The sequence below is a fragment of the Lissotriton vulgaris genome, unplaced genomic scaffold (assembly GCF_964263255.1).
Source record: "Lissotriton vulgaris unplaced genomic scaffold, aLisVul1.2 SCAFFOLD_492, whole genome shotgun sequence".
NCBI lineage: Eukaryota > Metazoa > Chordata > Amphibia > Caudata > Salamandridae > Lissotriton > Lissotriton vulgaris.
This window is the reverse complement of record NW_028251456.1, coordinates 160,863-305,041: the sequence shown is the minus strand read 5'-3', so window position 1 is coordinate 305,041 and position 144,179 is coordinate 160,863. Positions and strand designations below refer to the sequence as shown.

General features: G+C 44.6%; 1 long non-coding RNA gene across 1 annotated transcript; it reads left to right on the top strand.

Annotated features, from left to right (window-relative positions):
* The first annotated feature begins 25,070 nt into the window (after positions 1–25,070).
* LOC147662879 (uncharacterized) lies at positions 25,071–141,982 on the top strand. The gene is made up of 5 exons (XR_015305479.1): positions 25,071–25,825; positions 35,592–35,822; positions 77,858–77,948; positions 108,772–108,858; positions 141,301–141,982. It is a non-coding gene; the product is annotated as an uncharacterized LOC147662879 (long non-coding RNA).
* Positions 141,983–144,179: the final 2,197 nt, after the last annotated feature.

Sequence of the window (144,179 nt, the reverse complement as noted above, 5' to 3'; positions counted from 1 at the left end):
TGAGGTCAAATGTCAGGCACTGTCGTCCATGGGTGCTTGTTTGCTTTACTTTCTCTGACTTCAAAGTGAGAGGATTTATGTGGCAATATTGCTGGATACTGGGGGTAAGAAATAGGTTTAGTTTCTAGCACACAACAACATGTAAATGAACTGTGAAAGTATTTCACAATATATCCGAATTAGGAAAACCAGTGAAGCACATTTATTGTTCTTTCGGAAGTGTGTTGGAAACACATTTTTTAATATGATCAAAACAAATCATTACACTAGGTGATTCAATTTTCATCTGTGCACTGTATAATCTTATTATTAAAATTGTATGTCTGTGCAAATGTTAGTCATTTCAATTGAAAATGTGTTGTATGTAATGGCAGTGTGCTACCACACCATGAATACTCCACTCTATGCCACTCCACTCTGCACCACTCCACTCTACACCACTCCACTCTACACCACTGCACCCTTCACATTTCCACTCTACCCCACTACAGTCTACTCTACCCAATACCACTCTACTTTAGGCCAATGCACTCTTACTCTTCGCCGCTGCAGTCTAGGCCACACCAATCCACTCAACTCCACGCCCCTCTGCAATACTGCACTGTATGCCAATACACTTTACTGTGTAACATTCAACTCTACGCCAATCCACTCTACGCTTCTCTTATCTACTCTGCACTCTACACAACTGCTCTCTACCCTGCACCACTTCACTCTACTCCGAAATAATCTACTCTACGCCACACTGCACTCTAAATCACTGTACTCTATGCCACTGCTCTCTTTGCTTCTCTACTCAACTCTACCCCACTGCACTCTGACACTCTACTCTGTTACACTGCTCTCTCCACCACTGAACTCTACACCACTCTACTCTGCACTACTCTTATCAATGCCACTCGACTCTACTCTACACCCCTGCTCTCTATGGCACTCAACTCTATACCACTGCCCTTTGAATCACTCAACTCTACGTCACGTCACTGCCCTCTATGCTACTCCACTCTGCCATTCCACTCTGGCCACTGCACTCTACTATGCACCACTCTAATCAACGCCACTGCATTCTACGATGCTGCATTGTACACTGCTGAATTCAATACCACTGCACTCTACATCACTATACTCTGCAACACTGTACGTCAATGCATTCTACACCAGTCCACTCTACGCCAATCCACCCGACACCACACTATGCCGCTCCGATACACAACACGATGTCCCACTCCGATCTACAACACCCTACTCCACTCTTCGCCATTCCACTCTACGAGACTCCACACCACTCTTCTCTGCGTAAATTTTAGCCATTCTGAACAGCAGCCACACTGGTGTGCAGCATGGCTAAAACACGTAGGCAAAGCCGGTAGCTCTTGTATAGAGGAGACCTACTGGCTTTGCCAATAGTCATTTCCCTTTTTTTACAATTGTTGTCTCCCTTTTTTACAGTTTTTCTTCTCTCTCCTTTTGTCCCCCTTTTGTGTTTTTCTCACTCTTGCTCTAGATCAAAGTCTGATGAGGAAAAATAAGTGCTGGTCCCAAAAATTAGTGCCAGTTTCACCCCATCTGCAACCACCGGCTTAAATTAACCACATGCGCGCTAGCGGGTTTTCCCGCTGCGCGCTGGAATTTCAAAAATCCCGCGTTACGTGACAAAGCCAGCTCGTCATGCGCGCAGCGCAGGTAACGCCCATGACGAGCTGGCTTTGTCACCCGCATCGAAGGGGTTAAGAACTGGGTCTAACTCAACTTGGAGGTTGAGTCCCAATTTATTTCTTAAGTAATGCTGACATATGCTTAGCATATCCAATATATTGCATAGCTACCCCCAGTCATTTGGTTACAACCACCCATGTCTAGTCCTCCACCCTTTCTAATCTTTTTTACATATAAACCCAAGTAAATATCATAATATCGTTCATGGATCTCTCGGAAGGACGTTAATGTCGAACCACGCTTTGTAAGGTATTCAGGAACCTGCGTTACAAAACAGTTCAACTTACCTATACTATGATGACATGCATGGCAAGAAATGTATACTATTGATATTGATGCACTGTGAAGCACGCACACTACGTTTGCGTCCTGCATGCACAATTATAAATGTTCTGATGTGTTTTTTACATGGACATCTTAATGACAAATGTTTAAAAGAAAATCATTTTTGTGGGGAAACAGGTTGAGGGTGTAATAACATTTATATATTCGGTTTATGTGCGTAGCTAACACGAATTAGACAAATAATTGTGGCCTTTTACCTCATTTCATAAATGTCTTACAATTGTCTTTTTTGTACTCTTGTCTGTTAAAATCTGATAAAATATGTATTCACAGAACATCTTTTTATGACTTCATCCATATCCAATCTTTTTGATAGACAACTACATTCCTTCATTCCCTATGTTCATCTAAACGCCATACAAGACGCAATAAGTCCCAAAAACCCTTTCAGAAGTTTTGTCCAAAGTTAATAACACAAGGCGAAGGAAGTCAGCTAAACTTGTTGGTTCGGTGGTTCTAAACTGAAACTAATAATATTACAATCTAAAGGCAGTGATTGTCGTGGATGTGTATTTTTAATCTCATTTAACACTGAATTTTGATTGCATTTGATTCCATTAAATCCTTGTTGAAAACTAACCAGTTATCTATAACGTACATTTGCACATGCGCATGCTCCTTCAGTTCGAGGTGCTCTTTGAGAATGATCCTGGGCGAACACTACCTTTCTACTGCAAATCCACTAACAAGATTTTCCTATATTTTCTATGTTCCGTGGGTCCACCCTCCAACTGGGAATAATAGTAAGTATGGAATATCATTATACCAGTGATCCGCTGTAATCGGTGAGTATCATATTCTTATGTATCATACCCAGCTAAAAATAAAATGGGCCATGGACCATTGTCCATATGGACCTTCTCTATACTGCTGGCATGGTATTAACTGCCATAAACCTTATTTCTGCTTTTACCCTCTGATTCTAGGTCAGAATACCACAACCTGGACCTGTGGCACAATTCATCATGTTTTTCTCATGTAGCTCTAATTACGTCTACAGGTGTAGATGATGTCCAGAGATTTCCAGTTGAACATGCCTTTGAGAATGACGAATGGAACTGCCTGGATGGATGCGTTACGTGTGGTTGCAAGGATGGATTAATATTTGAAATATACATGTTTCCAAAACCGAATCAACTCCTGCATCCTTGTCTCCTACTTGAAGCAATACAATCTCAAGCAATTCATTATATATCAATCAGTGGTTTTTCAGCTGGTTTAAAAAATTTAAAGAGCAACACATACCGGCTCTGTCTTTGAGTTGTAAAAGACTTGCTTGTGATGTGGATGGAGCCGAATTTCTCACTGAGTTGCTGCACTTTGCTGAGCTCCCTAACCAGCCCTGCTTTCGTTCTTGATGGAACTTATATGGGACTCCATGATTAAGTGGACCTAATAAGAGGGTTTTGGAAACTGCCATGTTGGCGTCAATGGAAATGCCTTGGATAGCAGTGACCATTGGATATTGATGTTATGGCGAAGCAAGGAATGCCTACCAGTACTTGTGGATGAACAAGATGGGCGCAGCTTGGCAGAGATCCTCACCCACAGCTCAACTACTGAGATGAACATGCTTTGGAATGTGGAGTGCTGACAAACGCCTGTTGAGTGTTGTGGTGATTGACACCCTTCTGTTGATTCTCTGTGTGAGGTTGTTTAAGTGGGACTAGCTGAAACATAGAATGCTGGGCCAGCTAGTGGTGGAGAGATTGGGTCTGTATATGATCTCTCCAGTTGTATGCTTCACTGATCTTGGAAACCCATTAGGTTGCAGCATGAAGGCGATGCTGTCCCATACAAGCAGGAGCAAGAGAATAAGGAGTTTGTGATTGCCTACTTACTGAAGCATCAAGAGATGATACAGGTGCTACAATCACCAATAAAGGTGGAAGGGATTGAGACAATGATTGCGCCAGTGGATTCCAGTTTGTTGACGTGAAGGCTAGAGTGAAAGCACTCAAACAGCAACGACTTCACTGAGATCAAAAGTATAATGGACTGAGGTATTGAGGTAACTGAAATAATTTCAGGATATGGAGAAGTTAAGGGTGCCTTGAATTCCCCGCTGATCGTAGGGTGGGGGGGGTTGAGAAAGCGAAACATTAGAAATGCTACAAGAGCGGTGATAGACCATGTTTTGGGAGTCGCCTCTCTTGCTGCCGATGGTTTTTTACTTCTAGTTGAGAATTTTTCTCCAGGCTATGACAACCCATTGTGGTAAAGAGCATTTTTGCTATCCTTTGACACATCTTAGGGCATCAGCTCCTCCAGTGGCACGATTGTGGTGCTACTACATGACCAAGAGGGGCGTGAACTTCCCTCAAAGGTGGTATTATTTTCTCAAACAGGACTTCCAGCAAATCTTCCTCTTTCTAAATGTTTACAAGGAGGCATCAATTGATTATGATCCTGAAAAAGATGAGTAAAGGTGTCTCCTAAAAAGAAGAACTTTGTCTTCTCGATCCTGGGGTGCAGAGTTCCTTTTTGGAAGGCATTTACGAACTCCAGTTAAGGGTGAGTGCAGTTTATAGTGTTTTGAGAATATTTGCATAGTGTGAGGTCTTTCTAGATCCTGATTTTAGATCATAAGTCATGTTATGGAAACAGTAAATTCTCTTTCCCTCCGTTCCACTTTTTTGTCAGTGTGTAGAAAAAAGGACTGTTTACTTCTTGATAAATATTGGAAGGCACACAATAAGTATCTGTCAGAGTGCCTAGAAGATGGGAATTATTATAATGTTGGTACTGTGATCATGGTATTCCGGTCGTCAGGCTGTCTGCTTTAATAAAATTATATTGTATTGAGATTTAAATCACCTTTGAATTCCCAGCCTGTTGTATAAGGCTGTCCAGAGAAAATGAAATATTAAGCTGCTATAAAGGAAGTGGGGATAATATAAAACTGCCATTTGAATAATTGTCACAGAAGAAGAGGGACTTAAAAATTGTAAGAACACTCAAGGTAAAGTTATTTAAAGACATGGTCAAGAGATTTCTTTATATAACAGGAGCTCTAGTGAATTACGAGCAAAGCTAATTAAGAAATAAATCTTTATATACTGCAATCTTTCATTTGTGATAAATATGTGCGGACACTGTCCAGAATATGTTAACATAAGGCTACACCCTTGGTAGAAGAATGGTTTGGTAAAATCTGGATCCGAAAGCCACCAAGAAATTGTTGTGGCAAATTATCAAGAACAGATTATTATTATTATTATTATTTTAAATGGTCTCTGGCTTTAAACTGCTCGAGAGCACAGTACATGGATTTGACTTATCCTTTATTGCTACTTGTTCGACTAATACCCCCAGGAAGCAAGGATACAGGAAAGAGAAAATAAGATATGGTAAATCCATAATGGGGCAAACGCACAAAAAAAACCTGATCACAACCTAGTCCAACAGACTCTCCAAGAAAGAGCAGGGAAAGGATAGGACAAGAGTATAAGTTGAAAGGGGTAATAGTTTTGTATTTTAAGTAGCAAGAGTGAACGAAGACGAACAATTTAAAAATTATGTTTACGGTTAACTAAAGGTTAATGTCCACCTAACCATGCAAGCTGTTAGGAAATGTATAGATAAATGAACACATTTGATTTAATCGATAAAAAATAATTAAAAACAAATCCTGGCGACTCGGATTGGAAGGAACTTTTACTACCGATTACTGTGTAGTAGTTATGTAAGTAACCTGGCTTATACTAAAGTCTCAGTTAAACTTTTATGCATTATTATTAATAAGCAAAAGAAAATCTGTCACCCAATAGTATTTTAACTCTGTGTGACTTACTTTATTCAAAATGTATTTCAGCAGTGGATTTGCTGTCCATTTTAATTGAACAAGCAATCGTAATTGCTTTGAATTGGCTCAAGAATCTGTCTGCTGTAAATAAACGTGCCTTTTCTCATGGAATTTGGTGTAAATTTGCTAAGTCCATGCATGAGTTTCTTGATAGTTTGTTTAATTGCAGGCAACATTAATATTTACATTTATTGCAAGGTTAGCGATCCGAGAGTGTTTCTTCTCAGTTCTGTACAATACACTGCTCCCTATAATGGTATCAAATTAGTACTTGAGATACCAATCTAAAAAATTGAATATCAGTTGATTTTATATTTTAATGATAGCTTTACTAATCATATTTTTCCGTATTTTTAGCCATCATATGCCAGACTCATGGAGTATATTAATTGCCTTGCCATGAACCATAGGTCTGTGCATTTTAAGTACTACAAACGATGCAAAGGTGATAATTTGCCACTTCGTGTTAATGTAGCTCAGTAGTCTCGCATTAGAGTTTTGAAAATCTGTGCTGACCATTGTTTTGGGGTGATGGCTATCATTGGTGGGCCTGATGTGAAGAGACAGTTTTTGATCAAAACAAATACACTCTGCATTTCCTGTTTGTAGCTTGCATTGGGACTTTAATTAAAGCAAGTTCTTGGAAGGAAGTCTGAAAATGGGTATGGAAACAAACTACTTTATGTAAGCATGCAGATGTGTAGTTCCTTTCACTGAATGAATTAAATAGGAACTATATATATATGTATGTGTGTGTGTGTGTGTGTGTGTGTGTGTGTATATATATATATATATGTATATGTGTGTGTGTGTATATTTATTTTATTTATTTTCAAGGTTTTATATAGCGCAAACAAGATCCTTACAGATATCGGAGCGCTTTACAAAGATATGAGAAGACAAAAGCAATGTAATACAGAGGAAAGAGATACAGTTAAATAGTATTTCCAAAGTTTTATGTTCAAGTGAATTTAGCCAATAGGATCGATTTGACTTCCTTTTTGAAGGATGCAGTGGATGAGAAGTCTTATTTCTGGAGGGAGGGCATTCCAAATCCTGGGAGCCATCCCTGAGAAGGAGCGTTTGTATGTTTTTGTCTTGTGGAATTTTTGTGGTTTCAGAAGGAGAGTTTGTGCGCTTCTTGTTGTTCTTGAACCTCCTGAGATTGTCAATGTAACTGGGCAAATTGTGGAGTAAGGCCTTATGAGTAATGCACGCGATTTTCAGGTGTATTCTGGCTTCATAGGGTAACCAGTTCAGAGATTTTAAGTCGGGGGAGATGTGTGAGCGTTTTTTTGATCCAGTGATGAGTCTTGCTGGAGCATTGGTAGAGGCTCTTAGTGGTGCGGTTGTGGATAGGGGAGGGCGCAGATTGTGGTGCTTCCATAATCAATCCGAGGGATAACTAGCGCTTGGACCGCAGTTCGGAAGTCGTTGGCTGGAAGTAAGGGTTTCAGCTTCCTCAAGGTGTTGATTTGGAAATTAGCTCCCTTCGTTGCATTATGGTGTTCAGCAGATGGAGTAACTTTTTGTGTTTGACCGTGTCGAATGCTGAAGAAAGGCCGAGAAGGATGAGGAGGCAGGTACCATTTTGGTCAAGAATTTGAAGTGCGTCATCAATTATGTGAGTCATGGCTGTTTCTGTGCTGTGGCCTGCGCGGAAGCCCGATTGGTGTCGGTTGAGGAGGTCAAAGTGGTCGATGTGTTTTGTCAGTTGGAGGTGAAAACATTTAGTTTGGCTAAGGTAGGGATGTTGGAGATAGGGCGATAGTTATTAAGGTCAGTAGGGTCAGCTGTGGGTTTCTTGAGTTTGGGCAATACTTGTCCCACTTTGAGGGACTCTGGGATGCATCCTTGTTGGAGAGAGCTGTTAATGATTTTGGTCCAGAGCGGTAGAAGCCATGGGATAAGATCCTTTACAGCGTTTGCAGGTAGAGGGTCCGAGAGGTGAATGGAGGGCTTCAGGGTGCCCAGGATCTTGCCTATGGAATCTTCTGTGTAGGTGTCAAAGGATGACCAGGACACATTGTTCTTTAGTTTACTGGGTGTTATATGTGTGTATGTATATATATGTGTATATGTATATATAAATATATATATATGTGTGTATGTATATATATATATATATATATATATATATATGTGTGTATGTATATATATATATATGTATATGTGTGTATATGTATGTGTATATGTATGTGTATATGTGTGTATATGTATATATGTGTGTATATGTATGTATATATGTGTGTATATGTATGTATACATGTGTATATATGTATGTATACATGTGTATGTATGTATACATGTGTGTGTATGTATACATGTGTGCGTATGTATATATTCGTGTGTGTATGTATATGTGTGCATATATATATATATGTGTGTGTGTGTGTGTGTATATATATATGTCTGTGTATATATATATTTGTGTGTGTGTATATGTGTATATATATATATATATATGTGTGTGTGGCAGATACCTGTGGTTTGTGTTTAATGTTCCTATTCCTTTGATGTCAAGTCTTACAGAAAAGGGTTATAAAACAAGCAGGAATTTTTACTTGAATCTTTAATGAACATTCCTATTTCCCTGCACATCCAAGGTATACTTTGGCCTAAGCAACTGCTAATTCAAAATATTTGAGGAAACAAATGTAAAGAAAACGATTTGCTGGTGAGAAAAAACAAAGCAGATCAATCTCCGATTATCCCCTAAATTTCCTCCTAAAATCAGAACGTTTACAGAAAGGGTGTTTTTCTCATTCTAAACACAAATCTCTACTTCGGTGCTTTAATAAGTTGTGTTTTCAAAACATAAAGGTGACCAATTACTAATGGTCTTAACATCCTGTCTACCCCTACTTACAGTGAGGTAAGATGCATACAAACTGAAATCAATGTGTCTGTTTTTAACGTACATATGGTATACGTTAACATTTTCGAATTTAGACCGAGAGGGAGAAACACAGAAATGTAATTTGCAATAACCATAGAAATGGTCCTGTGTACTTTTTGTTTTGCCTTTTTTAAGACGTCATTCTTTTCTAACGCATATACTATAGCTATACACACAGTAACAATCTATACTACTACTACTGTCTTCCCCATCCCCAACCCTTTAAAGAAAGGCTTTTAAGCAGGCAAATACACAAGATTCTTTGGGCCCAACAATTTCAGTGGTAGGTGGGAGTATTTTGGAAATTCCTCTAACCTTCCTTTGAAGTTATGGAAGGAATCTCTTGATGGCCTGTTTTATTTATATATATATATATATAATATAATATATATATATATATATATATATATATATATATATATATATATATATATATAATGAACTACACCAAAGGTGTCTATTCAGTATAATTGTGAAAGTCTAACTTAATCATATAAATGGGTGTGCCAGTCTGACTTGGATTTTCCATCGTTGAGAGGTCTGTCCGGAACAGTACTGAGATCTAGTTATCTTGATATTTCACTGTGAACTTCAATATGCTTCCTATAACGTTTGGTGAAGCATTGCATCTAATTAGTCATTTCTAAAACTGAATATAATTTTAAAGTTTTTTTTATTTAACTGTATTTATGGTTCAAATTAGTTTTTATTGTTACAAAACATGAGCTTACTATAGCTAACCAGTGAAGCCGTCGTAACACTTATGAAAGTGTTCCATACTACAAGAATACAACAAATTAACTACATCAACGATCCCCCCTCCCACCCCTTTAGGATGCTCACATCAAAGTAAACAACATTAGAGATACTTGGATGGTGTCTCCTCATGTGGTGCCGGCACCGGCTCTGTCAACTGGAGCAGTCTCTAATATCGTGGACAAGTCAGTTCCACGAATTTCTAGGTGAAAAGCACAATGATTGCCACAGCTCTCTGTAAGATTCCCCCTGCATGGTTATTGTCCGTATAAGTTTCTCCATCCAAAGCACATGCAAAATGAACTGGAGACGGACAATTCATCTCGGAGTACCATGTTTCTACTAAAATATGCCCAAATAAAAACTTGAGACCTAGAAATTGTTTTAATGTTTCTGTTCTCCCCTCTCTCCTTGCCTGCTGGTTGGTCATTACTTGCAAGAGCCGGGACAAGCTTCTGAAAGAGATGCTGTCACTTACATTTAACAGTAATCCCCTTGTTCTCATCCCTTCTTAGGTCCCTTCAGAGGTTTTCCAATTTGAGTTGTCTTAAAAAGAAATGAACTAACACTTCGGTGTTTGAGGGCAGCTCTCTGTGGCAACCCTTTACAAGGTCTCTCTATTGCCTGAGAACATGTTGCCAGAGTACAAGGTCTTCAGATGTATTCCTCACTGTAATTAACTGTCTATCCCTTTCCACAACTCCTGGCCTCCTTCGAGCTGTCCTTCACGCTGTCCTTCACTTGCTGGCACTTTGTTCGACCCCCACCCACTCTTTAAGGTTTATCTGCACACCGTACCTCCTTTACTGTAAACTATCCACCTGCATCACCATCTCCCTTTCACCTCTTAATGGATTGCTTCCCCTAATACATGCATGGTTAAGGAGCGGTCTCCTCTCCATGCAGTGACCGAATGGGATCTTTAACTTCCTAGCTGGACTGCACCTATGTTTAAGAGGTAATTGGGATCCTGTGTGGTCTCTCTGTTTGAGTTTAAGGGTCTCCTTCCCTATTCCAGGATCATCCATGACTTCTCCCAAAGAGTGACAATCCACCATTTCATCTCACTGAAAGTCAATTCTGTCTTGTGGCTCTAGAGACTGCTACAGACTGGTAGCTTGAGCAGCCGGGGTCAGAGAACGAGATTGTACTGTGAACAAGGTCTACTGTGAACAAGGTCCCACCTACTTGGCCAGCTACTGCTATTCACTCGCCCTGCGCTCCATTTCTACTCTCACAGTACGTGGGTTGCATATCAAGCTTTATGATCTTGCTAACCTCTGGCTCTAACTTCCTGTATTGAAAATGATACTGATGATCCATGCCGAGCCCACCCTGCAGGCTCCTCGTTAAAGAGGGGTTCTCGGTCAGTTGTTTCACAGCAGCGCTTTCTGCTGCCTTGTGCCTTCCAGTATGATCAGGCCTTTGCATGTACTTAGAGCACCTGGTGCTGCTCTTGCCCTCTTGTCTCGCTCCCTTCCGGATGGTGCTTGGGCTGCTCAGTAAGCCTCTGACACTCTGTTTACCTGGCCCCACTCTGCAGTTTCCCATACAGTAAAATGTATACTGAGCATATTCAGTCCAGGAGCACGCCAGAGTCTCCTTACACGTTGTGTATCACATAGAGTACAGGATGTGAGACTGGGAAACAATGTTATTTGAGTCTTCTCTGGAAGAAGGGGTTCTTAAGAAGTAAAGTGAATAGCGGTTTAAATAGGCAGTGTCGGTACCTGTCTGTGGGCGAATTCACAAGTACATTATAAGAACTGTGACGAATAAAGGCTTAAGCATGGTAATGCCCCACACCTAGTCCCATCACACCGCTTCAGCGGCTGATTAAACTCGCTTCAGTAATGCCACGAAACGTTTCCTTGCCGTGCTTCCAACACCATCCGTTCCCGAAGTTCGTCCTGTTTTTTTCTTAGTTTTTTATTACGTGAACTAGACTCGAATGTATTGGAACTTTACATTAGCTCCAGTTAAATTACACAAGGGCACATTAATGTTCTTTTGGCACGGAGAGATTAAGTGATTTGCCCAGAATCACAGGATGTTGAGCGAGACTGCGATGGGATTCCCCAGTTCCAAAGTCGGCAGCTCCGGCCGTTACTCCACATCTTTAAATCATTACGGTCATATTGACATTGCTTTTCTGACTCATCATTTACTGTAAGGAAAAAATGTTTTTCAGTATGAATATTATGCGAGAAAAAAATTGGTGTTTAATATTTAAACTGTGCTTTTTGTTCCTTTGTGCTTTAGCTCTTCAAACCACTATTCCTGAATTATTTTGCATTTGGAAACATGCGCTCCAGTTCTCCTGTTGTGATTATCACTTTTCAAAAGTCATTCTATGTTTTTGCTGTTCAAGCTTCGTCAAATCTTTGGGGAACTGTAAGTATTACTGGTACTGAGAGCAGTCAATTGGCAGCACATTGCGTCGGTAGCACTCACCCCAGAAATGCTGGAATGGATTTGCTCAAACCTTTCATCCCAGCTTCGAGTTAGCAAGTATAACCATAAAGAACCATGAGTCCTAAAACTCAAGCGGACATAATCACACAGGGGAACTTTATGGAATGCTTGTTTTTCGTGATTGGTAGTTATGCAGGATTGGATAGGAAGGGCCAGGTTTACTTTTGTTTACAGTGAATGGACGATTTCAAATCCCTCCACTATCCATTTGAGTCTCGGATGTCCACATTTACATTCTCTATGCAGAAGAAAGCTTAGCGCTCGCTCACTGTATGCCTGTTCTTCCAAACCGACTCTCTGATATTCCAAAAAACTCTGGTTAGGTTTCCTCCTATTTATGTTAGATCACTCAGTGGATGACTGGGATCTCACACTTTGAAATAGCTTCAGCATTGTTGATTATACAGGAGCCAGTCGCCATTTCTTTCCACTTCTTCCCAACTATGGATAATCGAAGTGACAAAAAGTAAGCTGTGGCCTTTACTGTGCAGGCTCCTCCGTCTAAGCTGTATCTTTCTGATTGTAAAATTGGATTAGACTGTACATCAAGGAACAACCAAAAAAGAAAACTTTGAAACATCTTTTTGATCCTACCCTGGCAATAAGCTACACGTCCCTTTCTGGCTTAGTGGCACAAGACCATTGCTGCGGTCCTGTGTATCTAATGTACTTGTTGCTTCCTTTATGAACAACCCATGCCCCAACATAGTAGTTTGTGGATTTCTCTGATGTGACTAGTATGGGAAACGTGGTGGTTTTATTAACATTTACAGACATATTTCCGAATAAAGGCTTACGCATGAGTGTGTCCAGGCAAACATATGTTCCAAGTTACTGGTCTTGGAATCCTTCATGGAACATTTAGGCACTGTGACTTCTTGGCATGACATATGCAACTTTGCAGTGCTTTTTAGTAAGGTATATTTGTTTTAATTTAATCAGTAGAGTGTAGAAGAGTATGTAATACAGAACAGCTCCAATGGCAGTATATTTTGGAACATCAGATGGCATTTCTTGAGTGACTTGGGCAGTGATCAAGTTTTTCTCTTCTATTTAGGGCCCATAGAGAAGAAAGACTTTACATTTGCTGGTGACACTTTATGGGACCAGCACAGATTCGAAATTGAGCTAATACATGTGACGTACGTTTATTTCGCGAGCATTGTGGCGTTGTCTATGCCTCTGTCTCACATTTGATAACCCTACCAATATTACCAGTTGTTTCAAAGCGTTGAATGATCAGGCCACCTATTTGAAAAGCCAAAGCGATGATTTTGTTTTAACCTTAGTGGCTCCAGCATATGCTGATGCTTAATCTGCTTTTACTGCTACTAGATTCAAGATTGCTTAGTATTACAGATTCTAAACCAGGGAAGCTAATGCAAATTACTCTTACTTCACTTCCCAACCATGGGTTTTAATAGACCTGACTGATGCCAAACCTATCCTAAACGAGTCTTGGTACAGAGTTTTTACTTCAATTTCAGCCCTAAGAAAAGCGATCCTAAGTAGTCAGTATTTCAAAATTGATACAGTCAACATTGTAGGACAGAAGCTGTTTGGAGACTTGATGACGAATTAGTGAAGGAGCAAGAGAGATTGCTTTGAGAAGTAGAATACGTTGAGCTCTCTGCCAATAATAAAGTGGTGTAGTGACATACAATCACTTGCTGCAGTAAGTGGCAGCAGGAACATTTTAACTAGCTTTTTACTATCACAGTAGCTTTGAACAATTCTTGGTTTGCATACCCTGAATAGAGCTCAAAGACTGGATTTGTGGCTAGAGATAAGTAGGTTTTTCTGCCTGAGGTTAAGGAAAGAGTGCAAATCGTCATGCATGACATGATCATGTTGGTGTCAAGAAAGTGCACTACACAGGTCCCAGGACTATGACCTTGGAACTGCACTGCAGGGCAATTAAACTTTCAGACAAAGCTTTTCTCAAACAATGTACCGTACCGTTGCTTGAGAATAGGTTATAAGTTATTTCAAACTGGCAAAGAGAGTTAAGGCTTTAACTAATTACAAACCTCTGTGTTGAGGTTCCCAATAGTAGTACAAAAGGGGGTGGTGGGGGGTGGTGATGGACGGAGCATCTGAATCAAACACTCACACCCAGTCAAAAGATCTGGGTTTAATCCATCACCGTTCTTTAGCCTACTCTGCCACCCCAGTGCAGACATGGCTATATGCAAATCAGTCTGACCCTGTGCCTCATGGGAACAGTCCAGTCCGAACTGCCAAGCCATGCCTTCCCTGGACCGGAAACAAGCTTCCGAGGACCGGTTTCTGGCATTCCAGCCGTCTTCAGCCCAGCTTGCTTGAATCCAGTGGCAAAGTGAGCAAGGGACTCACGTCTGAGCATACCCTGCCACACTTATGGCAGCCAAAAGCTGTACAAAAGGGGGTGGTGATGGACGGAGCATCTGAATCAATCAAACACTCACACCCAGTCAAAAGATCTGGGTTTAATCCATCACCGTTCTTTAGCCCACTCTGCCACCCCAGTGCAAACATGGCAATATGCAAATCAGTCTGACCCTGTGCCTCATGGGAACAGTCCAGCCCGAACTGCCAAGCCATGCCTTCCCTGGACCGGAAACAAGCTTCCGAGGACCGGTTTCTGGCATTCCAGCCGTCTTCAGCACTGCTTGCTTGAATCCAGTGGCAAAGTGAGCAATAAATTGTGCACATTCCCGTCATTTACCAATTCTATATTTGCTCTGCATCAAGTTCCTTGCACTCAGGTAAATAAATATTTTAATTGGTAGGCTTTGCCCAGAGTTTTTACTTTTGCACTTTGACAGTTCGAGTAGGGTAGGAAAAGGGGACTACCACGTACATAATTGAGATTTATGACAGCGGAGTAGCTAATTAGGTCCGACAGAGACCAAGAGTGAGAAACCCAACACTGTGCATTAAATCATGATAAGAAAAAATGCAGGAAAACTTCTAGGGCTCTGAAATTTGAGAAATTAATGGTGATCAGAAATGAGAAAAGTGCTCTGAAAAAACTAGGGATGTAGCCTTGGGTAAATTTACAGAAATCATGATAAGCAGATATGAGTGCTTCGACCACAACAGGAGTGTGCAAGACTGATGAGCAGAATTTTGGGAAATATTTACTGAGTAGCAAAGGGAGAGTGGATAATCCCAAAAATTAGAATTGTGAAACATTGATTTTTAGATCAAAAGGCGAAATTCGATGTCAAGGGAACCACAATAATGCGGAGTCTGGTCTGTGTGCAGAGCCACGTATCTATAGCCTGCCTTATTTTGACCAATAGATGCCTTAATTTCTAAATCACTGACATTTTCAAAGCTTTTCTCTATTTGTAATTAGCCGGATTATAGTAAAAAGTGCAGAATTGAGTCCACTTTACTACAGTTGACTTATTAAAGTGTGTATGACCCTGTGTCACCCGAAGGCCTGTAAGCATCTTGAAGGTATGGGAATCTCAGTGACCTTTTGCCACATTCTGCAAGGGAATCCCATCATTTTGCCTTATGCCACTGGGGGGTGTTTTATCTCACACACAGGTAGTATTTTTCTACAGCTGCCGTCAACCAAACAAAAGAAGTGTAGTGATGACCTGCAAGGTGATAATGCTGGGTTGACATTTCCATATTTTTACAACTCTACTTTCAACAATCGCAAGGAAACTTTATCTTTATGAAAACAAAATTCTACATGGGAGTTATATAAGGTAAATCCGTAGACTACTTAATGAAGTCTTTCGAAACGGCCACCTATTGTCAGATGAGCAATCCGGGTCTATGTGTATTAGGAAAAGCCGACAAGAAATCATTGGTCGAATTCTGTTTCTGTTTTTCCTCATTTAACAGCCCCACAAAGTTTTTCTCCTGTGGGCCTACTCCTTTGCTGGAAGCCAATAGAAATACTTGGTAGAGCTCACTTTCACTTGGTATGGTTCATTGTAATTGGGCTTCAATTCCTTGCTGCAACATGGAGTAAGAACAGCATATTTTTGGATGCTGTAAAAAACAGACTACAGGTATCTCCTATGATGAGATCCTTTAATGTCTACTTCGTTCAAAATTACCCAGTGTGCAAAACATTAGGGATTCCATCTACTCTGGCATGGAACCTACCAACAGTGACCGCTCTCTTCTCTAACAAAGTTCCTTCTTTGGTACAAGCCCCCAATAGGAAACATGAGACTGGAAAGGCCAGAGGGGCAAAATCAACGAGACCTTTGTTCATCAACCTTAATTTACGCCATCAGAGCTGAAGGTTTCTTTGCTGCTGCAAAACAAGGTTCAGGAACCAGATGACTCATCAGGTCCATGTCCACCTGCTTGTCAGCTGATCCCTTATTGACCAGGAAGGCCTTCTTTTTGATAGGCTGTCCTGCATGAATATTTTCCAGGTTGTTATAAACTGCATATTCTCATTTTGGTGTGACAGATCACCTTAATCATTTTGGAATCCCTATGTTGCTGCAGGTAATTCACATCAAAGGACAGTTTGTTTTGCCAGATTTGTATCCATATGGGGACATACAGTCATAGTTTGGAGGGGTTGCTCAAAAATATTTGTACATAAAGGGGACATAGGGAGATACTGTCACAGTAGAGCACAACCACAGTCACACCAGATTCTTTCGGATTTTAAGATCCTTTTCAGTACATGTTGGATCAATATTTAATCTGAAAGTGTAAGCAAAAAAGAGGGAATACTTGGGGCCTGATTTAGATCTTGGCGGGACTACAGTTGTCCCACTGTGGCAGTGGTTCCAAGTACTCAGTCAAGCTGATGGCGTCCTGCCCTCCGTATTAAGATGTGGCATCGACAGACTGTGTAACTGCTGCATCAATGGTCTTCTCAGCTGGCTACCAATACTTTGTCGCCATCATGCCAGTGGGTTTGCGTCGAGCCGTCGTCCCTGTTCTGCTGACAGTGTCCTGGCGGCAGTTTGCTGATGGAGAGAGCCCTTGGTGAAGTCGAGACTGGTAAGTAGTACTTTTTTGTGTAATACACATACGTTGTGTTTTCAACAATAAACATATGTTGGTAATGTATGATGGCCTTTTTTGTTACATTTTGCATGTCACACAAACAACGTCCACACACCATAGTATGCACACCTACAGGCACCACGAGCACAACACACAACACCACAAAATGTTGTTTTTGTGTCCATACAGGTGTTCATTTTACCTTGTTAAGTTGTAAAATGTACACTACTGTATTACACATAAAAAACTGCACGAAAGAGCAATGCAAAAATACATGAAGCTACAGCAGTTGTCAAAACACACAATTCATAGTAAGACAGTTGTAAAAGTAGCTTAACCTGGATCCCGGGCGACAATGGAGTTGGATAGTGTTGTGGTGGAGTGAGAGCAGCAGAGGAGGGATCTGGAAAATTGAGTTGAGGACGGAAGTCAAACAGGAAAAAAGGTATGTTTTTACTTTATTTTCCACTATTCCGCCAACTCAAAGAAGGAGGTTTTCCCACCACAGTTGCCTCAATGGAAAGGCACATTGTAATTAGCTCAGCGGGAATGCTAGCTGACTCCTGCTGACAGCTGCTTCTTCCTCTGACACCGTTGAGGCAGGCAAACAATCCCAGCGGAGTCTGCAGCACACGAGCTGTCTTTAGTCTACAGACCCGCTAGCATCTAAATACAGCAGGCGGTGAAACTGTCGAAAAAGCGATGGCTTGACCAGGTCCACCAACATCTAAATTAGGCCCTCAGTCCATGACTTTAGAGATCAGCAGAGGCATACTATGAGAAAGTGGATCATTAGTTTGGGTGGATAGTAGTCCACCACAAGTAATAACGTTGCTATTGTTAGGCTCAGTAAAGGATTCACTAATTTAAACTTGAGCTCAACCCCTGGTACCTGTGGTATAGAACAGATCGGCTTAACCTAAGAAAATTTGTAAAGCATTCAGAAGTACTAAAACAAATGTCAAAACAGAGCACAATTAAAAAAAAAATCCCACTCCAATTTATAATGGAGAATAATTTAATGAACAATATGACACGCGAAAACAACAAAAATCAAATAATGGGACGGGAGATATAAATTGTTAAAGTTTTGAACTGAAAATGGCACTGCAACGTGCAAAGATCCAGTCGCGGACTATTGATCATGCCAGACCAGGGCTGCCTGCAGTAATTCTCCTTTCAGATACAGGGACTGTGTTTGTACCGGTCAAAGAGATACCTTTTCTTAGAAACCGTTCTGAATGTTGATTGGGTCAGCAGCGTTGAATGCTGCACTTGGAAGCCGAAGAAGGGTTTGATGTTGAAGGATTGCAGGAGGACAGGATCCCGATGTGGTCATAGACGAAAGTGGGAAGGCTCAGAGAAGAAGTTCACGATTCATGCAGAAAATGTCCCAGATGTCAGTTCCAGTGAAGTTGTTGGTGGTTGGTCTTTGTCTCTGGAGCTCTGAATTCCCCTCAGAGGAGCAACGCTGCACGCTGGAGCTGAGGAAGGGGTTGATGCCAGATGCAGATTCGATGCCGATCAGGGTGATAAATGTAGTGGGTTCTGCGGGAATTCCAATCTCACTGGCGATGCACCCTTGGCATATCGGCTGGCAGGTAGATATGTCCCAGTCCTATGTCGGTTCTTTTGAAGAAAAGTTGCCAAAACGTTTCCAAGTCCAAATGTTTAGGGTTAGGCAGGAGAAGTACAATCTGATAGCAGGCAAGGGTTCCAGGACCACAGGAACAGCACTTGAGGGGGGGGGGACCTCACTCCAAGGGAAGCTACCAGAGGGTCCAGGGCAAGTCCAGTTGAGACTAGTCCAGGAAGGGCATTTTGCAGCTTTTGTGTCCCAGTAGCTTAACAATAGCTTAAGAACCTTCGAGTCCACTTCTCTATCCTGGGTGCAAGGGATCAGGTCCAGCTCTTAGAAAAAGTATTGCACCTGATGTTGAGACCTCTGAGGATAACCCAGTCTTCCACAAGTCCAGTATGGTTCTGAAGAGGTTGCCCTGGGGCCCTACATTGTGCCTGGGACTAGCTTGTGGGGTTGAGGTTTGGCTTCTACCTAAACAATATGGAAAAAGTTCTCAGGGCTGACACTACCCACTTTTGCAGCAGTTCCTGTATGCCCTACTACAAACAATGATAAACTGCCCCTCTCAGAACCTTTCTTTACCTGTGCAGAGCTCCTGTGCCCACTATAAAGATTTATTCAGGGAAATTGGCATTCCCTCCTCTGGCATCACTCAAAACTGGTTATGGGGATGGTTACTTTATCCCTGGGATTGGTGCTTTACTCGTTAGTGGGGCAAAGAAAGGGGTAGGCCTAATTCAGCTACATCTACCTGCTACTGGGTTGGTCTCTTTGAAGTTAAGTTCCTGGGTATTGCCCAGATGGTCATCCTGTCAGAGGAACAGGACACCTCCTCACAACCAAGGCCTTTGTCGCAGCTCTGAGAGCTACTTCACCTCATCAAGGAGTTATTTAGTTCTGGTGTGTCTGTTCATGCAATTGGGCTTTTAGAGCCTTTGTTTAGGCAGATAAAAGGTGCGATTTTAAAAGTACCTTTTGTAAAATAATGGTTAGAAATCAGACTTTACCCTTGGATATGGCTTGTAATAAATATTCTAAAAATCCAGGAATGCAATTTGTCGCTTGTTTCTAAGCAAAAATAACATTATTTAATTGTAATAGTATACTTAAAGGCTTTCCTATGGATCAGCTAACCCTGCTACAGTAAATGGCTTTTGGGGCCTTGTCCCGATAAGGGCATATTTTACAATAAACCTGTAATGTCCTGATTTTAATCACCATGCACCCTGCCTTCTAGTGCATTTAGGCCTACTTCTGAGTGAATTTTAAATATTTAAAAGGAGGGATAAGGTCTGTAAAAAGGGGTTATTTTAACAGTTCTAATTTGTAGTTTAAGCCTGCACGCCAGTTTACTGGTGACAGGCCTGCATTCATGTTTTGCACTTTTTCTCTAGTGGTGGCACAATGTGTGCTGCAGCCCACTATCGACATTTATCTTGTAGGGCACTGTGTGCCATATACTAGGGATTTATAGGTAAGTTAAATATGACAGTTAGGAGTGTAGCCTATTTCCACTTTTTTGGGAATCGGAACACATGCACTGGGGCCTGTTTAGCAGAGCTCCAGTGCACAGAATCAACAAACCAACATCACCAGTCCAAACAAATAGGGGTGATCATGCAAAAAGAGGAATGTTCCTACAAAGAATTAACTAAATCTCTGTTTTGTTGGAGAAATAGCCACTTAGCTTTGACGTTTCTAATTACAAAACTAAAAGGGAGCTTACGGTTTCCAAATGCATTTGAGTGAACCAAGCCTCACTCACTGGTTACAATACCCACCCATGACTCTAAAAAACCCTCATTCACACCTATAGCCCCACTCACATAGAGGTGAAGCACCTAAATATCTTTTGAATTGAAATGAAATGCTACGGTGATTACTTTCATTCAGGCCTGTAGTGTTGTGATTGTCCTCTCAATTTATGATTGATTGGCAAAGAGTTGTTACAACTTTATATAGTTTCTCCCCTCAAAGCAGATGGGTTGATGGATGAGTTATCATGCAACAGTATTAGTGGCATTTCGTATGTGTATTTCCATCTGACAATAATTAACAGCGAAATGGACATTTCAGACATTAGCTTCATATTAGCACTGCTCAGCAATCTACACCCACGTTTTCTATTCTGATGAAGGAAAAAAAAGCTAAGGTTTGTAATTTCAGTGGACACAGCAAGTCCTCTACCCAACCTGATCAGAACATTTTAGGTGGGGGGCGGGAGGGTCAGTTTGCTTTATACAACACAAGGTAATGATGGACGGAGTGCTGAAACTTTTCAGACACTCCTCCCCAGTCACAGATCTGGGTTGAATCCATCATCCTTCTTTAGCTTACTTTGCCACCCCAGTTCGGACACAGCTATATGGAAATCAGTCTTGACCCTGTGCTTCATGGGAACAGTTCAGTCCGAACTGCCAGGTCATGTCTTCACTGGACCGTAAACAAGCATCCTGGGACTGGTTTCTGGGTAACACACTTCATCAGCCAGGCTAGGTTGAATCCAGTGGCAAAGTAAGCAAGGGGCCCACGTCTGGGCATACCCTGCCAGCTTACGCGAACAAAGCAAACACAAGGGGATGATGGAAGAAGTTCTGAAACTTTTCAGACACTCTCCGCCAGTCACAAATCTGGGTTGAATCAATCATCATTCTTAAGCTCACTTTGCCACCCCAGTTCAGACGCAGCAGGGTCAAGACTGATTTGCATATGGCTGGGTCCAAACTGGAATGGCATGGTGAGCAAAGAAAACTATGGATTTAGACCCAGATATCTGTACTGGGGTGAATGTATGACATTGTTCTGCATTCTGTCCATCAATTTTTCTTTTTGCATTTGTCACCCCGAGTGGGACGGGTATGCCCAGACGTGGGTCCTGTGCTTTTCATGCCACTGGAGTCAAGCTATCCTGGCTGATGAGGGCTGAAAGCCCAAACCCGGTCCTAGGATGCTTGTTTCCAGTCCAGGGAGGACCTGGCCTGGAAGTTTGGGCTTGACTGTTCCCATTGGGCGCAGGGTCAAGACTGATTTGCATATGGCTGAGTCCAAACTTGTATGGCATGGTAAGCCAAAAAACGATGAATTTAGGCCCAGATCTCTACTGGGGTGAATGTATGACATTGTTCTGCATTCTGTCAATCAATTGTTCTTTTTGCTTTATACAACACTACTAAATAGGATTGAGACAAATGATGCATTTATTAATTTGGTTGCATGTTTTTATGATTTTGAAACACCCAGATGAAGGAAGTGTCTTTTTCTGGTACTTGTGAATCGGTGTTAGGTCACCAGGGTATTCACATGAGATAAATGTATATTGGGTAATTCTAACTTGAAAAGGTTGACATAGTTCGGTTAATCCTTAAAAGGTCTGGCATGGATCAAGAACTTGCAAACCACCACTAAACAACCATCACATAGATGCCCTATGGTGCCAGATTTCAGGTCAGTGAGAGCACCGATTTAGGCTGATGGCCACGTTTAAGGATGCCTAAACCTGGTGGCATGAGTAAAGAAACCTACGTTTTGTAATGCTGTCTTAAATACCTAGATTGACTGATTGCATGGATCACAGATCCACCACTCACTGGCTTGAAAATACAAGGGAAACCTGACATTGAGTAGTCTCTAGAAAACTTGACCATAAATAGTCACTTTGAAGTCCAAACAAAATGTTTTGGATAAAGGTATTGCAATTCAGAGTGGTACAATCAGATATAAGAATAAAAGTAGAAATGCAGAGTTTATTAGTGAGATTAGCTGTTCATTTTGTCAATGAATATATACATATATATACATATACACATATATGTATATATTGATAATATATATTCGTTATCAATGTGACATCTAGATTGATGTACTTAATATAGAAATTGTCCTAGGCTCAGCTGCATGGAGAAACGTACTGCTATTGCCATTTTCAGAAGAAAAAAAACTTTGAAGTTGTTACAACTTTGCCAACGTACAATTCATATATTTTACTAGTATTACTTTTAAAAACTGCAATTTTTAAAAAGTGTTTACAAATTTAATTTCTCAATGGATTGCCTTTACATCTATGTTTATAACAGAATGTACAAATCGTAAATTGGTCGATTATGCTTAGAAGTGGAACCCTTTACGTAAACGTTGTTAACCCCCTTTTTCATTATGAAATGTTTTCAAAAGAAAAAGAATAAAGGCCCTTCTATTGAATAGGAGCAATACTAGATTACCCACACAATAGATTAAACACAATGCACAACAAAACATCCTGAAAAAAGCAAAATACAGGACCTTCCACCCAGCCTCCATAAATAAAAAATTGAGTGCTATTGAGATTCTGCTTGGCTCTCATTTTGTTAGCATTTGTTTTATATTTATGCTTGATAATTGTTTTCTTTAATGTTAGAAATTGAAAGCAGGCTTTGAATGTTAAAAAAATAATAAGTCTATACAGAAAATGTAACACTTTCCATAGTGTGTTCTAAAGGTTTCTTGTCATAGGGCATTCAACATCTCATTTAAGATGTACTTAAAATTATTTTATTTACTCTTCTTAGTAACATTTACCTAACTATGTTCAGTTGTATGCTAACTGAATTTAAAGTTTAATGTGATAGAAAACACCCTTTTAATTAATTCACTGTAAAAATCCTTTCGTGAAACCTTTGTAACTAATAGATTTTGACACCAAAGCTGTATTATTTGCGAACATTTTACTTTTTAAACATTAATTCTGGAAGAACCCTTAACAGCTTCCATACTTTCCTTTACTTTGAAGTAGTTTTTCTACTCTTATTTATATCAAGTTTTGTTGTAAACTTTTCATTTTTATTGTTTTTGTATTGATAATTTGCATCACTGTGCATCAAATTCCGACTTAAACTTTTTGGATTTGCACCAAATTGAAACCACCTTCTGTCATTATCAGAAGAATGCGTATACCAGAGACCTTAAAATCCGTTTCCTGAGTATCTCTGAACAGTCACAAAGCAATACTGTGCCAATTTATGCAATTAAATTGTAGAGTAGTGTCCGATTTGGCAGTGCAATTCTGGAAAAGAATTCTGGGGAAAATTACAGCTACACAATTTTTATTTTTTTTTGCAACAGGAACCGGCATACATCAGAAAATGTATGGAATACACAGTTATGTTCCTGTTAATGTGGATACCCAACACCCAAGCTGTTTGCATGTTACCACTTTGCCATTTTTGTTTCCTAACTGCTTTAAGACTCCTTCCTTGCTCCGCGTAATTGTGCATTTGCTTTTTCAAATGAGATCCACCTTCATAGGTGAAAGATTCACAGAAGTAACCTGCTTATACCACTAAGTTAGGGCATTGTTTGTACCCACTGCAACGCAGTCTCAGGCACTCAAAGTGCTGCACATTACATTTTAATGAGTATGTTATGTTAATTTCAACTTCAGACCAAACGGATCTGTATGATATTGGAGAAATAAGTCTTTATTTTACTATGACAGACATTTTGAGAAGGTTTTACCCTAATGGCAGAATTGACCCTCTGATTATACGCCTGGCCTTCAAGATACAATGGAAAGCACATTTCACCAGAACCTGTTCAGTATGATGGTTTATATTACTGCTTAGAAGAATGCACTGGCTATATCTCCCCTTAACGAGCAGTTTCTAATTGGCATGTCTGCTATCTAAAGAGATCTAAAGGGCAAACTGTTTTGTGTAAGGAAACATTAACAGTTTATTAGGAGATTTCATATCTACTTGCCATACATGTGTTAATCTGCTGCCTTTAAAGAGCGTATGTTAGATACTTGAGTAGCCCTCTTCATTTAAATAATGTTTAACCTCATGCGCGCTTGCGTTATTCCGCTCGCACGCTGAGATTTTCAAAACCGCAGTTTACGTGACGAGCTGGGCTCGTCATCAGCGTGCGAGGAGGCTACGCCATGACGAGCCCAGCTCGTCATCAGCGTGGAAGGGGTTAATGTTGCTTTTTTCCGAACTATAGACCGGTTTCCTGACATTGAGCTTTGCACTACTGATTATAGCATACTGCCTTGTTGTCTGTGCAACCTAAGGTCGAGGAACCAGTCCTTTACCTATTGCTCAGTCCGAGGAAACCAGTTTTCCTGGATGTTTCAAGTTTAGACGCTGTAGAAACTGAGCCTGGCAGTGACGAAATCTATCCATGCAAACTCTTCCATGGTTGCGCTTGCCAGACTATTTACCCCGGATGTGCAGTTGAAATTGTGTATGCTTTTCCAACGCTTTCACTATTTATAATGATACATTTGAGTATGCTTTCAAAATAAAACATTCAAGATAAACGCACCTGGATGTGTTTTCAGATGTAAAGAACGTGTTTCTCTTGTCTCAGTCAAACAGGCCCATATCCCCTCAAGGTCCATTAACCCCTTCGCTGCTGATGACGAGCTCAGCTCGTCATCAGCCACGGTGGTCGTGTGCGGATGACGAGCTGAGCTCGTCACGTAACGCGGTTTTTGGAAAAAAGCCGCACAGCGCGAAAATAACCCCCGCACGCATGTGGTTAAGCCTTGTGTGTTCTATGCAACATCAAAAGCAGAATTAAATATTTAAGAAAGTGGCACATTTGCTGTATTTTGTCAGGCTGAGGCTGTGATTGAAGGGTAAATAGATGCTTCTTAGATGCTCTTGTCCCTCAAATTATTCAAGTGGTGAGAAGAGTGTAGTTTTCATCAAAGAATGGGGCTTGTGAACACTGTAGAACATAAGTGAAACAGCTGTGTCTTAAAGAGATTTAGCCCAGACCCTCCTTCATTTCTATCTGACTGCAGCAAAAAGTATTTCTGGAAGAGGCTCTGTAAACTAAACCAAAAGTGCAATGAAAATAGTGTATTGAAATGTATGACGATATATGGTTTTGTACTATAACGGTTGTGGTTCCAAAAATGAATCATAGGCATCATTACCATTTTTTAGATTTACAATAAGCCCAAGTGATTTAAAAAAAAAGTACAAATTCAGGATGATGAGTTTGGTGCAGGTTTTGGGGCATTACAATTTGACATTTCTGTAAACAGACCTCGAGGATATGTATTTCCAATTTCTGACAATTTTATGCAGTTTCAGGTGGAAGTTCAACAGTTCCAGTCCAGACTCTTGCTATTAAGCCTTATTTCAGTGTCTCTGTTTATGTAGGTACAAGTGGTAGCCTTCAAAAAGTGTGGGTTTGAACCTGCCAGGATGGCTGACTTATAAAGATAGTCACTGAAGAAGAATCCTTGCTTTTCCTTCAAGCAGCGTTGTCTTATGCACAGGTTGGTATTTTCAGTCAGTGAAAGAAAATCCTTTCTGATCTCACTAAAGGATATAGTTTGCACAAGCAATGTTTGACAAAATGTGGACTGCGCCTTCCCGTCCGCAAAGCTAGTCTCAAACATAATTACGGTGTTCCTTTTATGTTTGTAGTGTCTTCAGGCAATTCTTCTCCTTCCAGTTTTAGGACTGTATCTCTTACTTGCCCCACATGTGATGCTTTTGATGCCATCCGTTCTGTATTCTCTCGGGGCTTAGTGGGAGCTATATCCAGCCAGTGTAAAAGATGATCGTCTTCTCAAAAGCGATACTAGATCTCCAGTAGCAGACCAGAAACTGTAATATTCCTAATGTAAGTGGTCTTGAGAAGATTCTAGTACAAACCATACCACTGCCGTACATTTTCTGAACAAACCCAGAGGGTGTGGTTTGCTCAGCTTATGTGAACAGTACAATCATTCTGACTCCTGTCAATTCCTCATGGCATATCTACTTACACTGTATGTTGATTTACAAAAGTAGAAATTCATTTATTGTAGTAAGCAACTATACATGAACCGCATTTCATAGTGAGAGGGTTTCCTCGAGTGGACATAATTTACACACTACAACAAAGTCTCCCTTTTTGGTCTTAGGTTCCCCAGGAGTGAATTAGTTTGATTAGTTGCCTAGTCTGGTATTGATATCACTTTCAGTTGCTTTCATTCAGGTGTACCTCAGGAGGCTAAAAAGATCCTAGATCTTGAAATCCTGGAACTGCTAAAAGAGGATCTGCACCTACTAAATCTCAGTCTTAGAAAGTATTAGAGGTGTCTAGTGTTCCACTCCCCCCGATTTGTGTAAAAGGCAGCTAATTGCTCGAGAGTCTGTAGAATCTTCTGCTTCTTGCTTACAGCTGAAGATTATTTGGATCCTGATCCACTACTAAAGCTCTTGTATCCGAAAGGCCGAGCAGAATTATATGCGATAATCCCATGATCGTGAAGGTGCATTATGTTATGCTTGTCTGCTTTACTAGATCATGACCTTTCCAGTATCACATGCAACTGTTTTCTTTAGCTCAAGAAGAGATTTATGTTTCTACTGTGTTTGAATATGTTGCAGCTTGTTCCATTTGCCAGGACAAAGTCGTTTTTAAGATGGCAATATACTTTTGAAGGACATTCTCAATAATAAGTTCCCTTCATCTCTTTATTCTGACTCTTAATATGAATTGAGTGCTGTGTTAGGCCTTTAACATCACTTTCAGCCTTTGCATAGTTATTTTTTGAGTTGATAATGCTCAAGGCTTCCTTTTTATTGTTTACATCTGCAGAAGGTTAACTAAACTGGCATTATTAGCAGAATGATTGTGTGCTGTCTCTACAAAGGGCAGTTTTAATATAGCCACTCTCCCTAGGAGTGACATATAAATATTACATGCACCATAAAGATGGACCCTCCAGTGATGCCACTTTTTCTCTGTGGTGCGTTCCCTCTTTGTAGCCACTGGGAAATGTAGGGCACCCCTCGCAACATTGATTGGGGGTAAGGTTTCCATAGTGGTATGCTAGTCACCCTTAATATGAAGTTTCTGTGAAGTAAAGCATGCTCCCCAACACCTTTGTTCCAACAGTAAGTAGTAAGTTAGTACAGGTCCCAACACAATACCTGCTGCCAGAGATAGCAGCAAAGATGAAAGATAGGTCACACAGCATAATTCCAGCAGTGGTTTATTAAGCAGAAATTAGATATTTATGGCACCATGTTTTTTTTTTATCCACACTATAGACAGGAAAAATTGAATCTCGCATGTGTCAACGCAATCTAAGCCACAGCATTTTGTAATCTGATTGACGTGAAACTGATCCTAATCTCTTTTGACAAAATACTGCTTTCCGATAGGTTTAATTTTGCAGTGCAGATTCTGCTTTCACTTTGATACTGCAGTGAATATGAACGAGCACTACAATGATTTAAGCAATTTGTGGGGCGGCTGATGGAGTGACCATGTACTATAAAGAATTAAAAAAAACTCTGCTATACATTGCAAGGATATTACAAGTCACCTTGGAGTTCCTTGGACTTATAAAGGAACTCTGCCTTCGGCCTCTTTCCCCTATATGGTCATTGAACTCCTTGATGACTTGCAACATCCTTTTAATGTACAACAAACTATACTTTATTCCACGTATAATAGTTGCATTCATTAGACCCTCTGTTAGGAAAAATTATGCCACTGGTCTTTAATTCCCGTTTGGGTTGACTGGTAGGTAACATCCGCATGCGCCCAGGCCTAACTACCCACAGGGAAGAAGTTCTTGCTTTTCAGACAACCTGAGGAAAGAAGCAGCTCACTCGCCTAAGTGCTGTGTGTGCCTGGTAGTCGGGAAACAGGGCTATCCTGCTACTTCCAACAGACTTGCCAGCTGCCAGCCAGTGCACCAGATACCACACAGTGTCTGAAGTAAAGATGGCTATCTGGTCTTCCTAAATTGCATGCCTGCTCTCCTCGCTCTGTCGTTACTGGTACAAGGAATGCATGCTAGGCAGATAATTTTGAAGGCAAGCAAGCGTAAGAGGAAGGGTTGGGGGCCAGTGTTGTACGTAACTTCATAAAGAATTAATATCTTAACCGTACGTAAAAAAGATACTGCTGCTCATTTCTATATTCCGTCACCCTAGAATGGCACTTGGCTACTGCCTTCCGTCTGTATGGTAATTGCCCTTTTTTGCGTACTTGAAACATTCTTAGAACTACTGAGTCACACTTTGTTTCATGTGTTCATATATTTTGGATCACCTCTGGGTCAAGTAGTGCCAGAAGAATGCATTAAAATACATTAAAATGTCATGGATGTTGAAGTAGGTCTTATCAGTTTGCGATATGTTGGTCAATGGTTTTGTAATCAAAAGTGACAAGTGCAGGAAATAAGTCTTTTATTACAATAAATATTCATACAAAACAATACAATAAAGTTCATGAGTAAAACATATGTCAGGTCTTTATACCTCCGATTTGAAAGTTAATGGTAGTCCATCCTGGTTAAGGATTGCCATATGGACAAGGAATTCTAGTAACTGTCCACTATGGCACATCTTTTCTGGACGTTTCAAACTTAAGCCCTTTGGTAAAGTAAGTATTGCTCACAAAATCACTTTGTGCAGCATTATGACAGTCTACAGAACAGCCTGACTGTTATTGCCGAAGTGGATTTGCTCTATAATTTGGAGTTTAATGTGAAGTATTTGGTGCATTATTAAATTTGGATTTAAAAAAATGTTGCACTATTCGGTGCTACATTTTGTGAGTGCAATGCTGTGGGAAATAAGAGTTTGAAAGAAGACATTTTGAGGTTTTATCAAGAGGTTGTACAGGTGCCGCTCTTACAGATTTCGTTATCCTGCATGAGAGGGGTAAAATCCTGCATTATTTTCTGTGTATTTATTGCGCACACCTCTCTCTCTCTCTTATATATATATAATCTGGAAAGGGGACAGTGATAGTGCAAAGGACTTCATAGACAAGATAAATGTAAATGATTTTAACCTGCACTTCACATCACACAGTAGTCCAAGTGCAATCGTATTCTTGGATGTGCGGATACATGCAGTTAATAATAGATTGATTACCAGTGCATATAGAAAACCAACAGCTGGAAACGCGATATTGCATGCATCTAGCGCTTATCCGAAACATTTGATCGTAAGTATCCCCTATGGGGAAATCTTGCGATTAAAGCGAATTTGTAGTACACCTGAAGATTTTGAGAGATGCCAGGGTGAGACTCTAGAAAGAATGAGAAGAGGCTACACTGAAACTAACATGATTAATGCCGTTTTAAAAGCCAGTGAGAAACCTAGAAGTGCATTGTTGCCAATGACCAGTGAAATAGAGAAGGAGACTAGTAAGGGTGAAGAAGCACCCAGATTGATTACGACCTACAGCATGCAGGAGCGTAAAATTAGAGCAATTTTGAATAAAAATTGGCCCATAATTTTAACTGACAACATTTTAAAGGAAAGGTTACCTGATAAACCAACTGTGACCTTTAGGAAATGCAAAACTATGGCCGCATATCTTTCTGAATCTAAAGTGGCGCGAGCCCCTGCAATCATATGGCTACCCACTAGAAAAGGTTTTTTTAAGTGTGCAACCTGCCGTGCCTGTAAATTTGGTGTCAACACCACGAAATACAGCACACCCTTCAGAAAAAATTAACTGGTCATCAGGGGCAGCTACAATTGTTGCACATAAGTTGCCGTTTATGTTCCCACGTGCACCTGTGGGCTAAGATATGTGGGAAGCACAAAGCTCCAGGTGCACGTGAGAATTCTGCAGCACATCAGAGCCATCATAAACTGTGAGCCAGCTTATCCTGTGGCGCGACATTTTAAAGCTGTTCACGATAAAGACATTAATTGTCTCTCATACTTTGTCATTGACACGGTCCCTCTGCCTAGGAGAGGTGGAAATAGGGAAAAAAATGTTGAGACAAATGGAAACTAAATATATTCTGAATTTAAACAGTAAATTTCCCAACGGTCTCAACAATACTGAAGACTTACATACGTTCCTTTAAGATATCTCTTTCTACTCTTTCTACTAGCTTGCAGAGAGGAGATATCTATTGATTTTCCAGTCAATAATTAGATGGATAATAGAAGGGAGACAAAAAACTTAGTTACAATTCTTCCCAAACAGAATGCAGTGGTTTTAACGCATTGGACTTCAGTCACTTTTTTTTAGATATTTTTCATTTTTTATAGCACCCAGCACTTTGGCAAGTTTCAATGAAGCAGCTGATGAGTATTTTTTTGATACCTGGGACCAGGTGTCAATTCAATTCAACAGTTGTTAATTATCATGTTTTTACATCATGAATTTATAAGAGAATGAAATAAGTCGGAGAATACTCTTAGCAGCATATGGTTATTAAGTTTACATATATGCAACTGCATTTAGGCAATAATTTTGCGCATGAAATGGCGTAATTAGCACATGCATTGCAGCATTTAAGCTGTAATTTTTGCACTTGTGAACCAAAAGGAATATCAGATGGTTCCATAAACTTTTTTACAATTATGAAAGATTTTTTTATGTGATATTTTAAAAAGTATCTATTTAAAATATGTGTAAATACTCTTATAATTATAGATTATTTATTGTTGCAATTTTATGTATAAATATTTATAGCATTTTGTTGCTCATACATTACATGCATTTAAGCTGCTATATTCCGACATAAGGCAAAAATGAAATTAACAATGATGCATTGTGGTAGAAACTGGAACATGAGACAAAATTCCATTGTATTGCCGTTTTTCCATGCACATAAGTATATTTTCACTTTCTATGATCACGTGGTGTTTCAAAAATTGAAAGAAAAAAATGAGTATATAAACATTATTTTGTACTGCATGTTCGCTATGTGAGCAAGGGTATACATTACCCGAAACGCGTCATGCCGAGAGTGAATAAAGAAGGGATAATAAACATACCCTAAATACTCTATGCTGGTTGGTGGTCCGTGATTCTGTGGTGCCGCATTGGAGAGACAGAAGTAGTTTGTGTATGTATATATATATGTATATATATATATATATATATATATATATATATATATATATATATATATATATATATATATATATATATATATATATAATGAACTGGCCAAGTGCTCTCTGTGAGATATGGTGCAGGTGTGCCCCACTGTACTTTAGAAGGAGGGGCAAAATAAATAGGAGGAAACTTTGAAATTTGTAACACCGGAGGCATCTGAAGAGGCTACCGCCGAAACGAGTCATGCCAGAAAATTCGAATAAAATGGTTCCCTGAAGCCCTGCCATGTCCCCTTGTCTTTTTCGAAGGAGAAGGTTTTTTTGCATATATATATTTGTTTAAATAAAAAAAATGTATCTTGAAATCCCAAGACGTGAAGCGAAGGGTCCATTTCAGTTCATTTGATAGCAAGTTGAGCATTTCTGCATTTGTCTTCCAGACCAGGCAGAACAGAAACAGAAACAGTAACTTTAAAGTGTAGATAGTGTATTCTCATTGGATTGTTAATAATTGCAAGAGACAGAGGACTGTGCGCAGCTATAGTCAAGGGTAGAATTGTGCTTGTATGCCTACTGCTGCACCTCCGAATAGGATTGCGGAACCCCCGTCGACTTGAATTGACATTTATTCAAACTATTGGTAGTACGGTCATTTCACCGACTCCTACGGAAGGTGCCATATGATTCTTTAGCACGCCTGTGGCGAGGGGCACTTTTGACCATACGCTATCTGGAAAGCAATGCGGCATGACAACGAAGAGGCAGTCGATTGAAGGAGCATAATAAGAGGTATGGACTGTTGAAAAGAACTAGAACAGTGGGAAAGTAATTATGAACTCCTTATTCTTGTGCACCTGTGAACAGTTGAAGAATGTGTACAGGTCATAGAAACTCTAATAAGGAAATATCAACAGAAGTAGGGAGTTGCCATTTGGTTTCTGCGAATGAGAACCATACTGTTATGGCCGCGATTGACATTGGTTCATAATTTCGGCAATAACAGCCCTTTATCTCTTGCAATGATTAACCGTCTGGGAGAGGATTGGCCTAACAGCTAGAGCAGCCGACCTCGGAGCTGTGGATCCATGTTTGAGCCTCTGCAGGGTCGCTCCACATCCTGTGATTCTTGGCAAATCACTTAATCTTCCTGTTCCGAACAAAAAAATAAATGTGTCCGTCTAACACAACTGGTCCTCATGTAAAGCGCTCTGATGCCTTCAGGTCTAGTTTGTGCTATATAAAGCTCCCACAAAAAACATTCAATGAGAATACACTATCTACACGATAAATCTAACCATTTTTCTGCTGCCTGGTCTGGAAGCAAGTTTTGAAGAAGGCAAGCGCCGAAACATGTCAACTTGCTATTAAATTAACTGAATTTGACCCCACGGGTGCTTTGCAGCTCTTTTGGGGATTTCTTGGTAATACATAGCGTGGATCCACCTCCATGCCATGCAGCAATAGTGGAATTCTGGAAGCGTGGATATATATATATATATATATATATATATATATATATATATATATATATATATATATATAATACACACACAAGCCTCCATAGTGTATATGTAAGCACATATAATGTATAATGCAATGTATTACCATTGTGAATGTAGAAGGAGCAATCATTCATGAGGCAAGACCTCAGTTGGGTCATGATCTCCCTCCCAACAATAACACATTGCACTCAGGAGGTCTGCATGTTTGGTTTATACCCGCAGTTTTTTCATGTGCAGTAGTTACTCAGGATTAAAGAGGTTAACTCCCTCCAGTGAGATAAAATCACAAAATCTAGTCCTTGGGAGGCTGCCCCTTGGTTGTTTTGTTCAGAATAGAATCGGACATTAAGAATTGTTTTCTTAATTCTTTTTGTTTCCGGTCCATGGAAGAACTGACTTGGCAGTTGGGCTGGACTGTTTTCATGAGGCACAGGGTCAGGAGTGATTTGCATATAGCTGGGTCTGAACTGAGGTGGCGAAGTGAGCTAAAGAACGACGATGGATTCAACCCAGATCTGTGACTGGGGGTGAGTGTCTGAAAAGTTTCAGCATTCCGTCCATCATCTCCTTGTGTTTACTTTATTGCATTGGTCAGGTTTTTTTTTTTTAACATAGTCTGCCATATACCTTTTCAGTAGCCTCGGACCTCTCAATCTGTCAGAAAGGTATTTTCCTATGTAAAAATCGACATGATTGTTGTAAAATAACTGACTTAGTTTTTCTCTTCTTTTTTTTCTTTAAGTTTTCATAGTGTAAAAGTACCTTACGGATTGGGTTTGCAAAAACGTTTTGTTTCTCCATTGCTGGCTGTCCCATCTTGAAAATGAACCTGTGTGCTCTGAAACATTGTGTGACTTTCTGTATTGTATTTATTTTGTTGATCAGATGGAATGTGTCAGTACCTAATTAATATATTTATAATATTCTTGTACGGACACCGTGTTAAAAGGTTACATAAGTGGTAGTGGTGGCACATAAATATCAAACCTCCAGGTGTCTGTCTAACCTATGTTAAAACCATGAACTCTTGGAGATGTGCTTAATATTACACTGAAGCTACTCATCTAATGAAAATCCAGTATATCTAAACCAAAGTGGACTCCTTAGGTTTGGTGCTGTCTCTTGAGCCAAGCAACAATATAATCGAAAGTATAATTTCATGAATTAAATTCCCTAGGAGAGACTGCTATTTTGCCTTCAAAAACAGAGGTTGTACAAAGGTGGAGTTGTGTGATTTGATCCTGCTGATTGATTTTACACCAGTTGAATAGTTGTGAATTTTTATTAAAGGTCCATGTATAAACCATTTCAGTTGTCCAGCTGGGAACCACTCGCATCACATTTTGTTAGAAAATTAGCAATGGTGTGACATGTCTTGGTGTATGAAAATGGAGGTGTTACATTGAGCCGACGATTGGTTCCACATTTCTCACTTTAGCAGTTGATGTGTAATTGAAGCACAGTGGGAAGGTTGTAGGTTTGGGTTTGACCTGCGAGTGACTAGCACTTCTGTTTTAGATCCATTGAGGCAAAGTTGTCGTTCTCGTCTATTCTTGAAGATTGCTAAATTAAGCTGAAATGTTATAATAGATTACCCAATTACCACCCATACGCAGGTGCAGGCGGTTTGTGAATAGAAAGAAACCAATTCCTTTTCTCATAGATACAGACATTTGAATGAACAAAGAAAACTGTGTTCTGCTTTCATTCTAACTAGAGGCTCACCTTCTCTGCATAAATTCTGTCAATTCAAAGGTTTTGCAACAGAAAATAAATGAGAATTCTAATCTATTTGTTCCAATTAATACGTTTCCATTATCCATAACCTAATGTGAAAACAACATATTTTGGAAATGTTCTGATAGAGAAGTGGGCCCAGATATCTAGAGGTAACCTAAAAGCATGCTGACACATTGTTCCTGTAAGTGGAGGTTTGCTTGCGGCTCATTGAGCAGCCAGTGGGTGTCAGGGAGGATCTCGTTCAATGCTTCAGCTGTCGAGCATTGGGCCATATGACCATATACTGACCTCGCCATCAGACGCAGCTCGTTATGGGTAAATGACATCAGGGCACAGATTAGAGTACAGAGCTCACAGTGGGAGTGTATGTTTACGTCTGCTCAAAACATTTGTGTCCTCGGATCTTACCACAGTTCCCTGTCCTCTTGAGCAGGCATTTGTAATATAAGAGTATCCTCATCAGGAACAGTAGTGCATTGAGTTTTTTGTAATTGTTGGCGTTTGCATGAAGACCAGTATTACTCCCTCATGTTTTTGTTTCTGAGTTTTAATCGACCCCCGACAATGAGTTTGTGTGCAACCCTAAGTGGATAGCTCTGACCCTGAGAACAGTCGGAGGTTCATTTTTGGGATATTGTTGCCTGGCTTTCTGTATGTGTAACATTAACTTTGATATTATTCTAGAGTGTTGCCTAATGAACCTGGGAAAAGTAGTCTGGAGGATTTGTTTAAAGATTGCTACCTTCCATATAAATTATTATATAGTTTCTGCGTAGTGGATTTTGAAGTGCGCCCACGCCTGCCTGCTGAATGCTTTGTCTCCTTGAAAACATAAAACCTTTGAAACCATTGCAATGTGCCTTCACTCTGGCAGGGGTGGCTGGCGATTCACTTTATTTAGTCATAAATTGGATATCTTGTGCCTGCATATTATACTTCGAACATAAACCTAAGCTGGAATGATCTTCTTTCCTTTGTAAAGGAGATCGCTGCTGCACCCTTTTGAATAAAAACAGAAGCCCCGCAGAGCAGTTTGGAATCGCTTTCTGGCAAAGAGTCCTCACCAAGCAAAGAACAACTGCTGTCGTTATTCTCTGGCTGAAATTCAACCATCAGGGTCGGAATCAATGATCGTTATTGAAGAATAAGCGTGACCCATGCGGCCATCATTCATCGCCTGCTTGACAGAGCCCTGTATCTATTTCATGTGGAGGTAAGGAAAAAAAGTTCTCATGCTTGAACGATGAGAATGAACTGTCTCCTTTCTTCCGCAGTCTGTTGTAGAATTCATGGTTACAATGGTACCCCCAAAGGCACAAAATTATTTCAAAGAAATGTACTGTTGGTTTCGTGATAAAAGGTATCATTTGGCCAGTGGCGGCTGGTGACTTTTGAAAAAGGTAGGGCGTAAAGGTTGTGCGTGAGTTACTGGCGGCAAGAGAGACTGCCGCCAAATGAGTGGTTCAGGGAATTTCCCCCTAAGAACATTTTGAAAAAAAGAATGGCCAAACGGTGCATTTTCAAGCAAATTTGAGAAAGTAAGTTGGTAAATAAATCAATAAAAAGATTTCATATGATAATGACATAGTAGCTGCTTATCCAGTATATCTACAGAACTTCATAACAGACCTTGCGATAACACCTCTGAATATGCTAGTGAAGCATCTTACATCTGATGCTGCGATGGCAACAGTACCTCGTTACAGGAGCAAGACTTACTATGTGTCAGTGGAGGTTGGTGAAGTCTGACAGAAGTGAGCTGAGAGGGGGGCACAACATTTTTATGGAAGTCCGTGGCGATTTACTTTGCATTTTTTTATGGGGTTATATTAGTTCTCAGGCTGATTGACAGAACAGAGTTAAACATGTGGGGGCCAGGCAAAGTTATTTTCATTTTAACAGCAAAGTGCACTGTTTACAATATATATTTTATGAATGGGGGAGATCAACGCTGGCTCCTTCATAGGCCTAGCAAAAAAGAGCCACATGCAGGCAAGTCTGCATCTGCAGTGTTTAAAGAGGAGAGTCCCTTGCCGATACCATAAATAAAGTCAAAATCCATGGAAGTCTGAGACTTTTGACACATCAGCACGCTACCATAAGGGCCTGCACATTACCCCAATTATAGAGCATATGTAAAGCGACAATAAAGACAAAAGAGAGTTGATCAGCAGTTAACCACAGAAGGTTAAAAACACTGGAGTTTACAGTACCCTTTGATTTATAGCGAGGCAAGATTCCCTGCTCTTCACAAGGGCGAACAAAGCACACTTTTTTACTGTTCGCTCCGTTGAAAAAATTAAAATAAATTCAGTCACACTTCATCTATAGGACAGGCCAGACATTCATTGTAATGTAAATAGTTTATGCAGTGTGTCTGAGTCATGGGCAGCAATTCGTGCCCTACTGCCTAGTGGCAAGAAAAACAAAAGTCACTTTTCATAGCAGGGTTTAAGGTGGTAGTAGAGTGCTTTACATGAGCACCAGTTACTTTACACAAAGACACATTCATTTATTTTAAGGCACGAGGAGATTTAGATTGTGATTTGCTCAGGATCACAGGAGGTTGAGCGGACGCCGAGACACAAGCCTTGTTCCCCTGCTTGTAATTTATAAATAGTTACAAACACAATATATTATTAGCAGCACCCTTAAAAATAAACTGCACTAGCCTACAGCCGCATATTTGAACACTGGCGACGGCGGCATTGGCATTAGAAACACTTAAACTTAGAAAAACAACAAAACAGAGTTTACCTTTTCTTTTACTCTGTGGCCCGCCGCTTCTGTGACTTGGAATGTGTTTGTAATTTCGGCCGGCCCGGGACATGTCCAGAGGCGAGGGGGACTCACGAGGTGATGTGCAAAACCGGCAATGTGCACCAAGTGAAGTGACAAGGGAGGCAAGAGCAGAAATGGCCAATCACAGTATGGCTATGATAAAGGCATAGGGTGATTAGTCATGTTACATTGCTGGCCTTTGCAGAGATGTATTAATTGGATTACATGACAACGAAGCCTGGCAAAGGGAAAATAATTATTGCCAAACTGCACCTGGTGGTAAATTCACTACGGTTAAACCATTGCTGGCGTTACTACCCCTGCCCCTTTAATCGTAATTTCTCTTTTAATTGGTTACATGTTTTAGAACTCCAATCCCCCCATTGCATTTATTCACATTGAAGCTCTTCAGTTTTCACACTCGCGCGAAGATGAACATAATAACTTTCATTTAAAGAGCACACTCCTTTATTTAAAAAAAACACGAAGTCCTATAAATTGACTAAACGAAACTGTAATAAAACCTACCTTAACCTTTCATTTGCAAGATGATTTGGAGGGGTCTGCTAGGCGCGTTTTAGCTGCACTGGCTCCTCTTGTAGAATTCGGAAGGCCCGGACCGTTAATCTCTGTTGTAGCTCCCATGGTGGCAGAGCAGCTCAGGCCGGCACTTCAGTCCGAGGCTGGCAGACAGAGAGCTTGAAAGGCCCGGGCAGCAAAATGCTCAGTTCAGGGCGAGCGCCATCAGTAAAATACAGCTCTGTTTCTAGAGGAAGGGGGAACGCGTGCCATCACTCTCCTTGTGACTAGTCTGGTGTTCTTCTTGAAGCAATCCTCCTGTCCACGCCAGGGCGTGGTGACGTCCCAACAGCGCCGGCCAATCACTGACTACATAGAGCAGGGCTAATATTGCCCATAATGAGACCCGGCTCCCCCGGGTCTCTGCCTGTGTGAGTGCATGGAGAGGAGGAGGAGGGAAGGGGCTACTGCGTGTGTGCGCATGCGTGGGCAAGTCATAAAAATGACTTGTCCTAAATGCGCACACACATACTGCGCCCCCCTGCCCTCCCTGCCACGCTGCTGCTATCTGCCAGCCCAGGGCCTGCCACTCAGTGCCGGCTCAGGCCCGCCCCCCACACCTCCGTACCTCCGTGATGAGCGACGTCACTATAGTTACTGACCCTGTCCGACCTCAAGGAAATAAATGCAGGACTCACTCGGTAACGTAATTGTATGTATGCAGTGACGTGACGGTCGTCCATGGCTAGTGGGGCAACGCCCCAACGCCCCCAATGGACGAACCGCCACTGCATTTGGCTGTTCATTTAACGTATAAATATGTCATGATCTTAGGTTTTCCAGCTAAGTTGTAAAGTACTCCAGTGCTTTTGTTCTTCAAAAATCACAAAACTGTTTGTTTCAGTGAAGATTTAGCCAAAGCTGGCTTGCGGATCTCAGGATTATCACCTAAGAGACCCGATGAAAAATGCGTCTCTTTTCCACTTATGAAAACAACGGATACATGTGCAACATTCTGTGCTGTTTGCCTTAAAGTTGGTTTACTAACTTAAAATTAAAAGGGTTTCATAAGAATTCAAAATATGTAGACATCAAATTAAGTGCTGAACTAGAGTGCATTGTACAACACAATGTTCTGCCTTTTGTTTAAAGATACAGCACATTGTCTGACTTGAAATAAACTACAGCTATTTCTATAGGTAAAATGCAAACAATAATGACTATTGCCACATATTTCTTTAAGCTAATGTTTGTTCATAGTGATGCCACTGAGGGTTTTGAGCCTGTGTCAAAACCAGATACTTGTACGGGGATAGGATAATGCCACTCGGCTCCTGCGCTTTAGTGCATCAACTGTTAACAGATTCGATACAGCCAACCACACCGAGATGTGGGGGCAAAGGCCAGGTAAGGGGACATCGGGGAGTAAATCCTGTGGAGATGGGCAGTACCGTCACTCTGGCTTTTTTTTTTACAGGACTTAAGAGTATACAAACTCAGATGTTTAAGGATCTTTCTGCACCCTAACACACACACAAAACCTTTGCAGGCTGAGTGTCCTGGTGCAGAACTAAACAAAGAGTCGACATGGCACACATCCCTGTGTGCCATGCCCACAAACCCACTGCACTGGCATACATCAGCCACCCCACTAACTTGGTGCCCTATGCCAGTGGTGTGGGCACAGGTGCATGATCCTTGTGCCCCTACAGTACCCAGGGCCATTACTGGACACTAAGTGCAGTGATGCCATTTAGAGTATTTGGTGCTGGGAGGTTGTCATTACGAACTCCACAGCACCATAATGCCTACACTGTAGGCTGACAAGTTGATATCAAACTTCTCAGCACATTAAGCCCACACTGATGCCAGTGTGGGATTTAATGTAAAAAGCACTACAGAGGGCATCTTAGAGATGCCCCCTTAAACCTAACCTACAATCCACGTCTTGTTTGAGGGGCTGCCTAGGCTGCCACACAGCAGACATATTGCTGGACCCCTGGGTGGAGAGCTCCCGCTCTCCTGAGCCTGCAACAATGCACATCCTGGGACGAGGTGCCAAGCCTCCTCCCCCAGGATGGGCAGGGGAAGCTTCAAAGACATTCCGCCTTTGTGAGCTTCTCCAGACCACTTGCTGTACTCAGCAACTGGCCCCCACCAGTTCTGACCCCCACACTGGCAGGAAGACTGTTGGATAACCCTACGTCAGACAGGGGGATGTGTCAGCCTGTGCCAACTCCACCCCTCAGGTGGAAGAGGCGAGGTGATGCACGACCCTGGGCTCCGGCCATCTTGAAGATGGGGAGCCCTGCCCAATCACAGATAGGCTCCTGCCCCCCTCCCACAGGAGAGGAGCAGGCTAGGGGGTGTACCTACCCCAGGACAGGGACCCATTGGTCCCTGCCCTTGCCCTACCTGTAACGCCCCTAAATGTAGTATTTAGGGGCACCCAGAACCTATTTCCACAGATCCAGATTCCGAAACAAGAAGAACAAGGAACAAGAAGACCTGCTGTGCAGCTGCTAAAAAGAGGAAGACACCAACTGATTTGGCCCCAGCCATACCGGCCTGTCAACCCTCGAACCTTCTCCTGCTAAACCCCAGAGGACGTGACTGCCTTGTGACTCTGACTACCTGGGTCTCCCACGAGCAGTGGTACTGCTCAAAGCCAGTAACAAGCCCTGGCATCAGCCCGGAACCGCGAACCCTGCACACTCTGCACCCCCCAAGCCTGGCCTGTGCTGGAGTGAATCAAGACCCTGAGGACGTCCCCATGGCGATTCTGACCTGGAATCCAGTGCCCAAGAACCCTACTCGACGACACCTGCAGCCTCAGGACAAAGGACACCTCCGACCGCGACCAGCAGGGGTTAAGATTTCCTGACCTCAAAAGACACCCTGGCACCCCACGGCCTCCTGTGCCCAACTCCTGGGTGCCTACCTATCTTTAAAGATCCCAGCTTACCCCTCGAAGTGTTGGTCACTCCAAAAGATCCTCCGTCCCGAGCCTGCAGCCTTTGTTCCCTTTTCAAGATCTCCTTTGAATAACATTGAGCGCCCGACGGCTCAAAAGCACCCTGCACCCAGCCACCCGAGTGCCCCTGGAAGTGCAACCTGTACCCTATTCTACTTCCCCATTTGCCCTGAGCAAGTGTCCAGGAGCCCAGCTTCCACAGCCGCATGGCCTGTTAGCCAGCAGCCACCAACCGAAGGCCCCCTGCCTCTCATTGGGTAAAATTAGGCCGGACTACCTCTGCACTGGCTGTCCCTGTGCCGCTGAGGGTGTACCAGCTGTACCTACCTGACCCTGGGGGACCCCTGAGTCTATGCCCAGAACCTTAACTTCACCAGTCGAGTACTCACCTGAAAACCGATGACTCACTTTCCTGCCATAGGCTAACATTGACTGGTTTGACTCGAAAAATCTTTTAAGTGTGAAGTTTTGAAACTTTAAAATATTCATCTAAAATCAGCCAAATAACGAATTTTGAATTACTCACCTGTGATCAGGAGAGAAGCCAGTACTGTACCTTGTAGCCCAGTACTGAACAGCAAAAGTATTCACAACCGTGTTTGCTAGTAATCTAAACTTCCATAGGAAACCATTGACTGTTTTTCTGTGAACTTTCTTCGAAGTGTCTACTTTTGAAAATTACAAATATTCCTTAAAAATCGTACCAGGTACTAAAATGTAATTACTTACCTGTCTTAGGTAGAGACCCTAGTGCTGAACCTAGGAGTCCAGTACTGGATTACAAAAGTAACGAGAACCTTCTTTACCTGTGCTTTGAATTTCCTTCCATTGGATAGCATTGCTAGTTTTTCATTGAAAAGTTTCTAAGTGTCAACTTTTAAAAGACCTTTATATTCTTTAAAAATCATTGCAATGACTAAAACGTTTTTACTAAACAGTTTTCAGCTTAGACCCCAGGTCTGAATCTAGGATCCAGTCCTGAAGTTACAAAAGTAATCTTTAAAGTAATCAGCTGCATTTATGTAGGGAAAAAAACATTGAGCTCAATGTTAAATTGTGTTTAGAATTATGTTGCCTACTGCAACCATTGTACCGCTTGTATTTACAAAAGTTGATTGCCTCTTTGCAAAGTAATGACCTGAAAGTACTCATATTGAGAAGTATATTTTGATACCTGTTGGCTCTAAAATAAAACAACTATATCTTTTGATATAAAAACAATTGGCCGGGAGTTCGGTCCTTGAGTGAAACCTTTTGCTGACTGTGTGTGTTCAACAAATGCTTTACACTGTCCTCTGGTACTGCTTTACTGCTCGACCAAGCTACCACTTTTGAGAGTAAGGTCAGCCCTGACTTTAACCTCTGTTATACCCCTGGGGATTGTGAACTCTATACACACTGTACCTTACCTTGGTCCAGTATATATAGAGCCACTTTCTTACACCTTTGACTTACAGGACAGACATTGACCAGATTTCCCATGTGTGGTCCATAATGGTGAAGGCCGCACTGTGTGCCCTGCAGGCATTTCCCAAGGCCCTTCTTAAGCCTCAAGCACTGCTTCTCAACGCCAATCCCCTGCAATACTAAATAGGAGCAAACTGGGCAGAGCCTAACAATAGGTCTATAATACACAAATGTGAGACTTTATGCGTCAGCATTAAGAAGGAGAAGGGCTACAGGTACCAAATGGATACCATATTTGAGGAGATATCGGAGTGTGGACCCTGTTTTGGTTTGTTTGCAGAAGAGCAGACCTCATTAAAAACCAAAGGATGCTGTAGAAAGTAAGGGAAAGCATTCAATAAGGGTGAAAGGTGTACAATTTGCTTGTGAACACATGGTAGGTTTTCATTATAATGTTCAGTGTCAGATGCTGTTAACCTGTATACTCAGTTCCCTCAGAATCTTTGCCAAAGATGAAAAAGATTTGTAGAGTTGTCCACTTCTATTTATAAGGAAATGACAATTTTTTGTAAGGCCATATTTCATAGCCGCAGAAATCTAAAGGCAAGTGGGATCATTGCACCAAGGAAGCAGAGATGTTATACGGCATAGGCAAAGTGGGACGTTGCCCAGAGCCCCACCATCAAAGAGGGGCCCCTGGGAAAGTGAATTAACTTTCTAACTCCAATTTGTCTATTTCTCCATCCCAACCTTTAACATATTATTCAGTAATTCAGTATTTTTTGACATCTTAGGATTTGAATTAGCAGAAATGGATAATAAAATGAAAAGTTATTGCGATCAGAGGTGCCCTTTAAAGTATGGCTTGGCAGGGACCCCAAAATCCATAAAAGAACACTGCTAGGCAGAATGAAAGACTAGATAAGGAGAATGCTCCCTTGACTGAGCACAAACCTGTAAATATTCATAACTATCATTGCATAAAAAGTAACTGTGAAATTAGTTAGCATGGACATGTTTATGCTAGTAGTGATCAAGCACTTACATAGTCAGGTTTGACGAGTGGTTTCAATTATATATGGAGAGTCTTTGGCTGATCAAGGAGGCAGGGGGAAGACTACACACCCCAAACAGCATTGCGGCAGCAGCCGCAATCCAACACCACACCGTCACGATTGCGCCTGGAGGCGCTGTTATAATAGGATTGCGAGCACCCATGGCGCGGGTGGACCCATGCACGTGCCCAGGCCGGCAGAGGCTGGGCTGGGCCACCTCTCTTACATCTGGATGAGCACCAATAGCACAAGGTGAGAGCGCCTACTAACAACTTAGTGATCATGGGGAAAAGAACAGACCCGCCACCCATGCTTCCCACCATCACTATTGATAGTATGTTGGAGCAGGTGGTTAGTGTTGTAACCAAGCGATTACCCTACAACTCAACCGACTGTGTCTGCCATTCCTTCCCCCCAAGCCCCCCACCCCCCTTGTAGTTAAGGCAGTAAACGGCAAAAGAGCATTTGGGAAGCCTATCTGCTCTAAAAGAAAACCGCTCGAAGACCGGTTTACAAAGTCACCTAACTTCCTGGATACAATCTTCAACCAGTCCCCAGTTATCCATGCCTAAGACAAGGAAGGGCATTGTCAATTGCATTTCCTATACCCATACTGAAGCCGTTTTTGAACCATCTGACATAGGGCAGCCATTTATTGATGGATTATGTTCCAGGATTGGTGCGGTCTTGGATATGAAACTCATACTTCGGATAAAGCACCTGGATCATCTAGATACCTTGATGGAGAAGTGTCTCACCTGAGAAGTGGTTGCCAACCCTAATTTTGTCACCTTGGCTGAGACGACCAATCACCTGCCAAATGCTGCAGCAATAAACAGTTTAGTTTACGGAGGACAGTGTCTATCCGGCGACACACCAATCATACCAGTTTGTAAATGCAGACAGATGGCTGATGGTCATTCTTCTTTGTACATGGATTGCCACACTCTCTGGTCAGTGACCGCTTGCACATTCAGGTCGGGACTGGTCCATCGGTTCCCTCCGATGTCCAATTTAGGCCCAATTGTTTACAATCTAAGCCTAATCACATACTTAATCCCCTGGCTTAAGCAATGGTGTTCCCCCCTCATTCTTCGAGGAGCCCTAGCTCTAGACCTAATAAGGATGTGTTGGGCTTGCCACCTGCTGCTTGCCCTTATGTTCTAGTGCTAGCAGGAGTACCTCCTCTCAAGACATAACAGAATGCGACAGATCAGAATGAGACTTGGGAACAATTACGAAATAAATGTGTTGATTGATTATGTAAGAACAAGCTCTTTAATGTCCAGAATATGTTTGAGCCTCTGCTATTTGATTTAGGCTGGACTTCTTAGGACGAGGTGGCAGAATTCAGACCCCTAGCTTACTGGAAGAGGGTACGGACCACTCCAGAATTGGAAACCTATGCACAGACTCTAATGTACATTAGGAATGCTGACTTGTCTTCAAAAATTAAATGGCTTAAGAAGCTCAAGTGCAATTTGTTTGACATGGGGCTTAGACACCCTTGGGATGATCCAATAGGGAATTCATTTCCCAGCAAAAATGACTACAAAGCGCTTTACTGGGATATGATCACCAAGCAGACCCTCTCGGTGGTATACAGTAACACGCTCACAGGTATCTTTATGGAACACAACTTTGTAAGAAAGGCAGAGGCCTACTGGAATACGAATCATGCGACAGGGTATTATACCACCAATTCAGAGTGGGCGCTCTTCCGTTAAGATCGTTCTCGGCAAAGTGGAGCAATGCCCCAGACACTAACTGCCCCTTGTGTTTATCTCAGGAAGAGTCGATTAGTCATGTATTGTTTGTGTGTCTGGCCTACGGTAGCCCCCGACGCAAGTGGCTCAAGCCGCTTTGCTCCAATCTAGGTACGAGATCGGGTATGGTAGCATTGCGTATCTTGGTAACAAATACCCGACCCGACATTGTTATAGCCACTGCGAAATTTCTTAGTTGGGCATGGTCGCTTCGAAGGGAAATTCTCCCCCCTTTAGGGACCATTACTTAAGTCAAGAATGGTTAGCGGCTCCTTTCCTGAAACTTTCTGATGTAATATTTTCTTTGGAATGTTCTTAAACTTTTTATATGGAATACGAAATATTCTTAGGTTCTTTCGATAATGATTTTCTTAAATTTTGTATGTTCGTATGTTTTTAGGGTCTTACACTTTTATGACATTTTTATGATGTATTGTGTCTTTTATAATTGAAAAATTATCGAATAAAGACTGAATGATAATGGATGAGTTACTCATGGTACGGAGTGTGGGCTGGGTCGGTGGCTCATACAAGGCGCTGGTGCTCCTTCATCTGTCGGCTGCGTTTGACACGGTTGACCATGCCATTCTTCTCGACCGTGTCAGCGCAGCCGGCATCTGGGGGGTAGCACTCTCCTGGCTGAAGTCCTTCCTCCAGGACAGGTCCCAGGCAGTCCAGCTTGCTGGTTTCTCTGCTCCCCCCTGCTCTCTTGCGTGTGGGGTCCCCCAAGGTTCCTCTCTTTCCCCCCTTCTCTTTAATCTTTACATCTACCCTCTTATTTTCTCCCTCCGCGAGCTGGGGGTCTCCGTGTACAACTACACTGACGACCTCCAGCTCATCTTTGATCTTTCTACCCCTGATTCCTCTTCTTTTTTTTTAGTTCCACTTTAGTCTTTATTTCGGACTGGATGACCACGAATCACCTCAAACTAAATCCTGACAAGACGGAGCTTGTCCTCACTGGTGGTCCCTCTAATCCCTGGTCCCCTACTTATTGGCCCCTTTCTCTTGGTACCCCCCTCTTCCAGTCCCCTCTGTTCGCACCTTAGGCATCAAGGTCAGCAGTGACCTTTCCATGCATTCCCAAGTTAGTTCTGTAATTTCATCTTGTTTCTTATCCCTCCGTCTCATTCGCAAAATTTCCAGTTTTTTTACCACTGAAGCCCTCAAATCCATCATTACAGCCCTCATCACCTCTCGTCTCGATTACGGGAACGCTCTTTACTCCGGCATCCCTGCCTTTGAAATGCGCCGGCTTCAGGCCATCCAAACCAGGCCGCCCGGCTCATTTTTCACCTCCCCAAATTCTCCCACGTCACGCCCGTCCTGAAGTCCCTTCACTGGCTTCCTGTTCGCTTTCGCTCTTCTTTTAAATTAGCCTGCCTTGCCTTTTTAGCCTTCACCCATTCCGCCCCTCTCTTTATCGTTTCTTTGATCACTCCCTATACTCCCTCTCGCACTCTTCGGTCATCTTCTCAACTCCTTCAAGTTCCCCGCTACCGTAAAGCCCGTATCGGTAGCACCCGTTTCTCGGTTCTGGCTCCCCAGTATTGGAATAGTCTTCCATTATCTATCCGTTCGATCCCCACTTAAACAGCTTTTCGAAAGGCATTAAAAACCTTTCTTTTTCTTCAGGCCTTCCCCGGTTAGTCCCTCCGGTTGCAGTGCAGAACCAGTCTCCCCCCCCTCAGAGCCAGGAAGCCGCTCGGCCACAGTGCGCTTTATTAAGTTCCTTTTTTTCATTTCATTTTTCATTTCATTCATACAAGAACATCGAAGGGGATTGCGTAGTAATAAACTTTCGTAGACCTTATGTTGTAAGGGCCCTTTTGAAACTAGAGTCCTTTACAACTAGTTATACAAAAATGGGGTTTTTACCCCTGGGTGATTTTTATAAACTATCTCTTAGAAGCTGGCCTCATGTATTCCCCCCTCCCCTCTCCCCTCTCATCAAACAGAACAGGTTTGCTGCATTAACTGATTTAGATGCCCTGGACTGACTAAAACTATCCTTATCGGGTGAGGTTGATCCCCGACCGGCATATCCATCCCTTGCACCAATGAACCATTTTCAAACTGTTAAATCGAGACCCTTGACAATCGGCTTCTAAAAGTACTAAGCTGGATTGTGGCAGGCCTACACTCAAAGATAGCCTCAGCAGACTGTTTGGAGTTAGTTAGGCATTATGGTATTCTAATGTTTTAAGAAACTCGGGCTACTAAAGATATACATGTCGATGGGATTGAGTGTTATAACTCTGTAGCCGGATAAGCAAAACGTGGCCGGCCACCAGCGGTCTAGCCCTTTTGGTCAACATCACTGCGGGGGCTGTGTCAAGGCCATACCAACCTATAATGACCAATTTCAGACCATAAGATCTAAAAGGGGCATAACCTTGTGTCTGATCAATTTTTATAATGATTTCCATAGCACTCCTAATACTAATTTTACCAATCTTTTTTACTATATTAATGCCTTAAGGAGATCAAGGGGTTTTGATCATGCAATAGGCATTTGCTTGGGGGGTGATTTTTATGCCAAACTGTCAGACTTTAACCCCTTCCCTAATCATTTTATTAGAGCCTGTTAGACGGAGACCCGGAGGGTCGGCCGAGGACAGGGGGAGAGGCCTCCGGTGAGGGCCGTCTCCTGCGATCGTACAGACGAGTAACTTCCCCCCCACAGATGAACACCACACAAGGATGAGGTCAACACTCTTTATATACGATTCTTGAAGTAAGGTTATCAGCGATACAGTGAGGTCAGGACACGAGGGTCCTCTTAATTCTAGTCTCTGAAGGGGAAAGGGTAGCGGGACAGTCTTGGTACCGGTCTGGTACGGGGTGGTAAGATGGGTAGCTCACAATCCTCGAGCTCGGAGTTCTGGAAGGTCGGGCCGCGGCAGCGCCAGCAGGCTAGGATGATAAGTCTCACTTGAGAAAGGCCGCAGCAGCGCCAGCAGGCAAAGGCGATGGTTCACACAAGGATGGGCCGCGGCAGCGCCAGCAGGTCCCGACGAAGATGTAGGTTGCAGAGGGCAGCGGCAGCGCCAGCAGGCAGGAACGATGTTTCACAAGGATGGGCCGCGGCAGCGCCAGCAGGTCCCGACAAAGGTGTAGGTTGCAGAGGGCCGCGGCAGCGCCAGCAGGCAGGAACGATGATTCACAAGGCAGGGCTGCGGCAGCGCCAGCAGTCCGTCAAGGATGAGTTCTTCAAGGTGTCTCTCGACTCCAGGATACAACTGCCTTCCTGCTCTGGAGCTGCCCCAGTTATAGGTCTGGTCTCCTTTGATGTCCGGACCCTCGCGCTTGGAGGTCGGGAGGTCCGGGATGAGGGAGTCCAGACACCCAGCAGGGGAGTGGAGTCAGCGCCCGGGGAGGCTGGGGGCGATCGGCACCTGGCGGGGGAGAGCCATCGACACTCCTCTCTCCCATTGACCTGCCAAGTGGTCCGTTCACCTCCTGGGTGGATGGTGGTGCCTCGATGTCGGGGCCTGGCCAGGCCCAGGGTTGGGGTCGAGCTGCGGCCACGCGGCCTCGTGGTGCAGTGTCCAAGATGGCGGCTGGGCCGAGGCAAGGCTGCTGATGACGGCCCGGGCCGGCCGATGTCGGGGTGTTCGGGTGCAGGCGTCCCGTTGGGGACAGGTTGCGGGTTGCTTCTGTGGGTTGCCGGGGTGGTTCTTCTGGTGACACCGGGAGAGCCGGTGCTCGGGCCTTATTATGCGGGGGAGGGAGCGCCCCCTTCACGAGGCCTGTCCAACAGAGCCCATACCTGAAACAGCGGTACCAAGGTGATGGAACACCTGGGTTTTCATAACTTGAGCAATGCCATGGACATTGCTGCATTTAGTAATAAAGATATGTCAGAACCTACGTTTAGAGGCCAGGGTTGTGCCACAATTGATTATATCTTTATTGCCCAAACTTTGGGGGATTTTTTACTGCATGCTAGAGTTGTTGCTAGCACCTATTGCGATCATAATCCAATCAAAGCAGTATTTAAATTCCCTCTTGGGCCAGAGTATAAAATTGAATGTGGCCCAATGAATATGGGGCTGTCTACGGATAACTTACGATTGGTATGGCGAGGAGTTAATCCTAATGATTTGCTCGATAAATTGGTCAATGAGAACCTTGAATTATTTGAGGTTTGTTTGACATACCGCAGGATCCCGATGTAATCACAGCATTTAATAATCTCCGTTTAGTTATTAAAACTGAATTACTGATCCCTAACGCACTGCACCTAATCGCCCGAGATGGTTCAACCATGAACTTTCAGCTATAAATAGTCAGCTCCGTAAGGCCCTATCAGCAAAACTGAGGTGTAATCATGTGGTGCAGTTGCTTAGAAAAAAATATAAATCAGTCACTGCTCTGAGGAAGGAAGAGCTATTGCTTGAGCCCTGGGACATGCTTGCTAGCACTGCCTGCCTAAAGAGCAGTAAACTTCTCTGGGTTGCTATTAAATACATGAGGGCGATGGGCCAGACGCGTACACCAATCAGCAGTAATATACCTAGGGAAGTATGGGAATCCCATGACATATGCTGCCACTCCTTGTGATAAAGATCTTTTTGAGCTGCTCACCCCTAAAGGAGTAATAATTTCCCTGCTTGAAGTAGAAGAAGCCATTGATCAGTCCCTGGGCTACAAAGTTCCTGGCCCTGACTGGTGACCATTGATCTTATTAAAAACAAATCTGACATCTGGGCCCCGCTTTTACTGAATGTTTTTAATAACTTAGCCTCCTTTCCTTTACCAAGAAAATGCTCTACCTCTATTATTCTACCAATTTTTCAAAAGGGTGACCGTTCGCAGCCAGGTTGCTATGGACAAATCTCTTTGATAGATACAACACTGGAAATTTTAGGAAGAGTCTTGTATAGTAAGATTACAATTTGGACAAGGGAAAACTCTATTTTGCACCCTTACCAATTGGGTTTTAGAAAAACGTGGGCACAATCAAGCAGTGTCTAAACTTAAACCTATTAATCGGGAAATGTACCATCACCCAGCGCTTGCCGATTTACTTGGCCGTCATGGACTTAAACTCTGCCTTTAATTATGTGATTCGGTCTCGACTATGGATCACCCTCCTAGAATATGGTATAGATATGACACTAGTACATTTTAGGTCTCGCCTACGCAGCGTGCATGCGCTGCATAGGAGGACCTTTAGCTGTTGCTCTGGTCATTTTCAAGCACACACGAGTGCAGTGCTTGAAAATGAGCAGACTGCCCACGCAGGCAGCATTCGCTGGCTCACCTCCTGCTCCCCCTCTCTCTTTCACCAATTAACTTTCACGGCCACGGGGCCGCGCTTGTGTTTCAGCGCTTGTTGTCCTCATTCTGTTTCTACTTCCAGCATGGTGTGGGCTATTCGGAGCTGCTGTTTTGTATGGTCCACCGCTTGAAGTGCAGCACAACTTCAAGATGAAAAGTTGAATGGAAGCTCTCACTGCTGTGTGCGTTGTGCCGGTGCCACTTAAGTGCACGTTCCCTCTGTTTGCAAAGCAAATGATTTGACGTGCTATCTTTACTGCTGCATATCACATTTCTGATAACGCGTCCTGTAGCAAAACTGTGGCAACTGGATCTTCTAAGTGCCAGATTTGCCCTGCTTGTAGGAGGGGCAACAGTGTCTTGTGAGACATACAAAATGCGCCAGTCTTCTTTGCAACTACCTCGAGCTTCATTAGTTTAGTCCACAATGTCTTCAACGCTTATTTTGACTTTAAAGGTTGCAGAAAAGCCCAATATCATAACAAATCCATAGAAGAAAGATGTTGCATGTATTGCTATCTCCCGGATATTGTTAACGACCTCTGTTGCTTGACAGGTTTTCTAAGCTAAACTTTGATGCTAGTGTTGGAAATGAATTTGTCTTTGTGTAACGTAACTGGTGTTCATGTAAAGGGCTCCAATACTTTTGGGTCGAGTTCGCGCTATACAAATCTGCAAAAAAGAAAGAAATAGAAAAGACCCGGAAACCGCGTATTGGGTTGTAACGTCATGTGTTGCAGCCTGTGACAGAAAAGGGTTACCGTTAATAGGGGGCAGACTCAGTGAAAGCCATAACATAAAGAGATGCGGTATCTTGTTCAGAGTCAACAAATGAGTGCCTGTGGTTCACCTGTTTTTATGCATTGTTTTCACAGCCTCTCCTCCCCACAATTAAAACAAGTAGAAAACGAATCAATTACTTGCTAATTTAATTTGTAACCTACAGTACTCATTTAATATAGCTCTGGTGCTAACAGCGCATGCCACAAAGATATAAGTTTATCCAGCAAATCGCCGTGTAGTATTAGTATGATAGTGCAAGTGGTTAATGCACTCGCTGGCGAAATTTGTGTATCATCTCTGATCACAGATGATTAATGTACCCACGGCGCAGAATGAAGTATAACATGTAGGTCACAGATTTCTATTTACAACCTAGCACAGTGGGTAATGGCGTTTGTTTCAGAGTTCCACTGTAACTCAAAGGTCAAAAGTTACAATCCATGTAAAATATCCAGGCGTCTCCAACCTTATCAGTAATAAGAGCTACTTATGTTAAATAAAAAGGTATCCCAAGCTACTAATATTATTAGAGTTATAATAGTGACCAGGGTTGGATTGGGATTAAAAATCAGCCCAACGCACGCTAAAAAAAGTGGCCCACATATGCATATTGCCTTTCCGCAAAAATCTGCTTCGGCTAAATTTTATAACAAGCATTGGCATAGTCAATAGGTCTTGCTTTTGGGACCTTATAAGTATTTAGTTATGCAGTACAATGTCCTTGGTGCAACAACATCAACTGTTGCATGGCTAAACACTTATAAGGTCCCAAAGGCGAGACCTATTGACTATGCCAATGCTTGTTTAGCATAGTTACACAAAGATCTACGAGCCAGAATCAGAATTAACTCGCATAGGGAAGTCTCTGATGACATTGGTGTTTTTAGAGGAGTAAGGCCGGGGTGTGTTTTAGCTTCATTACTTTTTTTTCTGTTCATTAATAACTTATATTTGTTTTTAATGACTCACTAAAGATGTCCCAAAAGTGACCGCCTGCATACCTCTATCTATCCCTATTATATGCTGCTGATGCCGTTTTAATGGACCGCACTCCTAATGCGTGGCCTATTTTAATACAGGGCTTTGTAAAATTTATGGCCTCTTTAGATTTATTTACCAATTAAAAAAAATCTTTTATAATATATCTGGGGCCCAAGGAAGTACTTGTTAAATGGAATTTCTGTTGGTAAAGAACGTTTACAATGCACAAGCACTTTTCCATATTTGGGGCTGGTTTTCGCAGCAAATGGTTTGTGGACAGACCACACTATTTTTAGTAGGAACAAGTTTTCGAAATCAATCAACACAGTTCTTAGCCTCCCCAAACCAAGGAGGGGAGGAGCCATTCTACCAATTTTAATTTTTTTCTAACTCTGTGTAACCCTGTTGCAACCTATGGTGCTGGGGTATGGGGCATTTCTAATTGTAACAACATACAGTACGAAGAGAATAGGTTTTGTCGTAAGCTCCTGGGGGTCACTATTTCCTCTTCCCAATATGTGTGTGTCATAGCGAACTAAAGTTGCACTATAGCGAGGATTTTATTAGAGCGCGTCCTTCTCTAGTTTGGCTAGTCATATGGCAGAACAAGGCGGCATCTCTTACCAGAGATATAACAGGTTGCCTCCAATGTGACAGGGGCATGGATATCCCATGGCTAGCAGCGGTGAGAGCTAGTCTGTGCAGGATTAACTATACTCATGACTTTGATAGCCCTTCTGAGTTTACAAACGTAAGGAAGACAGACCATCTGGCGGCCCTATACATGTGCTATTGGGAGGACAGACTTGATAAGTCTAGCAAACCTAGTGTAACCAGGTTCGTGAACACTGAGCATGATCGACAATAGGTCAGCTATCTGACCAAAGTTATGGGCGGCTAGGATCACAGTCTTCTTTTCCAGTTAAGGGCAGGAACTGTGCAGTACCTGTTCTGTTTCCCTCTGGGTTTCAGAAACAATCTTGATTCTATTCCTTTTCCCTGTGATGGACGCTCAGGGCAAACCCTATTACACTTTGTATTTTACACTAACTTGTTTTTACTCCCTTTTTAGGAAATATTCACACATCACTCAGAGTGCAAATGGAACCCTTCTTGACTTAGGAAATAATTAATTAGTGTTTCTCGTGGCAGCATTTTTGAAAACCGTTGTTCAAGGTCGTAATTCAATGCTTACTGTTTAACTGTATTTTATTTGTCTTGTAATGCATCAAAAATTTTATTAAGTATCCTCTTATCACACATGTTAAGAATTTGTGTGTTTTACTGTATTATCTGAATATGCTCTTTTATGGATATATTTTTATACAAATAAAGTATCAATGATGAAGATATATGGATTCACTTGGAAAAATCATCATAAGCTAGGAGATGATGAAGGGATTTGTGATCAAGTAGAAAAGGAAAACCTAGGAAGCTCAACTGAAGATCACCCAGATGGCTCAAGTATTAAACGGTCAAAAACATTTAAGCATAGATCTCGCCTACTCTGCTGACAAAATGGATGTGTCTTTTGTTTAAAAGACCAACAAACAACCTTAAGAAAGCCAAACATTTTGTCCACCTGCCTCAATTGTATGTTCATAAATTTGAGTTTGGCAGTGAAGCACACAATCCTCAATATATGGTAAGATTATTAGCAATAGTTACATTTATTCATGCTTGCAGAGACCTAGAATATAGCGGAACATGCTAATTTTAAGTGATTTGAATCCAAATCCTTATAAATAAATTTTCCACAAGCATTAGGAACCACCCTAAAAGGGGCTCCCATCATTTATTGTGAAAAACTCCCTTTACACAACAGAGTATATAGCAAAAGTACATTCTTTAAGCTAATTCTTCACAACGTTTTACGATACACTCCATAATTGTATTTCACACTCATCAAGGCTCATAAGTTGTGGTTATAGTAAGTAGTGCCTTTTTTACCGAAATGACAACTACGAAAGAAACAGCAGAATGTTATGAAGTTCAAAGTAAGGGGCTGGATTCAGTATTCAGTGATCCACAAATATAACACGATTACTGATTATTTTAAAAGGGAGGGCCTGGTATACGCTTAAGTATTATAACAAATACTCCATCAAGCTTACCCAGCATGACTTCGGACATTTGTCTTGTCATTTTCTCTGCTGCTGTCTCCTCCCAATGAACTTCCAGCTCACGTTGGTCTTCTTGGGTCTTGATTTTTATGTTCGCTAGTAACTCCTGTCTCAACTATGTATCCGTTCAGTAATTTGTGTGAAATTTTGTAACTTGCAACTAGCTGTTTCCTTACACCCTTTCCTATCCCGCCAACCTCGTAATCTCCACTCGCCCGTTTCTGGACTCCATGACCTTCAGTCACTTCCTGATCTTTTTTCGAACCCGCCGGAACCCGAACCACATGGCCGATTCCCGGTGGAGCTGCACTGACCGCTATAGGGGAGATTGGCGCCGGCACACCGCTATGGCCATCACCTACCCAGCCGGACTTCGGACATTTGTCTCGTTGTTTTCTCTGCTGTTGTCTCCTCCCAATGGACTTCCAGCCCTCGTTGGTCGAATTGGGTCTTGATTTTAATGTTCGCTAGTAACTCCTGTCTCGACTATGTAATCATTCTGTAATTTATGTGAAATTTTATAACTTGCAACTTACGGTTTCCTTATGTAAAGCGCTCTGATACCTTTGGGTCTAGCCAGCGCTATATAAAACTCATCAAATAAATAAATCGAGATGCTTGTGCTTAAGATGCTGTAAAAATAACTCCACAGTGATCAGTTATTACAATTGTATACTTCTTTCCTACCATGATATTACCTTTAATATGCTGCATACGCCCCTCTTGCCTATCCCATTTGCTCCACCAGATAGCTTCTGGGGAATGGGTCCTAAATAGGGCCTCTGTAAAGTCCCTGCTTCTTAAGCGTATCCTAAAAGAGAAGGTTTCACCATCTGGAGCTACAGACAAGTCACGTATTTTTCCCCTTTTTGTTCAGAAATTAGGAATATATCATCTTTTTACATAAATATAGAAAAATATGCAAATGGCGCAGAGGTGTCCCAAGCACAGAGATATTATCTCTTATGAAGAAAATATGCAGAACATTGAAAGCAACGTTTGGAATACTGAATTTGCAGTCTTTGAAGCCAGATACCCAGCCAATAGTCCCTACAGATGTTATAACGTTATGTTTTAAGGATGACATCCCTTGCACAGTGGGAAATTGTGTGAAAAGTTTTAGATAAGTGTCTCACAGAGATAATGGGGACCTTCAGATCAATGTTTGGTGATGCGGAAAGAAAGGAACGAACAGCAGTGTGTGGAAGTGGTGCCAGTATAGGCCTCGCACCTGGAACAGCATCAGGACAGAACCCCAAGGTGCCATCTTACGGCACACAAGGTACTACTGAAAAGTTTTCAGATCTAGTCGGACGCCTGGGAATATTCTTACGTCAAGGAATCTACAGCAAGGAGGCCAAAGCACCATAAATGGGTAAAACAACATAGGGACACACATGATCCCGCGGATCTGGCCAAACAGTCCACCTAGTTATGACCAGACTGGAGAATTTGTGAGATGTTGCAAACAAAAACAAAAAAAACACCATGCACCACCCCTGACAAGTGGGCACTGACAAAACCCAGAGTATAGCCACCATCTCTGGCATCTACCAAAGGCCATGTGATTAACGAGCCAACATGCACAATGCACTGCAAGAAAATAGGGTTAAGCACCCAGACAAAAACACTTTCCTCACCAATGCATCAACATGGTGCCACATATATATATATATATATATATATATATATATATATATATATATATATATATATATATATATTCACGCTTCTTATCCCTTTTAAATCCAAAAAGAGGACGCAGCACTCACGGGGGGAGAGTCTTCAAGTTTATTATGACTCTTCAACGCACCAGACGCATTTCGGCAGTCGCCTTCCTCGATGGTACGAGGGTGCGACAGAAACAGCCATTTTTTTTTTTTTTTTTTTTTTTTAAATTTTTGAAAACCTTTATTGTGCACGAAATACAGAACAAATACGGGCCTACAACCTTCCGGCCGGCCACGAACTATCATGTAGCACTAAGGCATGCAAAACGGTGACATAGTAATACAGCTGCACATCGGCTATTAAGCAGGAATCAGACTGGAAATTGCCGCAAGACCATGACACAGGAGCATTTAAGGTTAAGTTTTCAAGTTTTTTTTGTGCAACTAGTTAGTTCAGGTCGTAGTGTTCCGTACTCGTGAAATGATAAAGTAAGAGCAAGGACCATGCAGGTGGGACATGACAGTAGCTACGAATCACAGAATCCACATCTCAACAAGCAGTCCCGACTGGGCAGGATGGCCACACAATATTCACGTTGCAGGGTAGCAATACCAACTACCCACTCATATCTACTCCGCCACCCTTCACCCAATATGCCTAAACACGGGCCGAGGAAAAAGAAAAACATAAAAGAAGCAAAAACAGGTCCCATAGAAACTAACAAAAATAAAATGTAACCCCCCACCCTACACACATGCAGAGGCTATGGCCTACCCCCCCCCCTAGCAGAGTGTCTGTCGCCCCTTAAACCCGAAATACAGAAAGAGAAGAAAAGAGGTAGAAGAAAAAGGTAAGATAAAGCAAGAAAACGTAGAAAAGGAAGAAAGAAAGGAACAAAAAACGAAATATTTCACATTTGAATATAGGGAGGAAGAAAAGAACGAGCTAATCTACCACTCCCAAAAAGAAGGAAGCGGGGAGGAGCCATTACAACACCAAAACTCCCGGACTCCCAGTCTTCCGCAACCCCTATGTCATGTTAGTGTTCCGGTCCGGATCCCCCCCGGCTAGTCAAAAACAGGCTCAGCAGCCATCAACTGCAACCTCTGTCCCCGAGCAACCCGCCCGCAAAATAACAGTCGCCCCATAGAGAGGAACCAAGAATGATATAACACAATACTTGCGACTTGAAATGAAGGGAGAGGCCAGCGCGCAGATCAGGAAATACAGTATGAAATAGGTAGAAGTCTCACTGAATGCACAATCAACACATCAACAAGTATTTCAGTCCGGGGTCACAACCAGGCGGACAGTCAGTGTCAATAAGGGAAAAGTCATCAGCCCTGTCCCGAACGTCGGAATCCCACCAGGCAGAGCCACAGCGAAGCAGTGAAACAATATGGCCACAGAGAGAGTGAGAGTGTCGCAGGAACACAAAATGGCCGTCGAGATCCAACAGTAACTCCAACTGTAGTAGTGAGTGCCCTAGGAACCTGCAGAGCGTACAAGTTCTTCGAAGTCAAAGCCAGAAGGCACAACCCAGGGGCCGGTGATGAGGTCGACGATGGTTTAGATATGTCCCAAGGCGCTCGCGATGAATATTCCAACAATGTCGCACTCTCCGGTGAAAGGAGAAACAAAGTATCCCTGATAGAGGCAGCAGGCAAACAATCTCGGGCACCAGTAAATTCGGGAGCGGGCACCTCTGTCCTATCGACAGAAGGAAGCACTGTATCGCCATGAAGCGCAAGCGGAGATGAGGGTAGAGTTGGCGGGGTCAGTACCTTGCAGTCCCGCCGCAGCGACGACGCCATGTCGTCCAGCTTCTTCCACAGCACTTGGCATCCTTGGCGCATATCCGCGCGGAGGTCATGCAGGGCAGTCAGGAGGATTTTGAGAGATATTGCAGGCTGAAGCCCCCGGCTCCCACTTCCCAAGGAAGGTATTCGGGAATCGGACCCCATCACAGGCGGGGCAACACAGGCCAGCGACAGGGACGGGCGCTCTCCCCCACACCTCGGAGCCTCAAACAAAGCCATCATGGCGAAAGTCCGGGGAAAATCACAGGATAGTCGTGGCCCAGGCGAGCGTCCTTGCGGGGCTAAAGCATTACAGAGCACAGCACCAGTGAAGCACACAGCGCGAAGAGGCGCCCTGCACCATAGGGGGGTAGCGAGGCGCGGGGCCAGGCAAGCACAGGCTATCAAACATGGCCGTGCAACACTCTCCGCCCGTACCTGCCCCAAACAAAGGATCCGCTGCGATAGGGTGCCTCAGCTCAACGAGCGCTCGCTCCTGGCCCCCTTCTGCAATCACCGTATGCGTCGCAGCACAGACAGTGCATCGTGAGGTCCCCACCGGTGCCCAGGTCGTCAGCGCCGATCAGGTATCCTGGCCGCCATCAGGTCTCCGGGGAACGGCAATGAGCTTTTGTGCAGACGGGCTCCCGGGCTGTGGGCATTACCGCGGCTATCTCCGGCCGCCGGGCAGGTCGAGAGACCAGGAACACACCGCTGGAATCAGCGCCGCGCCGCCCTTCATCCGTTAGTGAAATGCATCAGGATTCTTGCCAGGATCACGGGGCGGCGGTAACAGGCTGACGGAGCCGGGAGCCTACAGGTCTGCTCCGGTCGCCATCTTGGCTCCTCCCGAAACAGCCATTTTTTATTTACATTTTCCACACCACTTCCTGTGAGCACAACAACAACATAGAAAGAGGACCAATACACCTTTCAGTATTGTGGGCGCCATCTTAGTCTTCAATACTGTAGTCAGAGATACATAGCAAACATCGACATTACTGCCAACACACTAGCGAACATTTGCAAATTGCTGCAGATGTTTTAATGCCCTGTATGGGCGATCTGTTACTCTTACGCATATATAAAAAAGTTTTGTTATGTATCATACTTGTATAATCACGCCCTGAATGGGCACTACACAATAATGTGTATATATTCTTCTACCATCCCTTCTTCGCGCAACACAATAATATAGGTCCTCCACCCTCCCTTGAAAGTGACAACAAATTAAATTCCATAAAATATACCAAACTGTAAATTCATATTCATCGCAAAAAGAAATACAAATATTGTCCAAATATTTTTACAAAATATCTAAACATTCAAGTTCATACTGCTACTTCTGATTCAGAGTCCCTCCCCTTGCTTTCAATAAGTTCTTATTTCATCTTGCAAGGGGACCACTACTAGGAAAAGAGCCCTCTACCCTACGTGCACTGCCAGTTCCTCATTACTGTTCAACCCTCCGGGTGCCTTGGCCCCCAGATCTATGATATATCTCAACTCTAATAGTCTCAGTCTAGTCAGCCTGTCTCCTCCTCTTAAAGTAGCTGGAACATGATCTAATATAAAGTAGGTAAGTAAATCCCTGTTACTATCATGTAGTGTTTGATAATGTCTTGCTACCGGGTATGTTATGTCCCGTTTTTTTTATTGCACGTTGGTGTTCTAAAATCCTCACCTTGGCCGGGTGAATAGTGCTCCCTACATATCTTAGTCCACAGGGACATACCAGACAGTAGGTGATATAGGGGGTACTGCAAGTTAAAAACTTCCTGATCCAGCGTGGTTTAATATTCCCTTTCACTGAATATGATGACACCTTTTTACTCTTACTACACGCTTTACATCTTTCACATGGAAAAAATCCATGTGGAGCTTCCCCAAAAGGTTAAGGTACTGTGTGTACAAAATTACTGTGTGTCAATGTGTCCCTAAGGGCCCTCTCTTTTCTGAAAGTTAATATAGGACGTGCCGGAATATCTTTCCCAATCACTGGGTCTGATCTCAATAAGTTCTAGTTCCTTCTCATGATGTTTCTCAGTTCTCCAGCCCCACTCGAGTAGGTCGTTATCATTCTAAAGTTATTTTTTTCTTGACTAGGATTTCTTGGTGTCAGCAAATCCTGTCTGGGTTTAGCTTCTACTTTAGTAAGTGAGTCTCTCAGTAACTGTTCTCCATACCTTCTGGCTCTGAATCTCTCAATACTAGCTTTCGCATGTCTCAGGAAGTTCTCGTTAGTAGTACAGTTTCTTTTCATCCTCAATAGCTCCCCATAGGGGATACTAGAAATCAGTTTAGGAGGATGATTACTCTCAAAAAGTAAGATGGAATTCCCTGCCGTAGGTTTACGATAGAACTGTGTACAAATTTTACCATTGGCAATAAACACCTCCAGATCTAAGAAATTCACAGTTGCCTTGCTCATTTCGGCAGTGAATCTCAGGGTTCGAGGCATGTGGGCTGCTGAATTCATATCTGTGCATAGATCGCCGCCTAGTGTTGGGTCCGGATGATTGCACATTGTTGTCCTGGAAGAGTCTTCGAAGTATCACGAGATAGGTGGCTCCTCCCCTGGACTACAGTGCGCATGGGCATCGCCCCCATCCCCAGATTGTTTTTTTCCGCCATTGGGTTCGGATGTGTTTCGGTTCCCTCTGTCGGGACCGATAGTAGTTTTACGTTTCTACTTGAGACCAAAAGGTCTTTAGGCTGGGCGTTGGTATTGTTTCGTTCGGGTTATCTTATTCTCAGCTCCGAACGCTTCCTGCCCCTCCGCGTGCTCTCGGCGCGGACGGGCCTACTCGACGCTCCAAGTTCCTGAACATGGAACGGACTCCGTTCAAGAGGTGCCCGGTGTGCACCTCCAAGTATTCACACCTCGACGTGCACCCTGTGTGCAACAAGTGTTTGTCACCGGACCATGACGAGGCCAGGTGTATGGCCTGCTCAAAGTTCCGGTGCAAGAAGACCCTAAAGCATCGTCGGGCCGCTCGACTCCAGGCCCAGTTGTCGGCACCCCCTGCGCCCCCGCCGGACAACATCTTTGAAGAATTTGAAGAAGACGAAAATGTCTTTCAGGTTTCGGACTCTAGCCCTGCGTCGGAGGGAGAGGACTACGACGCAGAAGATGAGGAGTTTGATGAAGCCGGCGACGAGGTAGGGGACGACGATGGGGCCATTGCCACCGTGGGGGATAGCTCGGAGGAAGAGCACCCCCAGACTGATTCAGGGGCCAATCCCCAACATACGGCCCAGGTCGAGGGATCGCCTTCGGGCCTTACCCAAGACCTTGCTAATAGTCCAACTGCCCCGCCTCTCGGCCCGGCCGCGGACATTTCTGAGGCGCCACTCCCGTTGAAGAAAACGAAAGTGAAGCCATCGGGATCCACACCATCGGTTTCGAAACCGAAAGTGAAAGCTCCACTGGTGGGACAGAAGGCTCTAGAGGCGTCAACACCTAAGAAAGTCAAAATGGCCGACTTGAAAAGCCACGCCAAAATGGCCGACCCCAAGGCCTCGGGGTCGACGCCGAAGACGAAGGTGGCCGACGCGGCTGCATCGGCGCCGAAGATGGTCGAGGTCGACGACCCGAAAAAGGCTCCAAAGAAGCGTCAAAGCGATTCCAAGGCTCCGGCTGCGCCGGCTCCGACCGTCGGGGCCAAGGATGGCAAGGTGTCGACTCCGAAGACGCTGCCCCCGGCAGACTCGACTCCCGACTCAGGGAAATCGCTCGAGACAGTCAAGCCCTCTCCAGCCTTGACGAAGAAGGTCGCTGAATCCCTGCAACGGATTCGAAACGCTGCGGTTCCCGAACCAGAGGGAGTGAAGCCGAAGCCCGCATCGAAGCCGGCGAAGGTGCAGACGCCTATTCGCTACACCCTGCCGCCGAAGTCGACGAAGAAAGCCTTCGCTCCAAAGCAGGGGGCGGACGTGCCCTCAAAGGAGGTGTCGACGCCCAAAGCGTCGTTGGCGGGGTCGAAGCCTCGGCTCCAGCCGCTCGCTGAGGAAGAGCGCCGTGAGGTCATCATCGACGCCAATACTGGGAAATTGTCCCTCCTCAAACGGAAAATCACCACGGAACCGGTGCTTGAACACTTTCGGATTCCTCTTAAAAACAAGAAGGACTCGGCGGGCGCTTCGGCCCCTATGGAGCCTTCGTCTCCCAAACAAGTGGAACGTTCTCCTACGCGTTCTAACGCAGGGGAAGGTGACGATGAGGAGGAAGTCGAGTACAACTATCCGGCATACTCGGATCCGGAGGAGGAACATGAACCCTGGTCGGCCGGAGCCGACCCAGATGACCCGCAATCGGGTCAGGAACCGCAGCTCTTTGCGGCAAAGGCCTCACCGACGGAGGACTCTGCGGCCTTCAACGCCCTAATTGAGAGGCCCGCAGCCAACCATGATGTCGAGCTCCACTCAGATCCTGTGGATGTGGATTTTTTGTTTGACACTTTCTCAGTGGCAGAGAAGTCAGTCAAGACATTGCCAATGCTCAAAGGGGTGCTAAAGCACGTGCCGGAGGTCTTCAAGGAGCCCACTCGGGCGCGTGTCATCAATCCTCGCATTGATAAGAAATATAAGGCAGCGCCCTCGGATCCAACATACATCAAGGGACCCTTGCCACTGGACTCTTTGGTTGTATCCAACGCTCGGAAGAGGGCGAATTCACAGACTACTGGTGACGCTCCTCCCCCAGACAAAGAGTCGAAAATATTCGAGGCCTCGGGAAAAAGGATTGCTGCGCAGGCAGCTAACATCTGGCGTATTTCAAACACGCAGGCCCTACTTGCACGCTACGATAGGGCTCACTATGACACCCTAGAAACACTGTTGCAGCACCTACCTGACCTGTACAAGGAGGCTGGGGAGATGTTAATTCAGGAGGGCAAGCTAATCACTAACGCTTCCATCAAATGTGCACTAGATGTGGCTGACACTGCCTCCAGGGCGATCAACACTAGTGTGTTGCTGAGGAGGCATGCATGGCTTCGAATCTCAGGCTTTAAACCTGATATCCAAACAACCATACTCAACCAAACAGTGAATCCTGACCACCTGTTTGGCCCTGAGGTGGATGCGACACTGGAAAAAATGAAAAAGGACACGGACACTGCCAAGTCCATGGGGGCCCTCCAATCTCAGCAGTTTCGGGGTGGTTCCTTTCGCCGCTCCAATTCCAGAGGCACCTCCAGGGGTCAAGCATCGCAATCCACACAGTACTATAAAGGCAATACCCAGACCTCATACACCAACAAGGGTAGAGGTGGCTACAGAGGCAACAATGTCAAGGGCAGGGGACGTGGAAACAATAGCTCCAGGTCCACCACCGCCAACAAGCAGTGACGTCTTGTCACTGCCCCCCGACCACTCAACACCGGTCGGGGGGAGACTCCAGCAGTTCCTGCCCGCGTGGAAATCCATCACCACGGACAGGTGGGTGAGATCTCTTATCCAGTACGGTTACTGTTTGGAACTTACTTCCACTCCACCAAACATACCTCCAAGAAGCCGTCCTATGTCCGGCGAGCACTTGCACTTGTTGCAGCAGGAGGTCACAGTCATGCTGCAAAAAGGGGCAATAGAGCTCGTTCCACTGCAAGAAAGGGGAACAGGGGTTTACTCCCTGTACTTTCTGATCCCCAAAAAGGACGGATCCCTCAGGCCCATCCTGGACCTCAGGCCCCTCAACTGGTATATTCTCTCGGAGCACTTCCATATGCTCACGTTACAGCAGGTTCTCCCTCTGCTTCAACAGGGGGACTTCCTGGCCACACTGGACCTAAAGGATGCATACTTTCATATCCCCCTGCATCCTTCCCACAGGAAGTATCTCAGATTCACAATCCTAGACCAGCACTACCAGTTCAGGGTTCTGCCGTTCGGGGTCACCACAGCGCCAAGAGTCTTTACAAAGTGCCTGGCGACTGTGGCGGCGCATCTGCGACGCCAAAACGTCCACGTCTATCCTTATCTGGACGACTGGCTCATTCAGGCAAGGACAGAACAGCAGTGCGCAGACCACGTGTCACGCACTATTCATCTCCTGCACGATCTGGGATTCTCGCTGAACTATCCAAAATCTCATCTCCAGCCCGCCCATGTACGGCAGTATCTGGGCGCGATGATAGACACGCTGGCAGCCACTGCGCAGCCAAATTCAGTGAGAATCGCCAGCATCCAGACTCTGATCCAACGATTCAGACCTCAGCACTCGCTTCCAGCGAAGGTGTTCATGCAGTTGATAGGCATGATGGCCTCCTGCATCTCCATCGTCCCGTACGCGAGACTACATATGCGTCCGCTTCAGGAGTGCTTGGCACGTCAGTGGACTCAGGCTCATGGGCGACTGACAGACCTAGTGTTGGTGAGCGGTCGGGCGTACAACTCTCTGCATTGGTGGAATCCACAAAACCTTTGCAAGGGCCGACCGTTCCAGGAGCCTGTGCCACAGATTATCCTGACAACGGACGCTTCTCTCCAGGGATGGGGAGCGCATGTACTCCATTACACGGTGCAGGGACTATGGACACTACAGCAGAGGAAGATGCACATCAACGTTCTGGAACTGATGGCAATCTTCATGGCTTTAAAGGCATTCAAAGTACATCTGTCCAACAAGGTCGTGTTGATCCGGACGGACAACATGACGGCCATGTACTACATCCAGAAGCAGGGAGGCACACACTCTCCGCAGCTGTCTCATCTGGCTCAGAGCATGTGGAAGTGGGCCATTCAGAGGAACATCTTCCTCATGGCGGAGCATCTCCCGGGCAAAGACAACCAGATGGCGGACCTGCTCAGCAGGCACAGCCACCAAATGCACGAGTGGGAGATACACCCATCAGTACTCCAACCGTACTTCCAAAGGTGGGGTCATCCAGAGATAGACCTGTTCGCCACAAAGGAGAACGCAAAATGCCAAAGCTTCGCCGCCAGGTTCCCACACCCGCAATCACAGGGCAATGCGATGTGGATGAACTGGTCAGGCAGATTTGCGTACGCTTTTCCCCCAGCACCTCTGATACCGCTGGTGGCACGCAAACTCAGGCAGCACTCGATGACTCTCATCCTGGTTGCTCCAACATGGGCTCGCCAACCATGGTACACCACGTTTCTGGAACTCTCCGTGGTACCGCATCAGAGGCTTCATCTCACCCCCAGCCTTCTGACGCAGAGCCATGGCGACATTCAGCACCCAGATCCGCAACAGCTCAACCTGGCGATCTGGCTCCTGAAGTCCTAGAGTTTGGCTACCTCAATCTTCCCCCCGATTGTATGGACATCATTCGGGAGGCAAGGAAGCCCACTACTCGAGCTTGTTACGCAGCCAAGTGGAAGCGTTTTGTCATGTACTGTGTAAACCACGATATTGACCCACTGGACGCTTCCATTCAGAACATTATTTGCTACCTGTTCCACCTGTACCAATGCAATTTGGCGTACTCTTCCATCCGCATTCATTTGTCTGCGATGGCAGCATACCTTCAGAATAGGCAACACCTATCCCTTTTTAAGGTCCCTGCTATCAAGGCTTTTCTGGAAGGACTCAAAAGGGTCATTCCACCGCGGACACCACCAGCTCCAGAATGGAACCTCAATGTGGTTCTTACAAGGCTGATGGGTCCTCCCTTTGAGCCACTGCACTCTTGTGAGCTTCAGTTTCTGACTTGGAAGGTTGCTTTCTTAGTAGCAATTACATCGCTACGTAGGGTTAGCGAGTTGCATGCGCTCACCATCCAGGAACCTTTCTTCCAAGTACACGCTAACAGGGTGGTGCTCCGCACTAACCCTAAGTTCTTACCCATGGTTGTATCTCAATTCCACATGAACCAAACAATTGAGTTACCAGTGTTTTTTCAAAACCCAGAGTCACTGGCGGAGCGGATGCTCCACACCCTTGATGTTAAAAGAGCCTTGATGTACTACGTCGACAGGACTAAAGATTTTCGTAAGACCAAGCAACTCTTTGTTGCTTTTGCCTCACACCACAAGGGAAATGCTATCTCCAAAGCTGGGATCGCTAGGTGGATAGTGAAATGCATTCAGATCTGTTACGCTAAAGCTAAACGCACTCTCACAATTCCACCAAGAGCCCACTCCACCAGAAAGATGGGGGCCTCTATGGCTTTCCTAGGTAACATTCCCTTAGAAGATATTTGTAGAGCAGCTACATGGTCTACCACACATACTTTCACTAAGCATTACTGTGTAGATGTGCACTCTAAACAGCAGGCAGCTGTTGGCCAGGCTGTTCTCAAAACGCTTTTTCAAACGGCTGCAGCTGGCACGGGCGGCCGCCGCTAATGGAGGGACTGCTATGTATTCTATGCACAGATATGAATTCAGCAGCCCACATGCCTCGAACTGCAAATGCTACTTACCAGTATGCATCTGTTCTTGGCATGTAGGGCTGCTGACATTCATATCGCCCGCCCTCCTCCCCGGCGCCTGTAGCAGCTGCAGTATTTTCTTTACACATATTTTCATACTCTTAGCATAGGGCATCACTCACATATTTCACTCCATCTCTGCCAATGGCTAAAAACAATCTGGGGATGGAGGCGATGCCCATGCGCACTGTAGTCCAGGGGAGGAGCCACCTATCTCGTGATACTTCGAAGACTCTTCCAGGACAACAATGTGCAATCATCCGGACCCAACACTAGGCGGCGATCTATGCACAGATATGAATGTCAGCAGCCCTACATGCCAAGAACAGATGCATACTGGTAAGTAGCATTTGCATTATTGTCATTCTGGTTCAGTACATTCACAAACATAGATGCCGTTTCCACAGAACCCCTCCATACCAGGAAGAGATCTATTTACCTGTACCAGGCCACTATCCTTCTGTCCATTCTACATTGGTAAACGACCAGACCACCTGCTCCTCCCACCATCCCGCGAAAAGGTTTGCGTAGTTGGGGGCGAAGCAGGTGCCCATTGCCGTACCCGTAAGTTGTTTAAAGTGCTGGTCCTGGTACAGGAAGATGTTATTTTGTAAACAAAAGGTTAGGAACTCCGAAAGCATTGAATTATGCTCCACACATTTTATGGAATGTTTGTCCAAAAATTATTTCTCAGCTTTCAAGCCATCTTTGTGTGCTATATTGGTGTAAAGGCTAGCTATATCCATTACAACCATACAGTCTCCTTCATGCCAATCCATTTTTTCAATGTGATTCAAAAAATCCTTTGTATCTCTGATGTAACTTCTTAAAGATTTAACAAAATCAGCCAAGAAATAATGAATATACACAGATACATGTTCTAGTAAACTCCCTTGTGAGCTCACAATCGGTCTACCAGGTGGTATATATATATATATATATATATATATATATATATATATATATATATATATATATATCAAGAAATGAGAGGCGCTGACTCTGTGGAAATGAAACACCGAAATCTTTAATCCAATAGATAGCCTAGATGCGTATAGACGGCAATATATATAGATACAAGTTTCTTCACGTCATCAAACTGTTCTTAAAAGGAGCTAAAAATTGCATTCCCAAAGAGGATGTCGGCTCCCACATGGAATCTAAATATGGTGCTCACATAATGAAGTCATCTTTGAAACTATTACACAAGACTACATTACAAAAGTTCACACTAAGACTGCTTTTTTGGTGGTCAGAACATCACTCTGCGGAGTTACTAAGTTACAAGCACTCATGTTACAGGAGCCTTACTTCCAATTGCACAAAGACAGGATTGCAATTAGAACTGACCCACAGTGCATGCCAAACATTATCGCTCAGTTCCAGATGAGCCAAAGTATTCTGATACCAAGTTTCTTTCAGAAACCGAAAACGCATGCAGACAGAACATTACATGCCCTAGATGCAACACGGACTGTAATGTATTACATCAAAAGGACAAAGGCTGACAGGAAATCAAAGCAACTCTTTGTATCATTTGCCAACAGTTTACTGGGAAGGCCGGCTACCAAGAACCCAATTGCAAGATGGATAGTAAAGACTATTCAGTTGTGCCACCAGAATGCAGAAGAGACGTTACAACACAGTCCTGCCGCACACACAAGTAAAAGAGGAGCAACTGTTGCATTTTTAGCAAATACTCCACTATAGGATATTTGTATGGCAGCAACATGGTCATTAGTGCACACATTCACAAGACACTATTGTGTTGATATTCAAATGAACACAAAAGTGCGAGTAGGACTAAGGGGCTTACAACATGTGTTTTTGAATCAAAGCTAATCTTTAACCCAACCTCCACTGTATTAACAAACTGCTACAATATCTATGCACAGCATGTGAATCCAGAAAAGACTCATGCTGCAAAACCTATAGTTTACCTGTCGGTGTACGTTTGCAGCTTGAATTTGCTGGATTCACAAGCAAACCCACCCTCCTCCACCAAGAAAATGAAATAATACAGGGAAAAAAAGGAAGATGACGACAAAAGGTGAGAGCTTCCGGCGGAAGCACAACTTCACCAGGGGCCCCAAATGAAGGTATGATGATGCTCTCCAGCAACCAAAATAGTAGTACAAAAGTTTTTGGGGAGAATTCCGGACCTAGCCTCTAGATAGCAGAATAATGCAAAGCATGTGAATCCAGAAAGTTCTTCAAGCAGCAAAACTTCACCGACAGGTAAGAAATTAGACGTTCCTTACCGACCCACCCCGCCTCCCCTCTTTGTGAACAGATTTCGAGGGTCAGGGCTGTTCCCCTTTCGCAGCCCTAGCTTTTTCCACCCCAGTGGTGAGTATTCGTCATGGTTACGCACTCCTGGCGTGGAAAGTTGCGAAAACAAACTAACAGCGTGCTGGGGTGGCTGTATATAGGCACAGCACGTGTCATTTCTGGCATTGATGACACCACGTGAAGTCCAGCAATGCTAATTACCGACGCTCAGGGGTACTGCTCACAAAATTGTTTTGCATCCAGTCTGATTCCTCTGGACAATTCGAGGATAAGGGAGATGCCGCTAGATATTTTCTACCAGATAAAGCCGATACTAATGTAACTTGTTCAATTAGAGTTCGCTCCTTGACATGTCCCAAAGTCTTGCCTGTGGCCGAACATCCTGTACTCGTCTGCCACAGGAACGTGATTTCTGCAACATGTTCCAAGAATTTAGGTTAATGTTTTCACTGATACTGGGAAAGAGTTTCCCAATTACAATACCTTGTTCCTGGGTCCTTGCAAACAACAGTACTACAAATGCTTTAATACATAACTGAAGGCAATGTACAACTTGTTTAAAAGTAAGTTTGGGGTGTGGGGGGAGCTGAATTCCAAGACCACAAAGGTTTAGGGCTCTCTTTGCTCACACTTTCTTCCATCCTGCTAATGTACTAGTGTGGTTCCAGGCAACTTGAGAGGAATGGCAACTAGTTCTTAACAAGGGGAGCCTCTTTGGACGGACTTCTAAGTAGTGGGAAAGGCTTCCGAGAATGCATAATCTCTGGTTTATTCTTCCAGCGCAATTTTCACAGCAGAGGTGATGGTGGTACTTTGGTCTGGGTCTACATCTGTTGGGGTTGTGAGTCACGTAGTGGCATGGAGATTCCGTATGCACTGTCGTGTTCTATCTAGGACCCCAATCAATATTGTGACCGTATGCCCCTATACGGCTATAATCCATCCATACCCCTATAATGGCATAAACGATCAGAGCCATATTTCAGAAACTCGCCTCTGCAGCTCATTACAGTATATGACACAGCAGAAGCCACTATTTTAGATTCCTAGATTACACACCGAGTACTTTCAACAGATAAAACTCCCAGCAACCTGGGAAAGCCCCGCTTGCTTTGTTTTCATTAGTAATAGAACTCTAATGAGCACTGTAAGAACGACCAGTTCTTAGTGACATCTTTATTGACGTCTTATGTCCAAAAACTTACGTCAAACAAGGCACCTTCCAGGTATAAATAATACCAACGTTGCCTTAAGCAAACACAGCAATGGGGGTGGAGAATACAGGAGCAGAACAGCTGTCCCTTGCAGAGCTCAGCAGATGCGAGAAGCCCACGGACGCTGCCCCTCCTCCTCCTTGACGCGCTGAGAAAGATGCTGTCTTTTCTCCTGCCGAGAAAATCCAGCTCCGGCATTTCCAGCCTACCCTTGCGGGTAACTGGGATATCGAGTCCTGAGAGGAGATACAAGACCTCCAACATTCTATTCCAGAGGTACAGTGTTGACTAAACCCTTAGAGAGAATTCTTGAAGCAAACCCTTGGCAAAACCAACTTAACTTAAATTGCTACTTACTTACTCCCTCCCAAGTATTAGGCTTAGGTCCGGTACACTGGGGTAGGTGTAGTTAGAAGCACCAGTTGAGGACGTTAGCTAAATGTATATATGAATGTATATATTTTATTCATTTTAACTATCGTATGGCTAAGAAACCATATCAATGCTTTTACAGTATTATTTCGCAATCCTCCTTTTACTGTACGCACTTTTTATAATAACAAGTCTTGCAATTGTGGCAATTCATTTCTCTTGCATGAGAAGAAAGACTGTTCAATAAATAATATCTTTTATTGAAAACGCCCGTCTCTCTATTCTCTGCGTCCTGGTGAAAGTAATTCTTGCACAACTGACTGAGTGAAATAGCTGTCTATTGTTTCACACGCAAAGTTGTCATGTTTATGTGGTTGTTGGAAAACTGAATCCCTTCTTGTCTGAGCCAGGGGAGCTGATCACTTCCTATTCAGTCAAGAAAGTTTCCAGTGACCTCTGAGCTAGTTGGTACAAACCCAATTAAGTCTAACATAGTCAGTAGAGACCTGGAAGACCGCACTTCTACGTCTACACTGCTGTTTGTTATTCCAATGCGCAGGGCCTATTGGGAAAATAGGAACTACACTACAGCACCAGTGGTGATTATTTTGATGTCAATGTCAGAACCAGAGTCACAAGCATTCCTCAAGGTTACCAGGTGACTGGAACATGAAGGCATGTAGCGGTGGCAAGGCTTTAAGTAGTGTTCTCTCATGGTATGTGAGGGCCCACATCTGCCCCTTTGGCACCTGAACTGACCAACTGTCTCCATATACTGAGGAGAGCAGCACTAGGTTGAGATGTGGTACCATCTCTCACTCTTTTATCAGTGATGTCTGGTCCCAGACTTTCATGTTAGTGGACAAGAGTGATTAGCTGGGATCAGTGTCCTAGTGGAAAAAGAACAAGGAAGAATTCTTTAAGCTCTCACAGAAAGGACAGAAAAGATAATTAAAGCAATTCTATTGAGGTCTTAATTGTCAAGGAGGAAGCATATGCTGCCAAGCATCAATGATGTCCTAAGAGAAGACTGCGATGGGAAGAGTAGGTATGTTGAAAAAGGAGTGCAATCTTTTGAGGGGAAGATGGAGGGTCTCGCATGCAGTGTACTGAAAGTAAAGCTGTGGTCTGTTACCTCCACAGTTCTCATACAGACTTGACAAACAAGGACATCAAATATGTGGCTGGAAGACACGCATACATTCACGGCCTGTGCAATTGAGGAAATGGTGAAAGTTAAACTACAGCTTGAAGCCCTGGATACCCCGGGTTGAGATTCCATCATAGGGTTCTGGGTGTTCACTCAATTCTAGGAATTGATTCCATTCGTGCTGTGAAATGATTGGATGCACAATTTGCAAGAGTTCTAGAGTGAGAGAGACTGGCAACTGGTGTGTTCTTCTGCCTGGTTGCCTTCGCAGTTAAGGGGAACTCACAAATCCTGCAGTACTCTTCCTGTCATTAGCAGATTTGCAGTAGGGTGTGTTAGGCATTTCCGTGCAAGAAAAAAGTTCTGTTGGAGGCTTGCTACATTCTGATATTCCAGGCATGTTCTAAAAAGGACTAATTTTGATCAAGTCTGACTTGTATGCAAGAGGCACTGTGGCATCTGTAAGGCAAAAGGTTGACAGGTCTTTTCTCGGGGGCATAAGAGGATGAGAGGGTATGTCTCTCTGTGACCTTTTGATGTTTATTCTGCTCTGGGAGGGCAGTATTATTTTAAACCTACATCTTAGCGGGGTATTGTCGACTTTTGACAGGGTGGAGTGGGAAATGTATCATGTTCCTGTATAGGCTTTATTGTGATTTCTGATGGTTTTGAGTCACCACTGTCACCTCTCTTCCTCCATGAGACCCGTGGGATACTGCCTGGTTGATGTGGCTCTAAAGATGGTGTTTTTCTTTTTATCCAATGTTCTCTGCCGATAAGCGGGTAGACGCATGAATTTTGGCTGGGTTTGCTCTATGAAATGCATACATTTGGTGATATCTAGTAGCTTTACTAGGCTTTGAGATTTTAAGGGCAGGCACCCCCTAAACCCTCAAGTGGCCAATTGACGTTCCCATTATTTTGGAACTGAAACAAGTTGACACAGTACATTTCTCTATATACGTCCTCCATGTAATGAGCAGCAGTAAACTCCCATGTCTATAGTAGATGAACCATTTGAGAACCTCGCACCTGCCAGCTACTTTCTACTTTTGACTTGACCAAAAGGTTTTACACAGGTAGAAATGCATCCTTCTTGCCGCCTTTTTATGCCAGACTAACCTAGGTTTATATGGGTTTCTTGACCCTTTCTTCTCGGTGGCTGAGGCTTCTATTAAGAGTATTGGGAGTGGCAGGGGGGCTTGTGTGCTAATGTCTAAAGAGACAAGAACATAGATTTAGTCTAACTGGATATTGAGTTTGAAGAGAACTGGTTGTAACCGTTTCAGTTTTCATTTAAAATGTGCAAAGTGAGCACAACTGTTGCCCAGTTGAAGTGCAATAGTATCTAAAACCCGGGCCATTGGTGATAAATCGCAGCACCCAACAAGGATTCTCGCCTAGGAGCTGAAGAAAAGATCACTCCGGTGTAAATGTGCGCTGTAAAATGTGTGATCTAAATGTGTGAAAACGAATAGTGCTTGAATTTGTCTACCAATTGCATCGTGAATGCAGTAATCCATAATCAACTAACCCCACAAACTGATTGCTGTTATTTGTACAACACCATATTGGCGATGCTCCAGCTGTAATTAATGTACCGATTCATGGAGCTTATCCTACCTAGTATGCAACTCCCAGGCTTTACTGGATTCAGACAGAACTTGTTTTTTTTCCTCCCAAAAGTTAGATTTGGGAGGCTTTTGAGAGAGAATCTTAAGTCTCTATAGGTATGTGATAGATGCTTCAAAGCAGCAGCAGTTTTAAATTAAAGTAATCGATTTGACCATTAAATCCAGTGAAAGGTAGCAGCTTATCAAAAGAGACTACTGAAATTGGGTTAGGATGTTGCAAGATCAACTGGTTCCCTTTGGAGGTAAGAAGATGTGTGCATTTAATTTAGCTCACAGAAATTAGAGATTTTCTTTCCATTTCCTATGTCTTCTGGGCTGCCTAGCACTTTTTTTAATCTTGACCATAGTGGTGGAGGTCCTTGGCCCTGCTTAGGAATCTCTGCTCAAGTGGCTCGTTAGGTACTTAATTATCAGTTATGTTGGTTCCCAACAAGATTTCTTTCACCTCACTGTACTTTGTTGCTAGTCTCAGAGGTTGATCTTTAATAGGCTGTGCAGAACCTTTGAGGCTTCCAATACTGGTTTGTTGCCTCATTTCTCGAAAGAACAAGATCACTGGTGATATCACCGGAGTAGGATATCCGGTTATCATGTCTACGAACTGTGGCTGTTGGGTCCTCTGCAGGTGGTTTAGGGAAAATAACTTTCTTACTTGTTTTGCAGCAGCAGATATGTGTAATCACAGCAGGCATTAAAGTAGGTGCTTGGATATGTACTATATGAAAGTGACTGTTGCAACTTTGCATAGCCGATTGGCTATAAGATTTGATCGTATTGTGAAGATTTCTCGACTTCTATTGTCAGAGGTGATATCTTTTGCTTCTTGAAGTGTTATTGTTGCTTTTTGTTCAAACTGTAGAGTAGTATAAGGAGATTAAGTATGTGTTTTTGAGCTTTCTCAACTATTGCAATTATAGTGTATTGTGAATTAATGAAATGTATTTGAAGAGCACAAACTGCTACCCTAGTAGTAGGGTGTTCTCACGCTGGTAAGGTATGAGATCTGCAGGTAAATAAAGCATAGATAAGGGACAGTAATTTTTTAAGGGATTTACAGAAGAGCATGTGATCCAAGCTGGAAAATAGATGAAGAAAAGAAATTGCAGTGTTTAGCACCCAGAAAGGGAAAGTATCGGCCTCCATCTCTATGGATTCAGAAATTTGGAGAGCGTTTGAAAACGAGGATTACAAAGATCTCCCTCGACAGTGGTGGGCAAAGAGGTGCTGCCTATAGCAAGTTCTTTTCCAAGGAATTCTCTATGCCAGTGGCCGAGAGACTTAAAATAGACATTTTGGCAATGGGGGATCAGTGCAAAGGTGTAAGAGAGCACACGCCTGAGTTAAGGGCAGAAAGGCCCAGGATGAGGCAGGCAGCATAATTTTGAACCATATATACTCAGTGGAAACAGGGAGGCTGGACAGCAAAGATGGAATGCATTACAATAATCTAATCAATATATGAGTGATTTGATAGTCACCATGAAGTTATTGTAAGATAATTATGGAAAATTAGCAGTCAGGAGGGTGCACCTTTTTTATTTTTACATAGTTTGACTCTGTCTATCGTCTTGATCTGTGTGTTCCCATTGAGGTAAGTGGCATTTGGATACATATTTTCTGGAGAGCATTGTTTAAGGGCCCATAAGTTTCTGTACTATTTTATTTCATGTATATTGTAAAGTAAATATCCCCCTTGATATGTTGTTTGTTTAGGGCAAAATTGGCTAAGGATGTTTTTACTGCCTTCAGCAGTGAGAGAAGTGCATGGGCTGATACATACTTCGTTTTCTACAGTGTTGTGGTACAGACCTGCAGGCATTATAAGATCCATGCTTTTTAGTGAGGCTTTCTACTTTTCATATTGAGTTTAATTGTCCAGAGTATTGAATTGGCTTGGCCATGAGTGGGTGGAATCTCTTATTTTTATTTTTTTATTAACATGACTGTTTACTTGGAAAAGACCATTTGTAATTTCAAGCTTGTCTGTATGCTAACATAATTATGCTAGTGTTCCAGGGCACAGAGTAATCGATTAGATAGAAAATTCCATATGAATCTGTCTCGAAGATAACTTGAGCAATGCTTGGCCACACTTTAAAAAGGAAAATCATTTGTCAAAAAGAATATTTTTAAGTCAGTGGTTTTGAGATCTGATTATTTTCATTCGAAGTATTTGGCCCGAAATCAATGCATGCTTGCTGAGCAGAGAAGATGGATTTAAGACAAGGTTCTCTAAATTAAAAAGTAGGACATGTATTTTTATCTGTCCTAACGGTTAAAACCCCTAATTGTTTTTACTGTGGAAAAGGCTAGTAACTCAATTGGCGAGTACAGAGTTACAGGCGGGCACTTTAGCTCTGTTAACTTCTGAATGAGACCGCTGAGTTTGGTACTTCAAAGTATCAAAGGAAACCGTGCATTAAATCAGATTTTGTGGTTAAATTGAATTTAATCTCACTAGTAGTCAAAGTGCAACTTTAGTAAGTTGCTATTTTGTTGCTTAATGTTTTCCGGTGCTTTTTTATGTTTGAGCACAAAGATTGTCTTCCAAGACAGCTACTAACACCCTGGGGAGATGTGTGAACGGGACTCAGGAAAGGGAACAATAGAGACTTGCCGTTGGCAAAGAGGTTATCTCTCCCTGTCATTAATCCACAAAGGCGAGCTTCAACGGGGAAGCCGTCTTTGCAGGGCAATTGGTGGATATACATGAGGAGCTACTCTTATGGTCAAATAAACAGGATGGCATCAAGGACAGAAATTTGAGAATAGTGGTTAGACCTATTTTCCCTTGAGGGCAGGTAGTCCACAGGTGATCACACCTCTGGGATGGGATACCCAGCACCACAAGCAGAGAGAAGGATTCTGCAATCTTTAGAGAGGGCAGAACACAGCATTGTAATAGCTGGATGGCACACTTGACAAAAAGTTATCAGGTGGGAGGTACCGTAGCCCATTGGCTAGGGACCGCCACATTCCCTGAGTGCACTTTCTGGGCATAAAGGAGGCACCCCTCGCCTCCCTGACTTCAGATCTCGCCTGTACTGGAGGACTACCCTGCTGGCCTTGGACTTGGCAAAAAGAGGCTGCACCAAAGTTTGGACTTCACCTGCTGATCCTTAGCCTAGAGAAAAGAAGACTGCTTGTGGTGTCCTGCTCAAAAAGAAGTCATCCCTAACCCCGGACAGAATTAATGAATGAATGAAAGAAAATTTATACCGTGCAACTAAAACCCGAAGGCATCAAGGCGCCTAAGAAGTGGAGACTCAGTCAGTTTGCTGACTTCCTGTCCCAACACCAGGGCCACAAAAGCTGAGGAAGCCTGCCTTGGAGAGTTGGTAGCCAAACTCACCATTTCCTCGCTCTCTACCGAAGGGCAGGCTGGAAAACTGAGTGCCAACTCTCAAAGGTTGCACCAGAGTCTGCTGGATCTGGGCGAGTCATCGGAGTGCATTTTGTTGCCCAGAAGGAAAGCTATCGGAGAATGGAAACGCTGGTTTCGTTGTGACTAGAGACCCAATAGTCAAGTGGCAACTGGACATTTGCCGGGCATATCAGAATTTCCAGGGACATTGACCCCTGTGGCCGAATATGCCCCACCAAGACCATGGACTGGGGAGTAGCCCTGTCAGGCACTCAGCATCCTGCATCCCTTGCATCAGGAACACTCCATAAAAGTCAATGACAAGTTGCCATTATCACTGGGTTGGAAACAGTTTTTTCTTCAAGGGAGCTAATCCTTGTTTTTTGGGGGTTGCTTTAAGTCCCCCTGGCCTGCTCCTCGCCAGGGTTGGTTTCCCAAAGCAACTGGAAGTGACCACTCAACTTTGATAAAAGTTTCCACAAAACGTTTTGAAGTTGAAGTACCAAACTTGCAGTACTTACCAATGCTTTTTTGCGGTTGAGTATAAAGCTGTGATGTTTCTCCAAGTATTTATATCTCTGGGACCCTCTGGCGAATCTTCTTGGCTCGAAATGTATTTTAAAAAAATACAGTTGGTTTTTATAAATTGGCTTTGCATTTTTTGAGTCTTGTATCTTTCTTATTCAATAGTTTTGGTGCTGTTTAATGCTCTACTCTAACTCCTCTGTCAAAACCTGATAGATCGAAGCCACAGCTATCCCAGGGTTGAGCTAAGGTTTAAAAACTAGCATGACCAAACCGAAAATGGTATTGTGATTGCTTTACATAGCGGGGTCAAACAACCACTCCATATATTAGTACACCACTTTTTTTTTCTTTTTACAGAGTTTTATATAGCGCGAACTTGACCCAAATCGGGTATCAGAGCGCTTTACATAGCACCAGTTACGTTACATGAGGCATTTTTGTAAGGCACGTGGAGATTAAGTGATTTGCCGAGAATCATAGGATGTTCAGCGTCATTGCCAAGACTCGACCCTCTCCCCACTTTTCTCACAACGTTACTCCACACGGATATGGAACGCATTCGCGGAAGTGAATGCATTGTCCATGCTGTCAATGGAAAAAAAACTACGGAAAAAAGAAATACAAAAAATCTCGACAGAACAACTGAAACGTTAATTCATATTAAATATGTTGTATCTGTCTCAAAATTAAATGTTTGTTTCTGTGGGAATATTTCTTTCAATTTACAGCATGTTTATCTTATTTCATAATTTATTTTTATTTTAACGTTTTCTGCATTTCTGGCTGCCTCAGGGGGTTCAGAGTGATGTGAAAAGTACTTAAACCTGAAATGTTGAAAGTTTGATTTTTTTTGGACAATTAATGTTATCCTACATATGAATATAAAGATTTTCTCTTTCAAAATATGCTCATTCTGAATGCATATTTCTTATATTTGTAGCAATATAGGTGTATGTTCAATGTCGTGATGTATATTTATTTAAAAGTATTCTGAAGTAGTGGTAGGCCTAAGGTCCTCTAATGCGATGTACAAAGTACTACGTTTAATGTTTGATTTCGAATAATTAATCCTGCCCTTCTCATGAATTTTAAATTGTAATTGTTTTCTTAAAAATCAAATGATTTCAGTGTATATTTCTTATACTTATAGCTATTTTATGTGTCATGAAGAATTCTTTGGCCTCCTGTGCAATCAACTTTGACCAGCTGATGCAAATAAGAAGGACCAGCATGCATTATGGGTAGGAATAAAATTGCAAGCGTGTGGCTATGTCTCTCACTGGATGCTTGTCTATTGTGTTTTATACTGAAAATAGGTTGGAGATACCAAGCTGCCTTGCCTGGTACTCAGCCCTGGGGTGCCCAGCTCGCTTAGCAAGCAGAAACTCTATAATTCCTTTAAAAATGCCTATACGAACAGTTTTTAGTAAATTTATTGGAGAAATGTTGCTGGAAAATGCACCATGCTGCATTTTCTTTGGGGAAAGATAGTCCAGCTATGCTCATGGTTCAAAGTTCATTAATTGGTCTTATGACACACCACATTTAAATTTCACCAACTGCCACTGCTCTCAGCTTTCTGTGCCAATAAAAACACTATAGAGCTTTAAGACATAAGTGCTACTTTTTCTAATGCAGCTTCCCACAAATATGGCTGCTTGCATGGCAGCAAATGGCAAATAATCAATTTCTACCACCAGATTCCTCCAGCCAAGACCGAAGGGGAATGTTCCTTTGATCAGTTTGGGAAATGTCTATTTATCTACTTATCCTTCCCATAACAGCTGTTCTCATTAAGTTGACATATTCCAAAGCGAAGATGTTTCTTGTAGCTTGAGCGTGGTTTTAGACACACCTGCACATGTCGGAAGATCCACGCTTTACTGCTTAGTCAGCCACACCTTCTTTCCAAGTTCCAGGGAATTGATCCTGCACCCCAACTGTTCTTTGTTAACCTTTGTAGTCCAGTTCCCAAATAAGCCCATATTTTACCCAGAATAGTGCATGGAATTCTTGGAGAAGCATGCTTCCTACCATTGCCTCTTGTGCCTTTAAAAGGTGTCGCATTTTGTGTATACAAGATAATTGCAGGACAAGTAGGTGTCGAAACAATGTATTTCTCCCACCTCTTCTGGGCCTGCCTTGATCAGGCCTGCAATGATCATCATTTAAGGTGCATCTTGCAATGTGGTGTCACACTGTGAAGAGGATTTCGGCACAACATGGTAAAAATGCAGGCGATAATCCTCCTATCTTCCACGCAAGAGGTTAGGAACAGAGTGGAGAGTGACAACCATCGCTTTTATGTAATTTCTACAAGGACAACTAGGGAAAGGGGTATAGGGAAAGGGAGAGAAACTCTGGAGTCTTGGATCGTCTTTCACAGACCTCGTTCTCTGGCAACAGGCTATGTTCCCCAGTAGTATAAAATTGTGTGGTAATTTGCCTATTTGAAACACACAAGGGTACTCTCTGTGAATATGCGGACTGATATGTCTGTCGGATCTCCCATGAGTATGTCTTGCCTGTTGCGCCGATGACAAAACTCACTTAATGATCCCTGGAGACACCAGAAAAACCAGCTGGGCTTCGGCACACCAGGAAACCAAAGTCAAGGAACTGCCAGGAGTCTGAAGTAGAGGAATTCTGGTAAGAAGTTCCTTTAGGCGAATGCAAATAAAACAGCTGAGGGCACATGGTGTAAAGAAAGAAAAACACAAGAGAGCAATAAGGGAAAAACAAAGGTGCAGAAACCAAACCGCAAACAAGTTAACACCAGTGGGAACCATAAAACAAAGAAAGTTGCTCAGTAACATTGCTCAGAAAAATGACACTGCTTAGGCTCCCAAGGAAGTGTTGCACTTGTGATCTTGCTACAGTAATTGGCCTGATTCTTTCTCTGTGCTCAGATCTCCTCCTTCATAGCTCCAGCCTCCACAGGCATGTCCTCCACTCTTTACAGGTGTTCCTGCTACTCTGTTGTTTTTGAGCAAGCCTTATCTTTGCGCAATCTCTTAAAACCCTCAGACCTTTCTTGTTGAATTCTGTTAGTTAAGTCTTGAAATAGAACACTAACCCATTCAATGAAAACAAAATAAGTTTTTTTCAACTTTCATAACCCGCACAGTAGTCAAGGAACGCTAAAAAGTGATTGGTGCCCCCAAGTGATGACACAATGACGAGCAACAAGGATTGTTAATCAAGATGCAAACAACCTAGATCAGATAAGTAGGGCATGTGACAATGCCAGAAAAAGTCCCTTTGGTTAAATAACTCTAGTACTTGTAAAGTGCTGTACACCCGTGCTATGCAACTGACTTCTCATAGGACCTTCAAGCTGTAGCAAAAAAAAGACCAGCTAGGTCAGACGTGAATTAAACTCCCAACTAAGACACACATCATAGACAACCGTGCAGTTTATAGAAAGTATGGCACTAGTAGAGGTCCAGTTAAAAGTAGAATTGAAAAAGTCACTTAAGCGTGGTCAAGCCGTGCAGCAGAGTGCATTAATATCTTGTGAAATTAGTCCTTGGATAACCACGGTCTGTCTTGCTTATACATGTATAACCACATACGCATTAAGCTACTGAGTTTGAGTTTGTAAAGCACACTATGCCATTAGGAGTTAAAGGGCTGCCACCGGATGAAAAGGACTTTTGAGAGAAAACTAAATTTCATTCAGGGATGAGAGAAAAGCCAAGTTTCCAGTTGCTTGTGCAATGTCATATAGGAGGACAATATAAGTCCTGGGTTAGGATCAACTCCCAAATACCCATTCTGTTTTTCGAGGTGTGCTTATTTGTACAAAAAGAACAATTGATGGACAGAATGCAGGACAATGTCATACATTCACCCCAGTACAGAGATCTGGGCCTAAATCAATTGTTTCATTCCAGTTTGAACCCAGCTGTATGCAAATCAGTCCAGCCCAAACTGTCCGGCCAGGTCCTCCCTGGACTGGGAACTAGCATCCTAGGGCCGGTTGGCTTGACTCCAGTGGCTTGGAGAGCACAGGACCCACGTCTGGGCATACCCACCCCACTTGGGGTGATAAATGCAAAAAGAACAATTGATGGGCAGAATGCAGAACAATGTCATACATTCCCCTCAGTACAGAGATCTAGGCCCAGATCCATAGTTATTTAGCTCCCCATGCCATTCCAGTTTGAACCCAGGCATAAGCAGATCAGTCTTGATCCTGCGCCCAATGGGAACAGTCCAGCCAGGCCAGGCCCTCCCTGGACTGGACACAAGCATCCTAGAACCGGTTTCAGTGTTTCAACCCTCTTCAGCCAGGAAAGCTTGACTCCAGTGGCATGGAGAGCACAAGACCCACGTCTGGGCATACCTGTCCCAGACGTTTGGGGTGACAAATGGAAAAAAAACAATTGATGGACAGAATGCAGAACAATGTCATACATTCACCCCAGTGGGAGGACCTGGCTTGGCAGTTCGGGCTGGACTGTTCCTATGAGGCACAGGTTCAAGACTGATTGGCATATTGCCTGGTCCAAACTAGGGTGGGGTCGTGAGCAAAAGGATGGTGGATTAAATCCAGATCTTTGTGACTAGGGGGTGAATGTTTGCATTGTTCAGTATTTCATCCATCAATAGCTTCTTTTACTTTGTAAAACATCTACACTGGTAGGCAGCTTTCTTTGTAGCTATTACTTCAATATGCAAGACTAATGATCTTCAGGCACTGTGTATCCATGAACCACGAGCAGTGTTCATAAGAGTGATCATGGAAAGATTTCTTGCTAAGTTAGAGACAGTTTTAACCTACTTTTTCCCAAAAAGCACTTTCTCCAACAGAGATCTTTATAGATGTTGGATGTTAAAATGGTTTTGTTTTTCTACTTCGAAAATCAAAAATGCTGGAAAAAAACGAACCACTTTTTGTCACTTGAGCTTGGTCGGACTGGTTTGAAGACATCTTTCCAGTCTATTTGTAGATAAAGCATTTCCTACTTTCACCTATTTGAAAATGGTGAAAACAATCCCTTCTGGTAGACAGAAGACTCACCCCACAAGCAGTAGGGCAGCTACTACAGTCTTTTGGGGAATTATTCAAAATTCTGAGATTTGCAAGCTTTAGTTTACTATTCATACCATTATAGGGTATTATTGTCTTAGTTCAGAAAGTATTTCACACCACTCATTTTCCAGTATTGCCTTGCTCTTCTGTTCGATGCTTATACCTATCAGTGATCATCCCATGAAGGAGAGATGAAGGCTAGCTACTTGTAATAATAGCTCTCTTTCAGGGGATATTCATCAAAGTCCTGGTCAATGATTTGTCCCGCCAATATGCGGGATGTTAGAGCATTTTGCAAATATATATATTGGGACTGTCTTATGGTCCAGAGTGTCCATTAGGTTGAGTAAATTAAAGCTTTTAAAAGTGTACACACTCAACAACAAACTAAGTAACAGACCCAACCTGGTAACAGATTTGCTCAGGGACTATGGAAGACAATGTAACTATTGCGCCCTTGTCTCTGTTGAGAACCTTGAGACAACTGGAAAGTGAAAATGTAAATCCCAATATCCAGTTGACCGACCTTGACTTCATACAGGAGCATGATATGGCGGTATGGGGGCTACATCTACCCCCTTCCAGCCATGCTCAAGGACCATGCCTACTACCACAAGAGACTCTGATACCTTCCATGATTCAATAGGGGAAGAAATAAAGAAATTAGACATGGAAGTCAACTCAAAGAATGGGAAGAAACCACATGCCATGTGGAAGTATAAGAATCTAGTAGCCAAACTGTGTAAGTAGCACATTGGGCTAAGGAACTCTGATAACCCCTTCAGTGCTGATGACAAAGCCAGCTCGTCATGGGTGTTACCTGCCCTGCGCTTATGACGAGCTGGCTTTGTCATGAACAATGGGATTTCAAAGGATCCAGCATGCAGCGGGAAAACCCATAGCACCCAAGGTGTTAAAGAAGTCAATATTGTGGTGTTGCCAATGGACCTGTATATTCAAGAAGCTCTCAACCAACTGAGCCAGAGTGATTAATACATGAAATGTGACCAGACCTTACAGGTCCAAGCCCAGTTACAATAAAAGCAATAGCAAGAGAGTTGGATGAATGATGGTCTCTTATCATATGATGAATTTTTATACTTGCGAAATACTGTTTTAATTCCAAATGTCATATGATATTCCTATTGAAAAAGATGTTGTGTTAATTTCTGTGAACGTCACAGCGTTGTACACAAGTGTATCACACACAGATGGTTTGAGAGCTAAAGCACCATTTTCTTCATAGCAGACCGGTCACCCTTCACAATCCAATTCAGATGTAATTAACCATGATAAGAGGTGTCCGGAAGGCTGCTACTTCTTGTTTGGGGGAGAGCTGTACCAACAGATATGTGGAACTGCGATGGGCAGCTGTTTCGCCACCAGTTATGCATGCTTGACGGTGGGCTGGTGGGAGTAACAGGTGTTCTGCAGGGACCATGAAGAAACCTGGGCAGAACACATCATGATCTGGACCAGATTTATAGATTATCTTTTTGTGGTGTGGAAGGGGTCTGTAGACTCGGCTGGAGCAGTTTGTACGAAATTTGAGCATCAATGATCTGAATTTACATGTCCTGTATGATCTAAGCACATCCATGGTGACATTCCTTGATATAGAGGTGTATGTACATGAGGGGAAACTGGAAACAAGGTTACATTGGCAAAAACACAGCAAGGAACACAACCCTTCATGTCTCTAGTTTTCATCCTAATCACACAAAGATGGGTATTCCATATAGTGAAATTATGCGTGCTAGAGAATTTGCAGCACAGATCATGACCTGAAAAAATGCTAGAATGAGATGGAAAGCAGGTTTGGTTACAGTGCCACAGTAGTAAAGGCATTACGAAAGGCGACAAACAAAAAAAAGAGGGGGAAGCAATTTTGTTTTCCAAATTGAACACAATGAAAACAAAAGGAGCACAGTCAGCAATGAGATTTTTAACACCTTTTAATAGCCAAGAAAAAGAACCAAGAGCACTTTTGAGGGAAAAATGGCACATGGTTAAATCATATCCAGTAATAGGGAAATTAGTGCCAAAATATCCTTTAATTACATACAGGAGGGCATTAACCATGAAATATGCAGTAGCGCGAAGCAGCACAGAGATGAAACGTGAGCAAAGATGGTTACTACATCAGCCAGGCTTCAGAAAATTCTCCCGCTGCAGGGCCTGCAGTATAGGACAAAACACCACAACATATCTGACCCCTTTTAACACGAGAGCAGTGAAAATCAAGGGAATATTTTGACTTGCACATGAAATTTAAGGTCTGTAGGAAGCACAACACTGCTGGTCCATAAAAGAATATTACAGCACATGAGGGCGATCACAAACAATGAACATACATATCCGGTGGCACGGCACTGTGAAATGTTTCATCAGAAAGACTCCAAACAAATCAAGAATTTCATGATTGGCGCAGTACCTGCCAGTAAAAGAGGGGATGACCGCACTAAATTGTTGAGAGAACTGAAAATGAGGTACATCATCAATTTAGATTGTAAAATACCTAACAGTTTCAACTACTAGAGGAGTTGCATTCAAGTCTCTAAAGAGAGGAAGATGATAGGATAAGAATACGTATGAGTAAAGCATATTATGACGTGAGCCTCATATCTTGTCCTTCTTTACAACTTCTCTCTCTCACTTTCTTTTTCTTCTTCTTTTCACAAGCGTGAGATAGATGCATGTTTTTAGTTCAAACAACCTATAAAGTCAGTAATATGACCCCATAAAAGCATGTGCAAAATAAATATAACCTGTAGATAACAAAGTGACTACATGTAGGAAGAGAAATTAACGGCATTAGATTAATTGATTCCTGTGACTAGCTAAGTTTGCATGTCCAATAACCTACAAGGGTTTAACTCCTAGACAGTAAAGAGTGGAGAAGTTTGACTACAATAGGAGAGGAGCCATGCAGTGATAGGATCAGTGATACATCAGGAATGATGGGAAGATCACTAAGGCACTCTTCAGTAGACACAATACGAATTAGCCAAAATTAAATGCAGGATATGAATGTACATCTCCACAGCAATCATGAGTTAGCTAAAAATGTAGAGGGAGTATGAATAATGAAAGTTCAGTTGCGCATAGAGGGGAGGTAACTGATCAAGACAAAATTGTGTGCATCCATCATGACCATAAATTATTATGAGTAACAACATCCCCACTTTATAGAAGAATTGAAGGCTGTACACCTTTATGGCACTTGCCTGCGTATTGTATCTATAGAATATGAATTACCAATGGATAAATTGTGGAAGAAAATGTAACCAATATGATGATTGCTGATGTAACATCAGCAAATGATTGCCTTGCTTCTATGTCCACGAAGGGCAAAAACATAAAAAGAATGACACAAGGTGTGCATGTCCGGGGAGCAAGCACACTTGCACGGCCGAAACGCTGTATCGTAGAAGGCAAATAAAGCAAAAATAAGTGACATTGGTGTCTCTGTTTCGATAATTCGAGAGCAATCGCAATAGTTGCAAACACATTTTGTAGAGAAAGTGTTTATACAAAACAAGTATTTAGCAGCCTTATGAGTGCTAAAAATGGCCAAATTTCATTTGTTTCATTCAGAAATATCTCCAAATATTTGAAAAAAGAAACCTGATTGGAATTCAGGTCATTGGCAGCAGGGAAGCTTCACAAGTAAAGCATAACCAACTGCCATTGTGATTTTAATGGCCTCACCCTTCCTTCAGTGTCCCATCATGCCCAAGATGTAAAGGGTCAGTTCATTTTTCAGCTCCTAGCAACCGGATCGTCGGGACTGGAGACATTTTTCACGTAATTTCTGACATGAATATTTAACTTTTCCAGTCAGAAAGCCTTTACTTTGTGAAGTGCCTTTGCTGTGTCAAGAAAAAAGCCCAGTTTGATCCAATGACTTCTGTATAGTTTACATTCCAGAGAATCACCATCCTGAAGACTGCAGACATTACCAAAAAATGTCCTTGAGAACCCTGAAGGATAGACTGTACAGCCTTCAAGAGAGGATTCAGGAGGCAGCATCAGGATGTCACATGGGGAAGTTTTGCCATCTATCTCTTTACCCTCCTGTTGTTTGAGGGACAAACCTATGGGTATATTTAAGAAGTGTTGGAGGAAAGAAAAGACGTTCCATTCAGTATCGAGGCCTTCAATATCAAACAAGTGCTGTGGGAAAATGCTCAACATCGAGGCATGGTATATTCATGACATCGAAATAGATGTTGAGTAGACCTAGAAAGTTGACGTCGAGACTACCTTAGACTTCAAGGTCACCTTAATCGCTGTCAACACCAAGGAGACCCTCTCCATCAAAGTCGACACCACAAACAAGCATCTACCTCTTCAGAGGCCTTCAAAGGATTGGCACCATCACCTTAAAAGAAGGAGAGTATCACTTTTTTCAGACTCTTACTCCAGGACATAATCCCCAACCAGAGGAGTGGTAAATGGTCCAGTTCCATTAGGACCTCTAGAAGACAATCCCCTTCAGATTCATCTCGCACTTTAAACTGCTCCTCTGTCAGAGACTACTCACAAACTTTATCAGGTTCTCTTCCAACGAAAATATCACTGGTTGATTACATCAATACTTTCAATGAGGTTTTAGAAAAGTTGAGCAAGAAAACCCAACATACCTATCCTGACTCCTACCACAACTAATTCAGTGGTTGAGACACCAAATCAAAGGGCATCCTATAGAGCCTTATTGATCTTGGTTCCAGGTCTGTTTGAACCTGTAATGCGATTTTTCGTATCAACAGTTTCTGCATGATGTGCTCCTAGTAGGTTGCTGAAAAAATATAAAGCACTAGATGAGGACCCTCTATTCCTTATTTCTGATCCTCCTCTGAACTCGCATTGTTTCTAGGGTAAATAAATATAACTCTATTGCACCTTCCGCCTCTGTTTCAGTTGAGGGTTTATATATGGATGGAGTCAATGGTAAAACAAAAATGTGTGCCACAGAAGCCACAAGCATGAAAACATCAAGTACCACAGCCTTACTAGGCCGTTATGATATATCACTTTAGGACTGTTTACTTAGGTGTATATAACAGCAACCATGGAAAGGGAGACAGGATTTTCAGGAACCTTTCAGAAAGGAATACTGGTGTCCAAGAAAATTGTAAGAGCTGCTGCAGATTCCACCACTTTATCTGCTCATGGGTATTGCAGCATAATTTTTCTTGCACGCAGTGCCTGGTTGGACTCCCTGGGTTAAAACCATAAGGCCTAAGCCCAACAGACTTTGTAATCTTCCATTTTGAGGCATTGCGCCTTCTGGGCTCTTGTGCAGATCATGAGATAGCTCGCATGAAGTTGGAAATGGACATTTTTAAACGCAGTAGACCTAGAGAAGGAGAAATTTAAACGAAGCGATAAGCCTTTTGATAGGAGATATTCCCCACAGTGGGTTAAAGTCCCTCAAATGGCAACTACAATAGAAACAACAACAACAACAAAGTTAGCCTTTCCAGTAACAGCAGAGATCGCCCACTGCAGATAAGCCTCCCCAAACCAAAAAGACCTTACTACCCTCCTCTTTGTTAGTCTTATGGTGGGGGAGGTGTATCTCAAATCATCCACAAGAGTGGCAGAATGTAACAAGTAACAAATGGATTGAATATTGTTCAAAATAGATATTTGTTCGATTTCAAGTCTCCTCTACCTAGTGCACCACCAAAGACATCTGTCCAGTGTCATTGACATTTGCTTCAAAAGGAAGTGAACACCTTACTTCAAAAGAATGCAGTGGAGGAAGAGGCATCTTACCAAAAAAAAACCGGGAATTTAATTCTGGCACTTTCTGGTGCAAAATAAGGGACCAAGGTGAGAATTCATGCCCATTCCTGATCTATGATTAACAAACGTGTGAAGAAAGGAAGGTAAGGAAGGTTTTGAATTTTGGCATTGCACCAGATCTTCTCCCATCTAGGGTACTGCATATGAGCAATAGATCTTCAAGGTGTTTATTTTCCATATTACGATTATGTAGAAATACAAAGTTTCTAAGATTCGAATAGCAAAGATCACTAATAATTCAGAGTTCTACTGTCCGTACTAAAGTCAGATCCTTGTATGTTTTCAAAGTGTATGGCTGTAGTAGCTGCTTACCTCCGATATTTGAAGAGCTTCATCTACCCTTCCCTAAACAATTGGTTAATAAAAGAAACATCTCTCTGGGCCTAGTAATGAGGCATTTTAAACAAGCAGTGGAAAGCTTGCAAAATCTCGGTGTGAGAATCAACTTTCAGAAGTCAGCAAATACTCCAGTACAAAGGATTCACTATACGAGGGCGACATTAGGCACCATTGTTGCAAACGTTTCTTCTAAGAGACTCAAATCTATCTGAAAGAAATGTAGCTGTGTGAAGAATACACTCCTTCCAACTGCTAAACCGATGTTTTCATTACTAGGTCGATCGTGTCATGTATATTTTAATACTGGATGCAGGTTTCGTTTTCAGGCCATTACAGCAATGCATATAGGACCAATGGAACCAGAAATCAGGTAGCTTGGAGAACAAGTTAGTTATCCCCAGAAGCGCTCCAATTATTGCCTTCATGATGTCAAGAAACCAACTTGGGAAGAAAATACCTTTCAAGAGGACAATCTGCAACAAATCTTTTTGACAGACGCTTCACTAATAGGATGGGGTGCTCAAATGGCCTAACTCCATATACAGGGAACATGGTCCGAGAGGGAGAAGTTCTACTTACAATCTATTTGAGTTGAGAGTTATCCATCTAGCTCTGAAATTATTCTTCCCATCATTCAGGACAAGTGCCCTTCTGAAACAAATGGACAATATCAAATTGACAATATAAACAATCAAGCTGATACCCTCAGACGACGAATGCAAGAAAATCACAACTCAATCCTCAATGTAGACATGAGAAGCATCTTCAAAGAATGGGACTATCCACAAGAGTACCTATTTACAGATGCAAACAATAAAAAAGTTCAAACTTCGGCACAACATATGTATGTATGTATATGCTATTTCTGTAGCACAAACCCAGCCAAAAGGCAACAGCGTGCTATACATGGTAAAAGACCAGCATAAAGTCAGTGAGTTAGAGTAGAGTAAGCTCAGTGTGGATGGCTTATGCATTGTGATGTACTGTCCTTTAAAGAAATTAGTCTTCAACACTTTCCTAAACTGAAGCAGCATTTGGGTGGCCCTGATGGATAGAGAGATGTTGTTCCAGATCCTGGATGCATAGATTAAAAAGGCCTGCTATCTTACAAGGTAAGGCAATGAAGTTCCACCTGGCTGTGGGTAATGGGATTATATTTCCGCTGGCTATGGATGATGTGCAAGCAGTTTTTGAGGTTTTGGGTACGAAGCAGATGAGACTTTCAAAAAGAGTTGCGTATTGGCTTAATTGGTGAATCTTGATGTTGTTTATCTGAGTAGAGCACCAAGCGGCTCCATGTATATGTTGAAGATAAAAGGAGACTGTATAGAGCCGTGGGGGACGCCACATGTGATGGAGATCTTTTAAGACCTAGATTTGCATACGTGAACAAAATTATGTTGGGTGGAAAGGTAGAAGAACTAGTGAAGGATATTGCCAGTGAATCCCATTTGAGACTCCAAAGTTGCTTATGAGGGTTGGATGTCAATTGAGTTTAAAGCAGCTGAATTTTCTGGCAACATCAGGATGCAGGAGTCCTTGTGGTCAAGAGGGTATTCTCTACGGTGTGTAAAGATACCTTTGATGTGGTCTTCGAGTTGAACATAGGCTGCTTTTTCAATGATGTTGCCGATGAATAGTAGGTGAGTGATGAATCGGTAGTTAGTGAGGTCATCAGGGTCTAGTGTAAATTTCTTGAGAGTTTCTGAGAAGATGCCTTCAGTGAGGGTGGCATTGACAATGAGAAGTAGGTGTAAGAGCATCTCTAGCGAGAGCTTTGATGAAGGATGGTGTTAAGACATCATAAGAAGTGTCTTTGAGGAAGTTGTTATTGAAATCTGGGATAGATAAGGCTTTGAAGACTGTCCTTTGTGGGATTCTACAGGAAGGGATGGGTTCTGTATTTTTTTTCTTGGAGGAAGAGGTTGATGGTATTGCACTTTTTTTCTGTGAAATGAAGAATGCGCGTGGGTCGAGCAGCGAGTTCATGCAGTTCTTCCTTTCGTTGACCAGTGTTCTGCTTTTGTTGGTGGCCTCATTTATACTGTTCACATAGTACCTTGATTTGGCTTATGTGATGATTTGTCTGCGAGCTGAGTAGACGGAATTAAGTATCAGGAGTTCTCTTTCGTCTTCAATTTTCTTTCCTATCTGCATATTGATTGTTTTCAGAAGGTCTTTAGAATACCAGGGTACTGAAGGCTTTGGCTTTCACATGTGTGTTGTAATATGGATGTGAATGTTGACATATCTTTTTAAAATATTGTTGAAGTTGTTTAGAAGGGGTTTGGTGTTAAAATTGGAGTTGATGGAATGTGAGCGGAGTTCAAGTATTATATTGTCTATGGATAGGTCTTTGATGGACCTGAAGGTTTGGTCTTGGTTTATTGGTAGTACGCTAAGCATGGATATAAAGATGGCAATGTGGTCGGTCCAGCCAAGGGTTGGGTCGTTTGCATTGGATTGTTGGTGATGTTGAGAAGATAAGGTCAAAAATGTGTCCTTTGAAGTGTGTTGGGTGAATGACTTGCTGTACCACATTGAGTGCATCTGTAAAGTTAGAGGGCGTTTCTTGTTCTTTTTTTTTTAGCCTGTGTTGTTTGGAAGATTGAAATAATCCAAGAGGGAAGTGTGTGCATGTCGGATTAATGTAGTGATGAGTTGATTTTAGAATTCATCAATGAAGTCCTTGTTCTGCCTAGGAGGCCTGTAGAGGAGCTGGAAAGTGGAGGCCTGACCTGAATAGAGTGGGACATTGTGTGTCATCAGTTCCATGGAGTTGAAGATAGTTTGCTTTCCAAGGGTGCAGGACCAGCATGACTTATGGATGGTACTGAGCCCCTCCCTTTTTATGCATACGGTTTACACACTGGATGATGTAACCTGTGGGAAGAAGGACATATAGAGTGTGTGAAGATGTAGGCATGAATTATGTTTCTGTGATGAAGAGTGTCGAGCTTGTGATAGGTGATGAGGTCTGTGACGTATGGTGCGTGGAGTACTGCAGAGCATTGTGGAGCATAGGTTGGAATTTATGTTCTGTAGTGTGAGGGGGTGTGGTCGTTAATGGGGTTTGAACAGGGTTAGGACTGTGGTTTGTGTATTTTTTCACTGTCTGTGTCGTCCATATCGGAGGTTTGATTGTTGGGATTGTCAGTAAGGAGTCGTGGATAAGAGACATGATTAAATCTAGCCTTGTAGGTTTCAGTGGAACACAGGTTCTGGTCCAAGCCCTTCCTGTCTCTAACAGGCCAAAACAAGCAATATGCTTGTATGTGTCTGCTCCTTGTTTAGGACGACTTGGCGATGGGATACCCTGAATAGCTCGGAGAAGGCAGTAAGAAATGTCACTTCCTGTGCAGATAGATGATGGGAAATAAAGTCCTCCTCCTTGGCTTCTTTTGAAGACAGTTTTGACAGGAAACCAGTGATGTCCCTGCATGTGCGGCTGGATAATGGGAAATGCATTGATGTCACTTCCTGTGCCTATGGAAGATGGGAAATGCTGTGGTGTTTTCCTGTGCAGATGTATGAGAAATGAAGTCCCTTTGCTTAGCTTCTTCTTTTAAAAAGTGTTTTAGCAGGAAACCAGTAATGTCACTAACTGTGCAGATTGATGAGAGAGAAAAATATTACTAATCGGGGTCCATGAGGAATGCCCAAAGGAGGTCATAATTCCATATTTCGCAAGGTCTGGACTTTCCTGCTTGGTGAAAGGATGGAGAGGATGCAGCTGACGTGCACCCATGCACGTCGCTGAAGCGCTTCCTGTCTCGCCGAACTCAGCCCCTCGAAGCTGCAACGCAACGCCGACGCTCCTCGCTGTTTCTCCGCTTCCCTCCCTGATGCATAACGCCGCAGAGGTAGACGCCGGAAAATGCCCTGAAGCTTCGTAGTGACTAGCCCCTGCTCTCGCTTCAGGGAAACCAGAGCATGAGAGCCTGTTGAGAGCTGTGAGTCCGTGAGCTTGTTTAGTCTGCCAAAACTATCGGTCCACGGCGAGACCGCCGAGACCGGCTACAGCAGCACTGAGGTAAGCGCTAAAAAATTGTTTTTTCTCTCGCTTAGATGTGGCAGCGTGAGATCGCTAAGGCTAGGGCCCAGAGCCTATGTTTGTCAAACGCACTGTGAGTCCGAAGCTTGCCTGCCTGCCCCATGGGTGCTACCGGACTGTTATATTGTGGCATTTGGCATAGAGGACACTGTCCAGAGGCTATTCCCAGTGGAGATACGGATGAATTAAGAGGTTGGCGACCTTGAAGTGGATCATACAGCGGCTTTTAAACTGAGGGCAGCTAATATTATTTATACTATTAGCCGGACTATCCTCTCTAGCAGTCCAGCAGCGAAGGCCTAGGCGGAGGGGATAGAAAAGTTATTGGAACCGCCTATTTCACTAGCGGGACTGCTAGCTCCACAATGCACCTTGGCTCAGCAATGAGGGCCTAGTTACAGGACAGGACAGAAAATCTTCTTTCATTTTGAGTTCCTGTGCTTTTGTTTATTAAGTTTCCATTTGCATATTGAGCTTTCCACTGCTCTCAACTGCTCAATTTCTTTACGCCTGGGATAGTTGCTTACCTCCAACCAGTGGCACAACTCTAATTGGGTCGAACAGTCTGTATACAGCCTCTATAACTTGCTCCCTTTCCGCCTATCCTTTGCCCACCCCTCATTGCCTCTCATCCCACGGGGGAGACATTTTTTAGCTTTTAGAGATGGCGGCGAGAGCTAGGGGTAAACAAGCTAAACCGGATGAGAGAGCTCTTAAAATCCCCGACAGTGGCCATACCCACACTTGTGGCTAAAGGAGGAGAAAAGAAAGGCAGAAGAAAGGTGCAGCAAAAGAATGCCCTAAAGTTTAAAGCGATGGAAGCGGCCGAGAAGTTTAGACAAAATAAACATAACATCTCAATCAAGTCAGCTGAGGAGGAGGAGGAGGACTTAGAAGAGGAAGATGAGGATGCGGAGACATTATCAGAACTCTCAGCAGTAAATAAATAAGGGGGGTGATAAGGTGGATAGGGCGGATAACACTGGTAAGAGTACAACCAAGAGGATTGAGAGACAATCGATTCCCAAGCAGTATCCCCTTTTTTCAAAACCAGTGCTCCAGCAGGGACGATTCACGAGTACTCCAATCAGGGAAGAATCCAGTCAAAGGGAAATAAGCGGGGCAATGGAGCGTGAAGACTCTGGCGAGAAAGGGGGTGCGATAAAACCAATAATGCCTGTGGCAGAGGCAGGTTTGGAGAAAACGTCCGAAGCAGAGGCAGTGGCAATGCCGGATGCCAGTTCGCCCCCCCCATTTCATTACAATTGTTACAGCTACAGGCTCCTTTGCCCCCCTGATTCAGGCTGCACCCCAGCCCCACGTTTGCTCCACATCACGGTCTCACCCTCATCACAGTCCTATTAAGATTGCAAAGTCAGCTCACTCTGCAGATAAAGTACTGCTCTTGAATACCGTCTCTTTGCCAACTATGCCACTTTCTACTGAACCTCCAGGTCCAGGCCCCGTAGGAATTTCGCATGAGACTCAAGAAGATGGTCTATGCAACGTGCTAAAAGTGAACTCTGTAGAGGAGATGCTTAAAACTATACTCCACGAAATAAGGGATCTTAAAATCTCACAAGCTCACGAGATCTCACAGTTGCATTGTAGGCTCACAAAAATGGAGGAGCACTTTGGAAATCTTCCCTCACGGGTGTCGGAGGCTGAAGTTCGGGTCTCCAATCTAGAAGATACTTTGATCACGATGCAGAAAGACCTCCATGCAGTAAATAAAGAGAAATCTCAGTTGGCGGAAAAACTACAGGACTTAGAAAACTATAATAGACGATCCAATCTGCGCCTGGTGGGCATTTCTGAAGGTCTGAAAGATACCAACATACTAAAACTGTCAGAGTCCCTGTTAAAAAAGGATATATCGGAACTGCAAGGCGACTTAACAATCACAAGGGCACACAGAGTCCCGGTACAGAAACCCAATAATCTTAAATACCCTCGCACAATATTACTTAACTTTTCGGATTATAGGGTGAAGGAGAAAATCCTTAACACAGCCTTTTCAAGAAAAACATTCAATACCGGGGAGGAGCCAAGATGGCGGACGGGACGGACGTGTGAGCGCCCGGCTCCCAAAGCCGTCTGCTCCGCTATGAAATCCTGGCACTAATCCTGGCGCGAACCACGCTGAAATGATGATACGGATGCGTTGATGTCAGTCGCTTCCATTTGCGACCTCCGCCGGCCGTTTTGGACGAGGACTTGTCGCCTGACCGTTTACCGGGGCTGCCCGCCACCCTGGTGCCGACTGACGCCGCAGGTCACTAGTGCTCTCAGCCGGGCGGACGGGTGGTGGAGGTGCCTGCGTTTGGGACCGGCTTGATCGCGGGAGACGGAAGGTGTTCATCCCGTCCTGCGAGGCGCGCCTCCGGTTTGCTGTGTGGTGAGTGCCCGGGAAACGGACTCTCTTTGTTCCCCGCTCTCCACTCCAACGCTGCCTTTGTCCGGGGCAGACTCCATTTTGCAGCGTCCTTCTGGTCGGACACTGTTAGTAACCCCGGGAGCCGCGGGGGTTTTCATTGAACAGTGCCTCCGCACTGGTGGCTGCATGCCCCTCCGTGGGGCGACGACTGCCTTTTCACGACGGAGTCACCCCCCTCCCTTCAGTGCGGGCCCGTGGGAGAGACGGCAATGGCGCTTGCTCTCCAGCAAGACCGGTGGGCTGTTCCCTTGTCCCCAGTTTGCGCAGACCTGCTCGCACTTGACCAGGGCGAAGATCCTGAAGCGACGCTGGGCACTGAGGATCGGCTGGCATTACGAGAGGACCTGACTTGTGGCGATATTCTTGGTGCCCTCCTGGACCTACGAGCAACATGGCGGCACATTGCTCAGGAACTGGGAGATAAGATCGACGACGTTGTGTTCTCCCTCAAGCGGCCGAGGCAGCCTGTCTCTTCACCACCTGTGTGTGCCTTTCCAATGGATACAGTGTTTCTACAAGAGTGTGAGGAAGGTCGACATGTTCCTAGCTACAGTGTTGCGTGCCTCCCTGCCGATGTTGCTACTGATACGGAGTTTTCCCTCACCCCGGGACCTTCTACTCTGCCTGAACAGCTGCACTCAGGGCTTTGCTTATCGCCCTCCCAGCTGTTTGCCACCTATGAGGGCATGGCCCTAGGAGCCCTCTTTCAGCATAGCCGGAGTGAGCGACATCTTGCATGGCAGGGAGGGCTTGACATCCTGGCTGCTGCGTCTGTTGGGGGTCGCGGACGCTCATCTTCCTTTCTGTTGCTTCCCTCATGTCGAGAGCGGCCATTTTGCTCCTTTGTTCTGCCGGACATGTATCTGCTGCGACGGCCCTGCCTGGGAATGTTTCGCCGATCGGGACAGGGTTGAAGGTGGCACCTCACCTCGGCTGGTTTGCTCGGCTGGCGGAGACCCGGACTATTCATCGTTTTGCTCTGCTGACTGTGTTTGCCATTGCAGCCCCTTGCCCACTTGAGTTCGTGAATATCCTGTACTATTGTGTTCTTTGATGGGTGGAGGGCGGTCCTGTAGGGGTCCGGTGGTTCTGAATGAGAACGCTGCATTATTAGTGACTGGATCTGTCATGTGCCCTCTATCATGTCGTGTTTGGGGTGTTTACTGATATTACGACTTTTCGGGTGGGCGATACGAATACTCGTGACTGCTTTTGTACATGGTGGGCGCACACATCGCGAACTGATATCTCCACCCTTCCTATTGATGCTCTTTAGTGCAGCGCTGTCGCATTTGAAGTAGGAGGTTTTCAGTGTGGGACGCAGTGGATGGCTGGGGTTCCGGGTATTTGGATGTTAGGTGGGCTCCTCCCCCCCACTTTTTCCTTTTGGGAGTGGTAGACTAGCTTGTTCTTTTCTCCCTCCCTATATTCAAACGTGACAATTTTTCTTTGTCTTCTTCTTTCTTTCCCTTTCTACCTTCTTTCTGCATTTTCTTGCAGTTCCTTCTCCTTTCTTCCGCCTTTCTTCTTTCTAAATTTCGGGTTTATAGGGCGACAGGCACGCTGCTAGGGGGGGGGTAGGCCATAGCCTCTGCATGTGTGTAGGGTGGGGGGTTATATTTCATTTTTATTAGTTTCTATGGGACCTGTTTTATTCTCTCTCATGGTAACATTTCATTACTTTTTCTTCTTTTTCCTTTCCTCCTTTTGCTTGAACTACATTTCGGGTTCTTTATGGGGCGACAGGCACATTGTCGGGGGGGGGTAGGCCGTAGCCTCCGCGTTGGTGCAGGGTGGGGGGGTAGATTTAATTTTTTGTATTTAGTTTCTATGAGCCTTTCTCTTATTTTCCTGCGCTTTCTCATACTGTCTTCCTTTCTGGGTCTGCGATAGGGGGTGGTTAGGAGTGGGTGGCACGGGAAGTGGCCTGAGCGTGGCTCCTGTTGACCGATTGTTTTTCTACTGTTTTGCCGCTTTGACGAAGAGCTTCACGTGACTGATATTATATCTATTGTTGCCTACTCATGTGGACTCAATGTACGGACTCGGATCTCCTTTATGCCTATCCTTCACTGACTTTTCTTTTATCAAAAACTTTAAAAATTGACCTTTACTGATCCTTCTCCCTGGCGGCATGTCCTTTCCAGCGTAACTGTGTTCAATTACTGTCGTAATACTTGATGCCGTCGGAATACCGTAATGCTGACACCTGTGCTCATAAGTTTTGTGGCCGGCCGGATGGTTGTAGGCCCGTATTTGTACTTCTGCAACATGCACAATAAAGGTCTCCAAAAATTTAAAAAAAAAAAAAAAAAAAAAAAACATTCAATACCGATGAAGCAAAAAACTTTCGGATCTTTTCGGACATGTCATCGGCATCTGCCCACAGACGCAGAGACTTTGTCAAGATGATTGACTCTTTTAGGGCTAAAGGTGCCCAAGCTATGATCATCCAGCAGTCTAAGCTGAAGGTCCTCGCCACGGGAAGATTCTTTAGTTTTACAGACTTTCAAGAAGCCCAGTCTTTGTTGGAGGGTCTCTCAGTAAAGTTAGGAATTAAATAAACAGTCAAATGTCTTCTGGAGGGAGAGGGGGAAGCTCCTATGTTTACCTGATTTCTTTTTCTCTTTTTTTTTGTTCTTTGTTGGGGCTAAAAGGGGCGGTTTCAAGGAGTGACAGGAAGCGCACAAGGATGCAATTAAATGGCATCCACAAAGAAGAATAAAGAACAGAGTGAGACGGAATTGGGACACAGGGGTTTGCCGTCACCCCTAGGGGGGATATAGAGGGGGAAGGTGAAGGGGGTGTTGCAAGGGGGAAAAAAGAGTTCATATGATAAGAAATGATATGGTCAGTTAGAGGCACAGTCAGGATATGGGAGAAATTAGTAGCAAATTAGTAGCAGGAGTTTCCGTTATGCTGATGCACTTTTTTTCTTTTTTTAGCACTGAAATGCACTTTAAGATTTAGAGAGGGGGGGCTATATTACAAGTGCCGGTCGGAATATGTATAAACCCATGGCAGCCTGCCTCTGTTTAATATTGGAAACTATTCCAAGGTTTAGGGTTTGTCATCTGCACTTCAATTGTTGTTGCACAGAGACCTGTTATAGGAGGCTACAACTTTAGCTCTTTTAGCGATGCTTTCGTATACTTGCTCGCCTCCAATTTTATATCTCAGGTTTTTGTATAAGTTGCACTTTATTCGCATTTTTAATGCTGATTTTGCACATCTGTTTACTGCCATATGGAATGGTTTTTTGCGTGTTTTGCACAGAAAGTTCTTCAAGCTCCTACGATCTCTGTGTCTAATATCGGAAACTATCGTAAGGTTTAAGTTATACGCTATTTGCACTTTAATCGCTGATTTTGCACAGAGGCCAGGTATAGGAGGTTATAACTTTTATCTTTTAGTAATGTTTTTCTTCACCTGTTTCCCTCTAATTTTTTATGTCAGGATTCCGAATATGTTGCACTTCAGTCCTACTTCAAATGCTGATTTTGTACAGCTACTTGCTGCTAAATGGAACAGTGGTTTGCTTATTTTGCACAGAAAGTTGCTCAAACTCCTACGATCTCTATGCATGTATTTTGCACAGTTTTCCCAGGTCTCATCTTTTTTTAAATTCTACTCTTTGCTGTATTTTGCACACAAATAGTTTTATATTTGATATATAAGTATTATTGAGAAATAGGTTGAAGTTTTTTCTTTTAATGCAAATGGTTTGAATAATGCTCGCAAAAAAACCGCTATTGAATCCTGGTTAAAAAGCCTATGCCCGGATGTTATTTTTCTACAAGAAACCCATCATAGAGTCCAGGCTGAATCTGATAAAACTCTAAAGGGTTGGGCGAGCTATAGAGTTTAATCAGTAGCTGGGTTGGCACAGAAGGGAGTAAGCATTATAGTAGGAAGGCATGTAGGTTTCTTCCCGGAAGGGTCACTCACAGACCATAGTGGTAGATAAGCATTCGTATATGGTAAATTAAATCAGGTAAATATAATACTAGTCACAATATACGCAGCAGTGATAGATGACCCACTCCCAATTCTACAACTGAAACAAGCATTGACTGGTATACCTGGGCAAATTATATGGGGGGGGGATTTTAATTTTTTACAGAATCCTTTAATCGATTCATCTAAAAAAAAAAAAGACCGGCGCAAAAATAAACCTAAAGTTGCTATCGCCCTACAAAGTTGCAAATCAGATCTTGACGTCATGGATTACTGGCGATCTCGCAATACATCTAAACGCGAATATTCTTGCCATTCTGCAAAATATAATTTAGCATCTAGGTTGGACTTTTTTTTTAACATCCTATGGGTTAGAAATTCATAAATACGATCACCTACCAAATCCATTTTCAGATCACGCGGCACTTTATATGGAGTTAACTATAGGGAATCAAGAAACGGAGACACCTAGAAGATGGTATTTTAATAAAATGAACTTTTCAGAGGCACAATGGTGTACAGACATCGAGGAGGAGATTGAGGAGTTTTTTATGCGGAATAGAGGGTCAGCTCCAATCAATGTAATTTGGGATGCTTTTAAGGCCACCTTGAGGGGAATAATTACCTCCAAAGAAATACCGAAACAGAGGGCAAAAAGGGAGGAGAAAATTATTTTACAGAGAAACCTCGTGAAGGCGAACTTAGAGAACTACAGAGTGAGATCTTTGGTCTTGGGGCAAAAGGTAGTAGAAGCAAAGAGAAAAATGAAGGAATTCTACTATGATTTAGGTGATACAAATAGCAATCTCTATGCCTAGAAGCTCTAGGAAGAGAGTGAATACACAGGTAAACTCTTGGCGTGGCAAGCTAAAGAAAATCAAGTCCGCAACAGAATAGAGCACCTTTTGGACCCCGTTACCTATGATGATTACGGCTTCTATAGGTGAGATGTTTTTAAAACATTATGAGGGAGTTTACCAATCTAGTGAAGGGGGCGCAACAGAAAATATTCGGGAATTTTTAGATGCACTCCAAATTCCCAAATTGTGTTGCGATGATAAAAAATCTTTGGTTGAGGAGTTTACAAAGACTTAACTAGGTGTGGTAATTGGCTCCCTCCCCAGTGCCAAGGCTACTGGCGAGGATGGACTTCCTGCGGAATAAAAAAAAAATGTGTTGGTATTCTCCGGAAGGAGCTCCTGCTACTAGCTAATTTCTTACTACAAGGGGGCCCCCTCCGGACTCTTTCCGCACTGCAGTGGTCGTTAGTATCCTAAGGAAAGGAAAGGATAAGGAAAACATGAACTCGTATAGGCCTATAAGTCTTTTCAACACAGACTATAAAAATTTTACGAAACTTCTTGCGAATCGCCTGAATTAAATAGTAGGGTCTCCTATAGGTTTAGATCAATGCGGTTTTATAGCAGGAAGACACCTCCAAACGAATAAAAATTTTTTATTGGAGGCATTGGACTATTTTAAGATTAATAAGGTGGAAGCACAAATCTGGCTTTTAGATGCCGAAAAGGCTTTTGACCTAGTATCATGGGACTGTCTTTTTGCGATTTTGCACAGCTTTGATTTTCCTACTGTTTTTATATTCGTCCTGAAACGACTATGAGAATTCTAAGGCACAGATTATTATTAATAACATAAATGTTGGGACATGTAAAATTAACAGAGGCACGCGTCAAGGCTGCCCCCTGTCACCAATTTTATTTGCTTTACTTATTGAACCTTTGGCAATTGCAATTTGGGGGAAAATGATCAATACAGTACCTGTAGCCGGAATGACAAATATAAAACTATACGCTGACGACATTGTCCTTTTTCTAAATTCAAATCCTACAAGTCGAGTAGAAATTGTAAAAATCTTTTCTGACTTTCAAAAATTAGGAGGTTATAGAATAAATGTCAACAAAACGGAAATAATTTTAGCTAACTGCACGGTAGACACTTTACCGGAATTTAGGCAGATTTAGAATACACACCCTAAGAGATATTTAGGAATATTTATCGCTGACAATTTGGAAGACTTGTATACATTAAATTACATACCTCTGTTAAAAAGGATTGGTTCAAATCTAGATCGTTGGAACGAACTTCCGTTATTAATAATGGGACGTGTTGCCCTAATCCGTATGTCTATCCTACCACTTTTCAATTTCCTTTTCAGTGCAGCGCCATGTGCAATTCAGGCTTAATTTTTTTTTCAATAGTGGATGCCATGCTTTCATCGTTTCTATGGGCTAATAAAATTCCGAGACTAGCACTTAGCACTTTATACCTCCCGTCTGCACAAGGAGGGCTGTCCCTACCAAATATTAGAGAATATTATTTTGCTACTTTTGCACATCAGTTTTTTTGGTTTTTTTGTTAGATCACGAAGCAGACAATTTTTTTAATGAGGAAGATGTTGTTGGAATCTAAAATCTATGATCCAGTACTAATTGCGAAATACCCAAAGAAGGTACGTTATAAGTCTCTACAGTAGTTATTTAAACAGAGAACCCAGCTCCTGAAATATTATGTTGGGGAGAGGGGTTGTCTGGATAAAAACACTGTGTGACTTTGGAAGGAAAACAGCTTCGAGATAATTGAGGACTTTCTTTTAGGGAATATATGGAAATCTTGGGAGGAAATTACTGGGGAGATCCACCACTCGAACACAATCTTGAAATGGTCCTTTATCACTCTCCACGCTGAGTTTAGAGAGCTAGACATATGTAGCTTATTTCATAATAGCGTCATAACGGAAGCATTGAATAGCGCGACGCAAAGGAAAATTAGTGTCTGGATAAAAAATCTCAAGGATGATAATTCAATTGTATTGTACAATAAGGCTAGAGATAGGTGGAAAAAGAGGGAAGACATTGAAATCAACAAATTTACGTGGGATTATGTTAACAAATTTAACAAATGCATTTTTAGAGGCGCTAACTTTAAGCGAATGCTATTCTATAGCAAATGATTGATTTATAGAACGCCCTCATTTCTCCATAGTATATATCCCCAAGTTGAGGATAAGTGTTTCCGCTGTGAAGAAAAGGGCACTTGGAAACATATAGTCTGGGAGTGTTCCAAAATACAGGAGTTCTGGGAGGAGATAGGAAAATATCTCAGCAATATGATCAAAATCAATATTACATTTGATGAATTAACTTCAGTTTTTGGTTGCTCCCTGAATTCCATTCCCTATGACGAGACCTTGTTCATAGCATCATTGGTAGCAAAATCACTTATTCTGCAGAGTTGGAAATCAGAGGAAGCACCAAACTTTTATGCATGGAAAGCAAAATTATCTAGGATCCAGGGAAGGGAAAGAAAGTATGCATTGAGATCAGGAGCCCTTCGGAAATATGATAAATACTGGAGTGTGTTCGAATGCTAGATGTCGCATGCTGGACATAGATTTTAATCTCTTTATTAGTCTGTTTTTAGTGTCAACACATTGCACTATGCACATTGCACTTTAGGAGTACTCTTAAAATTTTGGAATTTGAATATGACTATGCATTTAAATGAAGCTACTGGGTTTATTTATTCACTGGTTTTTATACATATTGTACTATGCACTTTATCTATTTCATTGCGTAAAAATGCCATGTAATGTTTTTTCATTGTCTATGAACTCTCAATAAAAAATATTTTAAGAAAATAAATCTGGCCTTTCCTTTGCAACTAAAAGTTACATCTTTCAGCGATTGATGCATATTATAAATCTCCTTCACAAACCTATTTTTTTTTTATTACCAGTAGTGAAAGACTTCCTAGAGATCACCAAGAAAGTTTTTTTTTCCTCCCATTTGAGCCCCTTCTACACCATGGGAATTGAATATTGTGCTTTTAAAATTGATGGGTCCACCCTTTGAACCTATACACAAGGTTACTCTGCGGCATGTGATGGAAGACTTTATTTCTGGTAGCTAATACTTCTGTGGGCAAAGTCACTGCAATCGCAGCACCGTGTTTACATGAGCCTTGCACAATCTTTCACGAGATGTGAGGAGAACCCACCCCACATTTCTTCTAACGGTAGTGTCGGAGTTTTATGAGAATCAAGCCATTTCCTTGCCAAACCTACTTCCAAACCTTTCCAATCCAGCAGAGAGGGCTCTTCAGTCATTTGAATTTTAAAAAGTTCTGGAATTATGTCCAGACAACCCAAAAAAGATAAGGCAATCTGACCATATCTTCATAAATTATTGCCCATTAAGAACTGGTCTTTTCATATCAAACTAGTCCATTTTTAAATGGATAATTTCTTACATCACATTTTGTTACCAGTTGGCAAACCAGCCCCTCCCTACTAAGCCTAAGGCACATTCAACTGTGGGGAAAGCAGCTGCAATGGCTCTTTTTACATCACATTTTGTTACCAGTTGGCAAACCAGCCCCTCCCTACTAAGCCTAAGGCACATTCAACTGTGGGGAAAGCAGCTGCAATGGCTCTTTTAAGAAATGTGCCAATTTTCTGAGATTGGTAAAGCTTCTCAGTTGCGATCATTACATGCCTTTACTAGACATTGTTTGTATTTAGGCACAGATGCACAAATGAGCCAGGCCTCTTTGAATGTCTTTTTTGGGTGGTATTGAGCAGTTTTTTTTTGTTGCTCGTCTGCAGAATTTATTAGGATCAGCTGGAATGGAGTAGCGGGCACAAAAGGATGGACTGCTGGGTGGCTGAGCTTAATTCAAGCTTTCCTTACTTCGCCTTATTTTTGTTGCTGTTGATTTACACCCATGCCCCAATGCAAACCTTCAACTCCATGGTTCTCTGAAAGATTGAAACCGCAAAATCAGACTTGTAGGAAGTAAGAAAGAATCTGGAGGAAAGAATATTGTCAGACAGAAAAAGAAAAATACAAATAGGAGATCACAGCCTGCAGGACCCTAAGGAAAGAAAATCCCTTTTATTATCCAGGAAAATGTCAGCTAAAAACTCAGTCTAATAATTATTTACAACCGTAAAGAAGTTCTCCAATTTGTCCTCTAACAATACTACAGAACGCAGTTCCGCTCTATGTAGTACCTTGGCTTTTCACTTCTAAAAATGAAGTCGAACAAATCTTTAGCAAATTATCACAATTCTCTTCCTTGTCTGCTTAGAGAATAGGACAAGTAGCCATAATAAGGCTCACTGCATTCTCACTAAGTTTATACCCCTGACCGTAAAGCAAGTAACAATCAGATAATAAAGACGGGACAGTTTCCGACAATATTGAGCAAGGCATCCATACTCCCCCTGATAAAGAAACCTAGCCTAGACCCTAGTCACCTTATTAATTATCATCCCATTTCCAAGTTGTCTTTTCCTTCAAAAACCATTAAAAAGGCATTAAATCGGCAAGTGGCTTTTTTTAATTTAGACGCTGGAGCTCCTGAACTACACTCCGTTAGGTTTCAGGAACTGTCACAGCACTGAGACCTCGCTGATTGTGGCCTGAGAGGCAGTCTGGTACATCTTGGACAATGGGGGCGTGCCGCTCTTATTCTTTTAGATTTATCAGCGGCTTTCGATACTCTCAACCATAATTTGCTGGTTAACCATCTCAATAGCATCGGGATCAAGGGCCCTGCCTTGTCCCTCCTGAGCTCCTTCCTTATTGGAAGGGTGCATTCGGTAGCAATGAAGGATTTGGAGTCTGATCTTTTTGTCCCGTCTTGTGGAGTTCCCCAGGGTCCTTCATTAAGCCCAACTTTATTTAATATTTGTCACGCCCCTGGCGTTCTTCTCCAATCCTATCAATAATATCTGTCAGAACTTCTGCAACTGTAAGCTAGCTATTAGTGACTGTATGGACCTTTACTGTCTTCAATTAAATTCTAACAAGACAGAGGTCCTTCTTTCTGGGAAGAATACTTCTTTCTGGACTCCATCTTGTTGGCCTACGGAGCTAGGCTCCCTACCATCTCCAGCAGGCAAAGTAAAGAGCTTGGAATCCTTATGGACAGTAAACTGACATTTGGAGACAAAGTGAATGCGACCATATCGGCAGGTTTTTACACACTCGAGATAATCAAAAAGATTTTATCATACATCGCCTCCCCCTACCTTACAAACGTCTGCGGTCATGGCTCTAGTTTTAGCAAAACGTGACTACTACAACAGTCTATATCTTAACATGCGAATGCAGTATACCAATAAGCTCCAGGCCTTTTGAGGATTCCAAAATTTCAATTGCTAAACCTGCCTTATGGAAGCTTCACTGGCTTCCAGTAAAACTGAGTGAGTTTTAAAGCTCTTTGTAGCACATTTAGGGCCTTACACGACTCCTGCCCCAAATTTCTCAAAGTGGGCTCAGATGGTACTTGCCTGAGAGAACACTATGTAATGTAATGTAACATCACACTTATATAGCGCTGCTATCGCTCCAAGGAGCATCTTGGAGCTCCACATCCAACCCCGCTGGAAAAGGTTGGTGGACAGAAGGCAACTTCAACGTATTGCAAGCTTTACACTAATGCCCTACAAGCAGCATCTGAGAGTGAGAAGATCCAAGTCTTCAAGGATTTCCTAAATTCACTCTCCTTGGCTGTATGCCGAAGTTGAGCTGGCAATTTATTCCGAGCTCTTGCTCCTAATACAAAAAGAGATTTCCCCCCTTTGGTGGCCAATCTGAATCTAGGAGTTACCAAGAGGTTTTGATTGGCAGACTTTAAACAGCGTGCTGGCAGATAGCGTTTGAAGCCATTAGACAGGTATCTTGGTCCTTGGAACTGGAAGGCTCTAAAGGTGATGACAAGCACCTTAAATAGGACACGCTTATGGATGGGTAACCAATGTAAGATCTTAAGCGCAGCCGAGGCAGATGATCTTCTCGGCCAGCGAAGTACCAGGCGGGCAGCAGCATGCTGGACTATCTGCAGCCTGTGGAGAACTGCTTTGTTGGTACCTGCATATAGGCTGTTGCAGTAGTCCAGTCTAGATGTTATCAATGCTACTGCCACTGTTTTCCAGGCTGCAAGAGCAAGAAGGTCAAAGAACTTCCTCAATGATTTGATGATCTGGAAGCAGGAGCTAGCCACACCTACCGCTTGCTGCTTAAATGATAGTTGGTCATCAAATTTGATGCCCAGATTTCGTGCAGAGGAGATGGTACTAGGGGGAGCTTCGGCATCTTCAGGCCACCATCGTTTAGGGGAAAACAGATTTTGAGATCCAAAGGGTAGTATTTCTGTCTTCCCTGAGTTACACTTGAGGTGATTGTTATTCATCCACTCCAATGTAGCCGTACGACAGCTCTTCAGGTTTTCCTCAGCGCCAGACAGCTCCCTATCCAACACCAGGATCAGCTGAGTATCGTCAGCGTACGATATGGTATTAATCTGGTAAGAGGCGATTAGCTCGATCAGGGGTACCATGTAAAGGTTAAAAAGTACAGGGCTCAGGCTTGAGCCCTGCGGGACTCCTGAGCTAATAACTTTTTCTTCAGATTTGAAGTCGCCTAATACTGCAACCTGACGTCTCTGGGTGAGGAAATTTTTAAGCCATGCCAGTACCACTCCTCCTATACCTGCTTTACCCAGACGGTCAACCAAGATAGAATGTGAGACCGTGTCAAAGGCCGCCGATCGAGTAAAATCAGGACGGCCTTCTTCCCTTGGTCCAGTGCCATTCGTAGTGTCTCTGCCGTAAACAAATGGGCAGATTCAGTCGAATGCTTGGATCGAAACCCTGATTGATTGGAGTGCAGGATGTTATTCTCCTCCAGAAAACTCGTAAGTTGTTTATTAACGAATTTCTCCGTCCGCTTGAACACCGCAGGGAGTAGGGAAATGGGGCGCAGGTTGGACAGGATGGTTGGATCTGGTAGGGCTTTTTTCTGAAGTGGCATGACCGCTGCACACTTCCAGTCACCTGGGATTTCTGCCGTGGCCAGTGAAGAATTAATAATACTATTGATAGTTGTATTTATCTCCTCAACCAAAGTCCGCAGAACCATAGGCGGGCAAGGATCGAATGGAGATCCAGATTTTATTGATGAGATGGCCTGATGTGAGTCCTCCAGGGAAATGGACGTGAATGAGTCAAAGCGTGGGAAGTTAATTGCCTCAGAGCCTGTCCTCGTTGTTTCTACGTTTGTCGGAGTAGATGGCATAGAAGGGAAATCCTTAACAATATCGGAGATTTTCTTCTCAAAATAATTAGCTATGGCATTACAGAGCGGGAAAGAGGGGGGAATTTTCTGAGAGAGTGCTGTGGGGTTGGTGAAGCTGTTAACTATCTTAAAGATCTCTTTCTGTCCCTTGTCGGAGGAAGAAATGACCTTTGAATAGTGTTTTTTGTTTGCCAGCTTGATTGCAGCATGATAGTTCCTTCGTGCAGATTTACTTATATATCACGGGCAGCCGCCTCGTAATTTCTTCGCCACCTCCGCTCAAGTGACCTCACTTCACCTAACTCAATTTTTAAGGCTAATGAAAACCATGGAGCACTCTTTCTGGTTTTAGTGCAGCTTGAGTACTATGCTTGAGTACCGCCACTAATGCAATTGTTCTTAAGTTCAGGCTCTTTCTTTTTGGTAGAAATTTAGTAGTTGGGGCCTGTAAACTCTGGAACTCCATCCTCCTGCATAGTAAATCACTGCTGGGTCTTTTATCCTTCAAAAGGTCCGGGAAAACCGGACTTTTTAACAACTAATAGAGCATGCATCCCTCCATATCACTGCAGCACCTAGATGCCTTCTCGTAGTTGTCGCAATTTATACAAATATTTAACATAACACGTGCTGTATTAATGAGCAGTGATGTCGTTCATAGTGTTGCAGCACCAATTCTATGTATTTACAAAGAATTATTTCATGATGCTCTATAGATTGCCTGCATGTAAGCCACAGATGTTGTAGTGTGGCCTAGATATAAAGCGATGCCGCAATCTAGACAGGCACCTACCATCGGCTGACTGCTGAATGCTTCCACTGCATGTAATTTAGTGTATTATTGTGTTTAATCTTATAGGAATGGGCTGAGGACAGTTTGGAGATTTGTGTTCCTAAGAATAATTGGGATATGTATTTAAAGCCTGTAATAAAATACCAGTTGAGGACAGGCTCCAGTTGCGTAGACCAGAAAGCATTTATCCGTATGCTTTCTTTTTCTACCATCACCTCTGGTTTAGAGGAATTGAGTGTACCCAATTGGCACTACTGCAGATGCGAGTCCTGCAGCATTCAGCTGGTAAATTTGTTTGGAATGCATTCCCAATCACCATTCATTCAGTAGGCAAGCTGTGTCCCCTAGACCTAAATATAAAACACCCAGAGATACGATTGACTCACTCTTGCTAGAGGTTCCTCATTGATGTTCAGTGGTCACGGTGGTACATATGTCCCAGATGCCACTCCATAGTGTATGGTATGTACTGTAGAATTAAATAGTGTGAACTAAATTTCTTGTGAGCAGACTAATTTATTCCGATATTTCGGTGTCTAAGTATCAGTGTCTCCAAGTTTGTAGTGTCAAAGTCCACCAACTCGTTTCGCAGGACTAATGCACTTAGATCACTGTCGTCTGTGGCAAAATAAAGGTATTCTAGCAGGAACACCATACTTAATGTGGTTCCCTGATTGAGTAGACCTGACCTGAACGCCATGCATGAAATTGTCCTCAAGGTAGACTGTCTCTTGGCAGCCAAGGTGCAACTCTTAAGAGCGCTAGAATCAGAGAGAAAGTAGAGTTGGGTAATGCTTCAGGGTCAGTTGTAGGTTTCTCAAATGGCAGGTACTTGTATTTACAGCCGCCTGGGAGTTTGTGATGTTTAATGACAGGCTGACAATTTATGTAATAGGATGAACAGTTAACTGACTGATCTTAGAAGTATTCCCACTGAACAATGGTGCCCCAGAAAGTTGATTTGTTGGACAGACTTTGATGCACTGGTGGCAAATGAGGAACAACTAACAGGAAGCATTGCATCATTGAATACATTAACCAGGGTGTTTTATATTTAGGCCCTTTTCCGGTGATCACATAACTATGGCCAGGTGGTAGTAGATGAAGATGATTTTAGAACCTATCCAAGAACAATGCTGATAAAGATCCTAAAATAAGCAGCAAATCATCACTTTTCAAGGTGCCCAAGTCTCTTGTGTGGCATCTCACAAGTCACACTAAAATGATAGCTATTGAATTTGGTTATCTGAAAGATCAGGAATGTAACATCAGCAGCAGCTTAGGTGCGATTTTCTTTAGATGTAAAGATAAGCCACACTGCATATACAAAATAGTCTGTCAGTTTAGCTGGAACACTAGTGACCTGACATTGTAGCACAGAAAAGCCCAGGTTAGGATAAAATGTAAGCATTTGGAGTATAAAATTCCAAAACGAAAGTAGAAATGATGTATGAAATGCAGGACTTAAAACGCATTAAAATAAGTGAAAAAGCTTATTTGCCGCACCTAACATAATTTTGTTGTTCATAGGTAACTGGATGATGATCTGAAATAAACCTTGGTTGAGTAATTGCAAAAGAATTTTCCATTTTAACATTCTTTGCTGAACTATAACAGGTACATTTTCTCCAGTTGTGGCGTTGATACGTTTTGGCACTATCAAAGATTTATATATGCTTTAAGACCTGAAACTTAAGGGGGAAAATGTTGTTTTTGTATTGATTGAGAGTCCGTTGTAGAACTGACACCTCTTCTTGCATGGCATTTGTACTTTAATGTGTGAGAAAGTGAGGTAGAAATTTCGATTCTTATCAGGCATTTTGCCATTAACAGTCTAATTTGGGTAGGCGTACAGTCTTGTTTGATACAGTAGTGCTGTGGCGGTTTACAAGTTATCTGCTTGAAAAACAACAGAATTTGCTAAGATGTTAAAAATGTGCTAACTGTCTGGAAAACAGCTGTGGGTAAGTCAGGCATTCCTGCAACTGTGATGCGTTTACTAGGCTAACACGTTAGTTGCTAATTTTTAGGGCAGCAAAGGATGCTGCACCAAGCGGTCTGTCCCATACACTTTTGTAGAAAGCAAATGTAGTGTGCATACATTACTGTCAACACTCAACCTGTAGAGAAAGAAAAAATAACAATTTAGGGATAATTCAGTATTTAGCTGTCCAGCTAGCAACAAGCATACATCTTTGCACATTGTCTTGATAATCCAAGCCTTCCATGAGTGTGAGTATTGTAACAGTGTAATACTTTGATGCAGTTTTCAGTGGCTGTATTTAGTCTGATATCAAAAATTCCATTTAGCAATTTAAGACTAGTAAAATGGACCACTGTAAAAATGTCCCAGTTCTGACAAAAGTGACATTCCTTCCAGTTAGCCACCTTCATGCATTAATGTACCAGAACAGCCCTCAAATTTCCTCCTTGAGGAGGTGAACTCTTACTTGCAGAGTAGCTCACCAAGACTTTCAAATATGAAATGTGCCGATGAACCCTGTGTACATAGTAGAGAAGAGGTAGTAGGGAGCATTGAGCATTCCAGGTAGCAGCCTGTCCTACTTTTCGAAAACAGTTTGTTCAAAAGCTCGCTCTGTATTGCAATTCGTTAATTCATTTCTCTCTCCCATTCACTAATTTCGTAACTGGGCTAAGCTAATGAGCTGATTCATTAGCTGCATTTCGTGATGCTATCCAACGGGACCCATTTACTAATCTAGGTTATCCCAAAATGTTGAGTACCTGACACAACGGCTCCAAACAAGTAGAAATTTACTGTTGTATATATTTTATACATCTGTTTTGTATTAACATTTGCCTATAAATAGCATACTAAGCAGAGTATTAGTTACATTACATGTAAAGAGATTATCAAAAACAAAACTTAACATATAAAGCAAAAGGTAACATTCAGTAAACTCATCATTGGTTTTATTGAATCACTGAGGTCATAGAGGCGAAGCACCTAACGACGTTAGTCAGTCAGAAAAACTTTTTTTCGGTTTATAATAAGCCATAAGCGTACATGAGCAAAAAGAGCAATTATACATCAAAAAATTTAAAATGTTGCCAGAACTTCATCGAACATGAGGACAAATCCTAGAGTCGGTATACAAATTAAAAATTCATCCATGCGCAAATATATAATTAGAAAATGTTTAATTTGATGTCCCCAAAGTGCATATTAAAATGGAAATGTAAAACATAATTAAAAAGGGAAAAAAATAGACTTAATTTGGTCAATCACAGATCTTCAGTACCTAGCTACCATAATCAAATTAAAGCTAAAGTGCAATATTTAGAACATAGCACAAGCATAGAGCTGAAATTAATTTACAACATTTCATGACCTAGAGTTACTTGCTAACCATGTTTTGTTGCCGGACGGCAGCCAAAATACATTTGTGTACCATTAAACAGACAAATTCAGCTTGTAAAAGTTGTGGGTACAACAGTGCAGGTCTGCATTTTCTTCTATTAAGAGACTTTATTAAAGGCACTAGCATAAGTCAAAGGTAAGTGTGACTTCAGCATTCTAGGGAGCCCAAACACCCACTACACAACAGTATTATATGTTATTAGTATCAGGAGAGTTGGGGGAGAAGGAGATAATGGAGGGTCTGTCATCCGTCTTGGCTTTTAACGTTGGGATCACTGCATCCTACTTTGTAATACCCAATCCGCTTCCTAAGAGCTTTCCTCTGCAATGATATTAGAACATCGCTTTCAGCATCTGTCCATATCCGCTACTCTCTCATCCAAGAGTCAACAGATGTGCCTGAGTCGCCTTCCAGGACTTCGGTATATGCTGCTTGGGCAGCAATCAAGCAATTATGAGTGCAAAACATATCTTACACAAGGCTAAGGAACAGGGAAGGTGATTGCCTTAGAGCTCAGAAAGGTGAGGTTGGATGTATGCCACTTTCAGCTTCCACAACTATTCTTGGAGAGAAGGGGGTCCAATCTCCAACCACTCTCCCTCCCATGATGCTGCCTCTGCCACTACAAGATGTGACTGGGCAGCATCTCGAAGTCACCAGTGCTCGTGGTCAATGTCAAGAACTTTCATTGCAGAGGCATTCCTATATATCTACTTTCAGAGGTATCACTCAATGTTAAGAGACCTCTCCACGTTTAGAGTGTTTCCACCTTTGATTAGAGTGGAGTGTCCACCTCAGTGTACCTGAAAGAGGATCAGACATCCATCTGCATCTCCTTTATCACCTGCAGTTGCTATTCCATCTACTGAAGATGTACAACCATGTTGTCTAGTGGAAATTGTCCCACCTCTAAAGGCTTGACCTCCTGTAAACAAGTGCTATCTTTCATTCATGGTATTCCCCCCACTTTTTGCTGAATTGCTGATGGACTTTGAGTGGGGCTTGGGTTCCTGCCAATCTGGTACACAGGGCTTGTGTTCCTTCCCTAAAAACTGCATTGAAGCCTAAACCCAATTGGCATCTCTGGCCACAGGTCAGCCCCTGCTAAATGGTACCCTAGGTGCCCAGGGCACTCAGACCAGAGAAGGCCCCTATTTGTGCCACCCATTGGGGCCCTGTACCCTGATCCTGTAATGGGGCATAGTGCTGCACTGAGTGTCTTGGTGCAGAACTGAACAGATAGTTGACATGGCACGCATCCCTGTGTGCCAAGCCCACAAAACACACTGCCCTGGCATACCTCAGTCACCCCTCTAGCTGAGTGCACTATGCCACTGGTGTGGGAATGGGTGCATGAGCCTTGTGCCCCTTCAGTACCCAGGCCGTACCATCCAATAGAGCATGTGGTTGGACATGGTGGACGATGGAGCATTTACCTAAGGTTCAGTGGATAAGTAATATTTCCAGCACACTCCTGAATCGGTGTGCACACCAGCAGTGGGAGGAGATTGAGTATCCTGCAACACCCCACTCAGAAATATTGCTAAGTCCCTGTAAGAACTACAATACTGAGAATTGATCCAGTGATCAACTGCTCAACAAAGGACAATGACTTTGAGAGGAGGTTCACAACCATTAAACTTCACATGTCTTTTACTGCACTACAACCAACCCACAGCACCCTAACACAGTGACAATACACCAGACAGCAGAGACGGCCCTTTCAAGGGAGGGCACACGAAAGAGGTACAGCACTGAGAGCCATTGGGCATAACAGCAAGTGATTGCACAGAGCACCCTTCCTACACAAAAGTAGGAGGCAGAATCCGAGTATTCCTCAGGGAATGACACAACAGCACCTCTGACAAGAGGATAGAAAAAAACTACACCATACACTTAAAAAAGGAAGTCACCGAACTGCTACAAAAAAGTACTATAGAAATGGTGCCACCGTAAGAAATGGCATGGGGATTCCTCTGTCTCCTTCCTATTCCCAAAAGCTGACATGTCCTTAAGGCCCATCCTAGAGCTCAGTGCCTTGACAAAGGACATCAAGAGACAAATTTAGATGACAACACTGCCATAGGTCATTCTACTCATCCGGAAACTAGGACTATGACAACAGGAGACCTCGAGGATGCTTACCTGCATGTGTCAATAAACAGAAGACACAAGATGTTCTAAAGATTTGGACTAGACCAGGTTCACAATGATGCCTTTCAGAATAATGTTGGCACTTGAGTCTTTACAAAATCCCTGGCTGCTGTAGCAGTACTTCTGAGAAGATGCACAATTCATGTCTTCCATTACCTGGACAACTTTGCACTGCTGGTACAGCTCTATGAGAAAGACAACACAAACATGGTCATGCAAACACCGCACAAAGTCTAGTTCTCCATCCTGGAAAACTCTTTCATGGTACCAGAAAGTGAAATTTGTTTTCTAGAGAATGGACTCGGAACAGAAAAACACCATCCCTGTGGAGAGGCAAGTGTACAAGCAATGTCAGAACAACTTTGCCTCTACCAGAAGGGGTAAGCTCGGACGGTGAGGACTATTGGGAAGTTCATGTGCATGATGGCATCCTACATGCCGCCCATTCCAAATGCCAGACTCTACCCAAGCCGGATCCAGGAATGGCTGCAGAGAAACTGGTCGCAGGCAACAGGAAGTTGGGGTCGATCTTGTGGTTGCAACAGAAGGAGTACACAAGGGAATTAAATGGTGGAATAACAGCATTGCAGTGGGCAGACCTTTCAGACAACCAAATCCCACTGTTACCCTTAAAAAGCTACATCTCACAGGAGGTTGGGAGCGCACATGAACAGACTGAACATCTGGTCCTGTGGAGCCTGGTGGATGCAATGAAATACTTAATTTCTATGTTAATAAATGAGGGGACGGCAAGCAAGATCTTTAGCACTATCTAACTTAGCACAGGAGATATGGACAAAAGCATTACCATGGAACATAACAATAATTGCAATCCACCTACCATTAGTGGAAAACCAGAAGCAGACCGATTAAGTAGGGCAAACAGCGCATCCCAAGAATTCGACGTAGACCCACATATCCTGCATGAAATCTTCAGAAACTGGGGAACTCCGCATGTGGATTTGTTTGTGGCAAAAGAAAACACAAAATACCAAGACTTCACGTCTAGGCGCCAAAGGCACCAATCGCTGGAGAATGCCCTATCGATAAAATAGTTACAGAGATTTGCATATACCTTGCTGCTAATCCGTCTAATTTCTCTGCAAATAGAGAGGTACATACAGGTAACCATGACCCTCATCGCTCCACATTGGCAATGAAGCATGGTTTTCCGACCTAGTGGAACTGGTGCAGGGAAATGGGATGCCGCTACCAACATGGGAGGACATCCTAATCATGTAATGGGGCATAGTGCTGCACCCGGAACCAAAAACACTCAGTTTGGCAGCATGGCTCCTGAGGATTTAGAAACAAGAAAACCAACATATAGGTGCTACTCAAACAATTAGAGGAGGTCTTTAAAATGGCGCGCCAAACAAAATGATCAACAGAGGACGCCACAGTCTTTAATTTACTCATGCACGTAGTGGCTATAGGGAGCTCTTACCACACGCTAAAGGTACACCTGGCAGCCATTGTAGCGTACACAAGGGCTGTGATGGGAAGGAGTGTTTTTTTTTTCAACACCTGTAGTCGGTCGGTCTCGGCGCCGCAGGACCTCGCCGGATCCGGGACGTCCCCGGTCGACCTTACGACCTCACCGGCGCCGACCCCAAGGGTGTCGCCCCCGGCGCCCACTGTGGTTGCCGCCCCCAATGTTTCCTACGGTCCGACTCAGGCGCCGGAAGGGCGCCGCTGGGCGCCGATTCCGTCGGCCTTTGGGGATTTTTATCTCCAGGAGGAGGCCCTGTCTGCTAATCCTGGTTTACAGGACACAGGTGATGAGGAAGATTGGGAGGGGTCCGAGGACCCTCTGGCACTAGATTGCCAGTCTCAACAGGACTGGACATATGAGCTTGGGGAGGCCAGTGGTCTTGACACTTCGCCAGACACTGGATTTAGCTCACCTCCGACTGTGGCTTCGGAGGCGGGCTCTACATATAGTGTAGTGTTGACGAAGGCAGCTAAGGCCTTAAACCTTAAGCTCCCCGTCGCGGCCGTGAGGACTAACCTCCTCACAGAGGTCCTCAAACCGCAGTCAAGCTCCAGTGAGCCCCTGCTGCCGTTCAATGAGGCCTTGTGTGACGTTCTTGTGGGCACTTGGTCCAAGCCCGCCACAGGTCCGCCTGTGAATAGGAACATGGCCAGACGCTACCGCCCGGCCCGGGGCGACCCATGCTTTTTGTCCACCCACCCCGAGAGTCTGGTCAAACTCCCAGACCGCATTCCCGTCGGCCCCGCCCGACAGGGAATCCAAGAGATACGAACAGTTCGGGAAGAAAGTTTTCTCGTCCGTTAGCTTAGGGCTGCGGTCTGTGAATACCGCCTGTCTCTTGGGCCGCTACACCCACACTCTGTGGGACACGGTTGCGGAGGTGCTGCCACAAGGCCCGGAGGAGGTCCAGGCTAAACTCGGCCAAGCCCTTATGGAAGGCCGAGATGCAGCACGCTTTTCTATCCGGTGTGGCCTGGATACCACAGACTCACTGGGCAGGGCGATGGCAACGACAGTGGCGGTTCGACGCCACGCCTGGTTGCGGTCCGCCAACTTCTCGGCCGATGTCCAGGCCACACTCCTGGACATGCCGTTTGATGGCCGTCGCCTCTTCGGCGACAAGGCAGACCATGCGCTGGAACGTTTCAAGGACTCCAGGGCTACGGCCAAGTCCTTGGGCCTCACGGCCCCACTCCAGCAATTGGGTGCCTTTCGCTCCTTTCGTGGCCACGGAAGGGGCGCCCCCACACGTACTGCCAGCCATGCGCCGCAGAATGTCCAACAGCGCGGTGGCGGACGTGGAAACCGCTGTGGCGGCGGTCGGGGACCACGGCGAGGCCAGTCCACACCCCCGGCAGCAGAGCCTGCCTCTAAACCTTCCTAGTCTGAGTTTTCAGGCCTGTGTAACGCCTGTGGGAGGCAGGGTTGGCCATCACCTCTCCCACTGGCGCACAGTCACTTCGGACAGGTGGGTGCTGCAGATTGTCCGAAGGGGCTACTTCCTCCCCTTCGAGGCATCCCCTCCATCCATGCCACCGCAATGCCACCGCGTGTCGGGGGATCACTTGCAAATTCTGCAAGAGGAAGTCACGGCCCTCTTGGCCAAGAGGGCCATTGAGCGCGTTCCTGGGCCAGAAGTAGGGTGTGGATGTTACTCCCACTACTTTCTGGTGCCCAAGAAGGGCAAAGGGGGCCTACGCCCAATCTTGGACCTTCGGGACGTCAACGGCATCCTCCGGAAGGAGAAGTTCAAGATGCTAACTTTGGCTCAGGTCCTGGCTGACCTGGACCCGGAAGACTGGATGGTAGCGTTGGACCTGCAGGACGCTTATTTCCACATCCCCGTCCTGCCGGCACAACGGCGTTACCTGCGGTTCACGGTAGGCCAAGAGCACTTTCAGTTTACCGTGCTCCCCTTTGGCCTTACCAGCGCCCCACGGGTGTTCACGAAGGTGATGGCGGTGGTCGCAGCTCATCTGCGCAGGCAGGGGGTGTCAGTCTTCCCCTACCTCGACGACTGGTTGTTGAAGGCGGGCTCGCCCCAGGTAGTCGTCACCCACCTCCAGACTACGGCCGACCTCCTGCACTTGCTGGGGTTCTCCATCAATGTGCCAAAGTCACACCTGTGCCCCTCTCAGAAGCTCCTCTTCATCGGAGCGGTTCTCGACTCGGCGCAGTTTCGGGTTTACCCACCCGAACAGCAGGTTCGGGATATTCAGGCTCTGATTCCCATCTTCCAGCCGTTATCCCGAGTCTCGGTCAGGTTGACGCTGCGGCTTCTGGGGCTGATGGCCTCCTGCATCCTTCCGGTGCATCACGCCAGGTGGCGGATGCGGGCTCTGCAGTGGGACCCAAAGTTTCAGTGGGCCCAGCATCAGGGCAACCTGTCCGATCATGTCTTGATCTCGGAGGGCACTGCAAAACAACTGCAGTGGTGGCTCACGGACCGCGACTGGGTCAGTGTTAGATCCCTCTCCCTACCCCACCCGGAGCACGTAGTTGTGACGGACGCGTCCCTCGAGGGCTGGGGGGGCCATATGGGAGAGGCGGAGATCAGAGGCCTCTGGTCTCCGGCGGAGTCCCAGCTCCATATCAACATGTTGGAGCTGCGGGCGATTCGTCTAGCACTGAAGGCATTCCTCCCCTCTGTTCAGGGGAGTGTAGTGCAAGTGTTCACCGACAACACCACCGCCAGGTGGTACTGCAACAAACAAGGCGGAGTGGGGTCGTGGACCCTATGCCAGGAGGCTCTGCGCCTATGGCAATGGCTGGAACATCAGGGCGTGACCCTGGTGGTTCAACACCTGGCAGGCTCTCTGAATGCCAGGGCAGACAAACTCAGCCGTCGGTGCATGATGGATCACGAATGGCGTCTGAACTCAGACGTGGCGCAAGGTCTCTTTCAGCAATGGGGAGAGCCTTGGTTAGATCTATTCGCCACAGAAGAGAACGCGCAATGTCATCAGTTCTGCGCGTTGGAATTTCCAAGGCGGCACTCGCTCAGAGACGCTTTTCGTCGCGAGTGGAGTTGCGGTCTGTTGTACGCCTTTCCGCCTATACCACTTCTGCCCAGAGTGCTGAAGAAGATCAGGTTCGACGCGCGACCAGGCCCAAGTGATCCTTGTGGCTCCGGACTAGGCACGAAGATACTGGTATCCCGAGCTACTCAGCATGTCAGTCGATCCCCCGATTCGTCTGCCTCTTCGGGAGGACCTTCTGTCGCAGCAGCAGGGGACGGTGCTGCACCCGAACCTGTCCAGTCTCCACCTACAAGCTTGGAGATTGAACGGCGACAGTTGAGGCCATTTGACTTGCCTCCTGAAGTCTGTGATATCATTCTGGCAGCCAGGCGTCCCTCCACAAAGTCGGTATACGCCTGCAGGTGGAACAGATTTGTGGCATGGTGCACAGCAAAGGCTGTGGATCCTCTCTCTGCACCCCTTTCGGAAGTGCTGCTTTTTCTTCTTTCCCTTGCCCAGCAGGGCTCTGCTCTGGGCACTCTTAAAGGCTACCTTTCTGCTCTTTCCGCCTTCTTAAGGCTCCCTGATCAGCCTTCTTTATTCAAGTCCCCCATCGTAAATAGATTTCTGAAGGGCATCACACACATGTTTCCTCCTGCTCCCTTTGTGATGCCCCAGTGGGACTTGAATCTTGTTCTCACTTATCTGATGTGTGCTCCCTTTGAGCCGCTCCATAACTGTCCTCTCCGTCTTCTCACTTTGAAGACTGCTTTCCTGGTCGCCATCACCTCTGCCAGGAGGGTGAGTGAGCTCCAAGCTCTTTCTTCTACTCCACCTTTCCTATCTGTTCATCCTGACAAGGTGGTGTTGTGTACACGACCTTCCTTTCTGCCCAAGGTTGTCACGGCCTTCCACATCGGGCAGTCCATTACTTTGCCCATCTTCTTTCCGCCTCCGCATCCCTCGAAAGAGGAAGAGAGGCTCCACCGTCTGGATCCAAAATGTGCGCTCTCCTATTACCTAGATCGCACACGCCAATTCCGGGTGGATGACCAACACTTTGTTGGTTTTGTGGGCGCGAAGAAGGGAAAGGCGGTACACAAGAGGACCATTTCACGGTGGATCATCTTGTGTATTCAGGCATGTTACTCCATGGCGAAAAAGGAGCCCCCTGCTGGATTGCGGGCTCATTCCACTCGTGCCACGGCAACAACTGCCCTGGGCCGAGGAGTCCCCTTACAGGACATTTGCCAGGCAGCGACGTGGGCCTCGCTGCACACGTTCGCAAGACACTACTGCCTGGACAGTCAAGTCCGGAGGGGTGGATTCTTTGGCCGTTCCGTCTTCCAGGACTTTCTGGTGTGATATTGGTTCGCAGACCCACCACCGGGGTTGGTATTGCTGGGTTATCTATTCTAAGGTAAGGAATCTATCACTAACGTGTCTCTTTCAGATGCACAAGTTACTACTTGTGTAACTATATATCTGTAAGAGACATTAGTTAGTGATAGATTCCTTACCGACCCACCTATCCTCCCCTTTCAGGGCCCTAGTTTCATGGCACCAGTGTTGGTTCTATCATGGCTCTGCGTATCTGGCGCGGAAAAGCTGTGTATCAGAACTGACGTCAGCGCGCATGGGCGGCGTCTAAGTACTCCAACGTCATTCCGGCGCTCACGACGCCGACGACGGACGCGGAGCCGCAGTCGACGCCTACCGACGCGCAAGGGTACTGCTACGCAAACATTTTCCGAATCCAGTCTGACGCCTGGGGATATTCTAAGGTAAGGAATCTATCACTAACTAATGTCTCTTACAGATATATCATTACACAAGTAGTAACTTGTGCTTCAGGTATTTACAGGTGAGACATGCACTAATGTCGCTCTTGCAGAAGGGAATATCCCCCCCCCCCCCCTGATGCCTTGCTGCTGGAAGACAAGTTGCTCGATGGGTACCTATAAACTAAAGCAGTGTCCTTGACGTATAAGAAACTGATCGATAATGCTCCGGACTCTCTCAAAGTAATCTGGGAGTGCTGGGGGAACGATGGGTTGGAACTTGATGACAAGAAGTGGCCGGAGGCAGTGGCCTCCAGTGGTTATCCCTGGTCCAATTGAAAATCCTCCATAGAGTCTGTGTCAAGGGGACTCAGCTCGTCAGAATGGGAAGGGGCAGATGAGACATGTGCAGAAGGCAATGTGGTCAGGACGGAACATTTATGCATATCCTGTGGGAGTGTGTGTATGTACAGAAGTATTGGAAGGGAATACACGCCTGGCTAGGTGAGTTTCTTGGACTTGTGGTAGGGATTGAGGCTAAGAGATGCCTTTTAAATGTATGGGAGCCCACAGATTTAGGCAAGAAATACGGTATATGGATCACGTTGGGATTGATGGTCGCTAAAAGGAATCTGGCAAGACTGTGGGGAGCTGGAACATCACCCAAAGTTTTTTTGTTTTTTTTAAACTTTATTTTCCATTTTTACATAAAGACAAATAAAAAATAAAAAACATAACAATGAAACTGCAATATGATGACATAAAATGCCAATTATGATGAATCTGGAAAAAAAAACTGTTCATTTGAAACATGAGTACCAATCATAATATCAAAAAGAAAACAAGGCGACCGACTACGACCAATATAATACACATAATGAACAAATCAAGCATGTGACATATCTGAAATTAATTTACACAGTCCGGAACAAAAATAATAAGTGAACTAAATGTGGTATAATCGTCTCCCCGCTACTCTTCTCCTGAGTCCGAAGAGAGCTATCCCACTCCTGTAGGGGTAATGCCGGACTGAGCCGGAGAATCATACGCTAATTGGCGCCGAGATATGTAGTTCCTGTATGGCCCCCAAATGTTGATTGGCCTGGAAGAATCGGGGAGTAGAGTGCTAAATTCCTCGCAGGTCACATTGCAGAACGCAAGGCTATTTAACCAAGAGCGGAGAGTAGGAGCACGTCTACTACCCCACAGTAATGCAATCTCTCGTTTTGCCAAAAGGAAGTCCAACGCAGCTAGCCTACGAACCTTCTTAGGGAAGTTCACTACATAACCCAATAGGGCGATCTCAGGTAAAGCAAGGAGGAGAATGGACAACATATCACCCAACAATTGTGGGTAAGGCCAAGGGACACAGCCAATGACCATAGACTCTGCCTAGGTCTCGTAGTGTCTCGCCCCTCACCGCTGAAGGCCCAACCGTTGCTCCTGAGGATGCGGGCAGCCAGCACCTAGGGCGCAGTGCAGGCCCGGCCTACTCCAGCCGCCACGCGGGCTCCCCCATTGTCTGGTCTGCACCCTCCTCACCGCTACTCTCCCCCAGTGCGACCCGGCCGCTGATCTCTCTGCAGGGGGGGCCCACACTGTTGCATACACCTTCCAGTTGCCCTCGTTAAGGGGCCCGCAAGTCACCAGGCCGTGGCCAAGCCGCTGGCGAAGCAGGGGGAGGGGGCAATCAGCACTCACTCTGCGGGGCTACCACGATGCCATGCCGCTCACCGCCGATGTCCAGCCGCGGCTCCCAGGAAGGCGGGCCACCCCTAGCAGGCCTCCCGCATGCACTCCGCCCGCGCCTCTGCGTCTCAGCTGTCCAGCCTGCGCCAACTTTGCCACCACTCTCCCCACGCGTCCTGGCCCGGCTGCCGATCTCCCGATGGACAGAGGGAGGGGGGAGCACAGCGGGCACAATGGAGCCCCACGCTCCCCTCCAGGCGCCGCCGCAAACCAAACCCCAGGCAGCAGGACGCGGGGGCAACCACCCGCACTGCCGTAACACCGGGAACAACCCGGCAGACAGAACTGAGCACTCCCCCCGCCGTGTACTCACCGAGGGGGGCAGCATCCAATGTCGTTCCTGGGCCAGTCTGCCCCGCACACAGCCTCGATTCCGGTCGGCGCTCCTCCGCTGGGTTTAAGCCATCAGCCGTGCAGTCCCGGACCCTCTAAAATCGAGGTCCCGTCTTCTCAGACTCCCACTAGGCCGCAGCACGCCGGACCAGCTGCCTTCGTCTACCGGCACCGCAACCACTCAGCAGGGGAACCGGACTGTCTCGGCCGGCTACCAAAGGAAGGATATCCCCTCAAGGACCACCAAAGCGCCCAAGGGAGCAAGGATGAATGCCGGATAAGTGCTGAGCTTTACGGAGCTAACTAGCACAAGTCCGCCATGATGGCCTGCCTAGCCACGCCCACATGCAGATCAAGTTTAGTATAGAAGTTAGGTCTTTAACTTTATCCAACAGTACTGGAATAAGTGGAAGGGATTACTGGTTCTGTAAAGTGATGTTATAGAGAGCCCTGTAATAAATGCAGATTAGAAGCTCCCACTCCTTCTTTTAAGGGACAACAAATAGGCTACCGGAGATTTTGATGGGAGAATAAATCCATTCTGGAGATACTTACCTAAGTAACTCCGTAGGAATATATTCTCTTGCTCTGTGAACGCATATTTCCGACTACATGGTATTTTAGCACCGGAAACCAGATCAATTTGGCAATCATATGCCCAGTATGAAGGTAAAGTTTCTGCCTGACTTTTGCTGAAGACATCATGAAAGTTTTTATAATCTGTAGGTAATGTTATATATTGGTCAGCAGCTGTTGAGATGAAATGTGTGATTACTGGAACTCTGGTCATCAAAGGTACCAGTTTTAGACACTGTTTTAGGGAAGATTGGCCACAACAACTTAAGAGAAACTTCACGTTCCTTTTAGGTTTAAGTATTTTATTAAGTAAGTACAGTGGTACAGCAGTGAAAAACAAGAAAGAAACCAGGCGATAATAGACAGTTCCTAGCGTGAAAAATTGATGCTTTCTCCAGAGCTCACCGCCACCTGCAAAGTTCTACAGTCCTAGCTAGGCGAGAGCCGCCATGGGTGGCGTCCTCGAGCATTGCATTCGAATGTCGATCAGAAAGCAAATAACAATCCCTCTGTACTTCACATTTAATGTAACAAACTACCCCAACAGCCCCCCATGCCCACCCCCTTTCCCACCCCCTCACTCTCCGTCCGGTGTTGTGCGAGGAAGATCTCAGAAACTCACAAGTCCTCTCCTGCCATCTACCTAACATGCGTACCCGACCCTCCCGCTTCCTACTGGCCGTTCAAGTGATCGGTGGTGTAAGCCTAAGGAGTCTCAGGTATCTGGGGCACGTAAGCTCCCTGAATTCAGTAGCCAGTAAAGTATGGAATGGTTGCCACAGCTCTGTGAATTGGTCGACCTCCCCAGCCAGTGTAAGCGAAATTTTCTCCATGCCCAGTACGTGCCACAGCCTGTGTAGCCAACCCGTGATCGAGGGAACAGTGGAAGTGCGCCAGTGTATTAGAATGTTCTGCACAGCTGAGCCCAAAGCGATGGCTATGTGTCTCCCTCTCCGGGATTTCAACGGGAACATTAAGGCATTAGGCAGGCCCAGTAGGGTATAGGCCGGGAAACGAGGTAGCTCTATATCAAAACATTTATCAATTTTGTCTATCACCTCCTTCCAGTAGTCCTGTATCAGTGGGCATTACCATAAGATATGCGTCAGTGTCCCAGTGTGCCCACAAGCGCGCCAACATGTAATGTCTATGAGCCTGTTCATTTCGTGCAAGCGTTCGGGAGTGCGATACCAGTACGTTGACACCTTGGTGAAGGTTTCTGTGAGCCCCACATGATATGCAGAATGTCGCGCTCGGTATGAGATTTGCTCCCATTCCTTGTGGCTAAGTGTTCTCCCCAGTTCCCTGTTCTATCTCTCCCTACCAGGATTATAGATGTGTGTGGGTGGAGGCTGTAGCATTTTATATAGATCTGATATGAGTTTTGCATCCGATGTGCGCGTCGCCATCCATCGCTCATAAGGGAGCAGGTCCCTGTCCGCCGCGTCCCGCACCTGCGGTTGTAGTGCCCAGTGTCTGACTTGCCAATATCTCATCCTATCCGCCTCGGCCAGCTGGTAACTCTCTTTAAGGTCCTCAAAGGGGAGGATCCCATCCCTCCCGTACACATGAAAAAGCGCTCTGCAGCCTTTCTCTCGCCAGTGCGCAAAGGCACCCGGTTCCGTCCCTGGCGTGAAGTCTGGATTGTCCACAATAGGAGTGAACGGAGAGGGGAACGAGGTAAGCTCGAATAGTTCACTAGTGGCATCCCATACCCTCAGCGGCACCCTAGTAACATAGGAGGCGTAGAGATTCGGGGGTCTGTGTTGTCTGCGCAGGAATGGTATTTCCTGCAATGGCCGGCCCGCTACTGCCTGATCCTGGAAGAGCCAGTGCTTGTCCGACTCCCATCTGCTCCATTCCACCAGGTACCTCAACTGTGACGCCTGGAAATATTTGTAAAGGTCAGGGACTACCAGTCCACCCGCTTCCGGCGCTAGAGTCGTCAATGCTCTCTTCATTCGGGTTTACGGCCTTGCCAGACGAATTGGGATAGAGCAGTCTGCATCATCTGTATCCAGCCTTTAGGGGGCTGCAGCGGAAGTGCCCGGAAGAGATATAGGATCTGTGGTAGCACTGTCATCTTCAGTGCCGCTATCCTGCCTAGCCACGATATCGTCCCCTTGTTCCACCTCCCCAGTTCCTCTTTCACTTTCTTGCCTAACGTCTCGTAATTAACCGCCACCGTCGCCGACAGCGTGGGAGCCAGCAGGATACCTAAATAAGGCACGTGGTCCCGCGACCACCTTAGTGGGTAACGCCTCTGCAAATCTCGTCTCGTCCCAGGTGTCAGGGAGATATCCAATGCCGTAGATTTCCCCATATTCATCTTAAACCCGGCCGCTCTCGCGAAAGCCCCGAGCTCTCCCATACACGCGGGTAAAGCCCTCTGCGGATTCTCTAGCGTAAAAATGACATTGTCTGCTTATAAGCTGACCGTGTGGGTATAACCCCCCATCCGCACCCCCGTAGCATCTGGATTTTGTCTCACTCTCTGGGCAAAGGGCTCCATGTAGAGAGCGAAGAGTAGAGGAGATAGCGGGCATCCCTGTCTCATGCCGCGTTCAATATAAAAGCGCTTCGATCCACAGCCATTGACGCGCACCGCCGCCGACGGGAACTTATAACAATTAAAGACCATGCACCTAAATTTCTCCCCTATGCCCAATCGAGCCATCACCCGCTCAAGATACGGCCAGTGCACCCGGTCAAACGCTTTTTCGGCGTCGACCGAGAGGAGCATCCTTTCCCCAGGGATTCGCGAAGCTTTTTCCAGTACGTGCACTAACCGCTTGGTATTATCCACCGTTTGCCTGCCGGGTACAAAGCCGGACTGGTCCGGTTCAATCAGCCCGGGGAGATACTGTGCCAACCTCGCAGCCAGGACCCCCGTGTAGATTTTAAGGTCAACGTTTAGGAGGGAAATCGGTCTGTACGAGCCACACTGAGCCCTGTCCTTCCCTGGTTTTGGTATGACTGATACCGTGGCCTGCAGGAGATCCGGTGGGATAGCACCGGGGCAGTCGAAAGAGTTAAACAGCTTGGTCAATATTGGAGCCAAGGTAGTGCAAAACGTCCTATAGAAGAGGGTGGTGTATCCATCTGGTCCCGGAGCCTTCCCGAGTTTCAGCCTAGCGATCGTCGTAATAACCTCTTCTATCCTAATCTCTCGGTCCAGGTAGTCAGTCTGTACTTGAGCTAGGGACGGGAGAGTCACTGAGTCCAGATATTCATCAGGGTCCCCAGTCGTTGTGCCGTCCTCCGCATAGAGCTCAGAGTAGAACTGTCGAAAAACTTCAGCTATTTCGATGTCTTCTGTGACTGTGCGCCCACCTGGCACCGCAAGTTCTTTGACTCGACGGCATTGGTGTGCGATTCTGAGCTTAGCTGCTAATAACCGGCCACAACGATCCCCTCCCGTGTAATATGCGTGTTTCAGACGGAGAGCCGCACATTCAGCTCTGTCCAGGTCCAGAGACGACAGGAGTTTCCTCGCCGCCTTCAGTTGTTTCCAAATTCTAGGAGCCCCCGTTCGCCGATGCACCTGCTCTAATTCCCTGACCTTGAGCGTGAGTTCTTCCCGTTTAACTTTCCTCTCCTTATTTTCGGTTGCCGATATTGTTATAAATTCTCCCCGTAGAACCGCCTTAAGCGCTCCCCATTGAGTCGCCAATGTGGTGTCGGGGTTAGAGTTATGCAGTTGAAATTCAGTCACTGCATCGGTGATACGCTGCACCACAACTTTTTTGTGTAGAAGAGTGTCCCGCAGACGCCAGACTCCGCGCAATGTGTTTTCATAGAGTTCGACAGTTCCCCGGTCTGTGGAAAGCGCTGCGCTGATCTGTCTAGTGAGGAATCAAACACCAGTTTCAGGTCCCCCCCAGAATGAGATGCCTGTCAGGAGATGCTGTGACATCTATCAATGTAGTGTGGAGGAAATGTTCCTGACGCTCGTTTGGGCAGTAAACCGACCCCACCGTGAATTGCAGAAGCCCCAACTTAAATCTGTACGCCAGCATTCTCCCTTTTTGCTCAGCTAATTTGTGTAGCACCTCACCCCTAAAAGATTTAGATACCAATATAGCTACTCCTGCCGTTTTAGTGGTGTTGGAGGAAAAGAACTGTGTGGGGAAGGAGCGGGACCGTAACCTATGACAGTCACCAACCAGCAAGTGCGTTTCTTGCAGCAGACAGATGTCTGCCTGTGAGGCCTCTAACAAGGAGAGAACCACCCTACGTTTCGTGGGATTGTTTAGCCCTTTCACATTCAAAGTCACTACTTTCAATCCTGCCATACCAGATTAATGTAACCTTCCAGCACCTGACGAGCACAAGCAGCAAGTGCCAATCCTGCCTTCGGATCGGCCTGTGAGGTCTGGCTAAGCTGAGCGAACATAACAGAAGCACCGGACAGAGCTTCCCCGAACTCCCCCCACCCGGATCCCAAGGCCCCCGAACCCCAACTCCCCGACCCCCGCACTCCCTTCCCCCTTACCCCAACTTGAACCTTCCAACCCATCCTTCTCAACCGTCTGTAGTCCAAGTAGTCCCAGGCCTGCCCCTCTCGGACAAGTCTGTGGTGAATTACCTTCGTGGGCGACTTGCCACCAGCACCCCTCCCTCGCCTTCCCGCGCCCCCCGCCCCCAAAGCCAGCTCCATCAGTAATGCATTGTCAATCTCCCCCCGGAGTCACGTTATGCGGTTAGTGCCACTTCATCCTCAACCACCGAGGTCTCGGCTGCTGTTCAAATTGCGTCCGCCATCCCAGATCTGATTGTGGGCGAATTCGGTCTCTGTGAGGCACTCTGTGTCCTGCGTCTCGAGACTCTCCGCCAGCCACCATCAGTTGAGTTCCTCCTCCTCTGTGGCGTGGACGATTCCTCCTCCTCTGCTGTGATCCCTAGTACTTCGCAGACATCTTGAAGAGACCGTAGCTGGTGCGACTCTCCATTCCATCGGAATATGAGGCGAAAAGGGTGCCCCCATGAGTAGGGCGTATCGTGTTGTCTCAGGAAGTCTGTTGCAATCTTGAATGCCCTGCGCTTCTGGAGCGTGGTCGCAGCGAGGTCTTGATATAGCGCTACTTGGTGACCTCTAAATGGTATTGTCTGTTTCTTCCTTGCTTCATACATAATCCGCTCTTTCAGTGGAAAGTCAGGAAGGAAAGCCAATACATCCGGTGGGGGCCCAGTTGCACGCCGTTGCGGGCCTACTCTGTGAGCCCTATCTATCTTGACGGGGAAATCCGCAGGTTCGCCAAGGACAGTGCGGAATAGTTCCTGCAAATAGGCCACTATGCCGGAGGTCTCTTCTGTGGACGGCACTCCCCAGACTCTAATGTTGTTTCGTCTTGATCTGTTTTCCAGATCTTCATTATGCAGTTAAAGGTCTATGTGTTGGTCCCTGAGGCGGAGTACCTCCTGCTGTAAGTGCGTAATCTCATCGTCCTGTCTTTGCATGGAGCTCTCAACTGCTTCTACCCTCTCCCCGAGTCCATCCACTTCTCTGCGTAGTTCCCGCACTTCACCGGCCACCTCCTTTTTCAACTCTTGAAAGTCTTCCCTCAATGTCCCGAAGAGGGATTCTAAAAAAGATCTGGTGACCGGGGGCTCTCCGCTGTTTCCCCCTTGAGATCCGCATGCGCCTCCCGACTGTGTTGAGGTCTTGTCTCCTTTGCTTGGTGGTTTATTGAGCATTTCCGTGAGCGTGCGATTGCTTCCCTTGCCGCCCTTCTGCCCGACCATCTTCCTCACCGCTCCGCTGCTCGTGTGTAAACTATAGCAGGCCCCAGCCAACCCGTCCCCCGACCAGGCTCTTATCTCTGGTGTGAGCCCTCGGGAGCCTCCGTTACGTAGGCCTGTCCCCGATGGTGTCTGTGACACAAGGTCGAGCCCCCGGCACCCGTTCACTCAGGGGGAGCCCAGTGCCACTCAGTTGCTGTCCCCAGGTTACACCTCCTTCCTTGTTATGCGCCGGGTACCAGGCGCTGTCGTGTCTCCCAGGCCACCCCGGTGCAATATGTCGCAAACTTTCGTTTTACTCAGGGCAATCTGTAGCTCCTCTGGGGGCTCCACATCCCAATGCACTCACCCAGCCCACACCTCATCTCCTCCGCTGAAGTCGTGGGGAGAAGGGAAAGCTCCGTCCAGGGCCCGGCTCCAAGCAGCCCGACTCCGACGCTCCGGCCTGCACCACTCCGGCCCCCAGGTGCGATCCGCAGGGCGCCGAGGATCCTCCACTACCGGCAGCTGTTCACTCGAGAGGGGCCTTTCCCAGCCCCGTCACCGCTCTCCGGGGCAGCGTCCCTGTTCAGGCTTTGTTCCTCAGGCCCGGTGTCGCCGCGGTGCCAGTTCCACGCCGGTGTTGCGCTCCGCAAACACTGGCTCTTCCTGCGGTCAATCCGCAATGCCCCTGGGTGCTCTGTACTCTCCTCGTCACCCCGGGGCGCTTCTGCCAGATCGCGGGGGGGAATCACGCCCGGGGCCCGGCCCCACCACAATCCGGCCTCGATACCTCCGACCAGGACCACTGCAGCTCCCGGGGCAGGCCGCCGATCGCCGGTGATCAGCCCGACAGGATCCGCCACTCCTCCGGCGCCGCCTCTCTGGCGCCCTCAGCCGTCGGTCGTTCCCAGCTAGGCCGCAGCCGCGGCCTCGCGTAGTCCCCGGGCGGGACCGAGCCTCCCTCACCACCGGGGAACCGGTCAGCGACCTTGAAGTCAAAGCTCCTCCGCGCCCCTCCTAAGCATCCGCCAGTACCCGCTGTTGCACCAGTGCAGCCTCGCCAGTAGACCCGGCCTGCGTCTTCTTCCAGCCCGGCCGCAGCCGCGGCCTCGATTAGCCTTGGGGGCGTGCCCGGGGTCTGCCGCACCGTCCACGGACTGCTCAGCTCACCTCGGTCCTAGGCCACCGGCACCTCCGGTCCACCCGCGGGCGACTCCGTCGCAGTAGATCTTCCTCCGCAGCCCCCAGGGCCTGCGTTACTGTCAGCCGGGCTTCCAGGCGGCGCCGCTCCGCCACCGCTGCTCGGGGTTCTAGCAGTCGGGTTCACCGGTTCACCGCACCTGGCTCCGCGACCGGCGAAGGAATCGGCGCTCCACTCAGCTGCGCTCCTATGCTCTCCCGATCACACACGGACCACCGGGCCGATTGGGGGGGAGAAAGGCGTGAATTCAGGGCTCAGGGCCTAGGCGGGCGCGGGAGCTCAGGAGGAACAGGTCCGTTCACTCCGCCATCTTGGCCACGCCTCCTTCACGTTCCTTTTAGCCCAGTCTATGCAGGGATTATGAACCATTAACCATGGCATTCCAGTTATTCTCAATTGTCGTGCGTCAATTAATTCAAAATGTTGTTCTTACTCATGATTTTGTGATTTTTGGCCCCAGGTCATGTAAACCATTTGAGTCTGGTGGGTGATTTCCCAGAAGTAAACAAAGAATTGTCTTCGGCCCTGACTGTTTCAGGTCTCTTTTTCTTTATGGAAGAGATCCCTATTTTTTTAGCAATAGGTAGTATCTATGAAATTGCTTGGGGCCCCAAAGTCTAGCATGACCACTACAGTTACGACTTCTGATTTGAACTTTAGAGTAGGGTTCAAGATGAGATGTGGCAATGAGCTCTGTATAAGTATTGATTGATCCAGAGGTGTTTCAGTCAAGCTTGAAGGGTACTCCTGCTTATTCTTTGAGCTGGTTAGTTTTCTGCCTCTTTAGACACAGTGAAGCAGTCTGCTTCAAGATTGCTCGAGCCTTAAGTATGGCTGAACACTCCTTTACAAAGTGACCTTTCTTTCTACAACACGTTGATCAAACATTTTCTTAAATTGCCTTTTAAAATCTCTCAAGTTGTAAAGAAGAGGGGCTTCCGAATTTACCACGGGTAACGCTAAAGCAGGTACATCCCCACTCAAGTGCGAGATCACGATTGTGACCTGTGCATCTGGGAAGGCTGCTATAATTGAATGGATGAATTCCTCAGAAGTAATGTTTTCAAGATGCCCTCCTTCTGACAACACTGAGAATGTTTTGCCAGAATATCGATGTAGCCAAACGAGGGAAATGGAATTTATTGTGGAGACCTGGAAGGAAAAAGGTTAGTCAGCAATTCTTAGTTCTACTTTCACGAAGAATTGTTTTTATATTTCACACGAGAAAACACTGGTTGTTTCCAATAAGAGAGCAAAGTTCAGAATTATTGTTCCATATATTAGAAAAACACAAAGATGTTGATATTCCTGAATCAAAAGCTGTAACAGTTCTTTTCAGTGGTCATTGCGAGTTCCCTTAACAAGCCTATATAACCAAAGACAAATCACTACTGAGGGGGGATGAGGAGTTAGTTCCCAATGTGTGTCCCATGCTATGATTTTTTTTTGTAAACTTTATTGTGCATTCAAATAAAGGTACACACAAGGGCCTACAACCACAGGGGCTGGCCGCTAGCCGAAATAGAAGCAAGTGTATCTTTGTATACCACAGCTCTTCCGCCGACATCCCTGAGGACCGGCAGCGATTCAGGATGAAATTCGTAGCAACGCAGGATAATGTCTTAACTTATTATTGTTTTTTAGTTTTTTACAAAAGAAAAAGAGAAGACAAAACAATTCTCATGGCAATAGTACATTATACACAGAATCGTGCTCATACTGGAGGGACCTCCAAGTGCAATGTTGTTTAGACTGATAACTAGTACGAGTGGTCAGGGGGGTCAGCGGGGAAGCCGATGAATAGTAACAAAATTAAATGAGACATGGAATGTCGGATCAGGGGGAAAGGGAGGTATCTGGATTCTCAACAAAGGGGGGCGTACATATGTTTCCGCGGTAGGTATTCCACTGGTTCCAGACTTTAGTACACGCCCTAGGTCTTCCCCTAGCCAGATATACAGTCTTTTCTCTAAACATGCACCAATCCATATTTTCCTTCCATACCGATACAGTGGGCAGCCGCTGGGAACCCCACAACTGTGCAATGTCTCTCTTGGCGATCATGTTCCCAAGGGTCGCCCACCGGGTTTGAGCGACACTATAATCATTCAGTTCCCACACATTCAACAGACATCGCTGGGCTTCAGGCAGCAGCGCAGTGACCCTCTCCATCACTGCATGCACACGATTCCAGAATGCAGCCACCTCCGGGCACTCCCAAATAATATGGGGGAAGGTTCCAATCATTCCACAGCCACGCTTACATAACCCATCAGCAGAATAACCCATACAGACCAAGCGAGGACCAGCGACATACACACGATGGAGGATTTTAAGTTGGACGAGGCGGAGACGGGCGGGAATAGCCACCTCCTTTGGTGAAGATAACGCAGACTGCCAGTCCTCATCGTCTAGTTCCAACCCATCCCCAGTCCAGCCCTCCCTGAGACGTACAAGGAGATCCGCCCGATTGTTGATCAACTTCTTGTATATTAATGAAATCGTACTATCAGGCACATGACAATCAAGCACACGATCTTCCAGCGGGGAGGACTCTGGGATATCAACACCGTTAGTGAAGACCGAGGTCAAAGCATGACGAACCTGTGCGTATCTAAAAAACTCCCTGTCACTCCTCGTATTCTGTCTGTAACGTCTCAAAAGTCTTGACTGCACCCTTGCCCAGAGGTCGCCCACCCTGCTGATACCAATCATGTCCCATTTCTCAAAACCTTTCGTTTTCCAGAGGCATCCCAATCTTTCAGACGCATACAAAGGAGTTGCACGTGTCAGTCGATCCCTCCAACCCAAGGCCACATTCGCATCACGCAAGACTCGTACAGCAATCTTGGTGGGACCTGTTAAGTTCTTCCCTGCCACCTTAGAGTAGAGTGCCCTATTATAATTTCCACCCGGTAACGGATGCCTATCCATCTCGAATGCTGGGTTTGGGCTGGGTGCGTACGTTGCATGGTTAATCGCACTCAACTGGGAAGCCCAATATTACCGCCTGATATCCGGAAGCGCCATACCCCCGTCATACCAGGGGAGGGTTAGCTTAGTAAGGGCAATTCGCTCACGTCCGTCCCAGACCAGCCGCCTCTGTAAGCTCTCCACCTCGCAGAAATAGCTTGCTGGGATAATGTCAAACGAATTCTGGAGCGCGTACAAAAAACGTGGCAGGGACATCATTTTAAACAATGCAGCGCGACGGAGCGGCGACAATGGCAGTCTACGCCAGCGAATGACGTAGAGTTTCAGCCTTTGGAGAGGGGGAAGTAAATTGCGTTCATAGCGGGCGGCAGGGTCCAAAGAAATAAAAATCCCCAAATATTTGAATCCAGTCTGCGAGACCTGGATGGGAAATCTACGAGGCAAAGGGGGGAGACCACCCGAAAGCACATAGACACAGGATTTAGTCCAATTAATGACTAAACCGGAGTTCTTTCCGAATGAAGTGAGCACATCGAACAAAATGTTAAGCGATTTTCGGGGGGAGGTAAGGTATAACAGAATATAGTCAGCGTAAAGCGAGACCCGATCCTCAAAATCTGGAGTCCACTGGATACCCTTTATCGAAGGCTCCCATCGCAGCCAAGCAGCCAGTGGCTCCAGAGCAAGCGCAAAAAGTAGGGGGGACAACGGGCAACCCTGCCGCGTACCCCTCCCAAGGGTAAAAGAATCTGATACTCGGCCATTAACGACCACCTGAGCCAGCGGTTTCTCATACAGAAGTTTCACCCACCCGATAAACCCGGAACCAAAACCAAATTTCGCGAGGGCGGCCCAGAGATACGGCCATTCTATAGTGTCAAAGGCCATCGTGGCGTCTAAAGAAGCCAAAATGGCCGGTTCGTGAAGAGACTCAGCCCTCGCGAGGACGCCATGCAAACGCCGCAGGTTGAGTGCGGTGTTACGATGCGGGATGAAACCAGATTGATCCGGGTGGATCAGGTCACTAATCACAGTGATCAGCCGGTTAGCTAACAATTTAGCTAGGATTTTGGGTTCGGCGTTTAACAGCGAGATGGGCCTGTATGAAGCGCAGTGATCCCGAGGCTTCCCTTCCTTAGGAATGACCATGATCGTAGCTAGACGCTGATCACGAGGGAGAGCACCAAGCTCACGCGACTCCAGGAACATATCTCGGAGATACGGTGCAACTTTATCAGGGCACAATTTGTATAGTTCAATGGGCAGACCATTGGGGCCCATCGCCTTGCCAGAGCGAACAGAGCGAATGTCAATTGCAATCTCGTCACCCGACAGTGGAGCATCAATTAGGTCTCGGTCAGCCTCCGATAGGCGCGGCAGTGCAATATCGCGTAACAGATGCGAGTCTTCCTCTGCTCTATCAGAGACCGGAGAGTAAACCGTACAAAAATAGTCAACAAAACACTCAACAATCTCACTCGGATCTGTCACACACACTCCATCCAGTTTCTCAATCACGGGAACCACACGATTCGCCCGTTCTTTCTTATCGAGCCACGCAATCAATTTACCCGCCTTGTCCCCGACATCATACAATCTGCCCTGTTGCTCCCTGTTCATTATTTTGGCAGCATCCTTAATCAGGGATCTGTAATCTAGTTGTTTCAGGCCGAGGGAGTGCAGTTTAGCGTGAGTCACGCCAGATTCCAGGTCATTCTCCAGCTCGACTATCTCTGTCTCAAGACAAACAATTTCTTCATTTTTAGTTTTCTTAGCCCCAGCAATTAATGATAGAGCCTGCCCACGAATGACAGTCTTGAAAGCTTCCCACAATGACACAGATGAGGACACAGACCCCACATTTTCAAGAAAGTAATGATCCAGGGACTTTATCAAATCAGCACGGGTCTTAGGATTGCGAAAATACCAGGGGTTTATGGGAGCAACCCGTCCTTCACCACACACTCTAGTGTTCATACAGAGCCACAATGGGGAATGGTCTGAAATGCCCCGGGCAAGGTGTCTGATTTCTCTGATAGAGGGGGACTGCGCCGCCGGCATCAGGACGTAATCAAGTCTGGAAAGACTACCATGGGCCCCAGAAAGAAAAGTGTATTGCAACTGCTCGGGATGCAGTCTACCAGACCAAAAGTCTCCAAAAACCCACTCAGCCATGATTGAGACTTGGTAAGGTCTCTAGGGGGGTGGCGATCCACCCCCCTAGAGACAACCGCATTGAAGTCCCCACCCATAACCAAGGTAACCTCGGGAAGTCCCAGCACTACACGCCCAATATCTGAGAAAGTAGATGTCTGTAGACCCGGCGGGACATATACAGTGATCAGCGAAACAGTCCTACCATCCCATCTACCGGTGAGGGCGGCGTAGCGCCCTCTGTCATCAAGAATTGCGTTGTCTATTTCCAAAGGAAGAGAGGACCGAACAAGAATGCCCACGCCCCTGGAACCTGAGGTGAACCCAGAGTGTGCCACGAGACGGTACCCCCACCTGTTCATGGCGTGACACGTGTTTCCAATCAGATGTGTTTCCTGCAAAAGAACGACATTGGGGGGCAGGTGACGCAGGAATTGTAGCACCACTCCCCGTTTTATTCTATCACCCAATCCGTTGACATTCCAAGACATTAGCCTCAACCCACTACCCCCCATCCCAGCAAGAAGTGCAGAACCCACCCCACAACGAACACCATAACCGGGTCACAGAAAAGAACAATACATTGCCTTGAGAGAAAATAACAAACACACAAACATTCCCCCCCACCCTCCAACTTGAACCCGTTACAACTTCCCCCACCCTGCACCCCTGCATTAGACTCAAAAGCCACCCCAACTTGCAGTGTGCCTGTCGCCCTACCATTAAACTAATCTACAAGAAGAAACCCAGAGGAGGAAAGAGTCTTGCCATCCCCGGGTATGCGACAATAAAGTACAAAAATATTAGAATAATCGAACCCAGCTGTGAAAAGTCAAATATTCGGAGGTCGGGAACCGCAGTGTCACTCTTGCTCCGGCTCGCCACCCTCGGAACCACCAGGGTGCTCAGTTCGATCCTTCCGGGCAGGCAGAGAATCCAGCCAGTCAATCACACTCTCAGGACGGTTAAAGAAAAACGTCCGGTCCTCGTATTCAACACGAAGTCTGGTAGGAAACAACATAGCATATTTCAGGCCCACGTCTCGCAGTCTTCGCTTCACTCCCTGGAAACCCATCCTTTGCCTTTGAACAAGCCGAGTGAAGTCCGAGTAAAAGCTTACTGTTGTGTTTTCGAACTTTACCGGGCCGCTCACCCTCGAGTCCTGCAGGATTGCGTCTCTGTCTCTGAAATGAAAGTCTGGCAATGATAGGCCTCGGAGGGGCACCCGGCTTCAGTTTCCCACCGGGCACACGATGGGCACGCTCCACGGCGAAGAATTTGCTCAGTCCTGTAGGGGCAAGGTGATTTAGGACGAGGTCTTCCACCAGGAGATCTGTTGAAGGATGTTCAGGGTTTTCAGGGACACCAATGATGCGGATGTTGTTGCGTCGTGCCCTATTTTCAAAATCCTCCAGTCGATGAGACATGAGGTCGTTGGATGATCTAAGGTTGACTACTTCAGTTTGTAGTTCCGACACATCGGCCGTAAGGCTAGAAGTCTTCAAATCCAGCGACTTCACTTTTTCATTAGTCTTAGACAAGTCAGCTCTGATCAAGGTGACATCAATGGCAACCGTGTTGATCTTAAGAGCTAGAGCTTCATATTGCTGGCCGATGGTAGCCTTCATGTTGGCAATGGCGCCCATGATGTCTTGGAGAGACAGTTCGGTTAGCGCAGCCGGGTCTTCCTTGGCTTCCTCCGGAGTACGGCTGGCGCCACCGGGGGATCCTTTAGACTGGGTATAGCGATCCATGATATTAGTTTGAATCGGTCCCCCGCGAATAGGCACCTTGGTTTTCCGCTTCTCGTTGTCGGCCCTGTTAGCCATATTGGAAGATGCGCCCTGGAGGGGCCCGTGAGACCTGGTGAAAATGGCCGTTCGCGGGCAAATCACCAAAAGTCTACAAAAGTGGGCTTGCGTGGCCGAGGTGACAACGTAAGCCGATACAGAAGCGGCGCTCGGAACCGAATGCACACAATGAAGAGGCAGAGCCAGGCCAGACCTCTGACATACCGGAACAGTCCTGCGATCTGATAGAGCCCGGACCCAAAAACGAAACTGAAAGTTGGTTCAGGGCTACTGGGGGAAAGCCCCTCTGCCGTTGTTCTTCAACTTCATACCGGCGTGCCAGCTTGCCAAGCCCCCGGCTTCACCGCGAGGTGGGCCTCAGAAGTTCGGACCGACGTAGCTGCGGTTCCCAAGGTCCAAATTAAATTCTTGAAAGAGCAAAAGTGTCAGCAGAGGTTCATCTTCAGTAACCCATCTGCAAAATCAGGATAAAATCAGGATATGTGCGAAGGGCGGCGAAGGTCCCGGGAGCCCTGTGCTCACACGGCCATCTCGGATGCTCGCGTAGCTCCTCCTCCCATGCTATGATTTGTTGATCTCCTTTCACCAACCCCTAGTGCAGACCTACAGTGCCCCCCAACTATCCACCTTACAGGAGTGCTCAGTTTTCCCAATTCCAGAAGAACTTCTGCTTGAGCTCCAGAAGGTGGTACTTTATCCGGGGAATGAAAGCACACAGTTAGAGAGCGTAGTATCAGGAAACACATGCAGCCTTGATCTGTAGGAAGACCGGAACAGCTCTCTGAAATTGAGAAAACCTCTTGGGTGTTTGGCTCCTCGATGTGGCAACTCTTTTCAAAACCAAAAATGAATAATAAGCACAGTTGAAAGGACACAACCTCTTTAAATAGAGGTGCCATCTCAGTAGGTGGTGCCCTCAAGCAGGTTCCAGAACTTACATCTTCTGCCAAAGGGAAACAACAATGAAGTCATCAGTCAACACAAACAGGAGTCATCAGGGTCAGCAGGTCAATTGAGCCTTTTCCAGACGTGCACCTGCTGCTAAAGAGAAACAATAATGAAGTCACCAGAATCGCCACAAACGAGTCATTAGGATGAACAGGTCATTTGAGCATGTTCCTGTACTAACATCTGCTGCCAAAGGGAAACCGCAAATTAATCATCAATCAGCACAAACAAATGTGTCACATAAAGAAGCCTTTTACTGGCCTGAGTGTTAAAGCACGTAACAAAATAGCAATGAAGACATTACAGTAATACAACATATTTTGTTTAAGCATTGAACATTATTGGTAGAAACATGCTGATGAGATGGACTTTTAATAATTGTTTTAATACTTGCGGCAAGGAATTTGTGATAGGTCCATTTCGTGGTTTAAATCCAAATGCACGCCCAATGAAAAGAAGCTGGACTCGACCCAATCATCCACTCATTTTCCAAGAGCAGATAACGAGTGTGCCATGATGGCAGGTAGTACAGATGGCACCAGAAGATGATGTGGTGCTTATTTTGTTGTTGGACAACAAACTGACTTGAACCCAACCGATGTCATGCTATGAAATTACTAAAGCCCTACTGGTTACAATATCCGGGTCTCTACTAGGGCGGAAGCAGTGTCCGAAACTGCGCTATATTTTCGGCTCTGATTTTGACCATAGTTTACCACTTTCCCAGCCATTACGTTAAGGGAAGATCTGCCCCGACTTAGTTATAATGAGGACCATTGACTTTTTCAATAATAACACTACAGTCATCCCAGGTCTTTTGAATGCTTGAACCTGGATCTGGCAGGAAATCCGCAGGCTAATAAGAGTGTCAGTTCTCCCAGTCCCCGTCCCCTGTGGCAGTGGTTGTCAAGCCGCTTTAGCTTGCCATTAATGGCACACAGCTACCCTGTGAGAGGCAACAGCCAGCACTGTCAGGATGGTGATCCATTACATCTGACAGATGTGTCAGTCAAATCATTCAGCATGGCTAAGCCATACCTTTTCCTCCCACAGGAGAGTTGGACACTGAAACAGAAAGGGTTGCTGCTTGCGCTATTTCCTTTTGCTAAACAATGGTGGGGGCCTTTGGCCCATTTTGATCCTTTGACCTATGAATGCCGTCCAGTGGAAGGAAAAATTCAAAATACTTACACCGGCCTAGATCCTCTATGCCCCAGATCCTAGTGACAGGATGGTGCCATTGGATGTGGGTGACATGTATTTTCATGATTTCCTGCTGCAGTCCCACAGACTCTACCTGTGTTTCAAGGTAGGACAGGATGATTTTAAGTTTGCCATGCTCCACTTTGCCCTCACTTGAGCCCCTCGGGCATTCACAGTAGTGGTGGTGGTGATGGTTGCTGGCCATCTTCAGAGGATCAGCGAGCCAGTCACATCTGAACCATTCACAGAGGCTCCCTTCCATTAGGATCCATCCTGGAAGAGGTGGTATGACCTCTAGTCTCGCACCAAAGAAAGGGTGGCAACAAGCCTGAATGAGGCCCAGGCAAGAGGTGGTCCCTCAACTGCACCCCCACTCGCAACACTGGAGGCAATCGTAGAGACTACCCTGGAGCCAGAGGCAATAGTTGGTTTTGGCAGCCTTGATACTTATGCATCTGCACCATCTTAAAATAGGTGTACATCTATATAGCTGTATACTACATTAATGTAAAAATAGAACAGATACAAGCAGATCAGTATGGGACCATTACATAGCTAAAGTACCCCTTGTGGTGCATCACGGGACTTGTGGTCAAACAATTACACACTGTATTCAGTGGCAGACATTTATTGCATCATATTGTACGACTAAAGACAAATGGGTTTCCCATATAATACCATTATTAGCTTGTCCATTCTTCAATAGATGCACCTGAGGAAGAAATGGAATGCCAAATTAATGAGAGAGGAGAAAAGGGACATGGTGGAGGAAGAAGTAGTATTAGTGGAGAGTCTGTCCACACCACCTCATTTCCACTCCAGCAGTGCATCTTTCTTCCCACAGCCACCATCATTTGAGGGTGAGGATGCCATCCAGCTACCCACTCCAATCCAGCCACAAGTTGTCAGGCCCCACCACCAGCATACTGCAGTTCATGCTTGTATGCTTTGTGATATTCCTCATGTACACCAGCCTTCTGGGTCCCAGACAACTGCAGAACAGCAAGTGATGTTTGATGGGCTTGAGGCATCCATGCTGCAGATTCAGCGCCTGCAGCACAATTAAATCAAATTAGTCAGCAGAAAATTGCATAACATTTAGCATGCAATATAGTGGCCGATAAAATGGAAAACACTAGCAATCAGAGGCAGAGAGGGGAGCAGTGCTGTGCGTATGGAAGCCTTAATAAGGTCCATTGGAAGGCTTGCACATGCCAGCCCAGTCTTATCAAAGTGTATTGTGATACTGCAGGTCGAAATGGGGCACTTCAGAAGGGGGTGTTGAAGGACCCTGGACATTACCACTGCAGTGGAAGCCATACAGAGAGCACAAATTGCAATTGGGGTGGTTGAAGGGCACCAGATAGTGAGGAATTGTCGAGTGTCAGCAGCATCTCTGCCACAGATGCACAAGTGCTGTGACACAGTAGTTGCTGTACACCTGCTCCTCGACATGGTGACAAGTCCTATTCTGGACATAGTCGCAGAAAACATTAAGGGGTACCAATCAGGGGGTGCCTAAATATTTAGGTTTAATTTAGGTTTGTACTGTTACTAACTTACACGTTCACCTCATTTTGCATACATCTGTGTAATACAGATTATTTTGAAAAAGTTGTGAAACACCTTATAGTAAAGGTATCTTCACTTTGATCAATCAAACTGTTGTGCAACCATGGTATTTCAAATTGCTGAATTATCCATGACTTGCCTTGCGAAGTAATGTGTGGCAATTTGATCGCTGTGCCTCCTCCCCTCCACTCATCTGACGGATTGTCCATCCTCTGAATCAGATTCTAACACCAGAATATGTGGGCCTCTCCTGCTGAAAATGTTGTGTAGTATGGCACACGTTACTACCATCTTACCGTCAATTTCTGGCGCATATTGTAAGGCACCCCCACTCTTATGCAGGCACTGATACCGTGATTTCAGAAGCCCAAATGTCAACTAAATTACAGTCCTGGTGCACCAATGTGCAGTGTAATATCTCCTCTCATTCTGGGTGGCCTTAAATAGGTTGGGTGTGAGAATCCAGGGACGTAGGGCGCACAGTGTCACTTGAAAAACATACATAAGTGTGAGGCAACATACATTTTGTGTGGATTGAGCTGTTACAAATATGTTTTGACATGTATTCTAGGTACCTAATAAGTATCAATCATCAAACTCCCCAATTGACAGTTTGTAAATTCCACTGTGCCTAAACATGAATGAGTTATGGGTACTCCCAGGATATTGTGACACTAAATCAGTGATAATATTGTGGCATCACATGCCACTTGAACTTTATGGGTGTTTTTTCCACTTCCTAAATTGATGTTCTGTCTGGGAGGATGGGCATATGGGCCCCATCTATACACCATATGACATGAGGAAATTAGCAATCCGGTAGAATTGCAGTATTGTACTTTGTATTTCCTGGACAGGTATATGCATTCCTGGCCAGGTATATGTGGCAGTGGATGTAGATAAGCATGGCTTCTAAGAATCTCCTGAAGAAATGCAAAAGCTCACCTAGAGACACCCATCCTGCAACAGCTATCACATCTTGGTAACTTCCATTGGCTAATAGGTGTAACTAGCACAACACCTGAACATGGGTGGGGATGGAATTACTTTGTTGAGTACTCTTTTCTAAATGTGACTTCAAAAGAGCTATGATATCCAGAATGAGAGTGCTACTTAACCTGTATTGGTCATAAATTTCTTCTGTTTATTGAAAAAGGGTCAGCCTGGCTCGGAAAATGCTTTCTTGTCTCCGCCTCCTCCTTTGCTGAGCAGCCAGTATGTGCATCCACCTTGCAATCCGGTACTGAGCGGTGATTGTGGACAGCCATGGGGTATTTTGGTCCTGCTTTTATAGTTTGCACCATTTTACCACCTGGTTTGAAATGGTGGTGAATTGCATGCGAAAGCAGGCCAAATAGCAATTATTCGCAATTTGCGACTCACTTATACGTCCCATTAGCAAGTTTGTATTAGCAATTCTCTAATATGGACAGGCTATTTCTGTTCGCTAAAATTTGCTAGTCACAAATTGATAGCATCACTATTTTAGGTTTGCAAATGGTTTTTGCACATAGCGTACAACCCATTTTCCGATTGCAACCGATTTGCGAGTTGCAAATTGTTTGTATAACTGGCCATTGGTGTACTCCTACCAGAGAAAGACTTACTTATGGCAAGTCCATAAAAACATATAGCGGTAGAATCGAGAGAAGCTGGGATTTCTGTGGTAGAATTTGTGAACATGAGTTATTGAATTGACATATGCTTTTAGCTAGCAAGTGATGCTATATGCAGAAAGGCAGAGCTTCCTGCCTGCAAGTTTGAGAACAGGCTGTTACATTTAATTTACAGCCTTCGTTTATTAATGTATTTTGAGGGAAAATATCACTTTTAGATCTTATATTGAACCATATTTTATAATGCAAAACATGATGTATTTTACCTGGCTTTCTTACCGAAAATAATTTTACAGGAAATAGAAACACTCAATGGGTTAATCTTTGTATCCAGAAGCATATTTAATGTTGAAACAATGAATGTCGCCGGCTTCTGCAGTTGAATGACAAATTAACAAAAAGATGTTACCCATAACTTTCGGTTTGGTACTATGTATTTCCTTAACTTTTGTTTTGTGCCTTTAGATTGCCACTCCAGAAGCCTTTGAGTTCATGACGGTTTTGAAGAAATGGATGCCTGTACCAGTGTCAGAATTGTCAGCCCAAATGAAAAATCTATATTACATCACTATCGGGATCTCATGAATCCATTTAGCTTTGACATATTCTGTAAAGAAGCTGAAAGACACAATTGTTCCAGTAGTAACGATTTGAAATCCTATAAATATAGGATTAGTACTTTCTAATAACAGCAGCGCGCATGAACGCATGTTAATAGATAACTAAAACGTGATAAGGTTTCTTTACCAAAAGCGTTATAAATGCATCTCGAAATCGTGATGATCTTTAGTGTACCAAGAGTTAAATTGCTTATGAGCATATGTCCTTTGGTGCAAGATGAAGCTCGAGCCAAGTACCTATGCAAAAAAGGAGTTCATCAAGAATTTACTTTAGTCATTTTATGATTTATTCAGCTTTGTGAATGAACCGCTGTAGACACCTGTGCCTCCAGCATAACTGCCTTCTCCAACATAACTGCATTTCATAATGCATCGAAATTGGATAATTTATGGACATTTTCTTCTTTTGCACTTTTTCTAGGTTTCTTCATATGTCAGTATTATTATTATTTCTGCTACTTTTACTGTGATATCATTTTGTATTATTATTTCAGGAAAATCAATAAAAAACAATTTGAAATAAAAAATATATTAGTTTTGAGTTTGTGTACAATAAATAAGTTTAAAAATTAAGAATTATTCAGACAACTGAAAGAAAAACGTATTTAAGAAAAATATACTATTACATGTCTGTTTAGCGAATTACGTGTTAAAGATTTTAATTGCCAAGCATGTTTTTGTAATTACCATAGTAAGAGAGCTATATTCTTTAAAAACGTCATCTGTAACTGTTCAAATTACTTTTTATCGTCAGTCAAGTCACAGACCAATTCAAGCGAACCCTGAACGAATGAGAATCAAGAGCGATGGAATTTATTAAATTGGTAGTCGGTCTTCTCCATAAGTATTAGTTTTCTAGTATTGGGGTGTCTTTCATAGATTCACATGCCTGAATCATTCCCCGTCGTCGGAGTGGGAGTCCCACAGTACATAAAAAAGCAATAATATGCCTATAGAAAAAACAAAACCTTGGTAATAACAAACCAGGAAGTAAAGTAGCCCTAAGCTACAGTGTACAAAACTTCCACACTCATGACTATCCTAGTCATTTTGTATTGACCAAACTGCAGCCAATCAGGCGACAGTACTCACCAGAATGTTCTTCTCAGAGGCTCAGGCTCTCAGATTTTCTACCACACGACGTGTGAAGGGAGTCTCCCTTAGCTCTGCTCAGTTTCTTCTTACTTTGGTTGGGTTTTTTACCTTCTAAAGATGTCTACTTCAAGATCCATCTTTAGGGCTTGTGATTCTTGTGCGAAGCTGAGGCTGTTTAAGGAGGATCCTCACAAGAAGTGCATATATTGTTTATATCCAGATCCTGAGGTAAAGGAGTGTAAAATCTGCAGAACCTTTCCTCAGAAAACCCTCCGGGACAGAGCGGGTCGTCTTCTCCTGTGGCTCCAAAAGATCAAGGACCAGGATAACCCCGTTTCTGAGGTAGGGAGTATAGCCTCGGGGTCTACTATGTCCTCTAGAAAGAGGAAGGCTGAGGTTGAGAAGGCTGCTCCTGGGGCAAAGGTGTTGAAGAAAACCCAATCCTCTAAGGATTCTGGCGTGCCTTTTACTTCAAAAAAGGCTTCTCCACCTGTTAAATCTGGTCCTGTTACGCCCCCAAGGAAAACTGGAAAATCTTCATCTTCCAAGACAGCTTCTCATAAAATGTTACCTCAGAGTAAGACTTTGTCCACTTCAGCGTCGATGACAGCTCCACCGTCGACATCTCCATGTCAGTGCTTCTCAAACATCTATGGTAACATTCTATTCACCAAGACCAGCTATGGTGATGTCTTCATCCTCCTCACCGTCGACACTGGTTCACGTATCAATTAGTCCCATCTTGTCGACCAAGATCGTGCCATCGATCGTCGCACTCCGTCGACGAAGATTCTAAAGGTACCGTCGACGAGTACTTAGTCGTCGACAAGGCGTCGACGACTGTCATACCGTCGACGAGCTCATCGTCGATGAAGATCACCCTCCTGTCGACGTCCTCGTCGACGAGGATTACCCTGCCATCGAGTCGGCGAAGAAATCGATCCCGTCGACGACGTTACTGTCGACGAAGCAAATACTCCCGTCGACGACATTGTCTACTAAGAAGACACTCCCGTTGACGAAGATGGTATCGTCGACCGCCACACCGTCGACGAACGTTGCTGTTCAACAGACGGATACTGTTTTTTCTCCGTCCACGACACAGACGACGAAGGCACAGTCGATGCCTCCACTGTCAGCTGGTACAGAACTGCAAGTGTGATCAGCCAACCTGTCTACAATTCCTTTTTCTTCACGGTCTACCACAGCTTCATTGCTAGAAAGACATGGATCATCCCTAACGGCTCTATCTCCATTAAAATTGCCAGAGCAGTTGTTAGACTCTGAGGAGGAAGAGGAGGAATCCTATGAGGATGAACGTTTTCGAGCAGCAAGAAGCCCATCTGAGCTGCTTATAAAATACCAGGATGAAGAACACGAAGAAGAGGAACAATTCCTTGAGCCTTCTGGTCGGGCTCCTGTGTCGGTGCCTTCGGCTCAGATGCCATTGGATCTACTACATAACCTTCAGTATATGTTGAGTGATTATCGCAGATTCCCACCTTCAGAATCAGGTGATTCACACTTCTCAACGCCTATGGCACAAACATCTACGGTACCATTAAGACCACCAAGACAATCTTCTCCGCTGCCAACTTCGGAGACACAACCTACAATACCTCCTTCGCC